The 144179-nt window shown below is 39.8% G+C and overlaps 1 protein-coding gene across 1 annotated transcript; it reads right to left on the reverse strand.

Annotated features, from left to right (window-relative positions):
* Nucleotides 1-17731: 17731 nt before the first annotated feature.
* Nucleotides 17732-97171, reverse strand: NUAK1 (NUAK family kinase 1). The gene is made up of 7 exons (XM_051961457.1): nucleotides 96574-97171; nucleotides 62391-62511; nucleotides 45448-45599; nucleotides 43478-43543; nucleotides 28012-28131; nucleotides 25677-25809; nucleotides 17732-22323 (listed from the first exon to the last, which is right to left on the reverse strand). The coding sequence occupies exons 1-7, from the start codon at nucleotides 96922-96924 to the stop codon at nucleotides 21167-21169; spliced, it is 2100 nt and encodes a 699-aa protein (XP_051817417.1). The 5' UTR covers nucleotides 96925-97171; the 3' UTR covers nucleotides 17732-21166.
* Between the last annotated feature and the right edge of the window lie 47008 nt (nucleotides 97172-144179).

Here is a 144179-nt window from a genome sequence, read left to right on the forward strand (position 1 = left end):
GACCCATCTCTATAATTTACAAATAAGGAAACTGAGGCACAGAAGTCATAATTCTAAGTTGGAAAGGACCTTCCGTAGTGGTCATAGAGACCTATACCTATGATTTACAAATAAGGAAACTGAGGTACAGAAGTCATAACTCTAACTCTGGAATGGACCTCTGAGATCACAGAAACTCATCCTTATGACTTACATATAAGGAAACTGAGATACAGAAGTCATAACTCTAACTTTAGAAAGACCCTCAGAGGCCATAGAGACTTATACCTATGATTTACAAATAAGGAAACTGAGGTACAGAAGTCATAACTCTAACTCTGGAAAGACCCTCAGAAGCCATAGAGACCCATCTCTATAATTTACAAATAAGGAAACCGAGTCACAGAAGTCATAACTCTAACTTTGTAAAGATCCTCAGAAGCCATAGAGACCCATCCCTATGATTTACAAATAAGGAAACAAGACACAGAAGTCATAACTCTAACTGGGAAGGGTCTCAGATGATAGAAAGCATCCCTATAATTTACAAATAAGTAATCTGAGGCACAGAAGTCCTAACTAACTCTGGAACAGACTTCAGAGGCCATAGAGACCCATCCTTATGATTTATTAATAAGGAAACTGAGGTAAGAAGTCATAACTAACTCTGGAAAGGACCTCAGAGGCTATAGAGATACATCTCTGTATTTTACAAATGAAAAAAACTGAGACATCTAGAAGTCATAATCCAACCCTCTTATTTTATTGATGAAGAAACTTCAGTTTAAGGAAAAGAAATTATTTATCTGTGGTCACAAGGATGGTAAGTCAAGAAATGGATAAACGCTTGCATTTGAGAGTTGAAGTCCAATCTAAGTAATTTTTACATGAGCAGTGGGCAGATATTTGAGGAAATAAAAAGGGAACATATTCATTCCCTGACCCCATCCCTTTCTGTTGAATTTTCTCAATGATTTAAATATAATCCCTCACTCATTCACTTCTGTAGCCCAACTTTCTAAAGCTTCTATTTGCCAACTAAGAAAAATTCATGTCGCATCATTTTTATTTCAGTTCTTTTTTATTTCTCTGAAGACTCTGCTTGGCTTTTTTTTTTCCCTACAGCTTATCCACCCACCCACAGCAATTTTTGATCCCCTTTTCATGTAAATTTATTCCTTACCTTGCTTGATCCAGACAGAAACTGCCACATCCGTCTCTTCCCTTCCCCACCATCCATTTCAGCATTAACTCACTAGGATAAAGTCAATCCCACCTACAGTGAACTTGACAAAGATTCTCTCCGTGTAGAAGGGAAGTCAGGCTGTCAACCTGAAAATAACCATTGAAGCCAGAGGTGTGAACAGGGCCAAGTGAGGAGGAAGGGGGAAAGAATGGTCCAGTGGTCATCGCCACAAAGCTGGAAGACCTGCTGTGCAAAATAATAATAAATTTTAGAATAGTAAATAACAAATAAATAGTAATAGCAAATAGTAACAAATAGTAAAAATAATCATTATGAAATCAGCTAGGATTATATAGCTGTTTTAAAGCTTGCAAAAATACTTTACAAATAGTATTTTATTGGGTCCTTCCAGCAAACCTGAGAGGTAAAGGCTATTATTATCCCCATTTTTTTTTTTAATAAATGAGGGAACTGAGGCAGTTGGAAAAAAAGTTAAGTGACTTGTCCAGGATCATATAGCTAGTAAGGGTCTGATGCAGGATCCAGGTCTTCCTGGCTGCAGATCCAGTTCTCTGTTCACGGTGCAGCCTAGATGCCTCTATCTAGCTCCTTTAGGGAGCTTACATTCTGCTAGAAAAATAACAAGGGTATATTTCCCTCTAGCATTGAAATTACAGATCTGAGTCTTTTCTCTAGTCTCCTCTCCTTCATTAGGATGTGACTTCCTGGGAGGACCAGTCCCTATTTCTATTCTAGTTGGTGTTAAGGGATCAGTTTCAGGGTCCCTGGACATGGATCTGGGGATCTGTAAGCACAGTTTCAGCCTGCTGTTTCTGCCTTTCTTTGTACCTCAGGAACTTAGGCAAATGAATCGATTGACTGACTGACACCCCTAAGTTCCAGAAAAGGAAACAGACCCAGAGGGATTTGCTCAAAATCACACAGCCAGTTAGTTAGTGGCAGGCTGATTCATTCAATCTTCACATCACTCTGATGATACAGGCAGAGAAAAATGTGTGAGAAATGGATAGGGATTTATTTGGTTTCTATAGAGTTATGAAAATTAAATTGAAGAAATGAAACTTAAATTAGAAAAATGAAACCCACAAGGACATCAAAGAATAAGCAGGGATGGAGATTTTAGATTTTGAATAGGGGCCCTCAGAACTTTGCCTCCATGAGACGGAAGCTCTTTGGGGGCAGGGACTGGCTTTTGTAATCAAGGATGGTGTTCTGAGAGTTGAAAAAAAATTCTTTGGACTTTTGCCCTTCTGGATTATCTTCCCTCTTAATTATGTAAGCTCCTGGGGTGGCTAGGTGGTACAGTGGATAGAGTACCATCCCTAAAGTTAGGAGGACCTGAGTTCAGATCAGACTTTAGACACTTAACACTTCTTAACTGTGTGACCCTGGGCAAGTCACTTAACCCCAATTAACGAAGAAGAAGAAGAAGAAGAAGAAGAAGAAGAAGAAGAAGAAGAAGAAGAAGAAGAAGAAGAAGAAGAAGAAGAAGAAGAAGAAGAAGAAGAAGAAGAAGAAGAAGAAGAAGAAGAAGAAGAAGAAGAAGAAGAAGAAGAAGAATGTAAGCTCCTTGGGGACAGGCATTGGCTATATAATGAGAGATGTAATTTCTGTAATACCCAATTAAGGGAGAATGGGTATGTGACTTGCACTTCAGGATAGGAATAAAACACTGCCTTTGTCATACTCATCTAGGCATCCAGTTCTTGCAAGGACATAAAAATAAATCTTTCCTATATTCATCAGTGAATCAATGGAGTTCTTGGTAAGATATTTTGTTTCTTAGAATAGTAACAGTAATAGTTCTCTAACTACTATTATCCTCAGTAGTATTGATGGAAGATAAAACTGAAGCCCTCAGAGATCAAGTGACAGCTGGATCAAAAGCAAGGTTCTCTATCTTCAGATCCAGGGCTTTCAATGACCTCCATTGCTCCTCTGGGTTAGCGGGTCCATGCATTTCCTAGCTGAGTATGTCCCCCTTGGTGTATTTGTCGGCACTCTGGTCCATTTAGACCACTCCAGTGTGCACATGACTACTTGCGGAAGCATGTCTCAGCCAAGTACACAGGAGTTCAAGTCATTTTCTTTCTCCTGGCCAACATGGAAAAGTAAAAGGATTGAAGAGTGGGACAGAGAGAAAGATCCTCGAGTCCCAAAACTGATCCCTTATCTCCAGCTAATGTAGAAAAAGGAACTGGTCCTGAAATGTCATTAGGATAGAGAACTCCCAGGTGAGGACATTCCCTCTACCAACACAGATAAAAGACTTCTCTCTAAGTAGAGTCCTACAGAAATGTAAATCTTTTCAATCGGCGATGGGATTGGTTTATTCTCAGAAGGAATCACTCAGGGGAAAATGAAAGGAAAGCTCCCAGAAGCACATTCGCTTTGCAAATCTTTGTGGGCAGAGATGCAGGTGGATTCTGGGGAAAAAAAAAAAAAACAGGATTATATTGGCAGACTAGAGAAAGAGTATCAATTAGATTATATAAATGATCTCTAGCTGGGGGAGGCAGTAGCCTGATAATGGAAAGGGGAAGACATTAAATATGAACAAAGAGCAGACCAATGCAAAGCAGATGGGAGGAAGCACAGTTGTGAAATCAGAAAAAGGAGAAAACTCAAACTGGCAAAGCCTGGAAGAAAAGCCAGTTTAAGGCCCTGGAGAACCAGGGGCTGGGTTTCCTGACAGCTGTTTCAGCCAAATGAGGGCTGTGAGAACTTTCAGGAAAAGCATTACAGGAGTTTCAGAACCAAAGCCCATCTCATGTTTGCTAGCTGCTAGGAAAACCTGTTTCTTCATCTGTATAATGGGTATAGATAACTCAACCTTTTGAAGAAAGCACCTCAAAGATCTATAAAATTTTAAATGTTCATACTGTTATTGTTAATAATATTGTTATTAATTGCCCTGTTGCTTCTTTCAAGTCAATGAGCCCAGACTTTGACTAATAAAACAAATTATCAACTAGAACATCATTGTTTAAACTTTCTGGATCTTAAACTCCTAAGAGCAAAGGTTTTTGAGTATCCGTAAAACTCCCGATATATGTATATTTATTTACAAATTATGTACATGTTTTGCTGTGCTAATATGTGAGAAGAGGCCACAGTTCAATTCCCAGATTCTGCCAATATGCATCATAAAATCCAGATAAAAATTAGACATTTTAAAGGGAGAGATAAAAATGAAATAAACACTGCTTTTAAAAAATAGCATTTTTTTAAAAGTACAAAACCTTTTTCACATTCAGCTAGGATTAATTAGTGAAAATGTGATTTAATACTCTTCATTATTTTGGGAAATCTTGTTCTAACTTGGTGATACAAATCAAAAAAAAATTCATCTAATTTTAGGGACTAGCATAGCTGAAAGACTTACCTTGCAATGCTACAGAGAATTCAACTACAATAAGTATGTCATTTAGTGAGCCCACTATTCTGTGCTTCTAAAACCATGATAGCCATTTTTCTTTTTTTTTATAACTTTTTATTGACAGTACATATAGATGGGTAATTTTTTTACATTATCCCTTGCATTCACTTCTGCTCCGACTTTTCCCCTCCCTTCACCCCCTCCCCAGATGGCAAGCAGTCCTATATTTTGTTAAATATGTCACAGTATATCCTAGATACAATATGTGTGCAGAACCGAACAGTTCTCTTGTTGCACAGGAAGAATTGGATTCAGAAGATAAAAATGACCCTGGAAGAAAAACAAAAATGCAAACAAAAATGCACTCATTTCCCAGTGTTCCTTCTCTGGGTGTAGCTGATTCTGTCCATCATTGGTCAATTGGAACTGAATTAGATCTTCTCTTTGTCGAAGAGATCCACTTCCATCAGAATCCATCCTCATACAGTATCGTTGTTGAAGTGTATAATAATCTCCTGGTTCTGCATGATAGCCATTTTTCAAAGCCGTCCACAATTATACAAAGGTTTTCTTGAAACTCATTGAGTAAATTTCCATGATGTCAATCATCAGTTGCTCTTGCTGACTAATCAGAAAGCATTACATTTTTATGCTTTTGACATAAACCCACTCAAATTCTGCATATGGAAGATTTTTAAACAAGTTAGAAAGCAATCTCAAGTGATTCAACTATTGCAGACATGAGAGTTAATAAAGGTGATAGGAAACGAAAATTTAATATTCAAAAGCCTTGCTGTTCAAGGTGACTTCTTCCTACTTAATATCTCAGACCCTCATCAAATCTCACCTGAATTAGGACCATGGCTCCCTCGTGGCTCTCCCCAGTCTTTTCCCACCCTTGCCCATCCCCTGCACAGCCAATGTGATCTTCCTAAAGTGCAGGTCTAACCATGTCACTCCCTAATCCAACAAGCTCCAGTAACTTCCCATCACTTCCAAAGTAAAAAGAAAGATGTCTCCTTGACATTGAAAGCCCTTTACAACTTGGCACCTTCTTCCCTTTCCCAAGTCTTACAAGAGAAGAGAAGAGAAAAGTCCCAGGTCTCATCCAAGGGGAAACTCCCCCAAATCTCTAGTGTAGCAAGCTGGAAATAGAGACATGATGGAGACCATCCACTCCTCTCAAATTGGCTTCTTTCCAGATTCTTTTTTTCCTTCAGAAGCCACCTAAAGTAAGATTGATATCATCCATCATGTCTCTCGAAGTTAGAAGCCAGAAGTACCCTAAGTGACCACAGATCTGATGAACCGAAGGGATGCATGGAGCCTTCTTTTCTTCCTGAGTGCTGGGCATTGAGCTCCACCAATGAGAAGAGAGTCCCACCCATGCCAGTGGGTTTGGGTACTCAGATTACAACAAGATAAAAGACTAAAGGAAGAAAACAAACCCTGTCAGACATTCCTCTCATATCATCTTTATTAAATTGACGGTGCCGTAATTCTTCGGCACCAAGGCTTGCATTAAAGCAGTAAATGTTGCCTTAACCTGCTTGGTATTTACTGAATGGCTGAGAGCGTCCCCATCCTGAAAGAAGAGTCTCCGACTTCATTGGTCTCCAAAGGGAGAGGTGATCTATTTTTTCCAGAAAGAGTAAAAGCAGCTACCCAGTCACCTCCTGCTCCTCCTCACACATGCATTCCCTTTAGTTTTCCAGATGTTGGACAGAGCACAGTAAATGAGATGAACATCTGGCACAGAAACTATGTATCTGCCCTATTTTTTCTCTCTAGAATATGTCGCAGTACTAACTCTGAATGGCCATGGATGGTCTTTCTATTGTTTTAATCATCCAAAGGCACAGGAGGAGAAACAATTCCAGAGGTTAGCCATATCTGGATATGATATGGCTGTGATACCTGTGGGCAACATATAGAAATGGAGAGGGTTCAAATCTTTAGGCAGGCATTCTGGAAGTGGATTATAATAGGAACAAAAGAATTAGGTGAGACATCTTTGGAGAGTGCTGGAGAGCCTGACTACCTAGGGAGTTTTTCTTGAATGTGTTTCTATCTTCATGTTTCATACATCTTGAAAAATAAAATTTATGTCTTTAGCTGTACCACAAACTCCTGGAAATCTTCAGCAGAGTTAACCAAAGGACTAAGAAGCCATGACTATGTGATATCAATGACAATTCCTTCACAGAATATGTTGAGTCCTCTCTGGTCTTTCATCTCTGCTGGTGTCATAAGTCTCAGGCCTTTGGCAGTCAGAGATCATGGGACCCTGGTATCATCTTTTTTTGCCATCATTTTTAAAAATCATCTTTTTTTTCATTTTGGAAAAAAGAAAATTAAGGCCCCCAAAGGGGAAATGATTTGGCCAATTTCACACACAGAGTTAGAAACAAAACAAGAATTAGAACACAAATCTGACTTTTCTTGTTCAGGTCTTTCCATTACACAGTATCCCATTTGCCAGAGCAATCCTACTAAATGAAGGCCAGGCCTCTCTGCAGATTCTATCATGGGTAAATGACCAAAATTTGAGTACAAGATTTACAGACATATGACTTTCTTGGAAAACTAACATGCTGACTTTTTTATTTTTCTTCTTGAACTTCAAGATCTTGTCTAAAACACATCTTGTTCTAACCTCCACCTAGTAAACAATTATCTAGACCTGCCTGTGCAAATCTGTTCAGGTCCCATCAGCAGAATATTTGATTTTGAGCAGATAAGCTTCTTGAGGGCAGAAATTATTTGGTTTGCCTTTGTATCACCAATATCTAGCATATACCTGGCTTACATGGGATATGTTTAATAAATGCTTGTTGAATCAGGAATGTCCATTTATTTTTTAACTTTTTAAAAATTTCTCTTTATTTCAATAGTATTTTATTTTTTCCAATTACATGTAGAGATAGTTTTCAACATCCATTTTTGTAAGATTTTGAGTTCCAATTTTTTTCCCTTCCCCATCTCCAGACACCAAGCAATCTGATATAGATTATACATATGCTCATTTTAAACACATTTCCATATTAGTCATGTTGGGAAAGAAAAATCAGAACAAAAGGGGGAAATCATAAGAGGAAAAAAAGCAAATTAAAAAAAGGTGAAAATAGTATGCTTCAATCCACATTCAGGCTACGTATTTCTCTCTCTGGGTAAACATGGCATTTTCTATCCCAAGTCTATTGGAATAATCTTGAATATATTTCTAAGAAGAATTGAGTCTATCGTAGTGGATCATTACATGATCTTGCACTTATTTTGTGCAATGTTTTCCAGATTCTGCTCACTTCACTTAGCATCAATTCATTTAAGTCCTTCTAGGCTTTTCTAAAATCAGCCTGTTCATCAATGACAATATTATATTCATATGCCATAATTGAAGAAATACCCATTTAGAACTAGAAAGAACTTGAATGGTTATTTAATCCAATTACTCATTTTACAGATGAAGAAACTGAAATTTAGGGAAATGAAGTGATTTGTCCAAACTCTTGAATTTGAACTCAGACCCTCTGACTCCAGAAACTGATCGTTTTGCTCTGTCTGTGAAGCAAGTTGTTTTTCCAGTTCTTAGGATGGCCATGGTAAGCTGGACGATCCAGATTCCTTGACCTCATCCCCTTGGTGCCCAGAATTTGACAGCTGTCTCTTAGGATTAGGCACAGGGTCTATGGAAAAAGACCTGCGAAAGAACATAGCTAATGAGCCACATGAGGATGGTCCCATTGACCTTGGCGTCTTAGTTCTGGCACATGTGTTATGCTCTGCTTCATACGCATCTCCTTGCCTGTGGACCAAAGCCCAATGATTTAAAGATTTCCCTCCTGGCTCAGATGACTGCTGAATTGACATGTTTTTCTCTTCACTGATTCACAAATTCCAGTCCATAGAGTTTTCACATTTTGCTTTCGGAAATGAGATGTTTGGACTCATTTTCTCCATTACCTGCTCCAAAAAAATAAAAAAATAAAAAAAACAAAAACCCCTAACTCTTTTGGTTTAAGTGAATTCAACTTAATAAATATTTATTAAGAACCTACTATGCACAAGGCCCTAATAGGGTCCAGAGATATACAAAGCTCAAAAATAAATTCTGGACCTCAAAGAGCTTAAGTTCTACCAGCAGCTACGAAAGCACATGAATTAAAAAAAAATACAAATTATATTTTTGTATTACCCTGTATACCATCAAACAGGATGGTCTGACTGGCCTTGGAAACGGCTCTCACCATGCCCGTTCCCAGATGGAGTTTTATATCTGGGGCGTGGCACTTGGCACTTCCCCCTGTCACCCAGAAAGATTCCCAAGCATCCAGGCCCCGAGAGTCCCAGCACCCTCAAGGCAAGGTCACAGTGGAAAACATGTGCAGGGCTGCTGGTGTGTGATGTTCGCTACCCTCCGACTGGAGAACAATCGGCTCGGGATGCTCGCGGCTATTGGAACCGCTGGCTTGGTGGGTGCGGTCCATCAGCTGGAGGTCTCCCTTCCCATGGACACTTAAGGGATAGCAGATGGACAAGTTGCTATGAAGAAAAAAAAAGGCACATTCTTTCCTTCCTCCCATTCTATGGTTGCAGAATTAAAGAGATGAAAACATAGACCATGGAGTCTGGTCAGTGTCATCTGAGCCTGAATGAACAGGGAGGATGATGGGAAGTGATTCCTCTTCTTTGGCCTCCAGCTCTCTGGACCCACACTCTTTTAAGTCTTGATTATATCCATGCAGTTCCTTTATAGGCTGTATGTTTAAGACTTCTATCAACGGCTTAGCTAAAGACATAGAAGGCAGGCTTGTTAAATTAGCAGATGACACAAAGCTGGGTAAGAATAGGAAAATATTCAAGGACATTCAAGTTTTTAAAAGCCCATACGAGCGTAGAATCATGGACTTTTTTTTTTTTTGGTGAGTGGATTGAGAACTATCAGTAAGGAGCTTCCTCCATCAATGCAACTTTTGTTTAGGAATACAATATCATAATCAGGTGCAAAGAAAGACATTAGAAGTCATCTAAATCAAAACTTCTTAAATTGCGAGTCCTAGTCATGAAAAATTTGGCAACAACATGAGGTTTCTGAATGCTCTACATTCTGCAATATCAAATATTTCACCAAGATTTAATTCTTCATATAAAAATAAACAAGCATATTTGTCTTATTAGTATGCAAATTTGCTTTCATCTTTAATAAGTGGTAAAATTATATGTATACCAAAAATTGTTTTAAAACAAATTTCTTTGTGATTTATTATCAGCAAATGTTTGATTTGTATATACCCAAGGTCACATAAAAATTCTTGGATGAAAAGGGGTCATGAGTGGAAAAAGTTTAAGAAGTCCTGATCTAGAACAACCCCTCACTTTATAGCAGAATAGAGGGATGCCAAAGAAAGGTAATGATCTGTCCAAATTTATACTGATTCATACTGTCAGTTCCCCTTATTACTTCTGACAATGGGAGTAACTCGCAGCCCCTAGCTAGATGGAAGTCTTTCTCTTATTTCAGAGAATATTTTAATCTTTAAAGTATGATATAGCTCTCTGCTGAGCTTCTTGTAAAGTCTTGAAGCTACGTTTTTGTGGAATATCTAGTTTCTCTTCCGTTCCAGATTAGAGACTTCCATTAGCCACTACTGTTCCAGAGATAGCGCTGGAATACTCACAGGAAGTTCAAAATTATCCAGCCTTTAGCAGTTTTTTCCTTTCCTTTCATTTGTTTTAATTAGTCAAGATTTATCTTTTTACCCTTCCATCTCACCTCATTCCCCAATTGAGAATGTAAGAAAAACAAAATTCATTAAAACATATATAGTCAATGAAAACAAATGTCCACATTGACCAATGTCTAAAACATTTTTTTATCTCATTCAGCATTCTGAGTCCTTCCCCTTTCCATCAGATAAGTAGCATGTTTCATTATTGGTTCTATGTAATTCTAATTGATTATTCCACTGATCAGCACAGTAGTTTTTGTTCATTCCTCCCCCAATTTATAGGCACTACTTCAGATTCCACCTAAAAAAGAGCAATATGTATTTTTATATATCCTCAGCATTTGATTTGCTTAGGATTAATAAGAATAGATTGAACTAAGGCTCAATCCCATCTAATTCTTCCCCTTTTTCCATTTTCCCTTCTATTTCCCTGTAGAGTAAAATATTCTATATTCAACTTTCTCTGTGTATTCTTTCTTCTTTTGACCAGTTCAGTTGAAAGTGAGATTCAAGTATTAGCAGCTCTCTCACCCCCTTTTATGTTTATATGTATGTATCAAATATATTATATATAATATATTACATATATAATTATATATAAATTATCCACAATATATTATATTAATAGTTATATTAATATATTATGTAATATTAATATAAAAATTATGAATGTATGTATCAAATAATAAAATATGTTTAGAAATATAAACATAAAAGAGGGGTCGGGAAGCTGCTGGTACTTGAATTATATATGTCTATTTTTTTTCAGCTTTTTGACTTTGTTTCAATATTTCTTGCTGTCTTATGAAGTCATTGCCTTTTATTTGGTCCATTCCAATTTTCAGGGGGTTTATTACTTGAGTACAGTTTTGTTCCTCTTGTGCCAAACTGTTAATTATCTTTCCAATTCATTCTTCCATAGCTCTCATTTCCCTTCCAATTTTTTCTCAAATGCTCTCTTTGCATTTATAAAAATATTTTAATTTTTTTTAAACTCTTACTTCATATGTTCAAGGAATTCCTGTGCCCAAGTTCTGAGGCATTGTTTATAAATGTTTTGGAGTCATTCTCTTCTTGTGTCTTGAGCATCTTCACCACCCTAAAAGATCGCTATGATAAGATTCTTTTTTGTTGTTGTTGTTACTGGCTTTTCCATTCTTCCAAATTATTTCCTGATTTCAGACTTGATATAAAGACTGGGTTCTGTAGCACAGTTGGAGGGAAGGTCTGAGCTTGTTTGGGTATCCAGTGTTACATTATTCCATGCTTTTAGGGACAGACTGGGATCCATAAGCTTTCAGGGCTCCAGAACTTGTCTGATTCAGGGCAAAGTCCAATTCTGCCCTACTAGTCTTAAATTCTGCAAATATCTCCCTTGGATTTGGATCTGAGCAAGAGTAAATGCTGTTGGGATGAGCCACCGTAGATGCCCCTACCAGCCAACTGGGAGGCTCCGTTGGTTCAGAGCAGCAGAATTGTTGGCTCTGTTTTGTTTTAGTTATTCCTCTGCAGCCTAGGCTAGATGCTAGAAGGGAGATTGGCTGCCTTTGGCCTCTGAACTTCCTTTCTTGATCTTCCAATCTTTTGAAGTTCACAAGGTCATTTTTCAGTGAAGGCTCTCTTCCATCCCAATCCCTTCCCACCCCTAAGGAATTTCCTCTCAAGGGTTTGGCTAGAACTGATTCCATGAGCCAGCCTGCCACTCAAATGTCTGTGTTCTGTACAGACTTACTGTTTTATACCAGGGTGTGATTACGTATTCCCAATAGATCCCAAAATACTTCCCCTGTAGTGTTCAATGGCCTTCCTTTCAAATGGAGTGAGGGCATTTTGGGCTTAATTGATTGATTAAAGTAGTGCTTTTCCCTGATTAAAATTGTTACTTTCAAGTGAGGTGGGGTGATTGATTGATTCAATCAACTTCCATCCTTAACACTCCTTTCTCCCAGTTTTTGACAAAGTGGTAGCTGTTTCTTGCCAAGGCTAATTCTCCTCCTCCTCCTCCTCTTCCTTCTCCTCCTCCTTCTCCTTTCTTTTTTCTTTTCTTCTTTCCTCCTCCTCCTCCTCTCCTCCTCCTCCTCCTCCTCCTCCTCCTTCTTCCTCTTCTTTGTTTCTTCTTTTTCTTCTTTTCTTGTTTTCATTTTCTTTTCTTCTTCTTCTCCTCTCCTCCTCTCTTCCCTCCGTCCCATCCTCTCTCTCTCTCTCTCTCTCTCTTCCTTCCATTCCATCTCTCCTGATTTCTCATGTTCAAACTTTTCTTTATTCACATTGATATTATCCTTGCTCAGGTCCCCAAAACCTCTCATGTGGATTATTTTAAGATCCTCCACCCTGTTGGTCTGCCTACCTCCGGTTTCTCAAGGTATCCTACACAGAGTCACCAAAGAGACTTTCCATAAGTGTACTATCCTACTCAATCAACTCTATCGGTTTGCCATTGACTCTGGAATAAAATATGTTTAACTCTTCCATATGAATTGGACCCTAGCTTTCCAGACTCATTGGACATTACTCCCAATCTCAAGCTCTGTGATCTAGCCAAATTTCCCCTTTTTCCATTCCTCACACATGATACTCCACTTTCCCATTTTTTGGACTGGATAGTCATCCCAGATGCCTGAAATTACCTCCCTCCTCACCTCCACCCAATAGCATTCCCTTTTTCTTTAAGACTCATCTCAATCACCACCCTTTTTCCTGACTCACCTTCTTGTTAGTTCTGCCCTCCCTCCCAAACCATTCTGTATCAAACTAGTTTGTATGTGTTCCTTTTATATTTATTCTGTATATGTATATGTATATGACTAGTCTTGACAATTAGGATATAAACTCCTTATAAGTAGAGATTATTTCATTATATCCCCAGTACCTAATATAATGGTGATACATAGTAGTAATAAATATTAATACATTTTTGTTTAATCGATGAGTGAATGATTGGAAGAATAAATGAAAAGATTGTAATTTGAATTCAGAAATTCTCTCAATTCCAAATCCAGTACTTCTTCCACCAAATCTCACTGCATTTTTTCCTCTGGTCATTAAAATGTTTTGTTTTGTTTTAATTGGAGCTAGTCTAGGATTCTTCCTCTTGACCAAGAATACCAGTAATGAGTGGCCCCTTTAGTGATAATATCAGGGTCACAAGTTTATAGAACTAACACAGGAAAGAACCCTTAAAGCCACCTATTCTAACTCCATTTTACAAACAGGGAAACTGAGGCCCAAGGAGGTTAAAGTCACATAAATTGTAGGCATCAGAGACAAACTCTGAACTCAAGTCTTGTGTATCCAAAGCCAGTGCTTTTTCCATTATGCCATGCTTCCTAGAGTCAAGAACACCAGCTCTAAGATCATCAAAATGTCAGGTAATGAGAACAGGGAAGAAAATGAAGGATTAACAGCGAAGATGAAGCAGCTAGGGGAGAAGTCTCTTCTTTTAAAAGAACACATGACATTAGTTGGCAGCAGAGAAGAAACTGCTATTTGGCAATTGCCACCAGATGAGAAGCCCTTACTGCAAATGCAAGATACTCAATGATGTCTCCTGCCATAGTACCTGGATTGCATAAACAAACTATTTCAGCACAACCACCAGGAATGAAAATGTGAAAAAAAAAAGTCCTTTTTTTCATTTATGTGCAAAATATGAGACTGCTCAAAAAGTTGGTTTACAACATTAATTACTAGTGCATTACATGGAACACAGTAATTTTATTGGTCATACAATATTTTGTTAAGCATGTGTGGCAATCCCATAAAGTGGATCAGCTGTGACTGTACTGTTTTAATGAAAGATGGTTGCTCCATTCAACACGTGGTCCCCAGATGAAGTCCATACTGGGATCCAGTTTTTAAAGGAGGGGAAAGAAAGTGAGAGATTCAGGGTGAGAGGGAGGAAAGACAGAGACAGAGAGGGAAGAAAAGAGGGAGAGAGAGGCAGAACAAAGAGTGAGAGAGAAAGGTAAAGAAATGAAAAAGAGAGAGGGAGGGAGGGAAAGACAAAGAGATGAAAGAGAAAGAGGAAGGGAAGGAAAAAGAGGCAGGAAGAGAGAAACCACAAGGGAAAAGAACAGTAAGATACTATTGAAATACTTGTAACAATGGTCTGCTTTGTATTGAGATTAATTTCTTAGAAACATATTTTAGGGTCACTTACTTCTTATGTGACTTTGGATAAGTCTTCCTGGTCCTCGTTTTCTCATCTATCAAAAGGAGCTGGGGCATGTGAGACATGGAGGTTTCACTTTATCATCTAGATTTCCTTTTTAAGGACCATGCCTTAAACCTAAATCACTCTGGCTCTCATTGATTGGACAACTACAGGTCCCAGGTCAAACCCCACTGGTCATCTTTTGGGCTCAGATTGTCTCAGAAAGAATGTAATTGGCCAGAAAGACCTAAGGGTCTTTCTCTCTCAGATTTTTTTTCAACTAGGTAAAAGAGGCCATTCTTTGCCTTTTTCTTATCTACCCTTTAATCACTGAATGGGCAGTTGCCTTGTTCAAATGGAAACCTGTTAAAGACCTCAACTTAAAAAAGCCAAAGTCTCCCACTGCATCCCAAGACATCTCCAGTTGTCTTGATCTATATCTTGTCCTTGGACCCAGATGGCTCTGGAGGAGAAAGTGAGGCAGGTGAACTTGCACAGCCTTCCCTCACTTAAATTCAATTCACTTGCATATCATGACATCCTCCTGATGTCATGTCCTCTTTAAGAATGAAAAACATATAATACAACTTAAACCTATGATACAGAACTCCCCAACTCCTCCATCACTAGATAAATTTTACTGGATTAAAAACTCCAAACCATGTCTTAGCTAAACTTTGCACCTTCCCAGAACTTGCAAAACAGCTGGTATTGAATAAATGCTTCTTGAATTAAATGGTTTCAAGTCATTCATTCTGTCCCCCATCACTTCACTTCCATCCACACCAGTCCCACTGATGTGAATCCTGAAATCAGCTTATTCTCTCCCTTTTTCAGAGCTAACAAGCTCAACCTGAGAACCTAGTTTCCTAGACAGTCTTATTACTATAGTTAAAGCAACCAAGATATGCCCAGCTTGCTTTGATGAGCATTTTTAAGATAAATGGGAAGCCAGGTTTTTCCATACTATCTTTGTTAGTATCAAGAGTCCCAATATCTCAATATACATCCTGTTCCTGCCTTTATTTCTCCTCCTTTCCTGAGAAACCCACAAGGTTCTATTTCCCTGCAAAAGATGTGCTTATGATGAAGATTTTTGCTAAGTCCTTTTCAGGACTAAAACCACAATGAGGTTCTCTTTCTGGCTCTCTCTTTCTCTGTCTTTATGATGTCTTCTTTTTAATAATGTCTCTTTCCTTACTGTAGCTAACTCTCGTTAGTCTCCTATGGACTCCTCCATGGATTTATCTTGCCAGTCAATGGCATATTCCAACCTAATGTTGTTTTCCCTTTCTCCTGGAAAATTGTGAGTTCCACTGGGGAACTTGTCTTTTTCATTGTTAAAACCCCTTTCCTTGTTAACTAAATGCTCTCCCAAATCTATTTACAACTCCCGGCGCCTGTTTTACCTCTTCGTTTCATCTTTAAACTCTTCTCCTAAAAAATGTACTACATTTTAGTAATTTTTCACATGTGAATTGTTACCGGACTCCAACATTTGGTGCTTACACTCAATCTCATCACTACCACTATATTGCCTTCTCATTTTAAATCCTAACATCTGGTCTCACTTTACCTAAGCAACCAAAAACTTTCATTTGCCATCCTAGTAACAGTTTCATTCCCGCCCCTTGGGGACTACCATAAGTCAAGTTTAGTTGTATTATATTCTATCTGGATTGGGACAGGAATGCAGTAGTTGGAGCATAAGACCTGAATTTGAATCCCACCTCAGATAGCAGATGTGTGATCCTAGGCAAGCCACTTAACTTGCCTCTCAGTTTTCTTATCTGGAAAAGGGATAATAATGGTGCCTCTCACACAGGGTTTTTGTGAAGACCAAATTAAAAAAAAATATATGTAAAGCACTTTGTAAACTTTGAAGAACTGTGTAAATAGAAGATGTAAGCTGTTGTTATTCTCCCTTCTCTATTAAATTATGCCTATTTTTTTTAAATCCAAGGGGGAAGGGAATACATTTTTATGATGCTTCAAGGTTTACAAAGCACATAATCATTTTGGGGATTAGTTACAGGTATTATACTTGGACAGCCAGGTGGCGCAGTGGAGGGAAAACTGGAACCAAGAAGAGTAAATTTCATGAGTTCAAATATGACCGCATACTCTTGCTAGCTGAGCAAGTCATTTGCTTTAGTTTCCTCATCTGTAAAATGATCTGGAGAAGGAAATAATAAAACACTCCAGTATCTTTGCCAAGAAAATTCCAAGTGGGGTCACTAAGAGACATGACTGAACAACATTATGATCCCCATTTTAGAGAGGGGAAAAGTGAGACGGAGAAATGTGGTCAGGCCATGAAAACATAGCTAGTAAGTGAACTCAGGTCTTCTGTCTTCAGGCTCCCCATTCTCTCCATTACTTCATATCATCTCTCCACAGCATCCCATCCATACTGACCTTTCCCAGCTTTTTAAAGCATTGCATCCTTAACTGATCTTGATCCATGACCAGACCTTTTGTCACTAGATTACCTTCTTCCTCAACATTTTTTAATGGAAGCATTTTATTCACTGCTGTTGTCTAATACAAGCTGAATTGTCATCAGTTATCTTGGATATATCTTCTCCCCCAGAGTGCAATCTCCTTGAAGGCAAGGAAGATTTCCCCACAATAGTAAGCACATAGTACATACTCAATAGTTACATAATGCATCAAACCCAATTGTTCTACTTCTAGTACCAATATGGCAGGACTCTAGTTCCCATGGTTCACTCTGGCCCAGTCAATCCTTTATGAGTTGTAACTATTCATGTAAAATTCCCTGGATCTCCCCTTTAGAAAACTGATCTAAATGAGCAACAGTGAAGTTTTTAGACTTTAGAATGGGTCAGAGAACACTGGTTCAAATTGTGAGGTCAGATTTGAACTCATGAATGCAACTCCTTCCTGGTTCCAGGCCCAGTTTTTCCACCATGCCAATCAGCTACCCAAGTATCATAATAGCTGTAAATAAGCCCCAAAGTTTCATTGTGTACTTTGGTCACTTACTTCCTTGGGTCTCAGTTTCCTAATCTATACAATGGAGGATTGGGCTAAATTGCTACAAATTAGAAATTGAACTAGATCTACAATCCTAGGACGCTATTTATGGATTGTAATCCATGGATCCTACCAATTTCAAGCTCCTCCAATTCTGCAATGAGAAAACTCATTCATATTTTATTCTAGTTATTCCTAAATTATGGCCCATGGGGCAGGAAGGGGCAAAGAGTAGAGAACAAAGACCAGACCAAATATGATGAAAAGATACCAGATCACAGCGGTTCAGTTCAGCTTGTTGCATTTTTTATTTAATCTTAAAAAAAAAAATCAGTATCCAATGAAAAATCCACTTTGGGTGAGTTCTCCAGCTTTTTCCCATGTGCCACTGAGCTCAAACAAACCAATGAGAGAAAACCAATTTTGGCTGGAGCCTTCAAACACACTGCACCAATTAAATTACACCAAATATATTATTATACCTTTGAAATGGCTTTCAGACCAATAAATAAAAAAAAAGACAAATTCAAATAAAAAAGTCAACTTTGTATTACAAAAAAAAAATAGAAATTAAATAAAAATCACAACACTGAGTGAAACAATTATGTGCAGTCAAGTTTTTCCTTTCTCTCTCTCTCTCTGTCTTCCTCTTTTAATCTTCTAGGAATGATAGCATGCCAGTAAAACCCCTACAGAACATTTCCAGTCTGACGATAAGCAATCGATCATTCATTCACATTTGTACTTGAGAGAGCAGGCTTGGGCAACACCCTCCCTCCCCTCCATTTTCAACCTGAAAAAAATGCTTCTGATATCTGAACCAGCTTCTCAAACATGGAGGCCAATTCAGGTTACCATAATTTGATTTCCACCTGGCACTTTCTGAACATTAGGGAAGATTTGCAGCTCACCCATGAAGGGAAGGATTGGTATACCCATTGGGCAGATGTGTAAACGGAGACACCAAGGGGTCTTGCCTAAGAGGGATGGATACCTGAAAGACCAGGTTCCCTTTCCAGCATCATTAATTCCATGGAAATTAATTAAACATCACTCCTGCGAGGATTGGTTAACGGGCAGGCTAGAATCCAGCAGAAAAGTTGGCCGAAGGTGCTCCCGACTGTTTCAAGTTTCTCTTTCCAAGAATCCATGAACTTTTCAAGCTCTGGAATCAGAGATCCTGGGTTAAGAATCCCACTTCTGATCACTGCTTTTGTGACATTGGGAAAGTCACAACTGATTCACCTGGAAATACGGAAGTTCTAAGTCAATGATCCTATGATATATTACTTGTGTGATTTTGAACAAGTTTTTGAAACTTCTGAGGCCTCAGTTTTCCCCTCTGTAAAATGAGAGGTTGGGTTAAATAGCCTTTGAAGTCCCTTCTTTGCTCACAGAATGGAATACAGGAGCACTCTAGGGGTGGAGGAGCTAAGAGGGGAAGAATACTTGGGAGCAAAATGGTATTTCACTGGCTTTGGAAATACACTGCACCAAAGTTCTTAAGAGTATTAACAGCTGTTTGGCAAAGAAAAAAGGGGGGTGCTGAAAGCAATGGGCACATCTGCAGCCTTTGTACCTGAATCAAGCGGGGGCTTCCCAACCAAGCCAGCTGTGGTCCACGGACAGCTGGAGGCAAAGAAGGTTCACTTTATCATCTGTTGAGTTTGTGATGTACAAAATGGCACAGGGGATGAACTCCCAAAAGCCTTTACCCTCCCCCACCCTTTATTTTTAGGAAACATCCATTTTCCTTATGGAGTGTACAGGGAGGAAGGGGGGTTAAGTCAACTGCATTAGGATGCAGTGGAAAGAACATAGATTGATTAGAAATCCTGAGAACCGGGTTCAAGTCTTGCCTCTCTGTGGGGAAGGCACTTCATCTCTTGCCTCTTCATTTCTTTGATATGTATGATCCCCAGCATGCTTTCTAGTTCTAACCTTCCCATAGGGCTGAGCCCTTCCTTTGGCTCCATTAGCTGGCCTGAGAAATCCAGGGGACAATCTCCAAGAGGGCAGGAGCTGGGTTTTTTTGTTTTGTTTTGTTTTGCCTTTTTCTGTGTATCCCCGTTGCTTAGCATAGTGTCTGGCATGCATTTAAGTGCTTAATAAATGTTTTATTGGTTGACTGGTTAAGATGGGAGCAAAGCAGTGCCCTCCTGGTGAGGAGACAGATGAGTTCTAGATATCATTCTTGATGCTCCAGAATCTCTAAGGTGCATTTCTTTCATCTTCCTATTCCTTCTTCTCCAACAGCTACGACCTCCCACAATTCTCTGCTCCCCAGAGCCTGGCAGTCGACTCAATGGTTCCAATTTGCCCAGGCCTGGGGAATCTGTAAATACCCTCCCAACTAAGGTTTATTCTACACTAACCCATCAAGAAGATGGAGAATTATTCTGGGTGCTACTGGAAGCCCAGTCAAACCTTGCCCCGGATAACTAGTCTCTGTATGAATCTGGGCAAATTGTTTCACATTTCGGTCTCATTTCCTCATCTATAAAATGAGGGGATTAGACCCAGTAGCCTAAAAATTCTTTCTATGACCCTGTGATCCCCATTTCCATTTAAAAGCCCAGAATTTTGATGCACCCTCCAAACCTTTACAATCTACTGAGTTACGTTCTGTTTGGGGGGGATGCCCATTCCGACGGCCTTTCCATTACTTGACCAATCACTACACCCTTCCCATATGCTAACGTTCTAGAAGCAACCTATTCTAAGCTCCCCAAGCCTGTGCACACCCCCTCTAGCAAGAGGGCACTGCTTGCAGACAATGGATTGGGCAGAGTTGAACCAGTTAACCCTTTGGAGACTACAGACACGAAAGGAGGCCATCCATCGGGAGCCTGAGAGGCAGTATTCCAGTTAATACTGTGACCTTAGAAAAGAGCGACTGATAAAAATGTCTCTTCCTGAGGGGGAGTCGCCTAAGCTAACACTCAAGAGGCTGCTTCCCCAGCTTTGTGTCGGCTGCTAATTTTACTCCCCACTCCCATGGAGCCTCTTCTCAGAGCTAAGAACAAATAATACACTTGAGAGAATTTTACCCCCTCTTTCCCCCACTGCTGCCCTTCAGGTGACTGTAAGAATGGGGTAAGTGAGATGGATTAAAAAAAAAATGGTGGGCAGCAAGAGGGAGATTGTGATTAGCACTCCAGAATCCATAACACTCTTGTGACCTTTCCATTTGGGGTGACTATCGGCCAATCCTCGTGGCTCAAGTTACGGATGCTCCTGCCCCTAAAGAAAGCTCGTGGAGGAGGAGGGCTTGGGGAGGAGCTGGCCACAACCAGTGCTTTGGGAAGCTCAATGGCCGGTCAATGACCCAGTCCCACAGACTCCTGAGAAGAAAAAGTAGCCTCCTTTGGGACCGATTCTTCCAATGCCAGTTCCCCCCCTCCACTGCCCTGGCCAGAAGCAGTCTGGATGGGATTTTGAACAAGAGATTTCCCTGATACTCCTGCCAGCTGCTGTGTCCTCTGAACAGATGGCATCAGGTACATGCTCATTAGACCCAATGGGCTCTGGGTAGCAGGGCACGCTCATGGGATTTGGCAAAGGAATATCCTCCAACAGGTTTTTAGATCCTTGCTGTGCGTCAGTAAAGCAGTAGCCAGCAGGTGTTGCCGCCGGTCCAAAGGCGAGTCATCGCACCTCTTCGCACCTCTTCACACCTCTCCGCCCTCCCCTCCCCATGCTCCCCAGCCACCCAGCCGCTAATTCAGTTTGTTACAGATTTCCAGGGCTTTCTTATACACCTGAGTCACATCGTCCATGTCCGTGAGCAGGGAAAAACTGTTGTCCACCAGCCGGTTCCGATACCGTTTCAGGTACTGAGGCCGCGGCCGGTTCTGAAGGCCCTCGAAATCCTGGATCTGGAGGAAGTTCTCGGCGGAGACGCAGCTCCGGATCCGCTGCTGGGCAGGCCGGTTCTCCTGCAAGTCAAGCAGGTCAAAGGAGTCACTGGACAGGATGCTGTCGTCGCTGATCACGCTGGAGGGACGACTGTAACTCCGAGAGAGCCCTTCCCCCGGCACGCCCCTTTCTTCCATGGATTCCAGCATAGGCGCCCCTGGGCTGACGAGGGTAGAGTCCGTGCTACTGGCCGAGTACTTGCTACTGTGTTTCAAGATGCCCTTCCTTCGGTAAGAGAGGTTATGGGGACTCCCCCGGGCAGAGTCGGAGACGCCTGGGGAGGGGAGATTGCTGCCTCCTGGGGCATCGTTGCTATCCAGCAATTCGGAGGACTCGCTCCGTTCTGGAGAGGAGTAGTACCCAGATTCTCTCTGCTGGGTCTTCTTTAAGATGCCCTTTTTGGGCATCGTGGCCGACTGCTTGGGTCCAAGTTTGCCAGCTCCCTCGGTCTCCACGGGGCTCTTCAGGGGCGCCCCAGTCCTACAGAGCTCCTGTTCCATTTTAAAACCAGAGGGCAGCGTGGGGCTGACCACCCCTTCAATGAAACCCGCGCTGTGAGACCGATGCTCGCTATTGCTCCGCTTTTTCAAGATGCTCTTGGGCCTTTTGGAGCTGGACTTGCATGGGCTCTCCCCTGGCCCATCCTGGCCAGACTGGGCAATATCATTCTCCTTTTTAGACTTCTTCAGTGACCTCTGTCTTTCCAACACTCCTTCTGAGGCGCCGGGCTTGGCCAAGCATTTGACTTTGGTCTCCCCTTCTGCTTGCAGGCCCGTCGAACGATGGTGCCAGTCGATGATCCGGGCCAGCAGCGGGGACTCCGAGTCCCTCAGAGCATCACAGTCACAAACGCTACTCTTGTAGCCCCAGTTGACCCACCAGTGGTTGGCAATGTCCTCGATGGTGGCCCGGCGTTCGGGGTTGACCATCAGCATCCACCTGATCAGTCCTCGGGCATCTGAGATCAAGAACAGAAAAGTCTTTGGTTAACAAAAAAGGGAAAAACTTGATCATAAAGAACGATAACTGGGTATGTAGATGATTAAAAAGGCACCACGAAGGAAGACCTTCACAGGAGCTCTGGATGCACCTACGCTACTGGCTCTCGGGTTAAACAGCTTCAGAATTTGTGATCCTTTCAGAATGATGTGCCATTGCATTATGAAGTAACTTTATTTAATGTAAAGGGGAAAAAAATGGACAAAAAGAGAAAAAAAGTTCTTGACCCAGAACAGGGCTACCAGATACCTCCAGTGGGTATCATTTCTACCGAAAAAGGAGAAACACAAAGAGATTACTAAATATTCCTTTATCACTTGGAAGGGACTTACTACATGCACACATATGTGTGCACATATTTCTGTGTACAAAGACACATGTAGGGGCGACTAGATGGCACAGTGGATAGAGCACCAGCCCTGAAGTCAGTAGGACCTGAGTTCAGATTTGATCTGTGTGTCCCTGGGCAAGTCACTTAACCTCAATTGCCTCAGCAAAAGAGGAAAAAAAAAAGACACATATATACACATATACTTTATACATATGTACATACGTGCATACATATATGCCACCCCATACACTATCCTTTGAAAATGAAAGGCAAAATCTTCCCTGGAGAAATGAGCCTGGGGCTGTAGGGGATCATGTATCAGGTAGGGGAAACTGAGGTCAGTGGATACCCACACAACTGTAAGGACTTTCTCTGAAGTTTTGATCAATTCTATGAAGGCAATAGCCACTTGGGAAGATGTGATACCTAAATAAAGTATTTGGTTGTATTGGGTCAATGATTCTCTATTCTATTAAAAGTCAGGTCATCTTTTTCAGGGTGGGAGTTGAATGTGTAGGGACCTCTTAAGTAAGGAAATTCTCATTCCAGTGCAGATTGCCTCAGTGACCTTAGAACCTCTGTGAAATAAAATTATTAGATCAGGTCAGTGAGGTCAACTCAAGTAGAAGTGGGAAGCCACTTATTGATTAGAAAACTATATTTTGATATTATCTATCTTCTATTTTATTGGGAGGAAGGGGCAGCTAAGTATCACAGTGGAGAAAGCATCAGGTCTGGACTCAAATTCAGCCTCAGACACTTATTAGCTATAAAGCCCTGCTCAAGTCACTTAACCCTTTTTATCTCAGTTTCCTCATCTGTAAAATGAGCTGGAGAAGGAAATGGCAAACCACTCCAGTATCTTTCTCAACAAAACCCCCCAAATGGGTCACAGAGTCAGACACATGTGAACGAACACACACACACATACACACACATACACACACACACACACACACACACACATTCACACACACTATTTTTAGCTATTTTGTTAAATATTTCCCAACTAAATCTGGTTCAGGTCATAAGTGTTTGACCTCTCAGGATAGATGATCTCTGAGATTCCTTCCAGTTTTTAATCTTTAAATATCTTTTGTTTTCACTTCTCAGATTGGCTAAGATGACAGGAAAAGAGAGTGATGAATGCTGGAGATGTGGGAAAACTGGGAAACTGATACATTGTTGGTGAAGTTGTGAACTGATCCAACCATTCTGGAGAACAATCTGAAATTATGCCCAAAGGGCTATCAAACTGTGCATAATACCCTTTGTTCCAGCAGTCCCATTACTGGGTCTGTATCCCAAGGAAATCATAAAGGAGGGAAAAGGACCCATATGTGTAAAAATGTAGCAGCTCTTTTTGTGGATTGGAATTGGAATTGGAAAATGAGTGGATGAACATTAATTGTCTCAAGAATGGCTGAATAAGTTATGGTACATGAAGGTAATGGAATATTATTGTACTATAAAAAATGATGATCAGGATTTTAGAAAGGCCTGGACAGATTTATATGAACTGATGCTGAGTGAAACAAGGAGAACCAGGAATACATTGTACATAGTAACAGCAAGAATGTATCAACTATGAAAGACTTGGTGCTTTTCTCAGTGGTTCTGTAATCCAAGGCAATCCCAATAGACTTTGGACAGAAAGTGCCATCTGCATCCAGAGAAAGAACTAAGGAGACTGAATGTCAATCAACCCATTCTAGGTTCACTTCTTTTTTCTGGTCCCCCCCCCCCATGGCTTTCCCCTTTTGCTCTGATTTTTGTCTCCCAGCATGACTCATAAAATAATGTGTTATTAAAAATAAATAAATAAATCTTTTGTTTTAAAGACATGTCTGGGACAGAGACATTAAGTGATGGCCCAGCACCACCCAGCAGAACAGAACTTTTATCCTTGGCCCAGTCCCTAATTCTGTGGCTATTTCAATGAGACACAGAGCAGAATGAAGGTCTAGTAAAAATCAGGGAGGGACACTTGAACCCAAGTTTTTTTGACGCCAAGGCCTGCTCTCAGTGCCATGCTCTGTTTTTCACATAATCCGCCTTCTACCTCAGGGTCAGGCAAGAGAACTGATCTGTATCAGGGCTTGCTCTCAAATTACAGCCCGTCTGCTCTAACCGCTGGGAAACTTCTGCTCTCCCAGACCTAGCTGAAAAGACCTTATTGGAACTTCCTGGAGGCCAGACAAACCTACCATATATCTTGGTTTATGAGGTTGACCTTCTGGGGTTGGAGAGGGGGAGAAGTTCCCAAATTGGGGTCAGTTTATAGGCCAAATATTTCAGAAGCTAAGTCCCTGCCTGACCCCCTCCCAGTGGCCTCAGGCCTACAAAGTTGCTCCCAGGCTAGTTGCTCCCGGGCCTATATCCTCTACCTCTGGGCCACAGCTGGATAAAGGAAGAGGTTTCTCCACGGGCTGACCAGAATTTTGATCTCAAAAAATTCAGGCCAGATTATATACGTCAGGTGAATTGAGACTGTGATATATGATAGCCCTGACCAATCAAAAGTTATTTCAAAAGGGGAGGAGGAGGAAAAGGGAGATATGATTGGTTAGAACAGCAAGGAAGGGGAATGCAGATATGGTAAGGTTTAATACAGTGTCACGAACATAGGGAAGGTTCCAGCTGCTGGGACCTTACAGCTGTGAACAGAACTTTTATCCTTGGCCCAGCCCCTAATTCTGTGGCTATTTCAATGAGACACGGAGCAGAATGAGGGTCTAGGAAGCTCTGAAGCAGGATATAATGTTGGGGAATTTTCCAAGGAATTTTTAGGGTTCTTTTCTTTCTCTGTTGGGTATAGCTCTCTCAGAGATTAGAAAGGGGAGACAATTAGGAGATCAGGGACCCTCTGGTATACTCGCTGTAATAAATGGATGCCCAAAGTATTAACTGGGCTTGAGAAGGCAGCATTATTAACCTACCCATCAGCTCTTAGCGGTGATCCCCCTAGATCTGTTACACACCTGAAGGTTGTGTGGGCTCCCGGTATTCCCCACTGCTGATCTGGCGGATGAGATTCTTGTGATCGAAGCCATCAAAAGGCATTGTCCCATAAACCAGAGTGTAAAGCAATACGCCCAGGGCCCAGCTGTCCACCTGGAGCAGAAAGATAAGAAGCAGAAAAGAAATAAAGGTCAATTCTAGTAGTCCCCTTAGATCATGGGACCTTTTTCTACTACAGCCCCACTTTGGCAATCTGATGAAGCCCATGGACCCCACCTCAGAATGTTTTAAAATACATAAAATACAGAGGATTTTTTTAAAAATGCTTTAATAGCTTAAAATTGCACTAAGACTTTTTGAAACATCCTATATAGTTATCCAATTAAAAAAAAAAAAAAAAACAAATTCACACAGTCCAGGTTAAGAACCTCTGACCTAGACCATTAACAGAGCCAAGCAAGCAGATGGCTTCAACTTTATTCCCCTTTAAGTCATCCAGGCTGCATTTAGCAACTGGCATGTGGTAACTGTCTGTGATCGACAGATGATCTCCAAAGCATTATAGCTGAATGTCACAGGGCGTTCCAGGGAGGGAGACCTAAGTCCTTCCTTCAGTGACTATGGAAGAGTAACGGTAGGTGATCAAAAATTGGGCAGCCAGATGGGGCAATAGAAAGTAGGTTCAGCTTTGAATCAGGAAGATTTGAATCCAAATCCAGATTCAGATCATTCCTAATTATATGGCCTCTGCATTCCTTCATTCATCTGCAAAATGTATATATAATTTTCTATAGTATTATATTATTATATGAATGCATATATATATATATATACACACATATATGAATAAAGTGTTTTGCAGTCCATAAGGCCATTTGTAAATGCTAGCTATTCTTCTTCTTCTTCAGAGTCTTCACATGTATGCTTCTGGTTTGACAAATAGCTTTCCTAGGGTCATGACCAACATGAGGCAGGGCCTTTAAACCCCCAAGTGACCTCTCTTCAAAGAATATGGAGGCCCAAAAAGTTAAGACTTAAGAGCCAAGTCTAGGGCAGAGATAAGACTACTATATTCTGTCCTAGTAATAGCACATTGAGTACTGTTAGGAGCTGTTAGGTTCCCTTGTTAGGAACGACGCTGATAAACTGGGGAGTGTGTTTAAATGCATCCAGGATGGTGAGGGGACTTTGAATCATGCCTTATGATGACTGAGTGGACAAACAGTAAAGCTATAACTGGCTTTGGAATTAGAGCAACTCTGCTTTTTACTCCCTGAATGATTTTGAACAAGTAATTCCACCTTCCTGTGCCTCAGTTTCCTCACCTGTAAAACAAAAGGGCTGGACTAGATCAGGGGAGTCATTACATTTTTTTTTTTAATAAGCCTTTCTGAGCATACTCTTGGACATCTATGCAACCTTCCCCTAGGTTCTTAGAATCATGCTTATTACCTATACTCATAAATGAAGAAATGCTCAATTTCAGATAGAGATCGGCAAGAATGAAGATATAAATGTATCCCCACCCAAGTTCACAGATCCCTTGAAATCTATCCATTGACTTATGTTAAAAATTCTGACCTCTAAGGTCCCTTCCAGTTTTAACCCAGTTTCTATGTTTAATCTGTGTAAAATATGGCAGCCCACAAAGCTGAGGTTTGGGAGCCTCAATGGAAACCCAAGAGCCATGAGGCAGAGAAGGGAACATGCTAGCTATCTTTATAAATGAGAGATTTAATTTTTTGTTCGGTCCCAGATGGCAGAACTGGGACTTATGGGTAGGAGTTACAGAGGCAAATTTAGGTAAGATTTTAGAAAAAATCAACTTAATAATTTTGGTGGTCCAAAGATAGAACAGGCTGCTTTCAGATAGTTAGTGAGCTTCATATAATGAGTTCTCCATCACTGGAGGATTTCAAGCAAAGGCTGGTTGGCCACTTATCAAGTCTGTTATAAATGGGATATCACTAAGGCTAGAGTGAAGTGCCTTCATGGATGGGTCCTCCAAGGCCTTCAAGTCCAACTTTCTCATGTTATAGATGAGCAAACAGACTAATACTCTTGCTATTCTTTCTAATATTTCATTTCATTCTTCTTCACTTGAACCCAATACTCTAGCCCACTGAGGTCTTTTTGGATCCTGTCATCCAAAATATCCCTCAGGTTTTATGTCACCTGAAAATATAAATCACATGATCTAGGTCTCACAAAATTCTGTTTAAAGAATCCTCAGTTAGGGGAAAGAAGAACATAAAGAAAAATGTCTCTCTCTGTGTGTTTTTAATCCATAGGAAGAATTCACTGAAATTTATTTTTGTATTTTAATTCTACCATCACACCAGTCACATCGCTTACCTCAGGTCCTCTGTAAGGTCTTCCATTGACAATTTCTGGGGATGCATAAAGTGGACTCCCACAAAAAGTCTGCAAAAATTTATCCTTTTGATAGAGGTTGGAAAGACCAAAGTCAGCAATCTGCAAAGAAAACCAAGAAACCATTGTGCTCATTAATTCAATTCAGATCAACTCAGTTCACTGAGCATTCGTTAAGACCCACAGTGCCAACTGCCTAGTTCACTGGAATTCTGGCCAACATTTCTGACATCTACACTTGTTCCATCAAACACTATCATTTCCCACAGGAGCATTCCTCCAATAGACCACAGGGCTGTATTTCCAGTATTCTTTCTCCAGGAGAAGATCCATTTGACTTAGGAAAAAAGAAAGTTACAATAGGAGATAGCCACACACACACAACAGATATGTTTATTGTCATGTGTGTAGCTTAGATGGATTCATTCACTGGAAATTTAACTTTTAAAAATCCCACGATCAAAAAATTGACTTCTTACCTGCCTAAAAATAATCATAGAAAGTGACAATCATTTAATGGAACACCTGTCTAATAGAATGAATATAAAATAATAGATAGCCCTTTACATTGTTAGCATGGCTTTTAATTTACTTTAAATATTGTTTACATTGAATATTGTTGATTTTTTTTAAAATGTCAATTCCCATTATTGATAATTGAGCAAAGTTTAAAGCAGAGGTTCTTAACCTGGGGTCTGTAAATTTTTTTTGTTTAAATATGTGTGTGTGTGTATGTAATTTCACAAAATTCCTTTATAACCCTGTATATTTTGTTTTATACCCTTAAAAATAGTGTTCTGAGAATGAGGACATAGGCTTCTTATCCTTAGGTTTGTTGTTTAGTCATATTCAACTTTTAGTGACTCCATTTGGGGTTTTCTGGACAATGATACCATAGTGGTTTGCCATTTTCTTCTCTGGTTCATTTTACAGATGAGGAAACTGAGGCAAATAGCATGAATGGTTCAGGGTCACACAGCTAGGAAGTATCTGAGGCTATATTTGAACTTATGAAGATTAGTCTTCCTGGCTGCAGGCCCAATATTCCATATACTTCATCACCTAGTAGCTCCCTGTCTGGTACATTGTAAATGCTTAATAAATCCTTGTTCCCTACTTCTGTCCCCTCCTCCCCCTCACCCCTAATGTAATTCCCTTTCTATATTCTGCTAAAAAGCTTTGCCTGAGAAATCTCCATTTCTCTAATTCAGAGCCCAATTGGAACGCCACAGATGGTTGGTTGCAAAGGCAAACACTAGAGAGAGCCTATTTTGGTTTCTTTTTTTTTTTTTTTAAAAGAAAAGACGAAAAAGAAATTTCAATTGAATGAATGGAATGTCATTGAAAGCAGCTGGGGCACGATGGCTGCCCAAGAACGCCATTCACTGAGCTCAGATTGCACTTAATTATGGAGATTCCACTTTCTTATTGAGCCCCCCGAGGAGCTGGCAGAAAGCTGGTCCAAAGGCCCATGAAGTGTGCCCCGTCAATCAGAGGGCAAAGGGAGCTAGATCAGGGTACAATTCTCCCGGGCCATTCTCGAGCATCATTGTCTCTAAGATGCTGCTAAGCCAGGGCTGAGGCAACACATTCTCTCTCTGATATCTGTGGGTAACAGCTTTGGAGCCATCTCTCCCTTTCAATCTCTATCTCTGTCTGTCCATCTGTCTCACACAATGTCTGCCTCTCTGTTTCTGTGTATGTCTGTCTGACTGTATCTGTCTCGTGTGTATGTGTGTGTGTGTGTCTGTCTGTCTGTCTGACTGTATCTGTCTTGTGTGTCTGTTTCTCGCTGTCTCACAAAAATGTCTGCCTCTCTGTTTCTGTGTATGTTTGTCTGTCGTATCTGTCTGTCTCATGTGTGTGTGTCTGTCTGTCTGACTGTATGTCTTGTGTGTCTGTCTGACTGTTTCTTTCTGTCTCACACAATGTCTGTCTCTCTGTTTCTGTGTATGTCTGTTTGACTGTCTAGTTTTGTGTGCGTCTGTCTCTGTCTCACACAATGTCTGCCTCTCTATTTCTTTGTATGTCTGTCTGACTGTATCTGTCTGTCTTGTGTGTATGTGTGTGTGTCACACACACACACACACACACACACACACACACACAGAGCCAACAGCCTTCACACTTTTGATCCTCCAAGCCTGGGCCAATCTTGTTTTCACGTGGCCCACTTAGGCTGAGAATATTTACATTAGGGCCAACTCCCATCCTCACAGACTGATGTTTATCCACTTCCCTCATTAAAGCTGTCAGAGCCCCTAACACAAGATTAATAGAAAATCAAGATGACTTCATGTTCTGGGCACTTCCGTGAAAATGTATGAATTCCAAAAAGAAAAAGAAAAAAAAAAAACAAGAAAAAAAATAAAACTTCCCTCATCTGAGGAGTTGAAAAGCTTGGATGTTAACTCCAAGCAGCAACATAATAGGAAGAATTATTCATGTTTATGACTGATGACATGCAAGCTATTCATTCAGTCAAACATTTATTATAGATCTACTTTCAAACAATTAATTAACAAGCATTATTAAGTACCTGTTATAAACTAGGTTGGGCAGCTGGGTGATACAAAGCATAGAGCACTAGGTCTGAGTCAGAAAGACCTGAGTTCAAACCCAGCCTCAGACCCTGTGTGACCCTGAGCAAGTCACTTCATTTTGCTTGCCTCAGTTTCCTCATCTGGAAAATAAGCTGAAAAAGAAAGGGCAAACCACTCCACTATCTTTGCCGAGAAAACAGCAAATGGGGTCACAAAGAATCAGACACAAATGAAACCACTTGACAACAAAAAATAAACGAGGCAGTAAGGAAATATACAATGACAAAAATGAAACAATCCTGCCCTCAGGGAGCTTATATTCTCCTAAGACTTAAACACATATGCTCAGAATAAGTCAAAACAAAGTAATTTCAAATGGACTAAGAATTAGAGAGATAGGAAATCCTGGCTTACATTCTATGGAGGGAGACAGTATTTAAATATACAATTAGGTACAATTATAGATACAAAGTAGATACAATGAATACCAGGCTCATTTTCCCACTGGGATATGGTAGAGATACAAAAAACACTGAATTGGGAGGCGGAAGATCTGGGTTCAAATTCTTCTTTGGCTATTTTGTAACCAAGGGCAATTTCATGTTTCCACATCAATAAAGCAAAAAGGCCTCAGACTTTCCAATTCTCAGTCTATGATCTGATTTTGTGAATGAGAGAACAATGCCTTCAGAAAGGGGTCAATGTCCCAAAGCTAGTTATTGGCAGACAAAACAGGATTTCAAACCCAGTGCTAATACTCTGCGCGGAGACTTACTCCCCCAAATCCTAGAAAGTTCTGTAGCACCGAAAAGACTATCAATGTGTCCAGCCCTTCTTTTCTCAGATGGGCCCAGCCCAAGGTCAAGGAGCCATGAGAACTACCGGCGTGTCGAGGGCCATCCAAGATACAGAACCTCAGTTGTTTGCTCAAGAAGACTCTTTGGGAGGACAACAGGGCTCTGCTCTGGAAGAAGACATTTCATTGACCCAGCTGGGAATCTCTGAAGAATGTATATATTCTCTGGTTCCCACTGATGTCATAGCATAAAACCATCTCCCTTCCCCCAAGTTGCTAGACAACAGAGACTCATTTGCGAGTCTTTGATCTACCAAGTAACAACCACACCATAGGATACAAAGATACAGTAGTGGATGCTGGGTAGAAGGCTAGGAAAACCTGGATTCGAATACTCATTCTGACTCATAGGTATGTGACCAGGGACCATTTGTTCCCCCAAGGGGAATTTCAGTTTCCTCATCTGTAAAACCTCATCTGAGAAGGTTGGGCGTAACAGCTTCTAGTTCTAAATCTGTTCCCATGACCCCTCTGAGCTTTGGTTTTCTCATCTGTATAATAGGCATAACTGTCAAAAATCACTGTTAGCTTATTTTTCAGATGAGGAAACTGAGGCAAATAGGTTACACAGTAAGTATCTAAGGCTGGATTTTAACGTGAAAGTAGAAGGGTATTGACCATTTGAGTTATTCTTGAAATGTTGCTATAAATGAAATCCTAACTACCTAAGCAATTTTTCAAGAATAACTCAAATAGTTAAAAAGTGTGAGTTCAGTTTCTTCTAAGTGGCTCCAACACACTTCCCAGACTTTGTTTCCATTATTCACCTCAAGGTAGCTCTAATCCAAATTTGGCATCCCCAGAACCCATTGAACCTAACCTCACTTCTAGGCCTTTACTTCCACATGGCCAAATGGCTAGAACCCCATCTCCTTTCATCCCATCCACCCTCAAACCCTAGTTTATAATCTAGGACAGTTAAACAGCACCACAATGTATAAAGCTCTAGGCTTGGAATCAGGAAGACTCATCCATCCTTACTAACTATGTGACCCTGGATAAGACACAACTATTTGCCTCAGTTTCCTCATCTGTAAAATGAGCTGGAGAAGAATATGGCCAATCACTCCAGTCTCTCTGCCATGAAAATCCCCAATGAAATAGAGTCACACACAATTGAAAGACTAAACATCATCTTAGGTCATAATCCATTTTCTCCCTGAAGCCTTCTCTTTCCTAATAGGAAATAAAACTTCTGTGCTCTTTGTATACCTTGATCCTGAACTAATTTGTCTTATAGTCATCTTACCATCCCAACTAGACTATACACTCTTTGAGGACAGAGATGGAGTTTTATCTCCCTCCCACCCTACCCCTAGAAGCATATAATTTTTATTTTATTTATTTTAGTGACTTGCCCAGCCAGGGTCACAGAGCTAGTGTTAAGTTGATTTGAACTCAGGTCCTCCTGACTCTATTGCGCCATCTAGCTGCCCCCCAAGTAAGAGGCCTTTAAAAGCTACCTGTGATTTCATCAGTATAAAAAGCTTCCTCTCCTTCTGAGGCTCATTTTCCCCATCTTTAAAATAGGGTCAATATCATTGTATCTATCATTAACCAAGTTAGGTCATTGGTGTAAACCAATTGAAAAGCACCAAATCAAAACAAAACAAAATCATTAGTCCAAACTCTTAACTTAATCTAACAATTCTTGGAATGGAATTAACTTCCTTTATCTGCAAGCGATCCATCAACAACCATTCATTAAGACTTTACTATGTGCCGGGAACAGTGCTGAGAGCCGAGGTCACAAAGAAAAAAGCAAAATGAGTCCTTGCCTTTAAGGAATTTGCATCCCTCCCCATTCCACCCCGCTCCCTCCAATTTCATTCTGACTTTAACCAATGCCCAATAACATGAGTATTTCCATATGAAGCTGCAAATGAATAGTATTTTTGTTTTTTAGCATATGGCCCACTTGGCCTGATCTGGCCAGAGCTGTCTTGTCTGCTACAGAGATTCTTATTTTTTTTTTTAAATACTTCAATGATTTTTTTTTTCTTTCCTTTCCCTCCACCCCCATTTTGATAACCTAACTCCCCTTCCTCTGGGGAAAGGAAGAAAACTAAAAACCCTCAGATCAGATATGCATGGCCAAGCAAAACAAATGTTTGCATTCTAATGAGAGAGGCAACATGTAAAATAATTAGATATATAGGAGATAAGTGGGCAGCTATGTGGTACAGTGAATAGACTGTACCAGATCTTTTATCAGGAAGACCAGAGTTCAACCTCAGAAATGCACTAGCTATGTGACTCTGAGCCCAGATGAGATCACAAAGAGCCGGACACGGCTGAAATGATTAACATAGAAGATACATACAGGAACTTAGCCAATAAGGCAGCTGGGGACCAGTTAAAACTGGTTGAACAAGACTGAAATGATTAAACATCAAAGACATACACAGAAATTTAGCCAATAAGGCAGCTGGGGACCAATTAAGACCTTCTGAAGAAGGTGGGATTTGAGCTGAAGGAAACCAGGAATTCTAAAAGGCAGAGGTGAGAAGTATTGGCCAGAATTGGGGCGCAGCCAATACAAAGATGCAGAGATGGGAGGTGTGTGATGGGGGTAAGGGACAGCAAATAATTCAGAGATGATGGACTGAAATATGTGTGGAAGGGATAGATAGCATGGTTCAAAAGGTAAGAAGGAAAATGGTTGTAAAAAGCTTTAAAAGCCCTCCCAACCCTCCCAAAAAATGACTTTTTTCTTTGAATGGAGATATTAAAGAAGCTCAATAAACACTCCTGCTAAATGCAAGAATATAATCTTGACACAGCTATTAAGCCTCTGAGGCTGGATTTTCTAAACTCAGGTTTTCCTGACTCCAGGCCCAGCCCTCTGAGAAGAATGATCAACTCATTACAGGCACTGATTTAGAGCCTTAGAAGTCAAGACTCCAACACTCCAATGGAATTCACCCATTGGGTAGCATCCTCCAACGATACAGATGGCGGTCCATTAGGTCTGTAAATTTGTTAACCTACCAATAATTTATTGAGCACCTTTTATATGCTAGGCATTGCAAGTGATACAAAATATATGGGGTCAGGCAATCAACAATAAATTTTTTTAATCGACTTATTCTAACAACAAATTATAATCAATAATTATATGGTAGCACTGTACTGGAGTAAACCAGTTGCTGCCTCCTAGGAGCCTTCAATCTAGCCGTTAAAAGAAATAAAATCATGTCTAAGAGCTTGTTACATAGTAGATATTTAATGAGTAATTAATGAAATTGCCAATTAGCAATTGCACAGCTCTTTAAGATTTACAAAACACTTTATGCTATTTGATCCTTGCAATAACTTTGAGATAAAGGCTATTAATTATCTCCATTTTACAGCTAAGGAAACTGAGAGGTTAAAAGACTTGCCTACAGTCACACAATCACATTGAGTGGTGCAATTATGGTCAATATCAGCTTGAAAGAATAGTCAAACGAATACATTTTTGGTGGAATTGTGAACTGATCCAACCAATCCAGAGAGCAATTTGGAACTATGCCCAAAGAGTTATCAAACTGTGCACACCCTTTGACCCAGCAGTGTTTCTACTGGGCTTATATCCCAAAGAGATCATAAAAAAGGGGAAAGGGACCCATATGTGCAAAAATGTTTGTGGCAGCCTTTTTTGTAGTGGCAAGAAACTGGAAACTGAGTGGCTGCCCATCAGTGGGAGATTGGCTGAATAAGTTATGGCATATGAATGATATGGAATTATTATTGTTCTAGAAGAAATGACCAGCAGGATGATTTCAGAGAGGCCTGGAGAGACTTACATGAATTGATTCTAAGTGAAACCAGGAGCAGAACCAGGAGATCATTGTGCACCACCACAACAAGATTATATGATGCTCAATTCAGGTGGATGTGGCTCTTTTCAACAATGAGACGATTCAGACCAATTCCAATGATCTTATGATGGAGAGAGCCATCCACACCCAGAGAAAGGATTGTGGGAAATAAGTGTGGATCACAACATAGCATTTTTACTTCTTTTGTTGTTATATGTTTGAATTTTATTTTTTCTCATTTTTTTCTTTTTGATCGGATTTTTTTTGTGCAGTAAGATAGTTGTATAAATGTGTATGCCTACATTGGATTTACATATATATTTACCATGTTTAACATAAGAAAAAAAATAGTCAAGAAAATGTCACTCCCTTGTCTTTGAAGCGTTAGGGGGGTTATGGATGTGGAATACTGCATATGCTGTCAGACACAGTGGGATGTCTTTATTGGGTGATTTTGATGAAATGCTTTCCACCATCCCTCCCTTTATTTTATAATCTTGTTACAAGTATAGCTCGCTGGGTAAGGGAAAGAGAGAAGGAAATATTCAGAAATAAAGGAAATTTTAAACAGAAGGGAACAAAAAAAGTAAGATTTATTTTTTTAAGATAAAGGGGGAAAAGCAATTATAAATGCTTTCCCATTGTAGAATGGACTGCTTCAGGACTCTCTTCTCAACTGATGGTCTTCAAAAGGATGTGAACTTTGAGGTTAAACTTAAAGTTTGCAAGGGGGAGAGAAGTAGGAAGAGTAATCCAGTTGGACAAAACAATTGAGGTGGAAGAAAGGGAGTGATAAGATACACCATAATCAACAGGGAACTGCCAAAGACTCCCATGAGACTTCGCTCAGGGCCAAATCCTGAGCTAGATGAAAATTGGGGCTTGTGCTTACAGGAACAAAAGACCTGGATTCAAATCCTACTGCACATGATTAGCTATATGATACTGAGAAAGCCATTCCATTTCTCTAGCCCCATTTTTTCATCTATAAAATTGGCTCTAAATTGAGCTCTATGATCCCACGATCTTGAAATCTAGGGGAAAGAACAGTCACCAGGAGATCAAGTCTAAAGTGAAAAGCCTATCTCTGGAGCTTTCTATCTGGGTGACCTTGGGCACATCTGTAGGTGCTCCTTAACTGTCCCCAAGTATCTTCATCTATGAAATGAGGTGGTGGCCTCTGAGGTCACTTCTTGCTTGAAATCTATGATCCTTCTTATTAAACTCTGTTAAGTCAAGGATGCCTGTTTAACTCCCTGCAGATCTCCATTTCATTTCTAGAACCAAATCCTTCAGTCCACCTTTCTAAAATAGAAGAACAGCATTTACATTGTCACAAGAAGCAACAAGAAGCAAGAATTTCTATCCTTACCACTTCTGGATATGATGACCTGGAAGTAAGAAAGCTTCCCAGCTCTCTTTGAGAAAGTCCCCAGCCTGGGGCCACTGGGACTGTGCTCTCATTACAAGTCACTTTGCAGGAAAATGCTATGAGAATTGTCAACATTCCATTCTCCCATCACTATTAATTGCGAGCTAATGACCACGCCGGGTTCTTATTTTAGAGACAGACTTCCACAGAGCATGGAACGTAGCCAAAGGAAGAAGTGCATTTCTCTCTCTCTCTCTCTCTCTCTCTCTCTCTCTCTCTCTCTCTCTCTCTCTCTCTTTTTGGTCGACTGACGGGAGTGAATATTTTTAGAATCTACACCCTTTGCAACTGCCAGAGAGCTCATTTCCAGCTCCAGATGTGTTGGGTGCACAGAACTATAGGACTGACTGCAGAGGGAAGGAGGATAAGCTGCTCTGCTAATAGTGAGACTACAGAGAAACAGGACATACTATACTGGGCATCCACAGGATGTGAGCAGGCTTTCAAGTCACAAGGCCCCCATAACCTTGAAAGGAGGAAACGAGATCCAAAAAGTATTATTGGAGGTGGGCTCCAGATTAGAAACTGTTTGCAGTTATCCCACTGATTGCCTAAGAGACCATCTGTTAGGTTCCTCTAAACTACTTTAGGCTGCCGACTATCTGAAGGCAAAGCCAACTTGCACATCATGGGCCTGCAGGCCAGCTTGTGGCCATGTGTTCAGCTTTGGGTGCAAATGCTTTTTATAAATGTTTCCTGTAAAAAGGCTGAGTCAGGAGGAGCTGAGAATATAGGGCGATCGCACAATCAAAGCCTGGAGGAAAACAACAAAAGTCAGGAAGCGAGAAGCTAAAATGGATGGATGGGGAGTCCTGAGACAAGACCCAGGTAAAGCAGTGGGGGATCAGAGGCATGTGGTTTTCTCCCATAAAATATGGGGATTGTGCAAGTCAATCTCAAGGTTCCTTCTGATCCCCCAGGTCATAGAACAATAAATATAAATAACATAAAACAATAAAAATAAATAACATAGAACAATAAATATCTCAACAGTCACCAAATCCAATCCCTTCATGTTATCATTAAAGAGAGTGAGGTCTAGAGAAGTCCTCCAGAATCACAAAGGCATCAAGGACCAGAGCTGGGTTTGAATTCTATCATTCCAATTGTGGATGGTGAGTCCAGGGGAACAAACATAAGATCTTATCTCTTAGAGTTAATTAATAGAAACTCAGAAATGGTTTAGTCCAACTTCTTCATTTAAGAGATGAGAAAACAGCAGCTGAGAAAGACCTTGCTTGCATTAACTAGGTAGTATGAAAGAGGTTTTGAAAAAGGCCTTGTGACTCCAGAGCCAGTAGTGTTTTCTTTTTTTGCTGGGGCAACTGGGGCTAAGTGACTTGCCCAGAGTCACACACCTAGGAAGTATTAAGTGTCTGAGGCCAGATTTGAACTCAGATCCTCCTGACTTCAGGGCTGGTGCTCTATTCACTATGCCACCTAGCTGCCCCACCAGTAGTGTTTTCAGTGTACCAGGCTACCTCAAAACCATGAGCAGAACGGACAATTATTGTGCAATAAGAACTGGCAAAGATGAGAGATTTGCAAAAACTTGAGAGGACTTCTAGGAACTGATAAAGAGTGAAATAAATAGAACTTGAAGAATATACACAATAATGATATAATATTAAATGACTAAATGAAAACTTAAAAACCAAATTGAATAACTGAAAAATCAATGATGGTCTCTTAGAATGAATAATGCCCTCCTCTCAACATTGAGATGGGGACTGCTTGGGCAGAATGTTGTGCCTTATGGCACCTGAGAACGTAAACATTTGTCAAGTCATTGACAAATTGCTTTTCCTTTGTTACCAAGGGGAAGAGGATGTATGAAAATGACCATGATTTTTTAAAGATATCGATAAAATTTCTTTTAAAAAAATATTTCAGTGATGCTAATGTTATCCCTTGTACAAATGGAAAAAAGAAGACAGTGGCTCTTAAGGTGAAGAACACATTTTCTGTTTTTTTCATTTTAATTTGGAAAATGCCAAAAAGAAAAAAAAAGAGTCAATTTTCTAAGTACAAACGCAGAGTTTGGGCTCATCAGAATTTTCATTTTAAAAGCGCTACCCCAGGCACAATAGTTTCAGGCTTGATGGGCTCAGCTCCCACTGAACTGTCTGACCCAACATAGTTTCCTTTCTAGCTTATGCAAATCATTCATTCTACTAGGATTCCAGCTCATTGTCCCTGTACAATCACTGGATAGAATTCTAACCATTCTTCTTTTCCCACTGGGGAATTTTATGAGTAGCTAGAAAGCTATTTGGCTTACCTCTACTGGGCCTACATCATTCAGACCAAAAGGTCATGCCTCGATGGAAAACCCAATCCCAGTTCATTCACTGCCTTGAAAAAGGCTCTTTTTTGTTTTGAAAGCTTTGGAGGAGGGAAGCAATGTTCCTAACTGCCTCCCTCTTACTGAAAAGATAGGAAGGCAGCAACAGAAAGGAAAGGCTTATTATACAAGAAAATATTCATAATAGCACTTTGGGTGGCAATAAAGAAATGAAAATAAACGGGTGCCCATAAGTTGGGGAATGATTGAATAAAGATTCATGAATTAAAGGAATATGACATAAAAATGATAAATTCTGAGCAACCTGGGAAATTTTTCTCTGAACCAATGCAGAGCAAGGTAAGCAAAATCAGGACAACAATATACAAAGCAATCACAGGAATGTAAACAAAAAGAACAATATAATGAAACTGAATTTTGTGTAATGGTCCATCTTAGCCATGAAAAAGAGATGATTTCACTGAAAAGTAAGGGACTATAGGTATAGTATGTTGTTGTATGCTAACAGATACATCAAGTGGTTTTGCCTAACTTTTTTTTTTTTTTTGTTTCAAGAAAAGGTTGGGGAGGGGGAGAGAGGAAAATGGAAAGGATTACAATGTAAATGAAATTAAAAAATGAGATAATTTTTTAAAAAGAAGCCATCGTTATTCTTTACGTAGTACAGCCAACTTATAGTAAAATGTATACTCTTTTATTAGATACAGTTTGGAAATTTCCTTTACATTATTTCAAATCATGGCTTATTCAAATGTACATTCCTATAGTTTTACCTCATATAATAAAAATTATACACCCTTAAAGTTGGAAAGAGTCTCAGAGGTTGTCTAAGATCACATTTCTATTCCCATCAAGGAATCCTTACTAAGCCATCCCTATGGTTGTTGTTGTTTGTTTTCCTTTATTCTCAAAGAGGACCATGACATCAGGGATGTGATGCTATGACACTGGACTCAAGAGAGGGAAGGCTGTGCAAGATCACCTGTCTTACTTTCTCAACCAGAGCCATTTGGATCCTTCCCTGACAGATGTTTGGATATAATAGTACCACAGCCATATAGCTTGGACACATATAGTATCATATATTGGAGGCATACAGTTCTAGCCTCTCTTTAAACACATATAGTACCCCAAGAGTTAGTACCTCATAAAGTGTCCATGACCAGAAAACTCCTTCCTTTTAATTCCTTTTTAGTTCTTCCCTTTGGGGCAAAACAGCATGTATCTAAGCTTCTGAGTATGTAAAGACAGCCATGATGTTCACCTTCTGTCTTCTCTTTTCCAAGCTCAACTCTGGAAAGTTCTCTGTGCTATCAGCCCAATGTGACATGGTTTTCAGGTACCCAATCACCTCTTATTTATCAATGTCCCTTGTAAAATATGCTACTCAACACTGAACCCATTACTCCCAAAGTAGGCAGTATCGAGACTACTTACTCTTCTCTAGACACTATAGTAGTCACCACCATATAGGCAAATCCCACTTATATTGACAGTTAAAACCAATTAAGATACAGCCAGTCAGAATCTTGTACTCTGCACAGAATCCAAGAGTCCATGGGTATGGTTAATAGCAGAGCATTAGCTTCTGGAGACAGTTACACAGGATTATCAGATGATAGGAAAGTTGAAAGAAGCATCTGGTCTAACTCTCTTATTTTAGAGAGGAGATACATAAGTCTGGGGCAGGTTAATGTGACTGCCTAAGTTCATATAATAAGTGGGATAGCTGGGGTACAAACCCATGTCCCCTCATTCCCAAAATAGTTTTCTTTCCAATAATCCCTAATTTATTATCTCATCGGATCCTCACAACAATCCCATTGAGGTAGAGTGTGGATTTCATCATCATTACAGATTAGGGAATGAAAGCTTAGATATTATGGTTTGTCCAAGGTCACTCAACTAAGTAAGAAATAGTGGCTTTGACTTCAATTTGGGTGTTTTTGCATTTTTTTTTAAACAATTGTTGGATCATACATTTAAAGTTGGAAAGAACTTTAGTCATCAAGTATAAACTTCTCATTATCCAGAAAAGGAAACTGTCCAAGGTTATGGACATAAAGTCAAAGCTGGGATTTGAACCTAGATTCTCTGATTCCCAATTCAGTATTCTTTCCATTTTCCCATACTGCCCCTCTCTGCTGTCCTTGACCAACATTTCCTTTTTTCCCCATGGATTGCCCATTAGACTGGGAAGAGAAGACTGAGCCAGGATGACCACTCATTCATTGAGGGTGAAAAAGGTAACCGAACCATGGGAGCTGGGAATCATGGTACATAAACAGAAACCCGGAAGGCCAAAGCAACTCCATCTGAGTAAAGGAAATCTTCTCCCCATGCCTCTGGGTTCCCTGGATAGAAACAACAACAAAGGAAGCCGAGAAGGACCCTTCCCATGCTTTGTCTAGGGATCACTGACATGCCTCTGACGTCATGGATGGCCAATTGGGAAGCCCCGACAGTGCCTGGAGACCTAAGGCCATTCCATACTAAAGCTCATGTGGTGTACAAGGTTTATTTTAAAACTGCATTTGCTTATTTTCTAGACGCGATCAAAAGGACATTCAGAGAGGTCAGTAGGAGGTACTTGAACCTTGTAGGCCAAATAAGTTTTTTCTATCCCCAGCAGCCGCCAGCAATAATACTATCTATAAAGTAAACTCTTCAATGAACATACTTTGCTCTTTTCCACAAGCAAATGTTGATGCTCCTTCCACGATTTGTTTTATCAGGGGCTTGGTGGGGAGCTGGGAATGAAGCAGAACAGAAGATGGGCAGGAAAGAATAGTGATCCCATCGATTCTCAAATATTTACAACAGCTCTTACTGCAGCAGCAAAGGATCAAAAACAAAATGGGTACCCACTACCTGGAGAATGGCAGAACAAATCATGATATATGGATATAAAAGGATATTATTTGCTATATTTTTATGTGGTAGCAAATTGGAAACAACCTCAATGGCCATCGACTGGGGAATAGCTAACCATGTAATTATTTGTACGTGAATAAAACAGAATCATATTGTGCTGTTAGAAATGATCAACATGATAGATACAGAGAAACATGGGAAGACTTTTATAAACTGATGCAGAAGAAAAGAAGTAGAGCCAGGAAAACAATGTACATAATGACTATAACAATGTAAAAAAGAACTAACAAAAGGAAACCAAATATATGGAAAACATAATGACCAGCTTAGCTCCAAAGCATACATATAAAAAGACATCTTCTTTCTCACTTTGTAGTGGTAAGGAACTCTAGGTATGGTACACTGCTTATAATCACCTTTTCCAATCTTGTGTAGTTTTGCTGAATTGTTACTTTACCCCTCTCCTTTTTATTATTCTGTTTTGTAGGGATGACGCTCTAAGGAGATAGAGGGAGGAATAAAGGATATATTGGGCAATATAGATGATGTAAAAGCAAAAAGTAGAAATAAAAATTGACTTAGAAGAGGCAATGTGCTTATTTGGCTTATCCATGTTTCTTTTGTTATAAGGACAGAGGTAGAGGGGGAGAAGAATCATTGACTCAGAAGTGAGTATAATGCTTTAATTAAGAGCATCAATTGAACAGACAGATTTCAGAAAAATTTAGAAACAACTTGTATAGTGAAGCAATGTGAAATAAGCAGAACCAGGAAAACATTGCACACAGTAACAGCAACATTGTGTGATGATCAACTATGAGAGACTTAGTTCTTCTCAGCAATACAATGACCTAAGACAAGTACAAATGATTCACAAAGGAAAATGCTGTTTATAATCAAATAAAGAACTGACAGACTCTGAATATCAAAGTAAGCTTTTTTGTGGGGGAGTTTTCCCTTTTGATCTGTTTCTTCTATCATAACTGTGACCAATATGAAAATGTTTTACAAGATAGCACATGCATAACCTATATCAAATTACCTACCATTTTAGGAAAAGGAGAGAAGAGGGAAAGAGGAGAAAAAATTGGAACTCAAAATCTTATAAAAATAAATGCTAAAAATCGCCTTGACATGTAATTGAGAAAAAATAAAAATACTATTTTAAAATATAAAAAGAGCACCAATAAAATGTGTCTCTTAAAAATGACTCCCAGTCCTTCAGTGATGTCAAACTCTACTTGGCCTTAGTTGCTTTTAGTATTCCTAATATGGAATCGTGAGTCAAAAAGAAAGGGGATCAACCCATGGTAGGATTGGAATCCAAGCCCTTATTCCAAATCTAATGCTCTTTCTATAATACCACCTTTCATAGAAGTTCTGACCACTTTATCTGGAGAATGGACAAGATTATTTAAGAGCGGTTCAGCCTGTACCTCCTTGAAATACCCCATCATGTATTCTGAGTTAGCAATACTCAGTGGCATCCAAAGTTCTCCCAAAATGGCAGACTCTGAGAGGAGCATCCCCAACCCGTTGGCAAGCAGTCAAAAAAAGTCAAAGGTGGTGAAGGCAGATCTGGAATGAAGCTACTCCCTTTTTGAAATGCCCAAGGCAATTACCCCAGAGCCTTACCTTAATATTACAGTTATCATCAAGCAAAATATTCTCCAGCTTCAAATCCCTATGGACAACACCATTCTGAAATAAAAAGATGAGACATGGGATGAGAAGGTTGGGAGGAAAGAGACAGAATGAAACAAGGAAAATGGGAGAACTGAATGATGAGAGAGAATAAGATTGAGGGGGGGAGAAAGGGAGGAGAAGGGAAGGAGAGAAGGGGGAGAGACGGAGAAACAGAAACAGAGAGGGGAAAATGAGTCAGAATGATACAGAAACAGTGAATGAAGAGAGACAGAATAAGACAAAGACAATGGGAATAGGCAGAATAAGACTGAGAGGGGAGAGGGAGAGAGACCAAGAGAGAAGGAGGGGGAAGAGAGAGAGAAAAGAGAAGGAGGAGGAGGAAAAGAGTCAAAAAAAGATACAGGGACAGTGAATGAAGAGACAGGGAGAATACAACAAAGACAATAAGCATACACAAAATAGGACTGAGAGGAGAGAGAGAAAAAGAGGAGGTAGGGAAGGAGAAAAGGGGAGTCAAAAAGACAGAGAGAACATGAGTCAGAAAGAATGATACAGGGACAGTGAAGAGATAGAATAAGGCAAAGACAGATGGGAATAAATGGAATGAGACAGAGTATGAGACAGAAAGAAAGAGACAAAGAAAGACAGGGGAAAAGGAATGAGTCAGAAAGAATGAGACAGCAATAGACTAAATAAGAATGAGACCCGGATAGTGAAAATGAGAGAGAAGGAATGAAACAGAAACAAAAAGAATGCAACAGAATCAGTGAAAAACAGAGAGAGGAGACAGGGACAGATTAAATGAGGGAGCAATGGGGAAAGAGACAGGCAGGGAGAGAAAAGGGAGGAGGAAGGAGGACTGTGAACAAAGGGAAATGTTGGACAGATTAAAGAATTGGACCAGCAGGGGTGGTCTCTGAATCTATACTTTGGAGCTGTTTTTACGGTCATAACACTCCCAGCCCAGGGACTAGTGACAAGAGCCATATTAGTCACTTGCTGTGTGTGGTTAAGAAAAGAATGACTGGAATCCATTTCTCCCCCAATGCCTGTAAAACAGTGAGGGGGATTCTTTTTTGGAATGTAATTCCACTGTGTGAGTGCAATATATTCTTCCCAGACACCGGCAAACTCTATCTGCCACTGACATCAGTCCTGAAGGGAATGCCGATTTCCCCTTCTCGGGTCCTCTCGGATCTGGAAGTTCTAACCTTACCTAACCAAAGATTGACAATAGGAAGAGACAGTCCCTTTGGGTTCCCAAGCCTTTCTCTACATCGTTCAAAGTCAAACAGAGCCCAGAGCTTTCAGGGAAGATTTCTGGGCTGTGTGGCTGGCACTTGATAATCCTCATTTTGCTGAGCATAACTCAATGTGAGGTGGAGGAGAGCACAGAAAAAGGACAGAAGAGAATGATAACTCAGCCACTGGTCACATCCAACAAAGCAATGGCACTTTTCGGGCACCACTGTTTTTTTTTTTTCCAACGGGAAATCAAAGAACTCAGGGACTGGCTCTAAAATTAGGCTTTCGTGATTTCCAAGCAATCAGTCAGCTTTTTGTTTCATTTTGTTTTATTTACAAAAGAGGAAGGAGAAAGGCCATAGAATCTTAATACCAGAAGGAGCTTTTAGCCCAACCTCATTATTTTACTGAGGGAGAAACTGAAACAAATAAAAAAAGTAAGTAATCAGCCCAGAGTTTTAGTTACAGAACAAAGTCCCAAATCCAAGCCTAATGACTTCTGGGAAGATATCCACTCCACACAAGAAATTGTCTTAAGGAAAGATTCCAGCTTAGTTTCAGTTTGAGGCGTGTGACTTGGAGTTCTTTAAATCTTGTTCCTTATTGTATTAAATCAATTGGTTCTAATAGATTCGATCAGTTTTTTAACTGAATTGACTTTTCAATTGATGCATACAACAGAGAAAGGAATTCCCAAAGTCCCTGCCTCTCACCTTATGACAATAGTGAACTGCAGAGATTATTTGCCGAAAGAAGTGTCTCGTCTCCCTCTCGCTGAGCCTCCGCCGCTCGCTGATGTAGTCATACAGCTCCCCTTTGCTGGCGTACTCCATGATGATCACAATCTTATCCTTATTCTCAAACACTGGAGAGGAGAACAATAGAGAGGAATACAGATTCAGGGAATAAGTTCACAGGGCAACTAGAGAAGACCAGAAATCTGCCAGGAGCTCAAGGCCAGAAGGAATCTGGCATTCACAATGTCAAGGCATCTCCCCAACAAACTAGTAGATTCCACATTTAGGAAGACCAAGGGAACTATATAAATAGTAACACTGACTTGGTTAAATGTAAAAAATGTACTTATTCAAAAGTTTGAATGCTAAAAGGGACTTTAGAGGCCATCGAGTCCAGCTTTCTCATTTCACAGATAGGGAAATTGAGATTCAGAGAAAAGTGAAGTGTCTTATCCTAGATCTAGCATGGTTTTCTGGATCCCAGAAGGGACTTTAAAAGCCATTTAAACTAACTTCTTCACTTTATAGAGAAGGAAACTTTTCTATAGACTAGTAAGGAGTTATGGCAGGACTGAAATCTGGGTCTTCTCACTCAATTGCATATTCTTCCCACCTTTTCTACTCTGATCTAACTAAGAAACATCAGACTGATATGAACTATTTATTCTCAGTCACTGAACCCTGGAAGCCCAAGGATGGAGATGCTACATTGTCTAAGGCAAGGATACTTGAAGTTAAAGTTCCCTTCAAAGTATTTTCAGTCTGATCTACTTCTATCTAGTAGCCCACCAGTCAGTGGTTAAATCAATTCAACAATTGTTGAGCATTTATGTGCCAGAAATTGTGCGGGGTTCCAGCAATCCAAAGACTAAAGTAACTCAATCACTGGAGGTAATATTCACCTGGAAAAAAACAATGTACACCTAGAGAAGAAAATACAATTTTTAAAAAGGAAGGAAGGAAGGAGGGAGGGGAGAAAGAAAAAAGGGAAGGTAGGGAGGAAGAAAGGAGGGAAGGAAGGGAAGAAGGAAAGGAGGGAGGGAAGAAGGATCCTGTTCTTTTCAGCTCCTAAATCTTAGTCAAGCCTCTTTGATAAAATGACTGAGAGAGAAAGAGGAAAAGCCAGGAAAAGCCAGAGAAAATTAGCTGCTCCCCATCTGTTGGCCTCCCTGCACCCCAAAGCTCAGGCTTCTGCCAGAGACCTTAGCCTGCATGCACATTCATTAACAATAAACTTTGGAAACTGGAAGAGCAATCTCTGGATGCAGCTCTGACTCCTAGTCCAAGAATGATTAGCCCTTCATACCCTAGGGAGGCCTGGTTTCCACATTAAAAAAAAAAAAAAATTAGGAGGAGCACAATCTTGACAGGTTGGTGAGCCAGTATCAATACACAGCTTCCCATCTTTGGAAATCCACATAACAGTTACTAGGTGGCTCAGTGGCTAGAGAGGGCTGGGCCTGGATTCGTCTGTGTGGGGGGCAAGTCACTTCAGCCCTGTTTGCCTTAGTTTTCTTAACTCTAAAATAGGAATCATAAAACACCTATCTCTCAGGATTATTAAGGACCAAATGAATTAAGAATTGTAAAGCATTTAACAGAATGCCAGACACATAATAGGTACTTAAATGTCTGTTCCCTTGTCCTGGGAAAACAAGTTGTCAAAACTATTTTTTGTTTGTTCTATTGTTGTTGCTTCTACATAGACAAAAAAAAAAAAAATTAACTAGAACCACTGAATTTTTCACCTTTACAACTGGATGATCTAACATCGGGTAGACAGACCCTTTGGAAAAGGTTTCTTTCTCTATTTCTATGTGTGAGCATACATGCATGTCTATGTACATACATGTATGTGAACATACATGTGTGAGAAATAGAAGCCTACATATAAAGGGAAAATCTACACTTTTGCCTTTATTTTTGTGTTTATGCAAAATGGAAATATAGAAAGAATTCAAGATGATGTCATTGTAAAGATACCCCTTTACTTTTATTATAATATACCTACTATGTGGTTATGCTCTTCATAGCAGAAAGGTGACACACCTATGTGGGGGGGACATGACCAACATGGGAATTTCTTTTGCTTGACTCCATCCATTTATTTCAAGCATTATGTTTTTGTTTTTTTCTTTTCTTTTTCTTTTTCTTCTTTTTTTTTTTTTTGCTGAAGCAATTAAGTGACTTGCCCAGGGTCACACAGCCAGGAAGTCTTAAGTATCTGAGACCAGATTTGAACTCAGGCCCTCCGCCACCTAGCTGCCCCATATTTTTTTTTTTTTTTCATTAGGGGAAAGGAAAGATGGGAGGAAGCAGGAAAAAGTTGATTCAATTAGATCTTTTAAAAGCACCTGCTACGTACAGTCTTCCAGGAACTAATAGAGATAGGGAGTTGAGCCCAGATATAGTTCTTGCCTTCCATGAGGCTTATGGTCTAATTAGAAGGTTAAGACACAAACAACGATATTTCTAATACACAAGACACAATCGCACAGGACTCCATCCCCGGAAGGTCCTCCCTTTCTGCTCACATAATCACCCTGTTCCATTCACAGATGAGCAAAGGGAGACCCTAAAGGATGAAATGACCCCCCTCCCTCCCGCCATGATCAGATAGGGAAGGTGTCAGAGTAGTAGTGATGCAAGCACTTCATTGCCCCAAAGAGAGGCCATACAAGGATGAGGGATGTGACCAAGCAGATAAACCAAGGCAGACGGCAAAATCAGAATATCATTGGCCCAGACCTAGGACTCCGAGGGAGCAATATCCGGCTCCCAGGGCAGGTCAGTCTTTTCTAAGTCTTAAAGAGTTGTCTGGGGCAATGACTCACAGGTCTAAGTCTTCCAGTCATAACAATACCAGTACCTTACACTGATATGTACAGAATGTCCCAAAAGTCTTTGTGCAGTTTTAAGATGAGTTTTTTTATTTTTCCCAAGACCTAACAGTAAATTGCACAGGGCACGTGCTTAATAAATGGTTTCTGTGTTATTTTCCACCTCAAAAACATGATCCTATGACCTATGAACTTTAAATTAAAACATCTTAAATAACAAAATCTAGGCTGAATGTGTCAAATCTGGAAGAATTAGGGATGGGAAAGGGAAGAGAGAGCAAAATGGTTAAAAATCATCCCCATCTTTGCTAACTTTTATATAACAGTAAGGCTTGCAGATGAGTTTACAATGATCTGTTTTTGAATCCCAATTTAAAAAATATGAAAATAAAACCCCCCCATTTCTGATTTTGAGACACTCAGCTATTTTGATGTCCACTTTCCTTTTTGTTGCCTCAATTAAAGAGATGAATGTTTCTTTTAAAGACTGAGTTCTTGGGGCAGCTAGGTGGTGCAGTGGATAGAGCACTAGCCCTGAAGTCAGGAGGACCTGAATTCAAATCTGATCTCAGATACTTAACACTTCCTAGCTCTGTGATCCTAGGCAAGTCACTTAATCCCAGTTGCGAAAGAAAAGAAAGAAAGAGAGAGAGAGAGAGAGAGAGAGAGAGAGAGAGAGAGAGAGAATAAGAGAAAGAAAGAGAGAAAGAAAGAAAGGAAGGAAGGGAAGGAAGGAAGGGAAGGAAAGAAGGAAGGAAGAAAGGAAGGAAGAAGGAAGGAAGAAAAGAACAGAATATTTGTGGTGGACGCTAACTCTGCACAATCTAGCATTTCTTCTGAGCTACTTCGATTCTGCTTTCCTCGTAGAGCACAGCATCTTCTCTAATGATGATTCTTATTATTACCTGGTCCACCTCAGCCAAAATTGGGGATTATCTCCAGGAATCCTCAACCCTTTGTCCAGTTCTAAATCATGTGTCTGAAAGTAACTTGTTCATCCTACTAGACTGTCAGCTCTTTTAAGCACGTGGACCACTTACAATGTCAAGTTTTCATCCCTAAAGTCTCCTCCACAAGGATAGTTCTGATACCCCGATGTGACACAGAAAGACCCTGAATTCTCAAAGGCTACGAGTGCCGATAAAGCACAAACTCCAACAGGTGGTGCTACGACGGAGAGTCTTCCAGCACAATCCTGGCAACAGTCCGTGTCTGCTTTCCAAGGGCCAGCCTAGCTAAGCACTGGGGCGCATCTCCAACAGGCTAGCCACTTGGGGATGAATTCCTTGTCCATGGCAACCAGTGAAACAAAGGAAAATACAAGACAGCCCTCAATGCTGCCTGGCCCCCTTTGGGTCCTGCACTGACACAGGAGGCAGAAGAGACCAACAGTTACTTTTTAAAATGTCTCTAAATCTCTACTCAGAATTTACAGGGGCACAAGAAGGAAAGTCTAGTAGGATGACTTAACATCTCTATTGTTAGCCCAGGAGAAGGGAAGAGGTCAGTCACAGAAGCTGAAGTCAAAGCCAAGTACAAAGAACAATGGCTCATGAGTCAAGGAACTTGAGTTCGAATACCGCATCAGGCACTTATTAGCTGTGTGATCCTGGGCAAGTCACTTAACCTTGTTGCCTCAGTTTCCCCATCTGTAAAATGAGCTGGGGAAGGAAATGGCAGATCGCTCCGGTGTCTGCTGAGAAAACCCCAAATGAGTTCATGGTGAATCAGATATGACCGAAAAAAATGAATGAACAAAAAAAGCTTGATCCTACTACCTTTGTGATTCTAGACAAGGCATGCTAGTTATAGAGCCTCAGTTTCCTTATTTTTAAATGAAATGTGGACCAGCTAGTTTCTGAGGTCCCTGCATCCTATAATCTAATCAGTTTGGGGTGGGGGAGAAGAATTCCCTGCAAACTTTGCCCCCCCAAAAATAACAATATGCAAATTTATACATAATTTCACTTTATCTCCCAACAACCCGAGGAGCTGTTATTATCCTCATTTTATAGTTGGAGAAATTAGAGTAGAGATGACATTTTTTTTTGCCCAGGGTCACACAGCTAGCAAATGTCTGAGGCTGGATTCGAACCCTCATCGGTCCTGGTTTTCTACCCTCCTATCTGAATCCTCCGGCCGCCTCGAAAAATGACTAATGGAACTGAATTGTAACTGGGCCGAAATAAATCAAAGGACACTCCCCCATTCTCCTGGCAGAAAAACGTTACTTCCCCTGACTCGGTGTGCGGCCAGCTATTTATAAGGCTCTAAGAGTGGATGAGCGTGTGTTTATGTTCCTAGTCACAAGGCAAAATTTTCTTTTCCACAAGTAGGGAAAAATTTCCTTTCCGAAGAACCCGAACCTGCGTCTCCTGCCTAGATCATTTGTTGGATCAGGAACTTGATGGCCCCCAAAAGGGTAGGACGGGTGTCTGTCTACTACCAGAGAGAACAAGAAGCTTAAAAAACCAGCACAGAAATTTAGTTTATTACTCAGTTATTCAGGCAGCAGCAGCATCTGGGAGGAGTACAGTAGTACCAAGTCCCTGGAAAGGTTTATCCATAAAATAACCCAAGTCCCACCTCCACCAGGAAGCCTACTTGGACTGCCCTAGTGGTCTCTGTCCTCTGGAGATTTGTTAACAGTCATGGAAGGCTTCCTGGCAGCTTGAGCTAATCCTTGAAGGATGAGTACAATTCGGATTCTCTGGCGATTCCCTAATGGTCTGAACACCCACTGCCATTAGATAATCTCTGCACTAAAATACAGAACTCTAGAAAGAGAAACTCTCTCCCTCCCAAACAGAAACTAGAGGAATCCTGCTTGTTTCCTTTGGAGATCTGGTTGCTGAGGCAACATTCCCCTCTTCAAATGAATTAGGGATTTCATCAGATGTTAAATTTAAAAGTTTGCTTTTGCCCCCAGATTGTCTGGCTTTCAACCAGTTAATGACCCAACCCCTAATGATTCCCTCCTCGCTGCCTGAAGGTCAATACCAAAACTTGACTAACAGCAAAAGATGAGTCCTCCTAGAAGAAAAACAATACTTTGGTTGAAGAAGGGCCAAACAAATGAAACAACTGTGTTACCACTTTTTAAAGGAGAAAATCTATGGTTTTGGTCACAGTTTTTTATAGAACTCTCCTTCTAGGTCTTCCTTGTATATTTTAATGGCTGGGTTTGTTGATCATTATTAAATTCACAGTGGAAAAAAAAAAAAAGAGTTTTTTTTTTTAAATGCTTTGATTCCGGAGAACAGCAAAGGTTGGAGGAAAAACTTAAAAGGTCACCTTTCCTTGTCTGTTTCTGAACTGATCAATCTTGTGTTCTTAGGGAAGAAACTGATTTCTAAAGGCAGAAGAAAAAGGAAATCACTTTTGAAAAGAAAAATCTCAGCTATAACTTAAAAAAAAAATTTAAAAAAAAAGAAAGAAAGAAAAATCTCTTCTTAATACTTTATCCATTTCTGAATTGATCAATCTGGTTTCTTAAGGAAGAAATTGATTTCTAAAGGCAGAAGAAAAAGAAAGTCACTTTTGAAAAGAAAAATCTTTTCTTAATACCTTATCCATTTCTGAACTGATCAATCTGATGTTTTTAGGGAAGAAATTGATTTCTAAAGGCAAAAGAAAAACGAATAATAGAAAAAGAAAATTCTCTTCTTAGTACCTTATCCATTTCAGAACCGATCAATCTGATGTTCTAAGGGAAGAAATTGATTTCTAAACGCAGAAGAAAAAGGAAGTCACTTTTTAAGAGAAAAATCTCTTAATACCTTATCCATTTCTAAACTGATCAATCTAATGTTCTAAGAAATTGATTTCTAAAGACAGAAGAAAAAGGAAGTCACTTTTGAAAAGAAAAATCTCTTCTTAATTCCTTATCCATTTCAGAACTGATCATTCTGATGTTCTAAGGGAAGAAACTGATTTCTAAAGGCAGAAGAAAAAGGAAGTCACTTTTGAAAAGAAAAATCTCAGCTATAATAAAAAAAAATTCAAAGAAAGAAAAATCTCTTCTTAACACCTTATCCATTTCTGAATTGATGGATCTAATGTTCTAAGACATTGATTTCTAAAGGCAGAAGAAAAAGGAAGTCACTTTTGAAAAGAAAAATCTTTTTTTTAAATACAATACCCCCCCAGAATGCAAGAAACTGGATTTTTTTTTTTTTAAAGAAAATGTTGACTAGTTCATTATGGCCTGGTTTCTTCCACTTTCCTATAACCTCAGGCTAAGCATGCTCATTTGTTGGTTTTAAGAGAGAAGGACAAGCACCTAGGCTTGGAACAGTCCAAATTCTCCTCATGCCTTACCCTTCTATCAAGGCAATCTTCTCAAACAGTTCCAGTATGTTGACATTCCTCCCATCTGGTGTCTTTCCACTCCATGGTATTTTTATTACTTGCCGAGCAGTCCCAGACCTTAAGTACCTTTCCACTGCCGAGGATGTTTGTCTGATTAAAGGTTTGTGGGAGCCAACCATATGGGCTGTCTTTCCTTTAAGGAACACAAGCTAGGAGCAATGGATCCACCCCAAGATTTAAGCACCTACGACTCAGCTCAGCTCACGGATGCAAAGCTAAGAGACTAATCCAATCCCTTCATTTTACAGATAAGGAAACCAAGACTCAGGGAAGGATCATAGCCTCATAAATTTAGGCTGAAAGAGTCACTGAATGCATCCCCCTCGATCCGAGGTCCTGAGAAGACAACACAGACTTAGATACATCTGGATGGGATCTTAGAAGATCTGCTAGTCCAATTCCCTCCATTTAAAGGGGGAACTGAGACTCCCCAATTAGAATCCTTAAGATCAGAGACTGTCCTGATTTGTTTGTTTGTTTTATCCCCAGGTTTAGTATAGTATTTAGTATACAATAAGCATTTAATAAATGTTTTTCATCCATTCACTGACTTGTCCAAGCTCATACAGACAGTAGAGCTGAGAACTGAGATCAGGTTATCTAAGTAAATACACTAAAGTACTTTCCCCCAATCATCTCATGAAGCAGCTAGGAAGTGTAGAGGATAGAGTGCTTTACCTGGAGTAGACCTGACCCTAGCCAATTCACTTAATCCTGTTTGCCTCGGTTTCCTCATCCATAAAATGGGTTGAAGAGGGAAATAGCAAATTACTCCAGTATCTTTTCCAAGAAAATCCCAAAGGATATCACAAAGAGTTGGACACGACTGAAAATTCCTGAAGGATATCGATAAGCTGTAAGGTTTTTCAGAGGGCGACTGGATTGATAGTGAAAGGTTTTGAGGTCTTGACATAAGGGGAATGTCTGAAGTGAGTATGTTTAGGCTGGAAAAGATAAGGTCCAGGGGGAACATGATTATAGTTTTCAAGTATTTGAAGGACTGACAACGGAAAAAGAAGGATTCAACTTGTTGGATCATAGAGGATACCATTAGGAGCAATAGGAACAAACTGGAAAGAGGCAATTTAAATCTGACCTCCGGAAAATCATAATTGTAATAAGAAGAACGATTCCAAAATTGAATGGGGGGAATGAGTTCTCCCTCCTTGGAAACCCTCAGGCAGAGCTAGATGGACTCATCAAGTCTGTTACAGCAGGGACTCTTTTCACATATGGCCTGGACTAGAAAGCCACCTGTCAGTTCTCTAAATTCTGTGTTTCCAGGAGCTCAAGTAGTTTAACACCTTGCTGTTACAAATATAAAGTTCTGAGGCTATAAAAGGCTCCTCTTAAGTCACAGCCATTTAGTGGCAAATACCCACTCCTGGCCTAGGACCATGTGACTATGCTATTTATTGTTGCAAGGAAAGTGGACGAGCTTTTATTATGCACCTACTGTATACTAGACATTTCCCAAAAATCAATACACTAAACTGCAAAAGCATTTTCCTTATTTTATTTTTTTTGAAAAAATACACAACTAGAGACAGCTAGGGGACATAGTGGATAGAGCAGCAGCCTTAAAGTCAGGAGGACCTGAGTTCAAATTTGACCTCAGATACTTAATACTTCTTAGCTGTGTGACCCTGCGCAAGTTGCTTAACCCCAAATGCCTCAATTAAAAAAAAAAAAGAAAAAAGAAAAATACACAACTTGCTCGTGTAAGAAGTAGTATTCTTTTTAGTAAGAGAAAACTAAATTCCAGGAAATTCCAAAGGGTGAGGCAGGACAGCTGGGGAGACACATAGTCTTTCTTTGTGTTCTCTTTAATCACCAAAGAAAACAACGAAAATAATAGACTTGCAGGTCAAACAGTTCACTTAATAGGAAGCTAATTAGAAAAGTAGCTGAGCAACATCAGGAAAAAAGGTCTTTCTTGATTGAAGGTGAAGAAAATTCGTTGCAACTTTTTAATGCCTTGTCATTAACCCTTGATTTTGATCCAGTCTGTGGGGACTTAATATGGAACTAGTGAAACGACATCAAAGGCTAATTTCCCCCAACTACTTGACTATTAGCCATGGGAATAAAAGAGTAAACACAAGTACAACATATCTCTCTGCCAAACTCAACAACCTGCTTTAATGTGCTGGGAGTCCCAGAGAAGGGAAGTTGACATTTGGGTAACTAAACAAACCATTAAGTTGAGAACTGGACCGCAAAAGCATCAATACTCATTTGCCAATTGCTGCAAGACCTAAACCTGGGAGAGCATCAGCTCTGGGATGTGAGGATACGGGTTTAACCCCCACTTCTGATCTGGTCAAATGTTCAGCAAAATGAGGGACTAGTCCACAGGGCCTCAGAGACTCCTTCCGTGCTAGATCTGAAATCCTTTCATCCCCAATGGCCCTTTTCTAATTCTAAATCTCTATTATCATGAGAATATACTTATATTGAAAGTAATAATGAAGTCAGACCTTTCCATTTCATCCCCATCAATAAAGACCTTTTCTTTGGGACCTCATATAGCAATATCTTTTGGTCTTATCATATAATTCTTATCAATAAATTATCATTGGGACCTTAGAGATTATCCCAAATTTAGTCATCTGGATCTACATCTTTGCCCAATTTGCCATCTTTTCCCTTCTTACTTCCACTTACTGCCTTCTCTGGCTTCTGTCAAAAACTAAGCTCAAAATGAACTCTTCCCTGCCTCATCCCTCCAGTGACTTCTCTGGGATAACCTTCTATCTATTCTGTCTGTACATAGTATATACATGGTTCTTTATATGTTGTCTCCCCCATCTGAGTTTGAGCTTCCTGAGGGCAGTGGGATTTTCCCCCATTTCTTTGTAAAGACAGTAAAGAGCTTAATAAATACTGAAGTGCTTGTTTGATTGTCTCCTACTAGTCTGTAAGCTATAAACCATACAAAAACTATACAAGAAAGACCTCAACATCACCACTAAGCATAATGCTGTGGTTACTGATCTAAAGCCAGACACCTTGGAGAATGAAGTTAATTGAGCTTTAGAAAGCACTGCTAACAATAAGGTGAGTGGGATGATAGAATTCCAGCTGGATTTTTTAAAACCCTAAAAGATGATGCTGTTAAAGATCCCAAAGAAGGGAAATACCAAGGATTGTTGAAATTACTGAGCAATCGCACTCGTTTCACATAGAAGCAGTGTTTTACTTAAGATTCTGCAGGCGAGGCTTCGGCAATAAGCGAATTGAGAATTATTAGAAGAATAGTACAGTTTTTGAAGAGGCCGAGGAACTAGCGACCAAATTGCCAACATCAACTGGATTGTGGAGAAGCACGGGAGTTTCAGAAAAAATACACACACACACAAATCTATTTCTGCTTCCTTGACTCCACTAAAACCTTTGTAATTGTGAATTACAATAAAATATGGCAAGCCCTCAAAGAGATGGGAGTACCAGATCACCTTACTTGTCTCCCAAGGATAAGAAGCCACAGTTAGAATCAAACAATTGATTGATTTAAGATAGGAAAAGAGGTATAACAAGGTTGTACATTATCACCAATTTTTATTTAACTTATATGCAGAGTGCATCATGTGAAATGCCAGGCTGGATGAATCAAAAGTCAGAATTAGGATTCCTGGGAGATGTGTCAAAAAGATAAGCAGATGATATCAGTTTTGATGGCAAAAACTGATGAGTTAAGAATCCTCTTGAGGGTGAAAAAGAATATAAAAGCTGGCTTAAAGCTTAATATCAAAAAAACCTAAGATCTTGGCAACTGTTCCTATCCCTTTCTGACAAACAGAAGGAGAAGAAACAGTGTCAGATTTTCTACGCTTGGGCTCAAAGATCACTGCAGATGGCAAGTGCATCCATAAAATTAAAAGACGCTTGCTCCCTGGAAGAAAAGCTATGGCAAATTTGAACAGCAGACTAAAAAGCAAAGACTTTACATTGTCAACAAAGGTCTATGTATTCAAAGCCATGGTTTTTCCAGTAGAAATGTATGGCTGTGAGGACTGAACTATTAGGAAGACTAACCACTGCCGAAATGATGAATTGTGGTGCTGGAAAAAATTCCCAAGAGTCCCACAGACAGCAACGAGATCAAATCAGACAATACTAAAAGAAATTTATTTGGGCTATCCACTGGAAAAGTCAAATATTGAAGCTGAAAGCCTAATTACTTTGTTTACATGATGAGAAGTAGGACTTACTGGAAAAGACTGATGCTGGGAAAGATTGAAGGCAAGACAAGAAGGGGACGGAAGAGGATGAGATAAAAAGATGGGGTCATGGAAGCAACGAACAGACTTCTGGAGACACTGCAGGACAGAAGGACCTGGGAGGGCAAGACCCATGGGATTACACACAGTCAGGGCTATGTCTTATTACAAATTTTGTATCCCCCTCAGTGCCCAGCAAAGCACTGAGCACACAGTAGGCACTTAATTTCTCCAATAGATTAATTTAATTCAATTCAACAAATATTTATTAAAGGTTTATTATAGACAACTTGGGGACAGCTATGTGGCAGAGTAGATAGACCACTGGGCTTAGAATCAGAAAGATTTATCTTCATGAGTTCAAATCTGACCTCAGACACTTATTAGTTGTGTGACCCTTGTCTTGTCACTTAACTCTGTTTACCTCCATTTCCTCATCTATAAATTGAGCTGGAAAAGGAAATGGTAAACCACTTCAGCATCTCTGCCAAGAAAATCCCACAAATGGGGTCACAAAGAGTGGAACATGATTCAACAACAACAATGGTCAAGTTGAGATGAAGGATGGTAGAGTTCATAAAGAGTAAACCTTATTTTCAAAAAGATGTGGAATCAAGTTCCACACCTGTAACTCCTGCTGGTTGTATCACCCTAGCCAAGTCACTTAACTGTGTAATAATCCAAGTAGTTCTCTAAAATTGTAACCAACAGAGCCAATGCATAAAAAAATCAGCCCACTGGCCACGTCTGATATTGGCTACCTTACTCTACCACCTATGGGCATATTTTACCAGCAATTTTCTAAAATCATGGTTTAAATCTTTATTTCCCAAGCTGACCTCCTAGGGATGGATTGTCTACACCACAAACACCGTCACCTCTTCTGCTCATGTCATTTTTTCAACATGGAAGATGATACCACATTCCCCATATTTGAATTCTGTCCATCCTTCAAGGTCTGACTCCAATAAAGCCTCTGTGAAAACTCCCTGGAATATACTAGTCTATATTGACCTCCCAATACCATAAACTCCTTTGGCTTTATCACTCAGGAAGTTTTCATTATACGTGTCTGGCACATAGTAGGTCCTTAATAAATGTTTGCTGATTGACTGATGGAATATAGAAATAGGAATTATTACTACTATCCATCCTGAAAAACCAAAATTAAAAAGAGAAGTTTCTAGTCATAGAAATGAGAGCGTGGAAATTACCAGGGAATGGGCAGACAGACACCAGACTTGCTCGGGTTTTTAGACACAGCATGATGACCATATGGGATTCAGGGATTCCCTCGGGTCGTCTCAAGAAAAATGTGAACTACAAGCGTTCGCATATTGGATATCACAGGCTTTCAGAGAGAGGGAGCTGGGAAGGGTCTCGTGAAATATCCTGCTTTGAAGTCAGAGCTCAGGTCCTGAAATAAGAACTAGCGATCTGTTTTTATCTCTCCCTGCCAATTCTCAGAACTTCAAAGGTTTGACAAAGCCCTTCCTTTTCAGCCGCTCTCTCTATATCACCAATTACCTTCCTGCTGAGAAGATGGAATTTCTTTTGACTGAGAACAGGGTTCCCACCTCTCAAAGATCAAGGGGAAAGATAATTCCCCCCACCACCACCCCATTGCAAAATATATCGGCCAGAGCTTGAGAGCTCTCTAAAATTCATTTGTATTTACTTAACATTAAAGACAGGAACCCATTCGGGCTGGAACAGAGTTGACAAATTTGGGGATTAATCACCTACTACCTCCCCTCTCTCCCATTGGGTCAAAAAGATGCTGATCGTTGTACCACCCAAAGATGGGTTATTTTAAAGATTATCTGGTACGTTGACCTTTGAGAATCACAGATCTGAAGTTGTAAAGAACCTCAGAGTCCATTTAATTCAATCCTCTCATTTGAGAGATGAAAAAACTTTAGCCTAGGAAGTTGTGCCTTGTCCAAGATTACCCAGGTAGTATGTATCAAAAAGTGGGGGCCATCTGATTGTAGAGCCAGTGTCCTTTCAACAAGTCCTTATGCAATGCTTTCTATGAGCAGTCGCTTCGAATCACTATTCTGTAGGATAACGAGCGGGTCTTGGAGGCAGGGAGATTTGACTGAAGGCCAGCCTCTGACACATACCGGCTAAATGCCTCTCAAGGATCTTGGCAACTCCCTAGTTTCAGAAGGGGCTGACCTGCAATGGTAGAGAGCATTTCCTCCTCCACCAGTGAAATCATATGTTTAGTTGCTTTTCTTATCACTATGTGCTAGACAGAAGGAAAACTAGGGCAAAAAAGGAAGATAATACTTGTCCTCAAGAGCTTACATTCTATGCATATAAAGGAAGTCAACTTAGAATATCTACAAATGAAATGCAAAGGAAGTACTTGGAGGGGGGGATCAGGTTAAGACTCACATTAGCAATGGAAGGTCTTGAGCTAAACCTAGAAGGAAGGTGGAGGTAAGGAGGAAGAATATGAGGAGATGGAAATAGTTCCCATATCATGGACGACCTTCCAATACAACATGGCGGTTTGGGAAAAGACAGGAGACCAGGGTTCAAGTCCTAGCTCTAAAAACAACCAGCTATGTTCTTCTCTTGGTTTTCCAGATTCTCCTTAGGAAAAAAGGCAGGAAGTTGAGTTCTGGCCCCCTAACACGGCCACTAAATGCGGTCTTGGTAAAACGCCAGCATCCATAGCATTTTATAGACCCACACACTTCATATATCCAAGAGGCTAATAACTGCCAAGTTTCTACCTGGAATCTCAGCAGGAATAATGTTTTTAAAATAGTTAACTAAATAGAGTTTAAAAAGCAATTTCTTTATAAAGATTCCCAAAGAAGTGGGCAGGATATTTGATCATCACTTCCAAAAAGGTGGGCAGGATATTTGATCATCACCTTTTTTCTGGACCCAATTTGTGATATCATCGACACAGGGACTGTCCAGTGAGGAAACTCTCTCTTCCCATCCAGATGGAGATTTGCTCTGTGGCTTATAGCTTCAGAAAGCTGCCTAGGGCTCTGATAGTAATTAGTGCAGGATGTGTCCGGGTAAAGCTTTATCTCTGTCTGCTATGCCATTCCTCTCTTTCTCCTTTTTCCAGATAAAGAAACGTAGGGTCAAAGAAGGGAATTCACAGGATCGTAGAACAACAGGAGAGTCTAGCAGAATGGTCTATCCATTAGTCCATGCTAATGGATAAAGGAACTGATGAGCGGCAACAGAGGTAGGAGAGCCCCAGACTGGGGAGTCAGGAACTCTTGGGTCCAATCTTACCTTGGGTTTACTAGCTTGCGATCCTGGACAAGTCAATTGTATTTTCTAAGCTTTGGAGGTTTTTTAAATTTCTTCTAAGTTTTGATTAACTCATGAGAGTTAGTCTGACACACTGGCTAGAACATCACCAGCCTCAGCTCCAGTAAGATACCACTGATAGCTAGCTGAGTGATAAGGTACAAGTTTTTTCCTCTGAGACTCAGTTTCTCCAATGTAAAATCAGCAAAGCTGAGGCAGATAATCCTTGCGTTTACAAAAGATAACATTTTCAACTCTAACATCCCATGCTCTCTTTTTTTGGACATGTCGATGTAAAAATTTATTTATTTTGTTCAGACGATATGTGTTTGGAGCAGGATATTTGTGTTTCACATTTTCTCGTTGAGGGAAGGGAAGGAGAGAAGGCAGACTTTTAGTGATTTTTTAAAAAAATAACTTAAATTAAAAAAAAATTAAACCTACTGCACGAGTCTGTTATTCTCCATGGCGTCCAAATTCTGGCCCTGTTTAATTTTCCAACAGCTGCTAATGGAAATAGACAAGCAGACTCACAGTTTGACAACAAGTCCAACCAAAAACCCTCCAAAAACACTTGAGAAAGGAGCACTGGCAAACACTCAGGGTGAGATATAACCAACGTTAGTTTCTAATATTAGTAATAGCTGACATCCAACACTTACGTGGTTACAGTCCAACATACAGAGGAACATAGATTTAGGGTTAGGACAGATCCAAGGGGCCATCAAAAGTACCCCTCCATTTTATAGGTGAGGAAACTGAGGTCTAAGGATAACAAGTGACTTATGTAGTCAAGAAAACCCGAGTTCAAATCCTGCCAAAGTCAAAGGCTCTATCCATTGTACCATACTGTCCCTCATTATCTCATTTAATTTTTGTGTCATTCCATTGAGGGATTACTGTCTCCATTTTACAGATGAGAAAATGAGATCCAGAGGATTTAAGTACTTGCCCAAGTGCTGTCTTTCCATTTCCCCCACCCATCTTTTCTTCTTCCTTCCTCTCTCAACCTCTCTTCCCCTCTGGATATACCAAAGATAGCTACATTTGCAAACCATCTGTTGTCTGAGTAGTCCCCTCTCTCCTGGTGTCCCTGAGGCCTGATTGAAGTTTATTCATTTATTCAAGATCAGGGCATGTGTTTATCACAAGTACAAGATTTCCGACAACTCCCAGGTGGCTCTAAAACAATTCCATCCCAAGTTGTCTCCCCTCTGAAATGGGATCCTAGCCCAGGGGGCCATCTCCTGGGGAAAGCTTCCCTCCATCCTCCCCAAGGACTCACACCTCCTTTCACAAATTCTCTTACATTTGCTTACAGGCCATACACAAGTCAGCTTAAGCCAACAGGAATTTACTAGGTACTTACTAAGTACCAGGCATTGTGCTAGTTGCTGAAAAGAGGAGAGGACAGAAGAGGGAAGGAAGGAAGGAAAAAAAGAATGAATGAAAAAAGAAAGGAAGGAAGGGAGCAAAGAAAGAAAGGGAGGGAAGTAGGGAAGGAATGAAGAAAGAAGAAAGGAAGGAAGGAAGAGAGGGAGCAAAGAAAGAGGAGGAAGGAAAGAAGAATATATTCTGCTCCTTGAAGACACTACTACACCATACTGAGAACAGGGATTTTTTCATATTTGTTTTTTAATCCTTTGCCCCTAGCATGAGATGTTGTATACAGTAGGCATTTAATAAATACGTGTTGTCAGATTCTTTCCCTGTATTGATCAGTTTTGCCAGGGTTTTTTTTTTTCTTTTAAAAAAATCCCTTGTTATAAAGGATAATTCTCCAGGAGGGAAGAAGGAATTTCAATAATATCAAACCAAAAGCTATCAAGGGAAAACACACGTTAAAAATAATAAGAAGAACTTGTTAAATTAAACACATACCCACTAACTAGCTGTCTTTGCTTGATTTTGTTTGTGTATCTTTCAGAGAAATCTATAAGCAGACTATCTTATAACGTAGCCTCGGTTGTTGGGTTACAAGAAACTGTGGAGATGCCGCTCATCACACGGCAATGATATTTTACAAGTAAGTCTAACCAGGTAAATCCAAGGTTATCGTGAGGGTTGAGTAAGCTGCCAACCACCTGGCCATTTTGTAAACTGACCCGTGAGGGCTTTCACCAGACACAGTCCCCTGAAAGACCCTTTGGTCTGAGACGTGGAGCTGGTAGAAGGTGCTAGGGAAAGGATCACTGACCTTCATAAATGCTGATGATATGAGGATGGCTGAGGGACGACATGATCTCAATCTCCCGTCGGATGTGAACCATGTCCTGTTCATCTTTAATCTTATCCTTACGGATGGATTTTATGGCAACCTATAAAGTCAGGAAATGAAATGTTATTCAGGGATCTAAACAGATGCAAATCAGCCATTGAGAGAGTTGGGAAAATAAATACAGATGTCACTTGGCAAGATGTACAATGAAGAAAACAGAGATTGGGAGGAAAAAAAGACCTCTGTCATTTCTTTCATTTATAGCAAAAACATCCTTCCTACAGACACAGGGAGTGGGAAGTGTGATGGGTAGGGCACGAGGGTTTGGGAGTGGGGTCTTCCTACAGCTGGTCCTTAATAATGATGGGGATCCATTGCACTACTGACAATAGAATGGTGACATCTTGAAACAAAACAAGAAAAAAACCCAGTTTAAAGAGTGCCAAAAAGTAAATGGACCACAGACGCCAACCAATCCACTCGGGGAGCTGCTCCATCTGTGACTGTGGAACAAAGCCTCCGTCACATGCAATGGGCACAACCAGTTTAGAAATCACTTTTTCCTCCGCACGCCATTATTTCTGAAACTGACCGGAAACTTCAGCCTTCACAATATGGAAGCGAAAAGGGTACCAAGGAGTCCTGGGTGGGAGCCCAAGCTACATATGGAATCCACTCAATCTCTTAGCAGCTTCTGTGACTACAGGCAAATCACTCTTCCCCTCTCAGCCTCAGTTTTCTCATCTCTATTATGGGATACTAATCCTGCATTAACACATCTCCACGGGTTGGAGATTTTATAGAGATGTTACATTTGTATCCAGGCACATAAAAAAGGCATTTAACAAATGTTTGTTGATTGGCTAAATTAGAGACTTCCCCAATAAAAGGAACTCCCAAAGAGTAAACCTCCTTGGGGGCAGCTAGATAGCACAATAGATATCAGTCCTAGAATCAGGAGAAATGAGTTCAAATTCTGCCTCACATTTACCATCTGTGTGATCCTGGGCAAGTCAATTAATCCTAATTGCCTTATACACATCTCACCACCCAAAAAAATAAGTGAAACTCCTCTACAGATGGAGATTGATGCCTTCTAGGAAATTGTGTTAGAGAATTGCCTGCAGCATTGAAAGGTTAAGTGATTTGACCAGGGTCACACAACAGTCAGTTAAGAAGGATTCAAATCTGATTTTCCTGACTCTGAGATCAGCTTTCAATCTGTTCCTGACTCTGGTAGTCAGGTACCAGTGCCTAGCTGATACCCAAGAAAAGATTGCCCAACTACCAAAAACTGAAGGTAAATTTGGTTTCTGTGGGGAGTTACTGAATTAAATAAAACAGCCAGCAAAGAGAACCACCATGGGCTAGTTTACCCAGCCCTTACGTAAACCAAAGTGATAATAAAAGACCACAAAAAAAAAAAAAAAAAATGACAAAAGACAACTTAACAAGGAAAAACCTGCCTGCCAATGGAATCATCTCTGAGTATAAACAAGCCAGCGATGTGATTAATCTGTTCTGGCAACAAGAAAAAGAAAAAGTGAACTGCTTGCGTAGGAGACCAGAAAGATTGCTGCCATCTACAGAAACCCTGGCTCTGCTGCACCTGCAGCTCCCGTGAAACCCTCCTCCAATGACCTTAGCTCTTACCCAAAGGCCTCTTTTCACGCATGACAGACCGGACAGCCATCCATTTGGAGAGTGAGAATATGAAATTTTCCAGAAGAGACCCATCCTCCCTGACAGCCCCCTCCCAGCTCTGACATCCCCTGTTCTGAGCTCCCTCCCAGCTCTGACATCCCCTGTTCTAAGCTCCCTCCCAGCTCTGACATCCCCTGTTCTGAGCTCCCTCCCAGCTCTGACATCCCCTGTTCTAAGCTCCCTCCCAGCTCTGACATCCCCAGTTCTGATACCTCTCCCAGCTCTGACATTCCGTGTTCTAAGATCCCTCCCAATTCTGATTTCCCCTGTTCTAAGCTCCCTCCCAGCTCTGACACCCCCAGTTCTGACACCTCTCCCAGCTCTGACATTCCGTGTTCTAAGATCCCTCCCAATTCTGATTTCCCCTGTTCTAAAGCCCTTCTCAGTTCTGACATTTCCTGTTCTAAAACCCCTCTCAACTCTGATTTCCCTATTCTAAAGCCCCTCCCATATCAGATAGTCCCTGTGCTAAAGATTCCCACACACTTTATGTGTGTGTAACTCCAGGACAAATTCTCACTGCAATTTACTTCTATTCTCAGCCTTCAGTCAGAGGGTAGTAGGGAAAGCTCTTGGGAACTGCTTGTACTTAATGGGGTAGTTTACAATCTGCAAAGTTCACTCCTTACAGATAAGAAAATTAAGGCTACCTGGGATTTCCCAAAGACCAAAAAAAAAAAAAAACACCTAGTACGGTATGAGAGGAATCTAGCTCCTTTGGCTTCCAATTCTAGGTTTCTCCCCTCACCCCACCCACAAAGGGCTTAAAGATTTGTTTTTCTTTTTTTTTCCCCAGCAGGAAGTTGATAAAGAAAGAAAATAGATTGTTAATTGAATTTTTAAAATTTAATCTTTTAAAGTAAGTCTTTAAAGACCATCTGGCCCTTTTGCCAAGCTATTTTTCCCCTCTTTTTTTTTTCTTCTTCTTTTTTAATTTATTTGTATAGCTTTCTGGGAGCAAAAAATACAATGGGAAATTTTAGTGATGTAAAAAATTTTAAAAATCAGTTAAAATGTATTTAAAAAATAAAAAGATTATTTGGCCCAATCCCTTCATTATGCACACAGGAGACAAAGGCTGGCCTTCTCTTACTTCCCCCGACCCCACCATGGCCAGCAGGGTGGAGGGGAATTCACAGAATGAACCCAAAACAAACCTTACCAGAGGCTCATTATCCCCCAGCTGAGCCCCACGGACTCCTTCTCGGCCAGTGTTACACCACCAGACAGTGTCATCCCCTCTAAGGACTCCCAGTTTTTGTCATCCTGTTAAGACTCCAAAATTCTGCCTCAAAATCCTTCCCTTTTTTTTTCTCTGACCCCTGGGATCCTTAATACTTTTTCTTGGGGGGGAGGGGAAGAGGCTGTGAACCCATCCATGTCTAGACCAAGTAGACAACCAGGATGTGGGTGGCTCTTGGACTGGATCCTGCATTCTTATATGAACTAAATACAGGCCTAGGGGTGTGGGGGGGGGGAGAGGAACACCCCTCTGATTATGCAAGGGCCTGCACTTGGCTGTGCGGAAAAACTCAAGAAGGCCCCTATTGTCAGATACACAATCACGACAAATTCTTTCCCCATCCCCGGTCCATGGAGAGATAATACCGTTCACTGGCAGGGGGAAGACTTAGGGGGGAAAAACAGCTGGCCTGTGAATCCCTTATAGTTAAGAAACAGGCAATCCCACCTCCTCTCTCCCCATCTGCCAAAGGGGACACCGAAGACAGGGAATAAAAGGGAAAATGTTTGGATTCTCAATATAACTCCACTAAGTGCCAGGAAACTGAAGGTGTCTAACCAACGTTCAACAAGCCTGCTCCCCAAATCTCCACCAAGAGCCCTCCTCTTTGCATTATAACCCTCCCATTGATGCTGTAAAAGAAGGACGATGGTTTAGGCTCCAACTCCCCTCTCAAGGATGTTTGAAAGGCACGGCTAAGAGGGCTATCTGCTTCTCGGCAAGGAATCAACACAGGAAGGAGCTCAGATCATCCCTAGCGACGGAGGCAGAGAAGCGGGATTATATAGTGTCTCAGTTTCCTCGTCTGTAAAAGTGAGGATTCAATGGCTTCTAAGGTTCCCTTCCAGATTGAAGACTATCCATGTTACCTCTGTGACTGTGGAAAAATCACTTAACTGGACCTCAGTTTCCTAATCTGCAAAATGACTAGGTTAGACTAGATCTCTAAGGTTCTGTCCAATGTAACAAGTAAAAATATTGGATGAGGCCAGACAAATTGGACCATCTTTCCTGAAGTCTCAAGCTTCTTAGCCAATAGAATGTTAAATGCCTGGAGACTGGAGTTACTCAGAAAGAGATGGGGGAAAAAGAAAGACAGAAGAAACTTTTTTAATTTTTATTGTTTCTCAGATTTGTATTCCTTAAGTACCTAGAAGAGGGCCTTGTATACAACAGGCACTTAATAAGTGTTTGTGGACCTGAACCAAAATAGAATCCAGGATTCCAAGTGCCCATTCAGTGCTCAAACATAGGATAGAAGGTTTTAAGTCCTAAGTGTTCTAGGGAATCATAAGATCACACATAGGTTTAGAACTATAAAAAACCTCAAGAGGCATTAAGATGCAAGCCTCCCATTTTAAAGCTGAGAAAACTGAGGCCTGGGAAGTTAATGATTTGCTCAAGATTAGTGAATGGCCAAGTCAGATTTCTAACTGGGGTTCTCTATCTAGAAATGCAGCCTTTACCCTGCAGTTTGGGGGTGCCACAAAGCAGACTGCACCAGTGACAAGTGACTAATGTAGACAAGCAAGACAGATGGCTCAGAGGAGGAAGAGGGAGGCTGGGGAGAGGGGAAGAAGTGGGAAGAAGAGAGGCATTATCCCTCTAGTTACTTAGGGAATGAATCTGGACTGTGGGAGCTCCTCCTGCCTCTTCCATCAGCCAAACTGATAAATGACTTTATTTAATGAAATTTTCATTTCTCTCATTAATCAAGGTTCAATAACTGTCAGGTATAATAAAAAATTCCATGGATTTGGAAGGGTTGGGGATAGATACGGTCCCCAACTGTCCCAGTCTTCAAGGATGCCATAGTGTACGGAAGTGTTGCTCCTGGAGGCAAGTTCAAATTCAGACTCAGACACTTAATAGCTACGTGACCCTGGGTAAGTCACTTCACCCTATTTGCCTCAGTTTCCTCATCTGTAAAATGAGTCAGAGAGGGAAATGGCAAATCCCTCCAGTATCTTTGCCAAGAAAACCCCAACCGAAGTCACAAAGAGACTGAACCACAACAAAAGTGACTCCGGAGATGGGATGAACCTCAGTTACTGAATCCAGAAGGATGCCTTTGATTGTAACGCCCTTTGCTTTCATGATACGGCGCCAAGAGTACTGGGTTTGGAATGAAAGGATCAGAGTACAAGTATCATCTGATTAGAAATCATTTGACTTCTCTGGGTCTCATTTGTTTCTCATCTGAAAAATATTAATTAAACGTTCCTTGAATAAAAAATGTGCAGGTGGGGGAGACAGAGAGGACTGTGGTAAGATTTGCCCCAACCCCTATTTATCCTGATAATGGCCCTGGGCCGTGGGCTCCTCCGGGAGCAACCTCACAGATTTATAACTGATCCCCAAAGCTCTTCCCATCTGTAGCAGCCACAGTGGGAAAAGGCATTCAGCAAAACTCAATACTGCTCAAAATGACCAGGGTCTGTTTGATTTAATGAATCATGGGAATTGGTCTGAGCAAATTTCTCTTAAATTTTCAGGCTCCAGAGGTGGGAAATCCTTGAGTCTAATCTTAAGCCAGGTGCTCTGCCGAAGTTTAAAGCATCAAACTGTAGGGTGGCCCATGCAAAGGAGATCTCTTTACAAGCCAAGCTGCATTGTCGAGACTCCACAATGTATTTTAAATGGGCTACCCTGGGTAATAGTAACTGCATCATCTTTTTTTCCCCCTAGTAAATTTATTTATTTTTAATGCATATTACTTTATGAATCGTGTTGGGAGAGAAAAATCTGAGCAAAAGGGAAAAACCATGGGATAGATTAAAAAAAAAAAAAAGAAGTGAACTTTAACTGCAATATCTGACGTTGTGAACCCATCAACTCATGTCTCCTTTATGGTGGAGATTCTTGTACCTTTTCTGAGAGTGAGCTGTAACTTTTTGAAAAGTTTATTATAACAGACATTAAAGAAAAAATTAAATTATAATTCAGTAATCATCTGTGGGGAGAGCTCCAAAGGACTGGGAGCTTGCCTTAGAATTAGGAAGACCCAACTTTGGACACATAATGGCCTATGTCACTTAACCCCATCTATATAAGATTAGAAATTTCAGAACATGCGAGGCAATCCCAATAAACTCTGGCTAGAAAATACCATTTGTATCCAGAAAAAGAACTATGGAAATTGAATGTAAATCAACATATACTATGTGTGGATTTGTTTTGGCTGGCTAAAAATTTTTTGTTATAAAAAAAGATTCTTTGAGGGAAGAAAGAGTACTTTTTAAATTAAGTAAAAAAATTTAAAAATGATTTTAAAAGTGAGTCAGTATGTCATAGTGATCAGAAACCCAGGAATAGCTAGATTTACGTCCTCCTTTTCATACATATTGATTGTATGATGTTGGGCGAGTCACTATCTCTCTGAAGCCTCAATTTCCTCAACTATAAAATGGGGATAATTATGGGTCCTCTCACGAGAGTCATTACAAGAATGAGATAATATATGTACTTTTGCAAACTGTATTATATAGCTTATTATTATTATACTCGAGACAACTCTATGTGACAATTACGCAGGATTCTTTTTAAAAATGTTTTTCTAGGAGCAATAATAACTCATTATCATCATTATTATTAAGAAAACTGGTTTTTAACCTAGTGAGAAAGTTTGGGGGAATGAGAAAGAGAGTCTAGTTATCTTCAAATAATCCAAGGGGCAAAACAAAGATAATATGTGGAAGTAACTGGGGAGGGGTGATGGGATGGGAATGTGGGGAGGAATGATGATGCCCAATGGAACAAAAATTCTTTCCTAGGAATTGGAGTTCTCAGAAGATGACAAAGTTATCTCATGAAGTAATAAGCTACCCATCTCAAGGTCTTCAACTACTTCTCAGGAAAGTCACCGAGTGGGAGTCAGAGCCTCCCATGAGTAGGAGTTAGAATAAACTGTCTCTTGCGTTTGTTCCCATGTGAAGATTTTGCAATTCTAGGAGTCTATGCAGAAGACCGGCCTCTACTTTGTAGTTCAGGTAAATAAAGAAATATATTTTTATTTAATCCCAAGATAACTTGGATTGACAGCTTCCAGCCATTCATATTATGAATTCATATTGAGAGTAAGCCACAAACTGTATGAAATGCCAAGATCTTTACAGGCATTTGGAGGAGGGATTTGTTTTAGAGAAGGCTCTCGAGGCCACTCTTCACAAAGAAAGAAAAATAAAAGTTACAGTAAAGGTCAATCTGAGCATCAAGGACAGAAAAACTCCTCTTCATGAGTTCAAATCTAGACTCAGACACTTACTAGCTGTGTGACCGTGGTCAAGTCATTTAACCCAATTTTCTCATCTGTAAAATGAGCTAGAGAAAGAAATGGCAAACCATTCCAGTATCCTTGCCAAGAAAAACTAAAGTAGGGTCATGAAGAATAAGATGTGACTGAAAAAAAAAATGAATCAACAACACACACACAAAAAAGATCAAGCTAAAAGGGATTCTTGATTTTGTCAGTGAGTGAACAGCAGTGATCCCATGGCTGGAGGTTGCTTAGGAGAAGGAATATCTCCCCAGCTTTTGTCCTGCTTGGCCCCAGAGGGTAAAAACACAACCTATAGATGGAAGTTAGAAACAGGTCCATTTAGGCTCATGGGGAGAAAAGATATCCTAAGAGATAGAAGTATTAGTAAGAATAGTCCTTGAGAGTTTCACAGATCTATAAAGTATCTCAGAGAGCTTATACATCAACAAGCTTATTTTATAGATGAAATGACTGAGGACCAGAAAGAGAAATAATTAATCCAAGATCACACAGTCGGGGATCAAATCCTGAACCCAGATCCTCTAACTGGTTGACCGCTTGTCCAGTTTTTTTCATTCCTATGGCTAGGAGTTGAGAGTCCTTCTCATTCTAACTTTTTGGTAATTGTCATTCATGTAAGAACTGAATTAATAGTTGCAGGCCAGGATCATGGTGTTAAAGTAAAACCTGGAAACCAACTACTGACAAATGATCAGAGTCCATCATGGAGTGAACTATACAATAGGCAGGCTTTGTTAAAATCGCTTTCCTGGTTCGAACTCACTACTGACTGGAGAAACATAAATTAAAACAATTATAATATACTATTTCTTAGTTATTAGATTGGTTGATAGGACAGAAAAGGAAAATGACAAATGGTGGAGGAGAGTCATGTTTTCTTTCATAGATGACTATTATGGAAATGTTTTGCGTGACTACATATATACTAAACTGCTTGCCTTCTCAATTGGGGTGGGGGAGGTAGGGAAGAAGGTAAAGAATTTGGAACTCAAAAGTTTTAAAAACAAATACTTAAAATTGTTTTTACATATAACGAGGGGAAAACAAAATATCAAATACATTTAATTAAAAAAAACAAAATAACATTTTCCTAAAGTGAGCCATAATATATTATGTCCCTCGAGGGGCTTTAGAAGCTCCACCATGGGGTTTCAAGAGACTTTTTCATCTTTCAGATTTTTCTTTTCCTGGGGCTTTTCAGAGAACAGATCAATACTTATGTTTGTCAACAAAGCCTCATTCCCCAGTAGGTTGGGATGGAGGAGGGTGGAGAAAGAATTCCACTTATGGCAAAGGCGGGAGAAGTGGAAGGGAAAGGTAGAATACCCCCAGGGAGTTGTTTTCCCTTTAAAGAATGTCAACATACCCACAGACAATTACTAATGTAATAGTCATAATTATAGCCCACATTATACAACACTTTAAAAGTTTACAGGTTTTATCCTATCATCGCCAACACTGTTTTAATCTATCAAAAGGAAAAAAAAACTGAAAGGTAGATTAACATAACTTTTCTGTTTCCCAGAAGTAGATGTTTTGGACCCCACTTCCAGCATATGCCTCAAGGGGACAAAGACAAAAATTATATTATACACACACACACACACACATACACACATACATACATATATGTATATATTATGTGTGTATACATATATACGTGTGTGTCTATATCCAGATATTCATAGCAGTGATCTTGGTGGAAATAAAAGACCTGAGAACAAAATGAGTGTCCATAGATTGGGGAAAGACCAACTCAAGTTACAGAAATAGCTTCAAACTCAAATTGTGCCACCTATTCACATACAAAAACTCCAAATTCACATTATTGACGTTGTATTGTGCTTTTAGTTTTTTTGTTAAACATTTCCCCATCATATTTTAATCTAGATTGACACTTCTAAACTATAATATCTGAATGTGATGGAATATTACTTTGTCATAAGAAATAACAAGTATCAGGAATTCCTAGGAAAGATTTGTATGAAATAACATAAACTAAATGACAGCAAGAAAAATACAGACACAGAAGAAGAAGAAATTCAGAGATTATTGTTGTTCAGTCATGTCTGATTTTTTGGTTTGGTTTTTGTTTTGTTTTTTTAAATCTAGGGTAGACTGTCTTTTCCTTTTCCAGGTTCATTTTTAAAGATAAGGAAACTGAAGCCAACATGGTTAAGTGACTTGACCAGGATCACACAGCCATTAAGTGTCAGAGATTATTAGCTAGGAACTCAGAACCATCCCCTGAGCCTCTGGCTGCCTCCTGGGCAGAGATTAGATGATTTGCTCAAGATTACATAGCTAGTAAGTATCTAAACCTGATTCCTAACTCATAGATCTTCCCGACTCCGACTCCGAGAGTTCTATCAGTTAAACTGACTAGCTGCCTTTTTCTTAGGAACCACAACAAAGTAAATGAAAAAAATAGTAAATTGAACAAGTAATTGAAAAACTCATGACAATCCTTGAAAACAGATTTGAGAGCAGAGATGGGGATACTATTTAGCAGAATGGTATATACACACTGTTGAGTATTTTTAAATAATGACTTTTCTTTGTAACAAAGGAAGATAAAATCTGGAGATGACCCATTTCAGAAAAAGATAAACTATCAATAGAATGCTTTATTTTGCTTTGTCTTTTTAAAGAAAAAAATATGTTTCTTCCTCTGAATCCTAAAAAAATTTAGGATGGTTGGAGCCAAAAATCACTGGATATAAGTGAGTTCAAATTCTGACTGATACTTACTAGCCATCTAACTTGAAATATCCTCAATGTCTCAGTTTCTCCATTTGTTGCCTAACTCACCATGTTAATATGGAGTCTCTCTGATACATAAATAGCAACTCGTGAGAGTTGAATGGAATAAGTAAGTAAATTGTGGATATAAAAGCCCAAGGGGAGGGAAGCAAAGTTTCTCTCTGACTCACTATCCTAGCAGTCCTGTTTAATGCCCAGAGACACTTTTCAGGATCCCATTGATGCTTTCCATGTTTGGATGACAAATGTCAAGTCTGATTTTATTTGAAGAGGTTGAAGTAGGTTGGAGTCTCAGAGAGTTATCAACATGGAGATTTATGCCCTTTCCTCTGCTGGCTCTTCAAGGATTGCGCTAAACATGTCAGCCTGTCATTGCAAGAGGTGAATCTGCATGAGGAGGAGGCATAAGGAATTATGGGGTGGCAGGAAATTGTCTTCTTTTTTCTGCATTTTCTCCCTTAGGATTTGCATTCTGCTAGCACTGGCCAAAACTCAAAAGTAAGTTTATGAGATGTCTCGTGTTGACTGGTGCCTTCATGCCCACCAAAAGCAAAGCAAGAAAAAAAAATTCAAAAATGAAACTAGGACTGGAAAACAGGGTCTTGCCTCAGGGCATCAATCCTAGACAATGCTGGCTGCATTCGGCAGACCTTCAGCAACACAGGAACAACAGCTTGGTACCTAGTTAGAAAAACTAATGAATTAATAATCAACCTATAGACATTTGTTAACTGTTTATATTGTACCAGACACTGTGCTAAGCCTGGAGTGAGCTTCCTCAAAGCGTCACATTAGACTTAAATCACATTTTGTGTAAAACTGGGAGGATAAGAAGAAACCAAGTTATTTAGGAGTTTAAAAGCCCTAACAGCTGATCTTATGTTTGATCTTGGAGACTATAATCATTTGAGCTGATTGAACAGGGGTGATAACAGTCAGTCTTGAGCTTTAGGAAAATCAATTTGGCAGCAGAATGGAGCATGGATTGAAATGGGGAGAGATTGAGGCAGACAGACCCAACAGGTTAAGGTAATAAAGAGGTTGCACCAGAGTGATAGCAGTGTCAGAGAAGAGAGGAAGGAATATTTGAGAGAAGTTACAGAAGTAAAATTAACAGGATTAGACAAATTGATGAGGATAACTCTAACTAGGTGAGGTTAGCAGAGAAAGCCTAAAGTACTGATAAGATCACTCCCTCAGGCGATTGGCTAAAATGACTGGAAGAGATAATGATAAATGTTGGAGGGGGTGTGGGAAAATTGGGGCACTAATATATTGTTGTGGAAGTGATGTAAACTGTGTCCCCTTTAATCTTTAGGGGGAAGAGTCGGAAAGGAACCCTTCCTCCCAAAGATTAAAGGGGAAATTTTACCTCATAAGTGTGAACTGGTCTAACCGTTCCGGGGAGCAACCTGGAATATGTCCAAAGGGTTATCAAACTGTGATTCACCTCTGACCCAGCAGTGTCTTGGTTCTTCTCGGTGATTCAGTGATCCAAGGCAATCCCAATAGACTTCGGATAGATAGAAAATGCCCTCTGCCTCCAGAAAAAAAACTAAGGAGACTGAATGTAAATCAACACATACTATGTTCACTTCTTTTTTATGTTTTTTCCCCCCTCTCTCTCATAGTTTTTCTATTTTGTTCCGATTTCTTCCCAACATGATTCATAAAGAAATGTGTATTTAAAAAGTTAATATACATGTATAACAAAATAATAATAAATCAATAAGTAATTTTTTTAATTACTAAGACAAGCAGGGAAGGGCATTGATGGTGATGAATTCAACATTACAGTCTCACCTCTTGTGGAAGTCTTAGGTAACCCCATTTTATTGTTCAGGGTGTTTTTTTTCCTCTCCCCTCCCCCATGTCTTGTGCTGTCTTTCTCATTCTTATGGTGAACTAGCTCTTTAGCTGCTAGACTTCTCTATGGATTTAGCCTGCCTGTTAATCTATTTCATATTACCACTAGTGAAGCCTATTTTACTTCTTCTTATAAATATACCTACTTTTGGTGAAAGAGGAAAGCCATTATGAATTCTTCACGTGTCAACTGCTCATCTCAATCTCATTAAAAAGATGGGCTGGGGTAGGACCCAAGACAGAGTCAAGTGGGAGCTGATAAGTGGGACCTAGATGAACATTCAGCAACTGACAAAGAGGTCAGACAGGTAATGAGAAGAGCCACGACAGAGCACTGTCTTGAAAATCTAGCAGAGAAGGAGATATTGTCAAGGAGAAGAGGAAATTCTTGACAAAGCTTTTGGCCTCAGATAAAGGGATTTCAGAGTTCATGAGCATGTAAATGTACAGTTGTGAATGACAGCAAGATCCAAGTTATGACCATGTCTAGGTATAGCTCTGGTGCAATGGAAGAGTAGGAGTGAGTTTACAGAGGAGGCAACAGGAGTTAGTGGGAAAAATAATGCTAGATTTGTCGACGTTCAAACCCCTTTCCACCACTTATCAGGTGTACGTTGACTATGGTTGGTTGACCACGGACAAATCATTTATTCTATTTTCTCATCTATTAAATGGCATTAATAATTCTTACACTATCTATGTCACAGGATTGATGTAAATCTGTGTGTGTTACAGAGAGCACAGCATAAATGATAGTCAAGTACTACTTCTAACACATATTGTCTCTCTCTGTAACAAAAGGAAAATGATTTCGCTTTTCAGTGACTTCAGGCAATTCTCTAAAGCTATTCAGTTCCAGAGAAGTCGATAGATAAACCTACATGGATAGAGGGAGTATCTACTCCCTCCCCCAGGAGTTCTCAACAAGGATAAAAATCACAGAGAAAGAAAATATCTATGGAATGGTTTATCTTCAGATCTGGGAGAATAGAGATTGCATATTATATAAACTTTCTATCTCCCCCAGTGCCTAATATAGAACTCTGCCTACAGTAAGCACTTAGTCATGCTGAAAGAAATAGAAGTTTAGAGTCCAGTCAAAAACAATGAATAAGATACTTTCTGTTTAGAACGGGGAGGCAGCTAGATTGCACAATGGGTGGAATGCTAGACTTGGAATCAGAGAAAACACGAGTTCAAATTCTGCCTCAGATATTAGCTGTGGAACCTTGGGCAAGCAATTTATCTCTCCCGGGCTTAATTTCTTCCTCTTTAAAAAACAAAATTTAAATGGAGGTAATAATAGCGCTTAATTTACTAATGGTTTGTTATGAGAATTAAATGACATAATATGTCAAGTGCTTTTACAAATCTGAAAATTCTGCATTAAACAGCAGTGATCATCATCATTATTCCAATGACTATTGTTGTTAACAAGTGATTCTGATAAAGCGAAGGAGGGAAAAGTGGGAAAATAATATGTATAATGACAAGACTGGAAATGGAAAGAATGATAAGATCTTGAGGTTGGGTAATTTTATTAAGTTTGTCCCCAAAGAAGTGAGACAGTGAGCTCCACTCACTGCTTTGGAGACATGGGGTTTTATGGGGGCAGAATAGGGATCTACTATCAGATTTGGTTGATGTGTTTATTAATTTTATTCAATTGCTCTCCCCCCCACCCCCTTTCCTTCTGATTCTGATCCATGAATAGTTGAATGAGTAGGTGAAGAAGGAAGGCTTATTTGGAAACCAAAGTGATGTAAAATCTAAATATATTGATATTTTTTCAATTTCAATTTAAATCAGCAGACTAGGCTGAATATACCCCAGAGACAATTCCCTTAGTAGGAGTGTGGGCAGGTGGAGAGTTCAAGAGTCATACATTAACTGGTGTCTACAAATCTCCAGCTCTGTCTGTGTGCCAGTGCCGTGGGTTAATATAAAGGCTAACGTGAGAAATTCTCCTTGTTCAACATAAGATGTGTCTATGAAGGCCAGAACCAGAGAGCATAAAAATGAGGCAATTTCAAGTGCATTTCTCCAACTGCCAAACAGCTGCTTACTTCTGCCTTCCCCCACTGTCCAAAGCCAAAGGCAATATCCAAATGGAATTTCTGCAAAAGAAAAGTCATCACTCCTTCCAGGTTACAATTTTCCTGGAACACCACAAGGCTAAGGTTACATGTAAACCAGAGGAAGAAAACAAGTAGCATCTGATTGTTCTGTGTCTGTTTATGTCGTGGCTTGGAAGACTTCAGGCTTACACAACTTTTACCTATCAGCCTCCAAGCACAGCACAACTGAGCCAGCAAACACGTGGCGGGGAGACAAATTCAGTGTCACCAAGGCCGATCTTTCCCCTACACTGGAAGAAGTTTCCTTCCAAAAGACACAAATCCTCTTGCCCTAACCCCTCATCTTCCAGAAGGGCAAATTGAGATCTAGAAAGAATAACGTAAATTAAGACCGTCAATTCGTAATTGATGAAAAGAGCTTGGGTGATCGTTTTGTAAAGTCAGTGGTAAGCACTGATTAGGCGCTTGCTGTATGCCAAGAACTAAATAAAAATTCAAGCAAAAAGATAATCCTGCTCTCTCAAGAAGTTTCCATTCTAATGGAGGGATACGGTATTTAAAGGGAAGCTGAAGAAGAATGGGAAGAGAAAAGGGTGGGAAAGAGGGTTCCAAGAGAGGGATCAGGAGAGGAGTGACTATGGTTACCCTGGATACTTCTTAAAATGCAGATCTGAGGAAGAAGTCACCAAGTAGTCCCTAAAAAGTTCCAGGAAAAGAAAGATCTTCTAGGATGAGAAGCTGCAAGCTCACTCCTTTTACAGAGAAGAGCCAGTGTGATACTAGCAGCAGTTTTGGAGTTGGTGGAGCATCTATGAATTTATGCAATTGCAGCTCAGTAGAGGGGAAATGACTTTAGGCTAACAGCTTTAAAGCTAAAAAAGCTCAGACCTCATGCAATCCAATCTATTCAATTTACAAAGCAGGGTACTGAGTCCTAGAGAGGAAGTGACATGATCATAGATTTAAAATTGGGATGAAACTTTGAGAGTTCATCTAAGCCGATCCCCTTATTTTATGGAGGGAAAGGCAGGCCAGAGAGTTGAAGTGATTTACAGGTAGATAAGTAGGAGAATCGGGATGATTTGAACCCAGGATCTTGGTCTCTTTTCGGTGTGTCAGAATGGGTGCTATCACACACCTAAGTATCACAGATCCTCTGACTAGACACTAACACTTTTTATTTTCTGTGCTCCCCATATTCCTCTATTCCACCAGCTAAGATGAGAGTGACAGATTTGTCATAAACCTCCTTCCAAATCCTGTTTTGTTTGGCAGCCTGCTGAATGAACCTGACTTCTTAGAAGGGCAAGGCAGCATTCTTGCAAGCCAGACACACCCAGGACATCGCCTTCCATCAAAAATCCCTGCTCGTTTCCAAAAGTCCCATTTGACAGCATCCACATGAACAGACACATTACCGAAACATTTTTATCCGTGTCTGATTAATTCCTTGAGAACATTTCTTTTAATTATTAACTTCATTCTGAAGGCATATCCAGCCTCCTCTCACTCCAGACCATCCCCCCTTCCAGCTACTAAAGCAATCTTCTAGAGGCCCAAGTCTAACCACATCACTCACCATTCAATAAATTCCAGTAGCTCCCTATCATCTCCGGGATCAAAAAGATCTGTTTGGCTTTTAAGCCTTTCATATCCTGGCCTCCTTTTACCTTTCTAGTCTCCTTACATATTACTTTTCTCCAAATACTTTTTGATCCGATGGCACTGATCAAGATAATAACTAATATTTATGTTATACTTACCTATGTGCCAGACGCCATGCTGAATGCTTTACAAATATGAACTTATTTAATCCTCACAACTTTTGTGAGCTGAGTACTATTGTTATTCCCATTTTACAGAACAAGAAATTGAGGCAAACAGAAGTGACTTGCCCAATGTCACAATGCTATGAAAGATCTGAGGTCAGATTTGAACTGAGATGTTTCTGATTCCACGCTCAGTAGTTTATCTATTGCGTCACCTGGCTTCTTTCAACAAAATCCCATCTTCTATAAGAAGCCTTTCTTTATCGCCCCCAATGCTAGTTCCTTCCCTCTGTTACTTCCAATTTCTCCCATATCTATCTTGTTTGTACATGGTCGTTTGTATGCTGTATCCTCCATTATCTTGCAAACCCCTTTCTTAAGGATGGTAGCTAACTTTTTTACCTTTTCCCAGAACTTAGCACACAGTAGGCACTTAATAAATGCTACGGAAGTGACTGACACCATTGGCCTCATAGATCCAAGATACGAATGCAAATGCTTTTAGACATGATACAAAACTGATTTGAATCTTGGTCTCAGAAAAATTATGATCTTGGGGTAGAATTACATACATGCACCATCACTCATTCCTGTATATCAAATCTGAAGGGAAAGTTCTATCCATTTGGGAGATGGGACACCCAGATATAATTATGATAGAGGGGGGAAAGAAATCAATTTTTTTAATTTAATCTGAAACTGGTCTGTCTGGTTTTAAGATCCAAAATGGATAGCATGGAGAAAATTCCAAGACTCCAAAGAACAATTCCTGATTTATCTTTAAATAGCCTTTTAAATCTAAGCCCCATCAACGATTATTTTAGTTAACCAAAAGGGAAGTTTTTTAAGAATAGGGTCAGTCACATCTCTGGAAGAGTCTTCATTGACTATCTAGTGCAATCCCTTAGTTTACAAAGGAGAATACTAAGACCTAGAATTAAATGACTTGGACAAAGTCACACAGATATGAAAAATTGAGTGGGAAAAGTCTGGGGTCAAGCAACTTATTTTTCGAATATGTATCCTACCAGTAATTTCCTTAGTGTTCTTGGGCAAGCCCTTTTCTAGTTTCTCATCTGCAAAACGGTGAGGGAGTTAAACTAATGATCTCGAAGATCCCATCCAGTCTTGGCCATTTACAACCAGTAAGAGCTGGGACAGTCATTATCCCTACCTGAACTTCAGATTAAATAAAAAGAGATGATGTCTGAAATGTCTTCCATGTCTCCCAGTACACGACCCAATGGCTAAAAAGTATATAAGGACACCGATTCCATGGAATCTAAGACTGATTTCTTTCAACACTGCGATTTTAGGAGTGTATCCCACTTGATTTATGATGCTCAGGTTGTACAAAAGTATGTGAGTGCACCTGGGTGTGGAGACCAGTAAAAAACTAAGCCCCAGGCTAAAATTCTACTTTATACTCAGGCCCAGAACATCAGACATAAAAGCTGCAGTTCCAGGCACTTCCAGTAGGGGCAGCTCCAGGCTCTGTTACTAACTGGATGTGGCAAGCAGGATCTTTCTAGGGTTCCACTGAGTGCAAAAGCTCTCCCAGTCTGTGAACCAAATAGAATCCAGACTTCTGTTTGGATACGTAGGGTTAGAAGGGACCTCAGGAATCAACTAGTCCTAGAACAGACAAGGAAACTGAGGCTCAGAAACTTGCCAATTTGCTTTTTAAAAATATATATTTTTTGATAACATTATTTCAAGAGAATTAGTTTCCTGTGTAATTCTATGTTTTTGTAAGCGTGATTCTGAGAGGGGGTCTGTAGGCTTCGCTTGTCTGCCAAAAGGTTCTAAATCATCTCCCATCTAGAATCGGGACACCTTCATCAAAAACATTCTTTAATGCCTCCCATGTTCCAGACACTGTTCTAGCCATTGAGGATACAAAGACACAAATAAAATAGTCCCTGCCCTCAAGAAAATTCCATCCCTCTGGGAGAAGCAATAAGAACACATCTAAGGAAAGACAAAATATATTCAAACTAAACATGGGGGGAAGGGGGAGAAGGTGGGACACTAGCATTTTGGGGGATATTCATGTAGAAGACACCACTAGTTTGGGAGGAAGTTAGAGGTTCTAAAAAGCAGAGGCATGGGGCAGCTAGGTGGGGCAGTGGATAGGAGCACCAGCCCTGAAGTCAGGAGGATCTGAGTTCAAATCTCAACTCAGACACTTAATACTTTCTAGCTGTGTGATCCTGAGCAAGTCACTTAACCCCAATTGCCTCAGCAAAAATAAATAAATAAAATAAAATAAAAAGCAGAGGTAATGAGGCAGTATATTCTAAACAAGGCAATCTTGTTTCAGATGAAATCTCCACTAGGAACACCGGTTCAGATAACATAAAAAAGTGTCCACCGAAGGCCTCGACTGAGTGGAGAACAGGAACGATTGGAATACCAGAGGAAATAAGAAGAACGACACTCCTTGTTGGGGCTGGAAGCGATTCAATGGCAATACTTCAAAAGAAGCATCCCCTAACAACAGCATTGTCATAGCCAGCAGCCACAGCCCAGAAACATCCCAGCTGAGCTCAGGAAAGCTGCCTTCTGATGTTACCATACACCCAAATACCAATACTCCCCAGATGTTCTCTATGTAAAACACTTGGTTGGAAACACCCTGCCCCGCTTTCCAGAAAACCATTACATTTGCTTAATGGTCTTGTACGGTTCAACTAAAGTATCCTGGAGCCGCCATCTGAACGCAAGCCCACTCCAATATGTGCGCCCCATCTGAGGGAAAGATGAGAAGGCAAAAGGAGAGAGCACTTTCCATGATTTATGCAGCTTTTATGATGGGGCGGTCCATCGAAAGTAATCCAGGCTGCAGACAATAGCCCAAGACACTTTCAAGTGCATCTCAGAGCCCATCCCCGCCACTAATGCTGGCTGATGTTGAAACAAAAACACTGTACATCACCCAAGGAGGACTGGGGCCAAGATAAATACTTTCACCTGAACTCTCCAGATCATTCAAAGGAAACCAAGGATTTACCTGGTTTGGAGAAGTTCACTTATCTGGATAGAAGGATAGGGTCATCAGAAGCAGGGTCCCATCAGAAGCAGGGTCCTTAGATTGTTCAATCTAACCCCTATTTTACAGACAAGGAACTAAATTGACTGTGGTCATATAGTGAATATCAGGAATGGGATCTGAATCTAGTCTCACAGACATTAAATGCAGGCACTATCCATTCTACCACAGTCTTATTTCTGGGAAAGGTGGCATATGAGCAACATTTTGAATACAGATCCTATGCAATTGAGGTGAGAAGGGAACATATTCCAGATATGAAGATGATCAATTCAAAGGCACAGGAATGAGAAGTGGGGAAAGAAAAAAGGGAAGGAGGAAAAAGGGAAGGAAACAAGGATGGATAGAAAGAAGAAACGATGGAAGGAAGGAAGGATGGAAGGAAGGAAACAAGATGGATGGAAAGAAGGAAGGATGGAAGAAGGATTTCAGAGTAATGTCCAAGGATACTGGAAAGATAATTAAAGGCCAGGTTGAAAAAGGTTTAAAACCTAAACAGAAGATTTTATATTATAACCACAAAGGCAACAGAGATAGAGTTTATTAAAGTAGGGGATGACATAGTCATTCCCATGCTTTAGGAAGATCACTTTGGCAGCCAAGTGGAGCATGGCCCAGAGTAGAGAGAGAGACTTGGAGCAAGCAAACTCATCAGCAGTCTATTACCAAAGTCCAGACATAAGGTGAAGGGGCGTCAGAGCCAGGTGATGACAATGTAAGACAGAAAGGTGCACAGGTGTGAGATGTGATTAAGATAACAGTGAAAGCCTTGGCAACGGATTGGCTACAGGAGGGTAAGAGAGAAGGCAAGGATGACATCCAGGGTGAGAGCCTGGGTGATTAGGTTGTTTGGGCCCTGAACAGTAGTAATAAGGATTGGGTCATCCCACTAATCACCAGATGCCAACCGTAAGGATCTACGTGAGCTCAGAGTATAAACAAAGACAATCTCCCCGAATGCTACTGGAAAATTAGTAGCTTATCCAAACAGCTCATACAATTAGGTCTCATTTTAAGACCAAAAGGAAATGGGATGGAATGGGGGAAGAAGGGGAGGAGGCCCAATATTTACTATGGTTTTCCTCCTCTGACTTTTAAATGTTCCAGATGAATGATGAGTCGGCAAGAGGTTAAGACCGTGGGCCTTCTTCCCTACTTTTTTATGATAGAAAGAGGCCCTGCTGGGCATTTTGTTAGCATTTAACAAATACTTGCTGGTTGATCAAAGACGAAGGGGTAATCAAAAATCATGTGGCGTTTTCTAATGGCTACCATGGCAATGAAATATGCAGTGCTTCTCCCCACACTCCCAGATGTCCCCCACCCCTTTCCCCCTTCTCCAGCTCAAAGAATTGAAATAATAGGGTCAGATAGTGGCATTTTAGTTTGGGTCGGTATTTTTATAGGCCATTAGAAAGTTTCCAACTGGTATGTAGAGCTTCTAAGCCTGGGGAAAGGTGAGACTCCAAAATAAGCCTTGCTTCTGCTCAATATTCAGATTCCCAGAAGTCTTCCTCATTCCCTCCCTCCCCTGGACGTCCAGTATCCCAAGATGGGCCATCCCACTGAGCACCAGATACCAATCTAAAACTGTATATGAATTCAGAAGATAAACACAAAGGCAGCCCTTCCAAAGGCCACGGGAAAATTGAGAGCTAATCCCAATAGCTCACACAATTAAGCCTCATTTAGAGACCAAAAGGAAATGGGATGAATTTTCAGAGAGGAGGGAGAAAGAGGGCGTGCTCACCAATTGCTAAGATTTTCCTCTATTGATTTTTAAATAGGAAAAAAGGATTTATGCAAATCTCATCGGAGAATGGATGGGAGATTTGAGTGGATTCTTTTGGGCAAAGCATTTCCAGCCCCAGAATTCCATGGGGATGTTACATCTTAATTACTCAGGGAAGAGAGATAATTTGCCTCTTTGAGTGCCTCCGGGCAATGCATTTAAATGACTACAATCTTTGGGAATAATCAGTATGGGTTGGTTGGGTTTTTGTTTTTGTTTTTGTTTTTTTTGGCAATTCCTTCCATAATATAGGAGTCTTCAGCTCTAACAAAAAAAACAAACAAACAAAAAAGATTTTTTTTTTTTTTTTACTATGGTAGGTCCAATTATTCAACCACTAGTCAATAACCTCAATCAAAGGGAAATCCAAAACAATAATTTCATTATCTGACCCAGATAATAAAACCATAGTGAAAAAAGGACCCCCTCAAAAGACAAAGGACTTGAGTGGATTCCTGCCTATTATGAGTGGGGCCACAGTTAAGCTATAGACCCACCCACTCCCACTCCCACCTCAGAATTTCAATTTCCTCATTAGCAAAAGGAGAAGGTCGTTCCAATGACTTCTAGGTACTTTCCAAGTTTTAAGTCTCTAAGTCTATCTAGTGTGTGACTTTGGTCAGGTCACTTACTGCCACGTTCAAAACAGGAAAAATTAGGATTCTAATATAGATCAAAGGGATCCCAATCATTCCTTGCTAGGCCTTTGTTTTAAATTTAAGCTGAATGTCAAGGAAGCGCTCAAGCCTGCTGTCCCCAAAAGCCTCCGTTTTCCTCAGGAGCACCCTAAGAAGCTAGCAGAGCTGGATGATGCTCAGCTGGGCCAAGTACTAAATGCACACATCCTTCACATCCTCTCCTTTTCCGGATTTTTGCTTGCTAGCATCCCATCAGCACACCCACAGAGCTTATTCCTTCCTCTAGCACAGCCCCTTCACTTACCTTGGGAAAGTGGGGGCAATTAGCTAACTGGGGGAAAATGCATTATCATTGAGCATTCTCTATCGGAACATACAGATGCATACGGGGATAATTGTGCCCTTGTTGAGGTCTAGATTTGGGGTATCTAAATGAAATTAGGTTTTAGTTAAGATCTAGTGGCAGGTTTGGGGTACAGGGAGTCAAGCAAAGCTCCCCTGCAACCCCCTTGGATTCGGCTTAAGGATACGGTGGTAAATGGGGTCTAGTAGGGGCGCGAGTCCCCAATAAAAGCATTTATTGGCCCTAGAGCTAGATTGATAAAAGAGGTTTATTATTGGGTTTGGAAGTAAGGAGATAGGTGAAGATAGAGATAAGGAGGGCACTGGAGAGAGGGTCCTCATTTGGCTAGTATGTTTGGAATCTGCAAAGAGGGGTTCCCAGCCAGGCCATTTTATATAATAGGAGATTTAGCTCAAGGGGCTTTTGGGTGTAGCCCCAAAGTTGGCTCAGATGCGGGTGGGGGCTGGGGTAGGTCCGGATCTTCTATTGGAATTCAAAGGCACCAGGATTTGTGAGTCAAAGGGTAATTACATTCACTAGGAGGGGATGGGAATCTAGAAACTAATCTTTCCCACATCACCCTGAGCACATCAAAAATGAAATACTGATTTTTAGCCTCTTTCTTTGTGTGGTCATGCTGCTGCAGAAACTTGGTATTTTATCTCCCACCTCCAGACTTTTGCACAGGCTGTTCTTTATAACTAGAATGCAATCTACCTTTTGGAACCCTCAGTTTCCTTCGATTCAATTCATCATCTGCTATCTTCCCAAAAGCTTTTTGCAAGATTTACTTATCAGTGCTCAGGGATGAAAAAAAAAAAAAAAGCCTTTACAAGTTTCTTTAAGAAACATTCCAATCCCAAGACACAGAAGGAAATGATTCTAAAGCATAAGAACAAGAGCCATTAACCAATGGATAAATTTGTTGAAGGATAGGACTGGGTATTTTTCTAAGGAAGAAATCCAAGCACTCCATAGTCTTGTGGGGTTAAATAAAAGTCTAGAAATGCACATCAAAGCAATTCTGAAATTCCACCTTATACCCATCAATCAGATTTGCAAATATGGAAAATGACAGATGACAGAGAAGTTGTAGGAAAACACTGTAGCAACTCTTTTTATGGTGGCCAAAAAAAAAAAAAAAAAAAAAAGGAAGCTGAGGGACTATCCAATTAGAATGACTGAACAAGTTAGCATAAATTAAAATAAATGGAATATTTCTATTTCTAAAAATACATTTATAATAATAAATGAAATTAAAATAATAAAGAAATGTCCTCCAAACATTTCTTAAGAACAGAAATGTCTATTCTTTCTATAGTGTTGAAAGAAATGGAGTTAGTTTCAGAGAAACCTAGGAAGACTTGTATCAACTGATGCAGAATCAAGTTAGGCAAAACTAGAAAAAAAATTTTGACTATTAGAAAATTATAAAAGGGAACGGTCTTGAAAAACTTAAGTGCTCTGATTAATAATGATTCCAAACACTAAAAGAAAACCAGTGCCCACCTCTTACAACTTATACCATATGTTATATAGTATATGAAATATAAAATATAGCTAAATCATAGTTAAAACTGAAATAGCTGATCCTTATTTAGAATAACTTCAAGATTTAAAACCTACATCCTCTCACCTGATCCTCACAGAAAGCTCTACTAGGATAAGTTCTAACATCTTCAGAGATGATGGACAAATATTCAGTAAAGAAATATGTTTTGCTTGTCTTTGCTCATATGATACAGGAACTCTTTCTTTTTTTCTTCCTTTCTTTCTTTGTCTGTCCTTTTCCAGAAGGTGGAAAGTGGTTAAAGAGAGCAATAGATGAAATATTTCAGGACTTAAAAAGCAAAAAAATAAACTGTCTTTAAAAGAAAACAGGCACGAGTGCACTGTTGGCAGAGCTGTGAAATGGTCCAGGCCCTCTGGAAAGCAATTTGGAACTATGCACTCGAAATTACTATAATTACTATTTAATGTTTTCATTTTTTTAAAAAACTGCATTCATCTAAAAAGCAAATGAATTTCATAATCTTTATTTCATTATAAAAAAGTTCCTGTTTCTCAATGAACTTATCAATATAAAAAATATGGTGGGATGTCAAAAAGCATTTATTAAGTGCCTACTTGTGCCAGGCACTGTGCCTGTAGGAAAGAAGGGCCAGGGGAGTCAAGAATGGCTCATGTTCTCCCCATTAGTTGAGTTATGGTGACATCACAGGGCCTCAGGATCCAGCAGAATCTCAGAAAGAATTTTAGGGGGCAGACTCACACAACCAGCGGCCATCAAGGGATTAGCTGTGTCTTTAGTAAATAATGTAAAATTCCATGCCCTGGAATTGGAAATGCTCCGTTTGGCCCCTACTCTAATTACCTACAAAAATGGCTCCTTCTCTAAGCTGAGGCTGGGACAATGGAAGGATGTGAGAGTTGGGTATAATACAACTTCCCCAGTTCAGGTCTCAAACCCCTCCACAATCTGGATCGCGATGAACTTCCCTCTCTCGTTGCAATAATATTCTCCTTCATAGAATAGAGAACTGGCCTCAGGTCCAGGAAGGTTTGGGTTCAAGTCCTTCTCTTCTATCCCTGTGACTTTGAACACTCAGAACAAAGCCTTAAATTTCAACAGAACAGGTCCTTCTTCCCCCGACCATTACCCACCTCACCTCCTTCTACCTATCTGCCAGTGATGCAATCTAAGAACCGTGTGACTTGGGATTTAGATCATGGTTTATCTTAGATTTAGGCTGAAAGGACCTCAGAGACCATTTGGCACAACCCCTTCATTTTTACAAATGGGTAAACTGAGGTACCTGGAAGACTTGGAATTTCAGGATAGTAGATGAACCACTAGAAGGGAGCTCAGGGGCCATCCAACCCAACCCTCTCTCATTTTACAGATGGAGAAACTGAGGTTCTCTAGAAATTAAGGGACTGGGCCAGAGAAACACAGCTAATAATTTTCAAACAAGATCTGGATTTAGCTAGATGCTCTTGATACCAGTCAGTGCCTCTTGCCTACGTACCAGACTTTGAGGAGTTTTTGCATCTCAGACTTGCATCTGTTACACAGATACCCATTGGCCGTTCTTAGGAGAGGAGCTGGAATTTTCAGGGACATGGGAGGTAAGTGAGAGAGTCCCAAGAATGCTTTAGAGGTCTAAAAACTATCTGCTGGTGGGGGTGGCCATGGTCATATGGGTAAGATGAGAGCTGCCCTCTGCCCTCCCTCCTTGGAAAGCACTCTTTGAGAGTAGTCCTTGTACTTCAAGGGAGACAGTACTGAAAACAGCTGTCTGCTAGCGATGGCACGGATGCTGCAGAGGGATGGAGGCTGGAGGGAGAGACCAACAGTAACGCTTGGGGGAAGGGATGCTCTCATTCCTTAACCATTTTAAGAGCGAACACTGAAGCCTTCTCACAATCAGCAAAGAATTCCACACCCTCCTCCGGGGCTCTCAAAATGGCTTTATGGGATGATAAATCCCCTCTCTCCAACTAGATTATAATATAGATAATAATATATTATAATTATGTAACATACAGAGAGGGTAGGGTCCGTTTCATAGGTTGCTCTAGAAATACTAGACACAAAATAAATGACTCATTAAAAACAAATATAATATGAAATCTATCTATATTATATTACATATTATTATATATAGTATAGCTAAATTATATATAAAAATAAAATAGCTGATCCTTATTCATAATAACTTCAAGATTTAAAACCTACATCCCTTCATCTGATCCTCACAAGCCCTACTAGGAGGAGTAGCAACAATCTCCCTTTTGCAGACAAGAAAAAAGAAGCTCAGGTACCTGGCCAGGGTCACCCAGCCAGTAACTGTCAGAGGTAAGATTTGAACCCAGGTGAAAACTCATCTTCCCGAGTTCAAATCTGGCCTCAGATGCTTCCTAGCTATGTGAAGCTGGGCAAGTCCTTTATCTCTGTTTGCCTCAGTTTCCTCCTCTGTAAAATGAGTACAGTATCTCTGCCAAGAAAACCCCAACCGGGATTACAAAGGGTTGGCTATGACTAACAATTGAACAACAGCAAATCTCCTGTTCTATCTATAATAGGATGATCTCTCTGCGTGTACATTGTAAGCAATATGAAAATGAAGTCTTTTTTTTTTTTTTTGCTTCAATAAAGATTATTGAATAGGATAACTCGAGGCTTAAAACACCCCCACACTCACATACCATCCCCAGCTTTAACATTCAGTTTAAAGGTTCCTTCAGGGTTCTACATGAATTAAACATCTGGTGTCCCTGGTAAACTGCCAGGATCCTTTACCAGGATGGCCAGACTCTATTCACAGGCGGTGCGTCATCTGGCCCAGCCCCCTAGCATTCAATGGCCCAGGATCTCCTAATTCATACAACGTTCCCTCTTGTCTGAGCAGCCGATGATAAATCTGTTCTGTTTCAGGGCAGATACTTAACAAATCATAGCTCCCACATGCTTCCAGGCTTTCATGTGGGTAGAAGAAATGAGGGTCACTGCGTCTGCTGGAGAGGGCCTCAAAGGACAGGAAACAAATGCTACTGAAGGAAGGTCTGCCTGATCTTGTCTTTCTAATGACTGGGGTCAGAGAACGTCAAAGCTGGAGATGAGAAAAGCAGAATGCAGGCGTCTTCAGACTTTACCTTGCGTCCAGTCATAGTTCCTTCCTTGACCCTATATTTGGAGCTGGGAGGGCCCTTAGTGGTCACCTAGTCCAACCCATTCCCTTTACACACTGAGAAACTGAGATGAACACTCTGGGCCTCAGTTTACTCATCTGTAAAAGGAGTGAATTGGACCAGAAGATAAACCAAATGGAACTTCAGCTACTTATTCAGGGGAAATAATAAAATTCATGATTTAAAACCAGCTCCTCTATTGAATATTGAGGATTGAATTGCTTGCTGTCTGGGGGAAGGAGGAGAGTGGAAGAAAAATTTATAATAAAAGATTTTACACAGGTGAATGTTGAAAACTATCTTTGCATATGTTTGGAAAAATAAAATACTTCTAAAATGTGGGAAAAAATAAACAAATGAAAATAAAATAAAATTATATTCTAATATCCTCAGGTAAAGGCACTTCCCAAAGTACTAAAGAGCAGTTCAGAAAGCCATTGGAGAGGTTTTCAGGACTTTTCCAACAAGGTCCTAAAAACTGTTCAGAACAAAAGGAGCCCCAACTAGGACAAATCAATTTACCCAAAGAAAATGTGAATCTAAAGGTCTACACCAGTTTCCTGGCTCAGTACAGTCTTGGCTGCTATAACCACCACAGGATGGGTGTGTATTGTAGGATGTAAGTCACACCTTCCCCACTTCACCAGCATCAGTCCTGTGAAGCTCAACCTTCTTTCTCATCTGCAGAATGGGCACAGTGGCTTTTACAGTTACACAGTAGAGCACACATTGTGGCTAAAATGGATAATGAAAAGTATAAATGAATGAAGATATCAGGTGATCCAATCCTACCCCTACTAGTTCTTACTACTTTACTATCCCTACTTTGTTCTTATGCAAATCACTTCCCTTTGTGGCCTCAACTTCCTGATCTGTTACTGGAGGTAGCCAGACCACAAGATGTCTAAAATCCCTTCCAGCTGTTAAAAAAAAAAAACAAACAAACAAACAAACAAAAAAAAACCAACACATATCAGTGTTTTTTAACCTTTACAGAAGGGTTGTCAATCCTGGTGGAAGAGCATCCTCACAGAGCTATTCCCCCCTTCCCCCCACTACAAATACTCCAATTAACAAGTTAACCTCCCAGATCTGTATTATTTTTTCCACTCTAGGCTATGAATAACTTTTGGCCGGTGCTAGATACGCCCATTTTGGGTCAGAAGGAACCAGGACTTCAAGCAGGCACCCAACTCCAAGATGGTGGCACTGGGACTCCCCAGAGATAATCCAGGTTTGGGCTAGCTCCCTCGCTGTGTTCCTGACGCCTCCCAGAACAGGTTCAGCCTGGAATCAGAACTTGGCCCTTGTTCCCGATCCCATGATGCCTTCTTCTGTGAAAACTACTGAGTCCTCCTCCAAGGTTAGGAGAGGGCACATCAACACCTAGGGCAGGCGCCTGAATTGTGTCATCCGGACTGACCCAACGGCAACGTCCGATGCACTTTCAAAACAAAAGTTTTGTAACACACCCAAGTCAGCCAGAAATGCCCCAGGATCCATTGGGAGACCAAAGCTTCCTTTCTTGTGATCTCACCTTACTAATTACCGCTGGGCAAGTTCTTCATTATTTGACTATTTACTGAGGTCTAAGGAGGAATACTAAAATGTTTATTGGTGAGAGACAACATAAGAGGAGGAGATGGGATGGAGGGTGGGGAATAGCTAGATTGCAATCCTGGCTCTGACTCTTAGCTGAGCTCAGGACTATCCCCCTCAGAGGCTCAGTCTCCTTATCTATAAAATGGGTTTTCTCCAGCTTTCATGAGGCCTGAGGGCTAAGATAATAAAGCCAACTTTGAAATTGAAGTGAGATAGATTAGGATCAGCTCAGGGGTAGAGCCAGGTCTGGAGTCACGAAGACCTTTCAGGCTCAAATACTTACTATGTGACCCTAAGCAAGTCTTTTAAGCTTGATCTGCCTAACATAGCTTTTTTTCCCTTCCTTCTCTTTCCTTCATTCCTTCCTTAATATCTTGATGTTCATGGAATAATTTCTTTCTTAAATATCATGACAAACCCAAATCATGTTGGCTCTGATTGAAAACAAAAGATCCCAGATCAAACTCCTTGTGTCAGAGTGAATAAATAGAGCAAATGGTTGCTAAGGTTCTTCCCTCCCAAACTGGTTCTTTTTTTTTTTTCCTTTGACTAAGTCTTACTTCTTACCTAGCTTTTATCACTGATTTGCCATAGCTTCAGTCAAACCTAGATCTGTTAAAAACTGTAGCTTTAAAAAGAGTAAGTCCCATGGCCTCCAGGGCCATCTCCAGTCAGTCTGATCTAGATCTTAGCCACTGAACCCAGATGGCTCTGGAGGGAAAAGTGACCTTGCGCAGCCCTCCCTCATTTCAATCCAATTCACTTGCATGTCATGGTGTCACCCCTCCGATTTATGATCCTCTTTGAGAAAGAATGAAAAATAACAACAATCCCGGACAAGTCACTTAAGTTTGGTCTGCCTCAGTTTCCTCATCTTTTGAGCTCTCAAAGCCTTGTTTACCTATAAGGGTTAACACGCAGCTTCCTCACATTATAAGACTCAAATGAGATCATATTTGCAAAATGCTTTGCCCATCATTAAAACATCAGCTATTATTAACCTTTAAATTACAATAGAAATATGAGCTATAATCAATGGCTTGCCTCCAAACTATCAGAATGAAACGCAAAACAAGATGAAAAATCCATCCAGAAAGAGTCCAAATTATCTCGTAATAATAATCCTAGGAGATGAGTACTATAATTATCATTATTTTATATATAGAAAACTGAGGAGACAGAAATAAAGTTACTTGCCCAGAGTGATATGATTAGACCCCATCTGAGGCTGACTCCATGCCCATACAGCTGTTAACCTAAGTGGTTTGTCCTAGTTTATAACCTGTTGTCTATTTTTTCACCTTTCTTTTTAAAATTAATAATAAATGGAATAGCTTACGGAATTTAATTCATGAATAAATGGAAAGAATTATCACCAGCAATATATATTTAAGGGTGGGAGGGAGGATAATGTATCCAGTATTATTCTATTTTGCATAGAAATCAAGACAGGGAAGGGGTGGAGGGGAGGAAGGAAGCTTAGGGAATCCTTCCAGTCTATTGTACAGATGAGAATACCTCAAGGCCCAGAGAAAGATGTAAACTGGCTTTGAGAGCTCAAAAGATGAGGAAAGTGAGGCAGACCAAACTTAAGTGACTTGTCCAGGGTTGTTGTTATTTTTCATTCTTTTTCAAATTAAATAGCAAAACTCAGACAAGAATTTGGATCTGTTGACACTCTTCTCATATTAGACAATAAATGTTTTTTAGGCATTAACATATCACTGTGCTAAACTCCAGGGAAAAAGACAGAAGATTTAGACCTTATTCACATGGACTGATTTACAATCTAAATGAGAATAAATAGAAATAAACAAACAAATAAACAAAAAAAAAGAAAATATGCAGATTTCCTGAGATCTCCCCAGGTAGGAAGTTCTCCACCCCCATTTCCCAAGTCCAATGTCCCCCTGCCCCCCAGGAACTTCAGGGGAAGCTCAACAAAGGAACTCCCATCTTGGATGGCCCCAGGAGCATTAGCCAATGTCAAATTCAGAATGTAGGATGGGGATCCAGGCAAAGAAGTATCTTCGGGTCTTAGAAAGTTGCTTGGGGACATTATGAAATTGCATGATTTCCATAATTTTTAGGCAGAAATAAAATTCAGTCAGTTCTCCTTCAGCCAAGGCTCTCCAGAATAGAAAATAAAACATGTTAAGTTATTTAAAAAAGAGAAAATTAGAAAAGAGAAAATAAAATTCACTGAGGGCAGAAGCTCTTTGGGTTCTGCCTTTGTATCCCCCTGTACTGGCACATAGCAAGTAGTAAGTGCTTAAAAATTGCACGTTTACGTTTAAATGACTTGGATTGTAGAGGCTAGGCAGTGAAGAAGGAGTTGATAAGTGACAGGAGATCAAGGTGGGGCTCTCTTTAGCTTTTGATAAAGACATTATTAGATAAGCTAATCAGATCCAAAGCATATTGGGAAGAGTTCATCTCCAGAAGAAAGAGGACCCCGATTCATATCCTAGTTCCTCTCTCCCTCAATGATGTGCAACATGTTACTTAATTTCCCTGAGATTCCTCTAGGAAGTGATGCGGTTCTATTAAGTAGCCTCTGAGATCCCAAGGGGTTAGGGCAAGATGGCTTGGGAGGCCCCTTCCATCTCTAGATTGATAAGCCTAGGCAATATTAATGAAGGAAACAACCTTCTGAGTCTCTTGACTTGGGTGTGGTCTTTTTAATCTCTCCCTTAATCATCTTTCTGGCAATGGTAGATCTGACTTTTAAGTCTGGCAGAAGGGGGAAACACTCCTGGATGGTCTTAAGAGACTGAATCAAAACCCAGGAGACCAAATTCAGAAATCCACCAGCTCGGAGAATATACACCACTCTGGGAATTCCTCCCAATTCCGCTCCGAATCCATGTTTCTGCTTGGCCCTGGGCTTCTTGATTCAATATTTATACCATTAATGGACACGGCTTGGCTAATTTTGCTCTAGCTTTCACTGCATGGAGAAACAGCCCTTCCCCAACTAAACAAGGTAACGCTAGCCAAGCAAAAGGGAAGACCTGATATAGAAATTCAGCAGCTGGTCTGGAAGGGCTGCCTTCCTTCTCCAGAGGCAGTCAGCCTCTATCACCAGGGGCAGCTGGGTATATTAGAGAGAGGGCTGACTGAACGCAGGAGGGCTGGACTCAAAATCCCACCTCTTATTAGATAGCTGGGGGACTCTAGGCAAGCTACATTTCATCATCAATGAACTGGGGATGATAACACTGAACTTTGTACAGAGAAAAGCTTAGGAATAGTTGAGCTACTTTTAAGAACCTGGGTTCAAGCCCTACCTAAGAGAGAGACTGGGCGGACAAGTCCGGGCAACTTAAGCCACTTCTTCAGGCTCAGGCAACTCATTGTGGAGCATTCTAAGTTGTAACAGAGTGGCTGTTCAGCATTGACCATTGGGGTTCCTATCCTCTGGGGATGGATAGATGAGTGAACGAATGAAGGAATAAAAGAATAGTTAAAATGAATGTATGAATAAAAAATAGATGAATGTATATAAATAAAGAATAAAAGGATAGAGAGATAAATGAATGAGTATACATATAAATAAAGGAGTGATTATAAAAATACATAGATAAAACCACAGGTAAGGACCAAGCTATTAGAAATCAAAAGATCATACTACCCATCCCCTCATAATGTATTTCCAAGGAATAATCAAGATCCTACTGCCTACCCCTCATGAAGTAATTCTAAGGAAACACCACAATAACAAATTGTTTTTGTTGCTGGAGAGGGAGAGTCAGATCTGTGATTTTATCAAAGAATTTTCAATGTGAAACTCCCTTCCACTGATGTAGATCAGAGCTTTGTTCATCAGAATCAGCCATTAGGCATAGAAGGATTCCAACTACAAATCCAGAATTCTTTAGCTATCAGAATTTGGACAGAGTTCAGCAAAGTACTGTGGGGAGGAGAGAGGAAGCACTGATTTGGCAAAGGAGATGGGTTCAAATCTTGCCTCAGACACTAACTAGCTGATGTGACCCTTGGGCAAGTCACATTATCTCTATGTGCCTCAGTTTCCCCATCTGTAAAATGGGGATAATAGGACCTCCCTTCAATGCCGTTTCAGAGACTCAAATGATATTTAAATACATTTAAAAGGTTTTGCAAAACAATCAACTACAGAAATGTCAACACAGTTAAAGCACTTTACAAATTGAATGCATTTAATAAATCTGAGTGATTATTATCTATTGAGCAAGAAAAATAGCTGCAGTAACCCCAGGATACCCAACTTGGGCAGCAGAGTGACCTTGGCTCCCCTGGTACCCGAATGGCTGAGAGCTGAGGGAGGTCAACCCCGTTCTCAGTGCACCCCCTGGTGGCTAAAGTATGAATATACTGTACTTCTCTCTAAAGACATAAAGCCTGCAGTCAGTCCAGAGAGACCCTTTCCAATCTCACCCTCCCCCAGTAGGAAAAAAATTGGCCAGGAGGAGAATTACAATTAACCTTTAACTATGGACCAAAAAAATCCCTAGAGTGAAAAGCTGATGGTCTAAAGCACCGGAGCACCCGCCCACCCACCCATTAGGCCATTTCCCATCCCCAAGGGCAGATCTCCAATCCTAGCCAAATCTAACTACCTTTACTGCCCACTTTGCCAGCTAAAACTCAGATTCTGTCCAATTTTTTTCAGGATCTCCTGCAGCTGGAGGAGGGGGGAGAGAGCCAGGCTTTTGCTTGTCTGAAAGATCAGATGCACTCCAAGAAACTAATTCATGTTTCTCCAGTCTGCATTCCCTCTTAAAGTCCAAGATGGATCTTGCAAGGATCCCTTCTCCTCGCCAGCACTAGCATGGCACGGTTCAGTCCAAGTGTCCTAAGCTGCTGACTGACACTCTAGCCATATGACAACTACTTCCCAAAAAATAAGGAAAGCTCACCATTCCACCATAAGGGACCCCTTATAGACCAGCTAGCTTCCCCTTCCCCCCACCACTCAGGAGAGGGGAACCAAAGCAGAGTGAAAGAGAAGGGATTTGCCCAAATATTTCAGACTTACACCCTCCTCCCTCCCAAAAAGGATCTTTTACCTGAAATACCAGATATTTAAAGGCATTTTTGTCTTGTATTACTATCCAGATGGTTACCTCATTTTTTCCATATTACTGTGGGTGTGCAGACTCAGGGAAAAAAAAAAATCAACAATCTCACTTCATTGAACAATTTATTTTTCCTGTTTTCCTGTAGTCAATGCAGAGATTAGAACTTTTTTTTTTTTTTTAGCACACCATCACCCGCGCACACACACGTACAACAACAAAAATAAATTTAAACCTCCCCAGGCACCAGGTCACTCCATAAACGCGTTCCTAACTAATTTCTGGCTCTGGTTTGCAAACTATGAAAATGTCTTTAATCTGCTTTAAAGATTCAGGGACTTTTCTGCCACATAAACATTCCCTGCAGCAAGCTGCCTGTCACTTTCCACAAAAACCAAGAGCTTACAGCTCAAGGCAAAGCTGGCAGAAACCAGCACTAAAATGACAGCAAGGGGGACAGGGGAGGTGAGCAGATCTCTAGAAACCCCCCGGAGATAGCAAAGCTTTCGACCACTCTTAATCTAAGAAGCAATCAATCAGTCTAGTCAGACTGGGCCAGATCACCCTGGGCAAGGAGTGAGCCGGGTTTCAAAGGCAAGAAAGCTGGAATACAGCAGATGCAGAAAACCTGAGTTTTTCCCTACGCACCCACCTACCTTCCCGGCAAAGCCAAATTGTCTGCAGCCCCCTTTCCACGCAAGGTCCTCCTCAGCCCCTGCGTGGCTGGCTGAGACCAATACTCATTTCCAGCAGCCAGACTGAAAGCCTGCCACCGGCCACTTAGGAGCAAGGAAGCCCCGGGGCCCAAGTGGGTGCGTGCACACACGGCGTATGGGTGGCTGCAGGAACAGACGGTCCGCGTGTGCTCGCGTGCCTCCTGCTGCCGTAGCTCGGGGAGACGGAGAAGGGGCCAGCTGTGAGTCTGGAGAAGAGGCATTAAGGTATCCCTGCGGATGGCTCTGAATGGGTGCGCGCGAGGGAGAATACAGATGCACGACCCCCACGGCTAAGTGTTTTCCAATCAAAAATGCCACTTTGCAGCTGGGGTCAATACCCGCGCCCCCTACCCACCTAAGTATGTGCAGACAAGATGTAACAAGTGTTTAGGGATGGATACTGGAACCCGTCCATGGGGGGGGTGGGGAGGGGTTGGGGAAGGGGCTCCAGGAGAAGTTCCTAAAGACTGAGTCTCCCCCCCAAAACAAATACATAAATACAGAGAGACACCCCCGCCACCCCAGCCCCTTTCAAGCAGAAGAGGCAAAGAGGGGGTGCCCTTACCACTCTGCCAGAGAACCTCTCCGTAGCTCTTTTGACTTTGCCGTAGGTCCCCTTGCCCAGGGTCTCCTGCAGCTCGTAGCGATGTTTGAGGTTGTGCTTGTGATGGTGTCGTTTCACACCGTGCTGCTGCTGCTGCTGCTGCTGCTGCTGCTGCTGTTGCTGTTGCTGCTGCTGCTTCTTCAGCTCCGGGGCCGCCCCGGACGCCAGGGTGCCCGAGCCGGCCACCGAGCCCGCCGGGGCTGAGGTCCCCGTAGCCGCCGCGGCCGCTGCAGCCCCAGACCCCGGGTCCGAGACGCCGCAGCCCGGGGACAGAAGGGGGCCGGCCAGCTGCGGAGGCGCAGCCCCCTCCATCTGCTTGAGCCGGCGGCGTGGGCTGGGCTGGGCTGGGCTAGACTGGGCAGGAGGGTCCCGGGGACTCCCCGGCCGGTCAGCGTTGATCTTGCCCGGCGCGGCTCCTTCCAGCGCCCCCGGCTCCGGCCCGTGCCCGGTCACTGACGGCTGCGGCGGCTGCGGAGGGTGCTGAGGCTGAGGCCGCCGCTGCTGCAGCTGCTGCACATCTGGCGGAGCCCACGCGCCCCGCCCCGGCCCGGCCCGCACCGGCCGCTCGCCCGCCCGCAGCCGAGGATCGGCAGAGGTGGCGGCGGGGGCAGCCGAGCCGCTGGGGTTGGTGAAGGGGAGGGCGGAGGGAGGGAAGCAGGGGGAGGGCTGGCCGGCCGCCGCGCCCCCGACCCCTCCCGGGAGAGCTCGCGGGGCGGGGCGGGGCGGGGGAGGGGAGGGGACGGGGGGCGGGGCGGCTCGCTGGCCCCGGCCCCCAGGACTGGCTGGGAGGAGTGGCCGGCTCGTCTGGGGCTTCCCCCGCCTCCCAGCCGCCGGCGGCGGCGGCGGTGGCTACCGCGGAGCCTACCCCGAGACCCCCGGGATTTGGAGGGAGAGGAGGAGGGGAGGGGGCTGCGTGTCTGAGCTCGCTCTTTGTGCAGCCGGGGAAGGGGAGGAGGGGAAAGAGGAGGCTGGAGCCTGGAGGGAGGGGGAGGACGAGGACAAGGAGGAGGAGGAGGTGAGGCAGCCCCCTCCCCGGGGCCGAGGCGACCACGACTAGCGGGGCAGTGCTGAAAACACTGGAGGGCCGATTTCCAGCCCCCAGCCCCAGCTGCCGGCCCGGCGCTCTTCTCCTCCTCCTCTTCCTCCTCCCTCTCTAGGCCTTCCCGGCCTCCTCTCGCCGCCGGTGGACGTAGCCGGGGCAGTCTGGGACAGTTCAGAGTCCGCACCGTCACGGTGGCGCCGAAGCGGAGTGGGGAGGGGCTTTGGGGGCCCGGGGCCCGGGTCACCCCTTCATTTTTCTGTAACTGTAGCGCTGGCAGAAGGGAGGGCAGCGGCGGCCGGAGGTAGTTGGGCAAGGAGGAGAGAGGGAGATCGGGAGGGTGTACGGTTACAGGAGGTGAGTCACTGCCTTCTTCCTCTCTCCCTCCACGCCGGCCCAGATTCCCTCCTTCCCGGCCTCTGGCCGCGCACCCCAGCCTTCGAAGTCCCCTACCCCCATCTTGGCGGGAGAATTGCACTTGGGGAACCCGAAGCGGCCCTTTCCCTCCAGTCCGGCCCCTTCCCTAGAGCAGCGTGGAGCTGAAGGCAGGGAGAGGGATGGGAGATTGGAGTCCAGAGGGAGGTCCAGACCGGGACCCTGACCTTGGCCTACCTTCCTCCCCCTTAGACTGTTTGAGGTGGGAAGCCCAGGGCTTCCAGATAGAACCAGCTAGTACCAGTGCCTTTTGCTCGGGGGCAGGACGAGAAATTTGCGTGGATACCATCCAGTCTGTGTTCAGGGCAGATAGATGCTGGGGGAAATCTAATGTTCCAATCTCGGCCCGAGAGGGTCCTCAAGCATCACCAACAAGGAACAGGGGCTGCAGGCCTGAGCTTCACATGGGAAGATTTATTTTTCCCTTCTTCCAACCGCAAACGGCTGGACTCATCCTAGAGAAGCCAAGGGATGGGAGAAGGCTCCTTCATGCTCCCAGGGATTGGAATTAGTATCTAGGGGTGTTCTAAGAGAGACGTGGGCCTTCATAGGCCATCTCCCCTGTCCTCTAGAAGGAGAAGAGGGAATGAAAAAGGATGCTAGCTAGGGGAGAAGGAACCTACCTGGAATACAAAGTGAGACTTAACTGAATTGTTAATAGCAGCAGAATCACTAAAGGGATAACCTCCTTTTGGAGGAAAATGTGTGTTTAAGTTCCACACGCACATTAAGGTGAGGGTGTGTTTTGAAAGAGGGAACTACAGTGAAATCTCAAGTCCACACTGATCCCTATATCTAAAAAGTGATTAGAATCACAAAACTAGGTGATAAAGAAGGCCTCGGGCCTCTGTCCAGAATTTCCAAAATCATCTGTGTGTAAATTTGTGTTGAGAAGTAAGCATCCTCTTGGAGTGCCTTGCATTTACCGCTTTCTCTTTATTTCCATTTCCAGTGTCAGTCCATAAACATTTATTAAGTGCCTACTATATGGCAGACACTGTATTAAATGCTAGGGGTACAAAGAAAGGCAAAAGACCTTAAAGTCTAATGATTTACACAGATCATTTCCAGATCTATGACACTGTGACTATCCCAACACCATGATGAAAAGAAGGAATGACTTAGCTGCACAAAAATATTAAATATTAATATAAATTACTGATTATATGTTTGAGATTAATTAAAGAGGGAGAGTAGAGACCTCTAGGATCTTGTGGGGAAAAATAAAACAAATAAATCTTGAAGTGGTCATCCTATTTATGTTTTAGTCTTGATTACTACTCACTCATAACACTGGGCCTTCCCTTCTCTGGGCTTCCATTTACTTTTCTGTAACATGAGTAATTGGACTAGTGATTAATAGACTACTGACTAGTTTTAAGAGGTGGTGCAATGACTAGAGCACCAGGCCTGGAATCAGGAAGATCTCTGTTCAAATTCAACTAGTTCTGTGTCCCTGGAAAAGATAATTAAGCCCTGTTTGCCTCAGTTTCCACATCTGTAAAATGAGCTTGAGAAAGAAATGGCAAACCATTCCAGTATTCTTGCCAAGAAAACCCCAAATGGAATCATAAAAGATTTGAACATTATTTAACAACAACAAGGGTCCCTTTAGTCTGCGGTTCTAAATAGTTTCTATAATATATAACAAAGTAGTCTACAAACCCTCAGTTTGAAAGAATCAAATATATATATATATCCAACCAAGCATAATCTATTTCTTTGATCTAGTGTAAAAAAAAAGTTCATATGACATATATATGTGTGTATATATATATATATATATATATATATATATATATATATATCTCAGTGACACAAAATTAAGTAAAATTCTGAAATTTTAGAATCTAATATCTCCATAATCTGGCTCCAGAACCTATTTTTTTCAGTCTTCTCCATATCATTCTTCTTAACTAGTGTCCTAATCAAACTGGTTTGATCCCTTCTATTCTCATCCTCCATACTCCTACATGGAGTCCCCTATATCTAGCACAAAGTGCTCACCTCCACCTCTTACAATCCCTAGTTTCCTTCAATGCACAGTTTGGGTACCATTTTCTAGCTACACCACGAGTCTTGTGTCCTGGACACCTTTGGCAATCTGCTAAAACCTAGGAAATCCTTCTCAAAGTCAATTGAAGGTGAGTCAGCATCTAAAAACAACTAATGGTATAGTAGACTGTATCAATGGAGCCAAAGTTTCCAGATATTAGAAGGTGATCTCTGCTCTACTCAGGCCACATCAAGAATGCAATGTTTGGTTTTGAGAGTAGGATATTTGAAGAAGGATCTTAATAAAACTGTTCTGAAGAGGACAACCTGAATGGTGATGGAGATACAAAATCAATATATATATAAAATAAAATACATAGGATTACATAAGAAATCAAATATATTGAAATAGTTATCAATATAATTTACAGAACAAAGTCAAGGATCTCAGATTTAGAACCTCTACACAGTGCCTTCATGTTCTCCCATTTGTAGGTTTTCTCTCTTAAAATCATTTTGTATAATGACATATATTGCTTGCTTTTATTTATATTTATACAAATATCATCTAAATAGAATGTAACCTCCTTGTAGGCAAGAACTAATTTTTGTTTATTTTTGTATCCCTAACTCAGCATAATACCTACCTCACAGCGGATGCTTAACAAATCATTGCTGAAATATTCATTGATTCTCCTAACAAAAATCAAGTCAACAAATATTTATTAAAGTTCTGTTGTGTGCTTGGTACTGGGCTAAGGGCTGGATGGCCACCGTTTCTATGTCATTTATTGTTCAGTAATTTTTCAGTTGTCTCTGACTCTGAAATGAATTCGCCATTTCCTTCTCTAAGTCATTTTACAGATGAGGAAAATGAAGCAAACAAGTTAAGTGACTTGATCAAGGTCATACAATTAGTAAGTGTTTGAGGCTGGAACTGAACTCCAGGTCCAGTACTTTATCCATTATGGCGCCACCTAGCTGCCATATCTATCTTATATTGTAATACAAATTCTTATATTTCAGATCTCTACACTAAGACTGCATCTACATGTATTCATCTGAAATTGATGAAAAGAAATTGAAGAGCAGAAGCTCGGCGGCACAATGGATAGAGCACCAGTCCTAAAATCAGGAAGACCTGAGTTGAAATCCAGCTTTAGACACTTATTAGCTATAAGAAGTCACTTAATCCCAATCACTTCAAAAATAAAAGAAAAAAAGAAAAGAAATGGAATGTAATAAAATTTCAAAATTACCAAAAAAAAATAAAAAAGATATTATCATAGATATAATTTCAGGAATCAACTATGTAGCTACAGATTGGGAAAAACATGTTTAAATATAATTCATGAAGAAAAGACAGAGAAGGAGAGGAGAAAAGAGAATGTAAATTCAACAGGAATCAGCATCAAAAAAACAACTAATTGGATGACAGATTGCATGGATGGGCCCAGAGTGTCCAGAGACCAGAAGATGGTGGTCCCATTGAGACGTGCCCTCATTAGAACTATGCTCTGTGAGCAAAGCAGAATTGAATGAGTCCAGGGTAAACTCAAGACGCATAAATTTAGAGAAGCCACCCCAAATGTTCCAAAACCATATAAAAAAAAAAAAAAAACTTTTAGCCATCCTTGTCTTCAGGGGGAAAAAATGTAACTTTAGTTGGTACATGATATGTAAATTATAGCCTATTCTGTTTTTAAATGGTGATAAAAAGCAAGTTTATCCCCATTTTCTCTTATAAAGGCAAAACTAATAAATGCAACTTGACAGAGAGAAGTGTATTCCTTCAAATAGACTCTTCAACTAAAATGAAACAAACCAAGTGTCTGTGATTTCTCTTTAATCACTGCTGGCCATTTACATGAGATGGTTCTGTTTTGTTTTGTGGAGGGAGGTTTTTGATCCCTTTGGACATGATCTAATCAATGCACTAACAATTATGTACATTCAAATTGATTGAATTTATGTCCAACCTGTGTCAGAGCCTTTTGAGCTCATACTGGTCAATGACAGTCAGACACATTGTAATTCAACTCTAGCATAGTAATATAATTTTGTTCCTCTAAGAATGAAGGACAGCAACCAATCAACCACCAAATAACCCAAACTCTCCTGAAGGCAAGTGTCCCATCTTTGTTGTCTTTATGTCTTCCCATAGTACCTAATACAGCAAGTTGCGGTCATAGTGTTGAATCTGGAACAGAAATGTTAGATCTGAGAGGGACTTGAGAACAGACAGTATTAGAGTTAGGAGGTCTTAGGAAGGTAATTGCAGAACAGATAGTATTAGAGTTAGGAGGTCTTAGGAAGGTAATTGCAGAACAGACAGTATTAGAGTTAGGAGGTCTTAGAACAAGTAATTGCAGAACAGACAATAGTAGAGTTAGGAGGTCTTAGAAAGATAATTGCAGAACAAATAGTATTAGAGTTAGGAGAGCTTAAAAAGGTAATTGCAGAACAGACAGTATTAGAGTTAGGAGGTCTTAGAAAGGTAATTGCAAAACAGACAATAGTAGAGTTAGGAGGTCTAGGAAGATAATTGCAGAACAAACAGTATTAGAGTTAGGAGAGTTTAGAAAGGTAATTGCAGAACAGACAGTATTAGAGTTAGGAGGTCTTAGAACAGGTAAGAGCTGGGAGAGGCCTTGGGATAGGTAATTGCAGAACTGGAAAAGACCTTAGGTCTGGGAATGTCAGGGCTGGACTCAGAATGAGTATAAATAGCAATTTTTTTTTTCTGTTTTGACCTGAAACCTGAGGGTCTTCCCCTACCAGATTGATTTTTTTCTGTATTGGCTATGTAAAAGAGGAGATTCTTTGCCTCCACTGCTACCTAGCCTTAATCACTGAATGGGTGTTGCTTCAGACCAACTGAGACTTTTTAAAGAGTTTAGCTTAAAAAAACATGAAGGGCCATCTCTCAGTTGTCCTGATCTATATCTTGCCACTGGAACTAAATGGCTTCAGGGGAGAAAATGAGGCTAGTGATTTTACACAGCCTTGCCTCACTCAAATCCAATTAACTTTCTTCTTTTTTTTTTTTTTTTTAAATTTAATTTTATTTAATAATAACTTTGTATTGACAGAATCCATGCCAGGATAATTTTTACACAACATTATCCCTTGCAATCACTTATGTTTCGTTTTTTCCCCTTCCTCCCTCCTCCCCCCCCCCCAAGATGGCAAGCAGTCCTATATATGTTAAATATGTTGCAGTATATCCTAGATACAATACATATTTGCAGAACCGAACAGTTCTCCCGCTGCACAGGGAGAATTGAAATCCAATTAACTTTCAAATTATAATACCTCTTTTTTCATGTCATGGTCCTCTTCAAAAATAAAGGACAAACATTTAAGTTACATCTAGAACACAATTTTTGGTTTTGAGGAGCCCCACTTGAGGAAATATATTAACAAGCCTGTCCTAAGGAGGACAATCAGATGGAGATACAAAATCAAATCATTATGTGAGTGATTGAAGAATCATAGATTTAGACCTGGAAAGGACCTTACAAGCCAAGCTCATTTTATAGATGAGGAACCAGGATCAAGTGGCATTTGCCAATTTGATCACCATTAGGCAAGGGCTGTGATTTGAACTGACCAGTCAGGAAAACCCAAATGGGATCACAAAGAGTTGGACACAATTGAATGAACAATTACAACAAATATATTTATTTTCATGTTGTCACCCCCGTTAGATTGCAAGATTTTTGATTATACTTCTTTTTGTACATCCCCAAGGCTTTGTACAATGCCTGGCACTGTAGGTGCTTAATAAATGTTTGTTTTAATTTAAATTAATTGCCTGTCTTGAAGTTTGTTATTGTTAATTCAACTAAAATGAGTATCTTCCTTTAAATCTTAGATAATAAAAATTTCTTCAAACAACTTGGTGGTCAAAATAATATTGATAATTTGTAATGAATTCACAATGAGACTTTGGTTTACTTAGTACAATATAATGGAAAGAGCACTGAACTTGAATTCAGAAGATCTTGGTTCTCATTAATCAATTAATAAGAATTTCCTGACTTTTCTATTAACCCCAGGCCTTATTTTCCCCCTTTGTAATATAAAGATGCTGAAATTGATGGTATATAAGTTGCCTTCTTGCTCTCCAGTTCTGATTTATAATCGAGCTATTCAACCCTATGCAAGTTACTTCTCTATGGGCCTCCATTCCCTCATTTGGAAAATGAGGGGTATTGACTCTCTGGTTTCTCTCCTGTGTCTCTCCCTATCTCTGTCTCTTTTTCTTCCCATCCTCTCCATTTCTTTCAGTCTCTGTCTCTCTCCAGCTCTCCTTCCGCTCTCTGTCTCTCTATCTCTGTCTCAGTCTCAGTCTCACTGTCACTGTCTCTATCTATTTGTCTCTATCTCTCTCTAATTTTTTCTTGCCCAAGGTCACAGAGCTCTAAATATCTGAGGCTATATTTGAACTCATGTCCTCCAGCCTCTAGGGCTGGTACTCTAGCCATGTATCTCCTAGCTGCCCCAATTCTATAATCTCTTAAACTTCTCCTAAATCTGACCTTCTGAAATTCTTCAAGAAGTCACAAAGTCATACATTTTGCTTTTATAATTAGACCTCCGTAGTCTTCAAGCCCAGACTATTTTCCAGATGAAGAAACTGAGACCCAGATAGATGAAGGGGGTGTTCCCAAGGTCACACAGTAAGTGGCTGAGTCCACAGAATCTGAACCCAAGGCATTCTGACGCCAAGTCCAAAATCCTATTTCACCGCCTCTCAGGGCCCTTCATCTTCCTTTTCCTATTTGAAAGTTTCTCTAAGGGTTTGTTTATTTTGTTTTTCAATAGTATCTTGAAACTGAAAAATAATAGTCTCTTCCTGGGGAATAAAATGAAAGGGATTAGTCTGGGAGGACTGTAATAAAGAGAAAAAGAAATTCCCAGGCCACAGGGGAAGGACTGGCAACGCCCCAGAAACACTACACAATCCCACCCTGGAAAAAGGGAACAATCGAAGGTCAGAGGGCTGGAGCAAGAATAGCCAATGTCACCAGCCAGGAAATCCAGGGAGAGCTTTGGGGCTGAAAGCCACCTTTGACTCTGGCTCCCTAGAACCCCCTGGTTTTCACTGAGGTCCCTAAAGTGGGACCTGGCTATCCAGATTATAGTATCAGAGATGGGGGGACGAGGGGAGGGGAAGGACTGAAGGCACTTCTTCCATCTGGGTACTAATTGTATGACCTTAGGCAAGTCACTTTTCACCCCTTCCCTGCCTCACCACCATCACTGAGTTAACTCAAATATAAAATGAGGAAGTCTCTTCCAGATTTCATAGGATCCATGTTCAATCCAGAAAAGTGACTTGATTTGACCAAGATGACCCAGGTGGTAAATAGCAGAGCTGGGATTCAAAATCCAGCTCTTCTGATTCATTCCATTGTTCTATCGGAGTCTTTTTCACCTTTCTTGAATCAGACTCCTCTGGAGGGAGGGCAATCTGGTCAAGCCGGGGATCCCCTTCCCAGAATCCTGTTTTTAAGTGCATACAACAAAATACAGATTACATAGGAAACCAAGGATATTGAAGTACAATTATTAAAATAACCATACAATTTAATTTATAGGCTTTTGAAATGTTGACTCCAGGTTAAGAAGCCCTGTAATACGCCATCTTTAAAAGTGTGATACCTGAGGAGAGGGGAGGAAGGAAGGGGAAAGGAAAAAAAAGGGGAAGGAAAGGAGACGTGTGGAGGGGAAAGGTGGGAGGGAACAGGAGAGAAGGGAAGGGAAGAATGAAGAGGAGAGGGGAGGGGAGGGAAAAGAAAGAAAGGAAGAAAGGGGAGGAGAAGGGAAGGATGAGGAGGGAAGAGGAGAAAATTCAATAAAGCCATAGAAAAGAAAATCTAGTCAGGCATTATCATTTCATAGATGAGGAAACTGAGGCTCAGTGATATCAAGTAATTTGCCCAAGTGAATATCCATCTTTCCCCTCCACTTCTCATTGACCAGTTATTTATATTTCCTCTAGGGATGGGGAAGGGAGTGCATACAGCAAGTACACAGATAAGTATAATTTCAAAGTCATTACAAAGAGGGAGAAGATTAACAATTGGGGGAAGACTGTCAGAAAAGATCTAAAATAAGAATTGGAACCTGAGCTGTGTTCTCAGCGAGAACTGGAAATTAGGGCTAAAGTCCCTTCCAGCTCCAAATTGAAACAATTAACCATAATTCAAGGCCAGTCATCTCTCTATCTCTCCATCTCTGTCTTTCTATGTGTCTTTGTCTTTTTTCTCACTTTCTCTCTTTTTCTACTCTCAATCTCTGTCTCTTTTCTCTCTCTATATATATCTGTCTTTCTCTTCCTCTGTCTCTTTCTATCCCTCTCTGTCTCTCTCTTTTTTCTCTATCACTATGTCTCTCACTTTCTGTCTTTTTCTGTCTTTTCTCTCACTTTCTCTATCTCTTTCTCTATCTTTCTCTTTCTCTGTCTCTCTCTGTCTCCTCCCTCTCTGACTCTGTCTCTTTCTTTCTCTCTCTTTGTCTCCCTCTGTCTTTGTCTCTCTTTTTTCTCTATCACTGTGCCTCATTTTCTCTCTTTGTGCCTCTGTCCGTCTCTTTTTTTCTCACTTTCTATGTCTTTCATTTTCTATCTTTTTGTCTTTGTCTCTATGTCTGTCTCTCTCTGTCTGACTCTGTCTCAATCTACCTCTCTCTCTCTCTCTGTTTCTCTTTTCTCCTACTTTCTCTATATCTATCATTTTCTCTGTCTCTATCTTTCTCAGTCTTTCTCTGTCTCCCTCTGTCTCTGTCCTTCTGTGTCTCCCTGTCTCCCGATCATTTCACCAGCGTAGCCCTGGCTCCTCTCTCCAAAGACACTCACTAACCAGTAGGTACAGAGCCCTCAGTGCCAGGCGGTCTGTTGAGTCATGTTTACTGTCACCAGGGATTTGGGCTCGCAAAGGGAGGCAGGAGGACAAGAACATTTCTGGCATGTTGCAAGCCTGTCAGTGACGAGCGAAGCATGCCGTCCACCTGTTTTTGTCCCCTTAGATGGTACAAAGCTCCCGGCTGCCTGGCTTGAGTGGAGACAGGCTGTGCAGCTGACTGCCCAGTGAGTAAGACGTTACCCATCTCATCGATGTCCAGGCAACACCTCCTCCCCTGCCCCCTGAAATTCCACTGTCACCAGCTCATAATCACTAGGCATTGCTAACTCTGCCTCCTTCCTGGGGCATAAGCTCGAGGACACACAAGGAAATTGGGCTCATCCTGCTTAGCCCAGAAGATGCCTTCAACTTGGGTTGATTCCCAAATGACATGATCATAGCTGAACGGGACTCCCGCGGCCATGTAAGCTAAAAGTTTCATTTTACAGATGCAGAAACCGAGACACAGAGGGTTAAATGACTTGTCAAGCAGACGGCAAGTGTCAAAGTCAGAATTTGCACCCAGATTGTTCAATATGCCCTCAGGTGTCCCATGGCACCATCCTGATGCTTCTTCCACTGTTTATAAAAGTAAAACATACTGGAAAAAATATAGAATTTTCAGCCAAGAGGCCTGGGGTCAAGTCCCATTAAGTGCTATGTGACTCTAGGCAGATTATTCAGCTTCTCTGGGGCTCAGTTTCCTTAGGGTCATATGAGAGAGTTGGACTAGATTGTCTGGAAGATTCCTTCCTCCTCTAAACATATGGTGTTACTTTCCCAAATCTTCTCTTTGCCTATAATCCTCGGAATGAAAGTAAGCTGGCACTGGAAAGGGCCCAGTGGAACATTTTATCTGGCCCCCTCATTTTCTTTTTTTGTTTTCTTTTTTACTTTTTTTTTTAAAGCTTTTTATTTTCTAAATATATGCATCAACATTCACCCTTGCAAAATCTTGTGTTCCAAATTTTTCCCTCCCTTCCCCCCACTCCCTCCCCCAAAGGCAAGAAATCCAATATATGCTAAACATATGCAATTCTTCTATACATATTTCCATGATTCTCTTTCTGCACAAGAAAAATCAGATCAAAAAAAGAAAAAATGAGAAAAAAACAAAATGCAAGCAAACAATAAAAAGAGTGAAAATGCCACATTGTGATCCACACTCAGATCCCACAGCCCTTTCTCTGGGTGCAGATGACTCTGTCCATCACAAGATCATTGGAACTGGCCTAAATCACCTCATTGTTGAAAAGAGCCACTTGATCTCATAAAATCTTCTTGCTCTGTACAATGTTCTCTTGGTTCTTCTCCTTTCACTCAGTATCAGTTCATGTAACTCCCTCCAGGCCTCTCTGAAATCATCCTGCTGGTCATTTCTTATAGAACAATAATATTCCATAATATTCATATACCATAATTTATTCAGCCAATCTCCAATTTTTGGACATCCACTCAGTTTCCAGTTTCTTGACACTACATAAAAAGCTGCCACAAATAATTTTGCACATGTGGGTCCTTGTCCCTTTTTATGATCTCTTTGGGATATAAGTCCAGTAGAAACACTGCTGGATCAAAGGATATGCACAGTTTGATAGCTTTTTGAGTTCCAAATTGCTCTCCAGAATAGTTGGATCCATTCACAATTCCACCAACAATGTATCAGTGTCCCATTTTTTCTACATCCCCTCCCTCCAATATTCATCATTATCTTTTCCTGTCATTTTAGCCAATCTGAGAGGTGTGTAGTGATACCTTAAGAGTTGTCTTAATTCGCATTTCTCTGATCAATAGTGATTGAGAGCATTTTTTCATATGACTAGAAATGGTTTTAATTTCTTCATCTAAAAATTGCTCATATCCTTTGACCATTTATCAATTAGAGAATTAGCCTTCTCATTTTCAAAATGAAGATGTCTTATATGATTGGCATTTCCCATTAATTCACACACACACACACACAAACACACAGAGACAAACATAAGCAATTGAACCAATAAAAAAAAATTAAGTATAATCAAGTCAAATCAACAATAGATATTGATTAAACACTTACTGTGTTCCTGGCACTTTACTATGAGAGGGGAATGCAAATACAAACAAAAGAAAAGATAATCCAGGCCCTCAGAGAGCCTATAGTCAATTAGGTGAAGGCAACACATAAAAGGAAGATGAAAAGGTAGGGGAAGAGAGAGAAAAGAGGTTTGAATGAGGACATAATAGAAAAAGAAGTCTGGAGAGTAAGGAGTAGAATGAAGGCACAAACATGGTGGGCTTCCATGCATTCTTCCTGTTCTACTCCAATTACTGACCTCCTTTAAAAGTCAACTAAAACCTGTCTTTTACAGGAAGCTTTTCTCAACCTCTCTTAATTTTAATGATTTGCCTGTTAATCATTTCCTATTTATCCCATACAGGCAGCTAGGTGGCGCCATAGTGGATCATGCGCTGGACCTAGAGTTAAGAAGACTCATTTTCCAAGTTCAAATCCTGCCTCAGACACTTATTGGCTATGTGATTCTGGGCAAGTCACTTAAACCTATTTGCCTCAGTTTCCTTATCTATTAAATTAGCTGGAGAAGGAAATGGCAAATCACTCCAGTGTCTTTACCAAGAAGACCCCAAATGGGGTCACAAAGAATTGGACATTACTGAATAACAACTAATTTGTCCTGTATATCACTTGTTTTGTGCCTATTTGTTGGTACATCATCTCCCTAATTAGATTGTAAGCTCTTTGAAGGCAGGGGCTATCTTTTGCCTCTTTTTTATATCCTCAGCTCTTAACAGAATACCTGGCTTACAGTAGGCACTCAATAAATGTTTATTGACTAAGGTCACACTGGCAGAGGGTAGAAGAGTCAGCATATGAATCTAGATTAAACTCTAGATGAACTATTCCCTGAGACCCTTCCCTTTTTCCTATATTCCCCCCATCTTTGCTTATACATTATATTAATATATATTTATTGTTTGTTCAGGTCACTTAAAGTGTCTCTTAAAGAGTCCAGATTTATAATTAGCAACATTGGAACGTAGGGCCAGTTCAGTTGTAGGAGGAGAAGGAAGGAACCTTTGACCTTGGGGTCCCTTCAGTAGGGGAGACCTCGAGACTCTCCAAGGCTGCTGCTGGGATGGCAGAGAGAGCAAAATGGAGCCAGCTGGTATAGGAGGAGGATGTATGATTTGGCAACACAAGGGAAGAAGCTATCAAATGACATATCCTTCCTCTCTAAAGAGCTTCCTATTTTAACTAACTGTCCTTGCTAATGAGGGCCTAAGCTCATTTGTTTCAGTCTCTTGAAGGAGTGTACATTCTACTAATACCATTTACATTTCAGTCCCCTTTGACAAAGTCCCAGCTGCCTGGCCCTAGTTATGGTTCTGACTTCAATCAACCCTATTTTTAAAAAAATCTTTCTATTCTGTTCTAAAGAAGAATAAATATTATTATTATTATTATTATTCTAGATAATATTTGTAAAATGCTTATCACAAAGCCTGGAACGTAGTAAGTGCTATATAAATGTTAACTATTGTTGTTGTTGTTGTTGTTGTTATTATTATTATTCTTATGTAAGACAGTATTTGTAAAATAGTACTGGGTACATAGTAAGTACTATATAAATGTTATTGTTATTATTATTTGAGATACTAGTTTTAAAGTGCTTAACACATAGTAGGCACTATGTAAATGTTAGTTTAATTATTATTATATGAAATAATATTTGTAAAAGAGTTAAATCTTTTATTTTATTTTTTTACAAAATAGGAAACCAAGGCCCCAAAGATAGAATTCATTCAAGATCACATAAGCAACAAAGTTTGGTCTCAAAGCCAAAATTTTGAATCAAAATCCAAAATTCTTTCTGCTACAATATGCTGCCTTTTCTGCCCTGTATATTATGGGGAAAGAGCTCTACACCTGATATTTGCAAAAATCCTTTAATACTTCTTGTGTGTCTATATGTAAATTATCTTTCACCTTCAGTTACTTTATCATTAAATACTTGCGGTATTACTTCCCAGGGCTGTGATAAAGCTCAAATAAGATCATATCTATTAAATGCTTTGGGAAACTTAAAGAAGTAGGTATATAAATGTTAGCAGTGCAATCTGGGCCAGAAGGCCTGGGTTCCAGTCATGCTTCCAAAACATTCTGGCTGTGCTCCTAGACAAGGCTTTTCATCTCCCAAAGGTCTAAACAATTCTTAGGACATAAGTTGCAGAGGGATTGCCAACCTGCATTGGCCAAGATAGTTTCCTCACCTGGAAGTTCCCTTTGCCAGTTAAATCTTAGTTTTAGTCCTTATCCCTATTAAGATTCTCTATCCTTTCCTTTGGGAAGCATAGACCAATATAAGTGATATAAATAGCTGGAATCTTCAGCTGCTGAGAAAGGGCTGCATTAACCTGGCACTAAGTGAAGGTGATTTGTCTCTCGACCAGGTTAATTCAATTGTGAAGGCTCCAATTTTTGTGCTTTAAGGACATCCTGGGAGATAAGTGACCCAAGTGTTATTATTGTGTCCACTTTACAGATAAGGAAACTGAGACCTCAAAGAGGGAAGTGACCAACCCACTTTTCAGCACAGTCTGCATCCCAAAGCAAATGATTCTGGGCCATATTACATGTGGGAAAGTCTTTGGAGATCACCTAGGCCAAGATTTCTTAATCTGGACTGGACTGTGAACTTGTATAATATAAATTTCAACAGAACTGGTTCCTTTGTGATCTTATGTAATCTATTTTATGCATTTCAAAACATGATTCTGAGAAGGAGTCAGACTTCACCAGACTGACTGCCAGAGGGACTGGGACATTAAAAAAGTAAATAAGCCCAGCTCTAATCCATCCTCTTGGATTAAAAAAGAAATTTTATTGATTTCTTTTTTAAATATCAGGAATTTCTCAAATACATCTAGTATCATCCAGAACTAGACCCTTTTCTTGTAATAAAAGACAACTATGGGCTGAGTCTGGAGTCAGCAGGAGCTGTGAGTTCAGATACTGCCCAGCTATGTGACCCTGAACAAGTCACTTCACCTGTTTGCCTCAATTTCCTGAACTGTAAATTGGGGATAATAATAGAACCAACCCATCTCCCAGGTTTGTGGTGAGGAACAAATGAGATGATAATTGTAAAGCATTTACTGCAGTATCTAGAGCATGGTAAGTACTATATAAATGTTATCAATGATTATTATACCTATTATTATATTATTATTATAGATTTAGCACCATGTCTAGCACATAAGCACTATATAAATGTTATTATGACTATTGTTAGTGGTATTATTATAGATAATTTTACTTGTAAGGTACTTAGCACAGTGTCTGGCACATAATAAACACTATATAAATTTATTAGTGGTATTATACAAAATAATAGTTGTACAGTAGTGGCAGACACATAGCACTACATAAATATTATTATTATTATAGATAATACTTGTAAAATACTTATCACAAAGCCTGGAACATAGTAAGTGCTATATAAATGTTAGCTATTATTTTTTTTATTAAGACAATATTTGTGAAATAGTACTGGCCACATAGTAAGTACTATATAAATGTTATTGTTGTTATTATTTGATATACTAGTTTTAGTAGGGACTATGTAAATGTTAGTTATCATTATTACTATTATATGAAATATTATTTTTAAAATAGTGTCAGGCATATAATAAGCACTATAAAAATGCTGTTATTATATTATTTGAGACAATATATATGTTGATTCATGTTGTTTGTTACATCACTATTAGCCTGTGTTATATTACCATGTGCTTGTATAATACCTCCCATGCTGATAGATTTATGTATACCTGTTTCAACTTCAGCCCCGAGGAAACCTGCTAACAATATCTGTTTTGACTCCCCATTTGCCTTTGGTGTTCTCATCTCCTTTCCTGAGAAATCAGGGAGGGCGTGATCACCTCCTTTTTTAGTGTTTTCACCTCCCTTCCTAAGAAGTATGACTTCCCGTGTTCTAAAACAAAAGAAAGTGGGAGATGTAGAGGGCTGGGACTCTGAAAAGGTGTACTTGAATCAAGGACGGCATGGTACTTAGAGTTAAGCACCTACTCAGTGTGAGATAATGGTTCTCTATGGTCATGTGATGGTTGTGCATGCTCAGTATGTTGTAGTGGTGTAATCATACTGAAGTATTTAAGGGAGTCTCAAACACAGAAGGCTCTCTCAGTCACAAACACAGAGCAGACTTCAGGCTCCAGACTTCAGACACCAGACTCCATCTTTGACTCTCCTCATGGGTCTCCTGCCTCCTTCACTTTTCCATTAAGACTAAGGACTCGGGCCAATCCCAAGATCCTCCAGAAAGCTAGCCTGAACATTACATATAATAATATAATACTTAGCACAGTGCCAGACACATAGAAAGCGCTATATAAATATTGTTAGTCTTCTTATTGTTTTTTGAGATAATATATATAAAACACTTAGCACAGTGTCTGGCACATAATAAGGACTATATAAATGTAACTATTACTATTATTAGTGGTATTATGTGAGATAATAATTGACAATAGGGGCAGGCACATAACACTGTATAAATATTCTTATTCTGGATAATATTTGTAAAATGCTTATCCTAATGTCTGGAACATAATAAGCACTGTATAAATGTTAGCTATTATTATTGTTGTTATTATTTTTATTATTAATGCTATATAAGATAATATTTGTAAAATAGTGCTGGGAACATAGTAAATACTATATAAATATTATTGTTATTATTATTTAAGATAATATTTTCAAAATGCCTAGCACGTCTGACATATAGTAGGCACAAGGGAAAAGTTAGTTATTATTATTATATGAAATAATAGTTGTAAAATAGTGCCAGCCAAGAGAGTAAGAAACATATAAATGTTGTTGTTGTTATTATTATTTGAGATAATATAGATGTATGTATGTATATAAAATACTTAGCACAGTGTCAGACACATAGAAAACACTATATAAATATTATTACTGTTATTATTAGAGATAATACATCAGGCACATAGTAAATATTATATAAATATTATTATTTGAGATAATATGTATAAAATATTTAGTGAGGTGTCTGGCACATAGTAGGCACTCTATAAATGTTAGTCATTATTATCATCATTTTTAATCATTGAAATGTAAACAACTGATAAAATGATCCTGATTGATAGCATATACCATATTCAGTTTCTGTAGCCCCCACTTCTCTATCCAGAAAAGGAACATGTGATTCTTCACTATTCTCCAGGATTGTGATGGATCACTGCATTTAATCTTCCTCTCAGGCTCCTTTTCCTCTCTTTTATTGCAGTCATTGCTTCTATTATTCTCCTGGTTCTCCTTAGTTCCTTCTTCATTGGGATACTCAAGTCTTTCCATATGTCCTTACTATATTTATTCTTTCCTATGGTACAAAAAGTATTCCAATACATCCCTATACCACAGTGTGTTGTTATTTGCCCTTCAATGAAGATCCATTTCTCTGTCTTTTTTTTTCTATTTTGTTTCTAGTTTCTTGTTAGTGGTACACACACACACATACACACACAAACAAATAAACAATAAATACTTCTATGAATATTTTGTGTATGTCTTTTTTGTTGTTGTTTTGTTTTGTTTTTGTTTGTTTTTTTGCTGAGGCAGTTGGAATTAAGTGACTTGTCCAGGGTCACACAGCTAGGAAGTGTTAAGTGTCTGAGGTAGATTTGAACTCAAGTCATCTTGACAGCAGAGCACTGGTACTCTATCCACTGTACCACCTCGCTGCCCCGTGTATATCTTTCAGTTGAACAATCAACAAGTATTTATTAATTTCTTGCTGTGAATCAGGCAGATGTTGGAAACAGAAAGTCAAAGAATTAAACAAACCCTGATCTCATTCTATTGTTTGTTCTTTCTTATTTAAGAGGACCAAGATATCAAGGAAATGATATCATGACATGCAAGTGAATTGGATTTTGGCAGGAGAGAGCTGTACAAGGTCACCAATCTCACATTCTTCTCCAGGACTATTGAGTCCAGTGACAAGATATAGATCAGGACACCTGGAGAAAGTATATCTAGACACATGTGCAGCATAAATATAAAAAAAATATTATCAAAAAAGAGCTGGCTTGGGAAGGAGATAGCAGTTAGGGATATCAGGAAAAGCTTCATGCAAAAGATAATGCTTAAGCTACATCTTAAAAGAACAAGGAAGTCAAAAATGTTGTGACATAAGCTTTAAATGTTAAACTGATTACGTTCATGTATTTGTATTTTTCTTTCTGACATTGCCAAGGTGCTATGGGATATTAAATTAACACAAATTTTTTTTTAAAAAAGTAAAGCTTATTAAAAAAAACAAACAAAAAAGAACAGAGAGGTCTATGAACTAAAGTGGAGACAATTCCTTGAAGGATATGCTTGATAATAGAATTTCCAAGGGAAGGGATATCAAAAATGGAGCAATGTTTTTCTACTAAATCCAAATTCCAACCCTATAAACTTATGGATCTGCTTTTCCAGTCTCATGCCACTTCTCTTTCCATGCCACTTCTTTTTCCATTTTTTTATTTTCTGAGAGAATTGGGGTTAAGTGACTTGCCCAGGGTCACACAGCCAGGACGTGTTAAGTGACTGAGGTCAGATTTGAACTCAGGTCCTCATGACTTCAGGGCTGGTGCTCTATCCACTACAACAAGTAGCTGTCCCTTATTCATCATTTTTTATAGAACAATAATAATTCCATTACCTTCATGTATCACAGCTTGTTCAGCCATTCCCCCAATTCATTTTTTTTCTTTTCCAGTTTCTTGCCATTACAAAAAGGGATGCTGCAAACATTTTTGTACAGGTGGGTCCTTTTCCCTCCTTTATGATTTCCTTAGGATATAGACCCAGTAAAGGCACTGCTGGATCAAAGGATAAGCACAGTTTGATAGCCCTTTGGGCATAGTTCCATATTGCTCTCCAGAATGGTTGGATCATTTCACAACTCCACCAGCAATGCTGGTTTCCCCACACAGTTTCCCCACATCCCCTCCAACATTTATCATTATCTTTTCTGTCATCCTAGCTAATCTGAGAGATGTGTTGTGATTCAGATTGATATTTTTGATGTTCCTTGAACACAGCACTCTAAGTCCTTTCTCTGGGCCTCTGAATTGACTGTGCCCCACTCCTGGAAGGCTCTCCCTCCTCACTTCCACTCCCTAGAATCAATCTCAAGGTTTCTTTAAGATTCAGCTCATAAAGCTTTTTTTCAACCACCTCCAAGTCCAGTCACTAGTGCCCAACCCTGTAGAATTAATTGGGATTTATTTGGTACTTATTTTGTCCACACGTACAAGCATGTAGGCTCTTGCAATACCATGTGTATTGCCTTCCCATCGAATGTAAATTCTCTGAGGGCAAGGGATTTTTTTTTTTGGGGGGGGGGGTTGGTCTTATCCTATCCCCAATAACTGATACATATTAACCACTTAATAAATGAACCTTAAATTGAGTAAAAGTGATAGTCCTAAGAATATCAGCTCTTTGAAGACAGGGAGTGGTTTTTAGTTTTATTTTTTGCCTCCTTATCCCCAGTTCCTAACACAGTGCTTGATCCACTTAACAAATACTTGCTGATTGATGGTCTGACAGAGACAGTGAGGCACTTGGTTATTGTTGCTCAGACCAATGACATCACCAGGACGATGTCTGGACTTGTGCCTGAATCAGATTTAAGTGAGGCGGACCTGAGATTCTAAGACCTGCCGAGTCCCACAGCAAGTAGCCAGGACCAGTGGCCGGTGGCCACCGAGATAGATCCGGCCAATCAGCTCTTCCTTTGCAGTTGTGCCGTATCAACCCATCCAGAAGGTATTGTCCTCCAAGGCACAAGTGATTTACTTTCTGTTGACAAATTGTACATAAAGGAAAGTCCTAAAGATCAGCTCACAAGATAATCCCAAGAATTTGTTTTTTCTCAGCCCATCCATCTGCCAACAAGCACTTAATAAGTTTTCTCCCATTTGCCAAGCACTTTGCCAAGTATTGGGGATAGAAAGACATATAGAGAACAGCTTTTCCCCTCGAGGAACTAAAGAGACTGCCTGTCTGTGCAATGGGGAGGGGAAGGATAAGGACCTCAGACTGTCTCCCCAGTATAAAATAAAGTGGGCATTTGGCAGATGTCTGTGAGCTTTGATCTCTGGATCAACTATGTGCCCAACCAGACAGACCAGCTAAGGGCATGCTCCAGCCCAATCCCTACCTCATGCTTGTGCTTAAAAAAAAAAATCCCACTCATGTTTAAAATGTTTGGGCTGGCCGGATCGCTGACCAGCCCAGCAGAGTAAGTGCTAATGTTAGAAGCACATGGCAAAGATGCTGATGGATAATGTTCTGCCTGCAGTTAGAGCTGAAATTAGAATCAGAAATGGCTTCCTACAGCACCACCTAGTGGCTGAGGATGCATGCACTCAGACACGGGCCCCTCACAAGCCCCAAAACAGGAACCCACTTTTCCAGGGGCAGGAGATGGGGGAGGAGTTGAATTCCATTCCTTCTTTCCTAGCATCGGGATCCAGAACAGTGGATCTTCAAGGAAAAGGAGTCAAGGATCCAGATGAAAGGGGGGACAGGATTCATTTAACTTCAGAGGGAAATGCTTCTCAGGGTTGGGAAAATGTGACTTCCATCAACCATTATGAAGAGCTACTCCGGTCACATTATGAGATCTGGCCTTCATTCTCAGGTCAATCACCAATTCACTGTATAAACTTAAGTACCATCACTTAATATCTCAGTTTCCTTCTCTGTAAAATGGGATAATACTTATCTGTAAATTTATCTTGCTCAGTGACACAATTTCTTAGCTGGACCTAAATTCAAATCCTGTCTCCCATATTCATCAGCTATGTGGCCTTCAGCAAAATCTCTTAATTTCTCTCCTAGCCTGAGTTTCTTCAAATGAAAAATAGGGAAAATGCTTGTCTGTTCTCTCAACATACTTTTCTATTTTTATCCAGTAATAATAATAATAGCTAGGATTTATTCAGAATTTTAAGGTTGCCTAAGTATCCGACTTGATCCTCCCAACAGCTCTGAGAAGTAGAGCCTTATAGCAGTTTTATAAAATAGTTTTGATAGCCTATGCTTTAAAAGATTGTTTGAAGTTAGATGGGCTAGGGCAGCTAGGTGGCGCAGTAGATAGAGCACCAGTCTTGAAGTCAGGAAGACCTGAGTTCAAATGTGATCTCAGACACTTAACACTTCCTAGTTGTGTGACCCTGGGCAAGTCACTTAAACCCAATTGCCTCCGCAAAAAAGAAAAGAAGTTAGTCCCCTGCACCAGAAACGAGGAATATAAGGAAGTCAGAGAAATATAGGAAGAAGTAGATGAACCGATATATAATGAAATAATCAAAACCAAGAAAACTATATCCATAATGACTACAATAATGTAAACAACAACCAAAAAAAGAGGAAATTGAGTATTGTAGCATTATAATAGCAAGCTGGTTTCTAGAAAAAGTTGAGAAAATACTTCCTTTTTTAAAGAGAGAAGGAACTATGGGTATAGAATGTTACAAATGCCATTAGTTCTATCTGTTGATATGTGGACTGGTTTTAGTCCTGGGGGTAGTAGCAGCAGCAACAACAGTAGTAGTAATGGATAGTTAGTTATAGTAGCATTGGTAAAAGCAGTGGTAGTTGTAATAGCAGCTGCAACAATAATAGTAGCAGCCGCAGTAGTATTTAGTAAAATTAGTAGTTGTAGTTGAAATAGTAGAGTAGTAATAGTAGTAGCAACAGCAATAGTAGTAGTAGTAGTGGTTGTAGTGGTGGTAGTAGTAGTGAGAGAAGTAGTAATAGTAGTAGAGCAGCAGTAACAACAATAGTAGTAATAATGCTACAAGAGTAGTACTATTTATAATAGTAGTAATAATGGTAGTTATAGAAGATAATAGTAGTAGTAGTAGCAATAGTAGTGATAATAGTAACAGGAGTAGTGTTAATAGTAAAATTGGTCATTGTAGTTGTAATAGTAGTAGCAACAGTAGCCAACCATAGTCATATTAGTAACAGTAGTAGTTAGTAGTACAATTGATAGTTGTAATAGGAGAGTAATAATTGTAGTAGCAGAAATAGTAGTAGCAGCAGCAGCAACAACAATAACAGTAGTAGTAATAATGGTAGTTGTAGTAGTAGTAGTAGTAGTAATAGTAGGAAGAGGAGGAGCAGTAATAATGGTGGTAGCAGTATTAAGTATTAAATAGTATTAAGAGCAGTAGTAGAGGTAATAATGGTGGTTATTAATGGTAGCAGCAACAGTAGTGACATGTGCAGTCCTTATAGTTATGTACAACACTTTGGGACCCATTTGGAGTTTCTTGGCAAAGATACTTCAGTAGTTGGCCATTCCTTCTTCAGCTCATTTTACAGATAAGGAAATTGAGGCAGGGAGGATTAAGTGAGTTGCCCAGGTTCCCACAGATTTAAAGCTAGATGAGGAACGATTGAGATGATATTTGCAAGGCATTTAGCATGGGTTCTGACATAATAGGGACTATATAAATGCTAGCTATTTTAATTATCAATAATTTAAAAAATTAAAACAGTAAAAAGCTGACTTGTCTAATTCATGAGAATAGTTTACCATTGAAAAACAATAAAAATCTTAATATTTACTTGTTAAGAAGTAAGCCATTTAATACATCTTTTAGCCTCAATGTCCTCATTCATAAAAGTCCCCTTGCCTCCCACAATCTTATTGGCTCCAATGCTTAGAAGAACAGATTTGAGAATCCTGTCGGTTCATATTCTGCATCTGATACCTGCTAACTATGTGATCTTGGGCCAGTCATTTGACCTCTGTGCTCTTCTGAGAACTCCTTAGCATTAAATGAATAAATTATGGATTGTTTCTTAATTAATTTAATATGCAATAATATTCAATAAAATAATCAACTCTTGGCTCTATCCCACGGGAAATTAGAGAGAATGGCCTGTCTATAGAAATAATTGCTAGCATTTACAAAGGAATTTAAGGTTTATAAAATGCTTTATGCATGTTATCTCCTTTGATTTTCACAACAATCCTGCAAGGTAAACTGAGGCAGGTAGTGATTAAGGGACTTGTCCAGGATCACACAGCTAGTAGGTAACTAAAACATGATTTCAGATCAAGATTTCCTGACTCATAGGAGCTACCCTGGCAATGGTGGAGTGGTTTACTGTACCAGGAGTCTCCCACAATTATGAAATCACAGATCTTTTGCATGTTTCCATGCAATAACTTTTTTGTCATTGCAACCACACTGGCAGCTATGGCTTGATAGTCTCACTTGCTGTTTAGCACATGACAAACGAAGGTGGCTGCCTTTTGCTTCTGCTGCTTGCCAGGCATATCAACCTGCTCCCTCATTTCCTGCTCTGCATTTCAGCTTCCTCCCTTGTATAATAGAGGGATTGGACTACATGTTCCTTAGGGCTTTCCAGCTTTGAATTGATGCTTTGACCTATTGCTGGGGTACTCCTAGACCTACACCTGAAAGATCTGGAGAACCTTTGACCACCTGGGCTATAGTCAAAAGTGGATCATTTTATTGCATATTTTTTCCAATGAAAATTTGACCTCTATGTTCTTCAGACAACTGTCTATTCCTCCATTGAAAAATAAAAGGGGGGAGGTAGACTTTTTGCTCACTGGTTGCTAGACCAGTGTCTTCTTGGGGTAAATGCTGCAATCACAAGATAAATCTGGGAGGCAGGAAGATGAGTTTCTTAAACTGTGGGTCATAACTGAATTGAGAGGGATGAGAAATTATGATTTATTATCAGTGTTTTATTTGCTTACCTATTTTATATACCTGTATACCTGGGGTCAGGTAAAAATTTCTCAGGTAAAAAATGGTCATGAAAGGGAAAAGTTTAAGAAGCCCTCTCTAGGGGATTGAAGATAAATTCCCCAGTCACAGCTGTGACTTACTCAGTATGAGTATTCCCCAAGGATTGGGGAATCAGCCAGGATTGCCTGGAGTCAGGAAGACCTGAGTTCAAATATAGCCTCAGATTTCTGAAGAAGTCACTTTGCCCTATTTGCCTCAGTTTCCTCATCTGTAATATAATTTCTATTCATTTTCAAGGTGCAGATTTAATACCTGTCTCTGGAGAACAGTTGGAACTGTCTCAAACACTCCTGTATGAGATGTCTGCTGTATCCCTGTATCCCCAAACTGCTGGAGAAGGAAACGGCAAACCACTCCAGTATCTTTGCCAAGGAAACCTCAAATAGGGTCATAGAGAGTTAGACATAATTGAAAAACAATAAACAATAACAAAAGGGAAGAGGAAGAATGGGCGAGTGTTGAAAGATAGGGTTTGGCGGTATTATCTGGAAGTCCCACAATTGGTAATCAAGGCAACAGTGGAATGGTCCCTACTTTCTCACCTCCTATGTTTTGGAACATGTTGATTTTGACATTTTGACTGTCAGTCAACCCATCAGTAATCACGTATTAAGCACCTACTATGTGCCTAGATACTGCTAAAGAACTGGCCCAAAAAACCAGTCCCTATCCTTGAAGAGTTTCCATTCTAATAGGATGTAATGAACAAGTCCAGTGAGAAGTTAGGCAATTTGCTAATTTGATATTAGGCCAAAAATTAGGACTGAATGGGTAAATGTGGGAATCAAGTGTAAAGACTCTGGAGATGATAATAGATAGATCTACTAGGAACTGAAGAGCTCTCCAAAATAGAGAAAGTACATGACAAAGAATAATTCATAAACTTTTTAACCTGTTTCTCACTATTTCACTTTGTCTCTTTCATATATACACACACACACACACACACACACACACACCAGAAAAAAAGAAAGGGATTTATAATCAGGAGTGTGTTAGTGAATATTTAACAACTGGTATTCTGGAAAGAAAAAAAATACAAGTATACAAAACACACTTTTATGTTTAATTTTCATTATTAATACTTTATCACTTTCTTGAATATCAAAATCAACACAACAATAAGCTAAGCCTTGATTTGTATCAATGCCCAAGGTGCATATGGTCACACTAAAAATTTAACTCAGCTCTGGATTACAGTTAGAACTGTCTCAAACACACTCCTGTGTGAGATTTCTGCTGCATCCCTGTATACTCCACTGTGTCAATATGTATCTTTCCTCCCATCCAAATTGGGAGTGAAGGTCATATTCAGATAGTAGGGGCCTAATCAGTCAAGGAAAAACCAAAAATGTTCACATAGATCTTTTTAATAGTACCAAAAAAAAAAAACCCTGGATATTAAGGGAAGTACCTACCCATTGGGACATGGCAAAACAAATTGTGGTACATGAAAATAGTGGAATATTATTGTGCCCTAAGAAAGGAAAGGATAGTTTCAGATGAAACTAGGAAAATTTTTGTGATTTGATGAAGAGTGAAATGAGAAATAATTTTTTTATAATAACATTAACATTGTGAAAGCAAACAACTTTGAAAGACTGAAGCAATCTGATCGATGCAATGACCAATTTGGTTTTCAGAGAACTGATAATAAAGTCTGCTATCCATCTATGAACAGGATTCAGGAGGCAAAATGAGACCCATTTCTGGAAAGATCAATCTAGGACTTTGTTTTGTATACTATAGATGGTTTTTAAAAGATTTTTTTTCCCTTTCCCTAGGAGAGGAAAAGAAATGTTTTTTTAAAATGTTTACATTTTAAAAAGAAAAAAAATGAATGTGAAAAAGAAAGACCAATAACATTTTTTTAAAAGTTAACATTTATAAATAAAAGTTACTACTTTTTATTGTCATAGTTACTCTCAGATCCTCAGTTTCTTCATGTATAAAATGGAGGCGGTGGCCCTAGTACCACCTGACTCACAAGAGTGTTGTATGTTTCATCATTCAATGACTCTGTAATCTTATCTATCTGGGTTCTCCTGCCACTGGCGAAAATTACAACTCATCCCTTTTTGGCCGTTCAGTTCTATTGTTTCCTTGTGGTATATCTACCACAAGGGTGCCCACCCAGTGGAAAGGATAACTTCTCATTTAATGTCTTAACATTGCTTGGGTATCAAAGGAGCTACATCTGCTGCCCATCTGTCCTTCCCCTTATTTTGGGATGAGCCAACCTCCTTTTCTAATTGTAAATTTCTATGAACTTCTCTTTTTTTCCTATTTATTTCATTATAGGTAACATGCTACAGCCCACTCACACCCACTATGTACTTCTATGCTGCCCCTTGGATGACTCACAGCTTTAATTTTTTAGTGATTTCAGTGTTCCATGACTCACAATCCTAGAGCAACAACATTGTAGTGTTGCTGTTTTAAAAAAGAAGAAGAAGAAGAAGAAGAAATTGATGAGCTTTTGTTTAAGGAAGAAGTATGGGGTCATTAAGGTTCTGCAATTTCCCTAATGTAATAAACCCTACCTTTCTTCTACATCATCCTGAATACAATTCTTCTTAAAAATTATTTTTATTGATATATATTCTTTCTACATCACTCTCATTTCCAAATATATTCCTCCTCCACTCCCTATTTCAGTGAGCCATTCTTTATAATAAGGAATGCAAAAAGAATGAGGGAGTGAAAACTTACAGCAAAACCAACCAACACTTTGAATCTGACAATAAATACATTAATCCCATACACATAGTCACTGCCACCTTTGCAAAGGGATGCAGGGAGGAAAGGTACAATCTATTATTATTATCATTATTATTGTTATTATCCCCTCTCCTTTTGCAGGAGGGGGAATCAACAGACCAGAGATTTAAGTCTAGAAGGAATCTCAAAGGTCATTAAGTCCAACCTTCTCATTTTGTAGATGAGGAAATTGGAAGAAATTAAATTATTTCTCATAGATAATATGTGTCTGAGAGGGATTTGAGCTGAGGTTGGTCTTCCTGATTCCAAGCCCAGAACTCTTTATTCACTGTACCAGATAAATACATCATCTGCACCTGGAATTGTGCTTAGTCTTCCCCTATGGGGGGAACTCTCAAAAAGCTGAAATGGGATTTTAAAGCCAAAAAACATGGCTGGGAGAGATGCTGCCCGGTCCTGGAGAATAGTAAGTTTGTAGAATTACACAGTAGAAATATCCAGAGTGGACTTCTTTGTTTGACTCTAGATACAAGGAGTCCCTGAATCTCCAGCTAAGACAGAGGAGTTCAGCAGGTATTCCCTGACTACGAAGGATAGGTGTTTGAGATATAACAGGTGCTGTGAGCTACAGAGCAGGATAGTAGGGAGTGTTAAATGGAAGCATAATGATAAGAGACAGTAACCAGAACACAGAAGGGAATACTGCCTGTGGAACAACAAAACTTTCATTAGGAGATAAGCAATGAGGAGCCCCATATGGTGGATGCAAGTGGACTATCTACTCAGTACATGTCTGTACATATTAGAGATGATAGAGGCTTCTGAAGAAGGCTTGATAAAGATATTACTATCTTAAAAGGGATTTTAATATGAATTCTGTTTAAAAAGAAAACCAAACAGCTTGTTCATTCTTGGAGATTTGTGAACCCTGTGCTAGCAAGGGGAGTTAGTAACAACATGACTGCGAAGTGACACACAGAAAGTTTCCAGATTTTCTGGATCCAGATAAGTGATCCAGAAAACAAATCTCAAAAATTTACCATAGGCCTTTGTATTCTGTGAGAGCCTCTGACACAAAAGTTTTGTAAGGAATTACCCTTTCAGCTTAATGCTGAAAGAGATGTAAAGAGTATCAGCATAAAGAAAAACATTTAAATCAATTGGCAAAGGAAGTATTGATATTGCATCTATAATGACTGAATGTTTTGATGTTTGAAAGGAATGAGAAAAGAACTCTGGTCTAATAAAAACTGTGAAAATATATGTGTAAAGAAACAGTTTTTAAATGGGTTTGAATAGATTGGAACAGAAAATAGATTATGTAAATATAAAGTTTTAAAGCACCTATGGGATAGAGGATGATGACTTATTTGTATGTCTGATGGTTTGTAGGGGGCAGAGAAAGAACTTTTACTCATTAAAACATGGAAAAATGTGATTTTGAAAGAATGGTTTCTAGACACAAAATGCACAATTCTGGATCATGCTGAGAGCTGAATAAATGTTTGAGGACTACAGGGTTTTGTGGTACCTCCACTCATTTACATGTAACTCAAAACTTAAAGTTCCAAAATTTTAAAAATGAAAAAAAAATTCCCATATTAGTCACGTTGTGAAAGAAGAATTGAAAAAAAAGGGAAAAACCAGGAGTAAGGGGAAAAAAAATTGAAAATAGTATGCTTCAAAGTTCATTCAAATTCCATCAGTTCTTTCTCTGGATGTGGATAGTATTTTCCACCACAAATTTTTTGGAACTGTCTTAGGCCATTGTATTGCTAAGAAGAGCTAAGTCTATCAAAGTGGATCATCACACAGTATTGCTATTACTATGTATAATGTTCTCCTGGTTCTGCTCACTTCACTTGGTATCAGTTTATCTAAATCTTTCCAGGTCAAAATGAAAAATTATATAACTATTCAGAAACTAAGGGATGGTTAAACAAATCCAGCTGATTTCAGAGGGAAAAAAAATTGGTGAATTGTTATTGCATAAGTGAAAAGTGAGTCACTTGGTACCACAAAGCTCTGATTTAATCCTTGGAAGATTTAGAAAGCAGAAACTGAGAACCTATTATGGGGAAGAGAGTGAAGAATGGGAGAGGGAAAAAAAAATTTACCTTTGTTGGGGCTTTTTGACTGAAGTTCTAAGTATTGCCCTTCAACATTACCTAGAACTTAAGAGAGGCAAAGCCCCTTGGAAGGATCTGTTGATTCTTTTGAGAGAAGAGCAGAAAGGGAAAGGACAGGTCATACTGCTGCTATTACATAGAAAGAGAGACTGAGAGTTAACTTAAAGATACAGACTCCTGATAAAGTGTATAGTCAAAGGAAGAACTGGCTAACTATATTTGCTTTGTCTTGCTAATTATCTGGACCCAATTGGTAATGGGTCCCCTGTAGCTTAAAATACCGACATGACTTACTGAAGAAAGGAAGTGAACCTAAGTTGTTTTTTTTTTGTTTTGTTTTGTTTTGTTTGTTTGTTTGTTTGTTTTTTTTGGTAAAGCTTTTTATTTATAAAGCATATGCACGGGTAATTTTTCCAATATTGACTCTTGCATACCTTTTGTGGCAAATTTTCCCCCTTTCCCCCCCACCTCCTCCCCTTTCTGGCAGTTAGTCCAATATATGTTAAATATGTTTAAATACATGTTAAATCCAATATGTTTATACATACCTATATCATTATCTTGTTGCACAAGAAAAATCAGATCAAGAAGAAAGAAAAAGAAAAACTGAGAAAAAAAGAAAAACAAAATACAAGCAAATAACAACAGAGAGAGTGAGAATGCTATGTTGTGTTCTACACTCTGTTCCCATGTTCTTAAAGGCTGTACCAGTGAGATGCAAATTCTAGCAATCTCTTAAGGACTGCACTGATGGCAGACTATCTAACTTTTTATGAAAAACAACAATTTAGTTCAGAGATATTGTATCACAGAATCATAGATTAATATGAGCGATCTTAAAAGCCATTGAATCCAACCCCCTCATATTACAGATGAAGAAAACAAAGTCCGTGGAGATGACAGGATCATAGGTCTAGAAATGGAACTTACCTTGGAGACCATCTATTATAACCCCCTTACTTTACAGATCAGGAAACTGAGGCTCAGAGAAAAGTGACTTGCCTTGGGACTCAAAGCTAGTAAGTGTTTCAGGCTGAATTTAAATGCAGGTCTTTATGATTCCAAAGCTAACAAATGACTTTCCTATTTCACCAAGCTGCCAGTCATCAGCAAAATCAGTAATGACTTTATTTTGAACCTCTCCAATGCACAAGTCATAGAATCATTGATTTAGATTTCGAAGGGATTTTAGAATTCTTTTAGTGAATTCCCACATTAGTCACGTTGTGAAAGAAGAATTGAAACAAAAGGGAAAAACCAGGAGTAAGGGGGGAAAAAATTGAAAATAGTATGCTTCAAAGTTCATTCAAACTCCATCAGTTCTTTCTCTGGATGTGGATAGTATTTTCCACCTCAAATTTTTTGGAACTGTCTTAGGCCATTTTATAAACGAAGAAACTCAGAACTTAAGGAGGTTAAATGTCTTTCTTAAGATCATACAGTTAGTGATTGGTAGAAGAGGAATTTAAATTTAACTCAATGATTTCAAGTTGGGTGTTCTAAATCCATTTGCCCTCAACCCAATAAATATCTGTTGGATAAATTAATCAATCAATCCATTAACTCAAAGTCCTGGGAACAAAAAGAAAAACAAAAGAAAGTTCCTACCCTCAAAAAACTTACAGTCTTAAAAAAAGAAGGAAAAAAAAAAAGAAACTTACGATCTAATGGGTCAGACAACATGCAAACAGCTATATATAAACAAGATAAAGCAGAGATAATTAATGGAAGGAAGGCACTAGGGGGATCTTTGGCATGCTATCTAATTTCTCTAGACTTCAGTTTTCTCCTCTATAAAATGAAGGGATCAGACTTGAAGGCGTTTAATAATATTTTATTTTTACAAAAACATACCAAGATAATTTTCAACATTCACCTTTGCAATCTCTCCCCTTTGCCTTCTTGCCAAACAGCAAGTAATTTGATATAGGTTAAGCATGTGTATTTCTTTTATCTTTAATTTTATTTTTTTTCCTTTTTTCTGGTTATATGTGTTCATTATTTTTAAATACATATTTCTTTATGAATCATGTTGGGAGACAAAAACCAGAATAAAAGTGGATAACCATGAAAGAAAAAAAAACAGAAAAAAAAGGTGAACATAGCATGTGTTGATTTATATTCAGTTTTCAATGTGCAATTCTTCTAAATCTATTTCCATATTCGTCATGCTGCACAAGAAAAATCAGATCAAAAAGAGAAAAAAATGCAAGAAGGCAAAAACAAGCAAACAAACAAACAAACAACAACAACAAGGTGAAAATACTATGTTTTGATCCACATTCAGTCTCCATAGTTTTCTCTCTGGATGTAGATGGCACTTTCCATCACAAAGTCTATTGAAACTGCCTTGAATCACTTCATTGTTGAAAAGAGCCAAGTCCATCATAGTTGATCATCACACAATTTTTTTTAATTTTAATTTTTTATTAAACCTTTTCATTTTTAAAACAGATGCATAGATAATTTTTTTTTAACATTCACCCTTGCAAAACCTTGTGTTTCAAATTTTTTTCCCTTCCTTCCCCCAGTCCCTTCCCTAGATGGCAAATAATCCAATATATGTTAAACGTGATCATCACATAATCTGATAGCGGGTGTATACAGTGTTCTCTTAATTCTATTCACTTTGTTTAGCGTCAATTCTTGTAATTCTTTCCAGGATTTTCTGAAATCAGCCTGCTCATCATTTCTTGTAGAACATTTATATAAACATTTTTGTATATGTGGGTTCTTTTCTCTCTTGGAAGGCTTCCAATGTCTCTTTCAGTCAATAATTTAAGACTTAATGAATTGGGGGCAGCTAGGTGACACAATGGATAGCATACCAACCCTTAAGTCAGAAGGATCTGAGTTCAAATGTGACCTCAGACACTTAAGACTTCCTAGCTGTGTGACCCTGGGCAAGTCACTTAACACTAATTGCCTCAAAAAAAAAAAAAAAAAAGGAGTGGTAGGAACAGGGGGCAGCTAGATGGTGCAGTGGATAGAGCATGGAGCCTGGAGTCAGTCAGGAGGACCAGACACTCAATAGCTGAGTGACCCTGCACAAGTCATTGAACCTTGTTTGCCCTCTTTCCATGTATTTGAAAAAATAAAATATTATTAAAAGCCTTCCAGTCTGATCCCCCTCATTTTATAGAGGAGAGAACTGAAGTCTAGAGAAGTTAGATGTTAATTCTAGTGCCTTCCTTCTATTAATTATCTCTGATTTATCTTGTTTATATATAGCTGTTTGCATGTTGCCTGATCCTTTAGATTGTAAGTTTCTTTTTTTTCTTCTTCTTCTTTTTTTTTAGACTAAGTTTTTTGAGGGCAGGAACTTTCTTTTGTCTTTCTTTGTATCCCCAGGATACAGTGCCTAGCACATAGTAGCCACTTAATAAATATTTATCAGCTGGCTGACTAAGATCACATTGGCAATGAGTAGGAGAGCCAGGATCTGAATTCAGTCCCCCTAGCTCCCAATTCCACCTTCATTCCCCTGCATTATTCTCTTTTTACCCTAAGAGGGGAAATGAGCCAGAAATCCCATGCTCTTTATGATCATTGTGGGGTTGAAAAGAACCTTGGAGATTATGTAGTCCAAACTTCATTTGATAAATGAGGAAACTCAGATTCAGGGAAGTAAATGTTCAAAGTCATCCGAGATATAATTAGGAGCTTTCCACCCAGGTCCCCTTGTTTCCCAGTCAAGGTGTTCTTTTTCCCATGCCATTCGCACCCAGGGATCATGTCCACAGTCAACAGAGAAGCGGGAAACAATGGAAAGGACTCATATCCCTATGGAATTTGAAGACTAAGCTGATTGTGGGTGAAGATGGGAGGGGGTGGATAAGGGTGAAGAGGAAAATCTTTCCAGGTTGGAGAGGCAAACAACAGATGTGCTGTTATCTGCTATTTGCTCTACAGTTCAGACAGCAGCTTCTCTCTTCCCCCACGCAGCCCCCCAAAAAAGTAGTGGGTTGAATAAATAAAAGCAATAGATATAGGAACAAGAGTTCACAAAGAGGGAGGGAGCCTCAAAGAGCCTTGTCACATAAAAGAGAAAGCTTTGAGGCAAAGTCTTCAAAGACAGTCTGAGATTAGTTTTCTTTTTTTTTCTGCAAAAAAAGCTAGCCTAATTGTAGCATACTGGGCCTGGGATTCCCCAGATCTTCCAAACTCAAGTCCAGAGGAGATATTTCCTGTGCTTTCTGAAAAGATTTTAAGGAACTCACTGAAGATATTGCATGATGAAGAAGCAAGATCTTCTATGGGACCGAATGTTTTATTAGAGTGTATGGTTTGGTAACTGACCACAAAGTCATAAATCCAGTCCCAATTCCTCATTTTATAGACAAGGGAATGGAGAAATTGTGATTTAGGATGATAGACTCATAGACTTTGAGCTGAGTCCAACTTTCTCATGCGAAAGATGAGGAAACTGAGGCACAGAAAAATTAAATGACTTAATGAGGACCAGTTTTTCCTAATTTTTCACCCACTATTTTGCAACAGCTCATGCACACATTCACCTTTTAAATATTTTCCACATTCACCTATTTTATAACATTATTACGTTATGTTCATGTACTACAATTGTCTTTTAACTATTCCCAGATCAGTAGGATAGACACTTCTTATTTTTTAAAATTCATAAAATTCATCGGCATCAGTGCCTATCAGTTTTTCCAGGTTTTTCCAAAATCAGCCTGCTTACCATTTCTTACAGATCATTAATATTCCATAGTATTCATATCCCCAACGAGTTCAGCCATTCCCAATCGAGGGGCATCTCCTCAATTTCCAATTCCTTGCCAATACAAAAAGAGCTGTTATGAATATTTTTTATACATGGGTCCTTTTCCCTAAGGAAACTTTTTTTAAAATGAAGGTAACTGGATGCAAGCTGAGAATACTTTGGACTCAAAACTTGGTGAAACAATAGCCATGTAAGAACTTGAGTTAAGTTATGAAACTAATCTCCTTCCCCCCTCAGAGATTGATGAAGCAGGGGCTTATGTCCCCCACCCAGTGTTGGGGAATAATGCTTGGATGTTGTTCTTGCTATATCTTTGAAGTAAATATTCCTTTTTTAAAAGCTAATTAAGTTGTTAAAGGGAACTGGGTTGCTTGAACCCCGTAGGTTCCCCCCAAACACATTAAAACTGCTGGGAATGAGGAAGGGGGGCAAGAGTAGTCAACATTACATTACATAATATTACATAAAATAACATAAAAACAAAACATACAACAACATTACGTAAAAGTAACAGTTTGCACTTGTAAGCTTTATGATTTACCAAGTACTCTATTCACAATAATCTCTAAGTAGATGGTAGAAACAATTATAATTTAGATTTCCAGGCGATTTGAAGGTTTCTATAACCTTCATTGTACCTTATTGTACAACCTGGAAGGTTCAAGTATAAGTCTTTATGCAACTGAGTCAAAACTTTGATTCATGTGAAAAAACTTCCATTGTGGGATTTAGGTAGCCAGCTCATAATTAGCTTACATAAGTGCTAAATTAAATAGGGTTCTCTGTGGTCACAAGATTCTATACCCCTACCTTCTGACTACAACCCTTCTGACTCTTTCCACTGGACCTCTCCAAGAAAAAATGGCAACTTGAGTCAGTCACTTAGCTTTTCTGGGCCTCAGTTTCCCCAGCTGTAAATTGATGAAATGGGATCAGAAGATTTTTTGGGTTCCTTCTAATTATAACTCTCATCATCCACTATTCCTAGACAAGCAACAAAGAGGCCTAAGCAGCAGATCAGCCTGGTGGGCAGCAGAGCTGGGGTGTCCAATCTGAAACAAAGGCCCAGGGGCAGTGGGAGCAGGGGATGGTGAAGACATAGACTGAAGAATAGGGGCCACTATGAAGGAAAAGGCAGCCCTGATGTGTCTGCAGTGTGTGAAAAACAGGGGTCATCGGGTGAGCCTTCTCGGATCCACTCACACACAGCAGAGGGAGGGGGAAGGAGGAGGACCCAGAGGGAGGTCAGCCACCAGTAGCCTCACCCTTCCATCCCAAGGACAGCTGTCTGTGAAGGGAGGACAGGGTCACTGGCGGCTGCTCCAGGCTGTCTCTGCCAACATCAATGAGTCGGCCTTGATCTCTAAAGGTCCCAGCTTGGTCTGATTGTACTTGATGGAAGAAAGGTACTGAGCATTAGTCATGGGAACTGGGGAAAGCGAAGTCCTCAGAGCTTGGAAGAAGTCAGTTTAGGACAAAGGGAGGAAACTGTAGTCAAAGCTGTTTCATCTGTCATTCTTTCAATGGGAAATCTCTTTTAGCTGGTACTCACATGCTTAGCCAGTACCTCAATGATGGGTCCCAGTGGGAACACAGACAGATTCCAGGATCCAAAACATTAATTAAAAGCTCAGTAGTATTCGGGGCTGGGCAGCCTGATTCAGCCTAAGAAAGGACTGAATTCGAACAAAAAGACCTGAGTTCAAGGCTTAACTCTGCTAAAAGAAAGTAATTTAATTATTTATATTTTTTAAATAAATATTTCAAGATTATTTAAAAATAAGACCATTATTTTTACTTTTCAAAAGTATTTAAATTATTTAAGTAGTAAGTCATTTAATTAATTAATTTTAAGTGATAAGTATTTTAAGATGTTAGTAAGACCCAGTTACTTTTATTTGTCAAATAAGAAAGATTTCATTGTTTAATTAATTCTGTTAAGTAACATGTATTTTAACTAATTGTTTGAATATTTATTTCTCAAGTAATTAATTATTTAATTAATCATTATAAATGATTGTTTCTCAAGTAATAGGTATTTTGAAATTATTTGAAGATGTTAATAAGACCCAATTATTTTTATTTTTAAACAATAAATATTGTAATTAAAGTTTTTGATTATTTATTTTAAGTAACAAGTAGTTTAGTTAATGCATTTTCAAGTAATAAGTAGTTTAAGATGTTAGCAAGATCCAATTATTTTTATTTTTCAAACAATAAAGCTTTTATCTAATTATTTATTTTAAGTAATATGCTTTTAATTATTTAAGTATTTATTTCTCAAGTAGCAGGTATTATGAGATTATTTGAAAATGTTAATAAGATCTAATTCTTTTTTACTTTTCAAGTAATAAATATTTTAATTATTTATTTTAAGTAATATTTTAAATCATTTATTTAAGTACTTATTTTCAAGTAATAAATATTTTAAAGTATTTATGTAAGTATTTTTCAAGTAATAGTACTTTAATTAAAATTTGAAATGTCCTATTAAAGAAGTTTTTCTCCCACCATTCTCTCCCCCATTTGACAAATTAACAAATCCAAAAAACAAATACTTCAATATATATCAACAAATATAGCACTGCAAAACAAATGACCCCATTATCCATGTCCAAAAACGTCTCTTTCTGCTTTTGAAGCTCATTACTTCTCTGTCAGAAAGTGAATGGCAGGTTTCAACTTCATTCTTTTGGATGGATGCCTTATGATTATGCTGATCAGAGCTCCAAAATCTTTCCAAATAGAGAAAAACCTATAATGTTGTCTCAGTATAAATTGTTCTCCTAGCTCTGCTCACTTCATTCTGCATCACTACACAATAGTGGTTTCCAATTTCCTCTTCAATTGTATATTTCATCATTTCATATGCTGCAATAATATTCCCTTTCTATTCATTTACCCCAGTGGGATGACTAGTCCAATCTGGGCTAACATTTGAGCTGTCACTCTCCCTTCTTTTTCAATTCCATATTTCTTTGGATCACAAGAGCTAGAGGGGTCCATCTGGTCTAACCTTCTCACTTTACTGAGGAGGAAACAGACCCACTGAGGGAAAAGGACTTTTCCAAGATCACACAAAGATTAAATATTGATTGTGGGATTTGGAACCCTTTTCATTCCAAGTTTATTGTACTTTCCACTACAGCACACTCCTCAGTTTGGTAAATTAGTTTGAAATTATAGACTGAAAGCTGGAATGGATCTCAGAGTCTAGCAATTCATATCCTTTTAAGGATAGGAAGAAATAAAAGCTCAAGGAAGTTTTTAGGATTTTAGCTTCAGAGCTATAAGGAATCTCAGAGGCCATGTAGTCCAATCTCCTAATTTTAAAGATGGATAGGACCATGAATCATTTGAGGAAATTAAGCTTCTTGAGTCTATAGCTATAGAGTTGACATCTGAAAGAACAAAAGTGACATCTCACATGTGTACCTCAGTGTCCAAATAAGAGCCAATCATGGTGGAAAATGGATTGACCCCGTTCAACAATTTTCATATAATATCATTTATTTACATGAAACAATATGAGAAATATACACAAAAGCTTTTCCATTTTTCTTCTCTAATGAGAAGGAAATGGCAAAAGACTCCAGTATCTTTACCCAAAGAACCCCAAATGGGTCGCAAAGAGTCAAGCATGACTGAAATGACTGAACAACAATGAACATGAAGGGATGTTCCACAAGCAAGAAGGGTTATATTTGGTCCCAGGATTAGTTAGGAAAAGTGGGTAGAAATTATAGAAATTATAGAAAATTATAGAAAAGCAAATTTAGATTCAATTAGAACTGACCAAAAACAATAATAGCTAATATTAATATTAATTCTTCAAAGATTATTTTCTCTCTTCCTTCTTTTCTCCCTCTTTATTTCCTTTTTCTTTCTTCCTCCCTCCTTTCCTCTTCCTCCTTCTTCTGTCTCTCTGCTTGTCTCTTCATATCTCTCTCTCCTCCCCCTTCTATATTCACTCTCTCTCTTTGTCTCTGTGAGTATGTTTGTGTGTGTCTCTCTCAAAAATATCAATAGCCCAGCATGAGACCGAAAGTGTATATATTTTCCAAAGACAGAGTCCGATATTCACTGCATGTTCCAAGGGATTAACATAAATGACAATGGGCAATATTTTTCAGCCATTAAAATACCTTCCTGTCAATGTGTAATTGAAAAGTCATTTCTCAGAAACAGAACCCAGAGGCAGTTTTGAGAAATAATAATAAATAAGGGACTTGAACCGGGGCCGAAACCATGTGGCTGATCCAAGCAGAGCATATTATTACACACAGAGCACAGTCAAATAGGCACAAATTCCCCAGATCCTTTCACTGCCCTCCTCTTCCCCTTGCCTCCATCCAGAGCAAGGCTGTTATTTGGTTGGCTTGACAACCTTGGGGGAGCTAAGCTCTGGTCTTCATTTATGTGTTCACATCTCGATCCCCGGCTCTTGAGCCAGATGACAACATGCGGTTCGGAAAGCTCACTCTCCCCCGGGTGGGGTGGAGCTCTGTTTCCATTTTGCTTGTGTGGTGCAGTAGAAAGCCCTGCATTTGCACTGCATTTGCATACAATGAATGTATGGATTCATACCCAGATTTATTTATTTGTGTGACTTTAAGTAAGTCACTTCTCATCTGGGTCTCAGTTTCTTTATCTGTCAAATGGGAGGAGGGAGTATTGGACTTTTAAGTGTCTATAGCTCAACTCTATGCTCTTCCTATTGTGTTCAGTTCTAGACTCAGAGTTTAAGCATGTTAAATAAGTTAAAGAACGTCCAGAAAATAACAACTACAACAGTGAAGGTCTTGAGAATGTACCATTTGAAGGAACCTGGAATATTTAGCTGGAAAAATGAATATTTAAAGGGAACATGAGTTATTGTCAAGTACTTGAAGGAGAGGGCAGCTAGATGGCGCTGCAGTGGATAGAATACTTGAAAGGCTCATCTTCCAGAGTTCAAATCCAACCTCAGATACTTATAGTTGGGTGATCCTGGGCATGTCGCCGAATCCTGTTTGTCTCAGTTTGCTCATCTGTAAAATGAGCTGGAGAAGGAAATGGCAAAAGACTCCAGTATCTTTACCCAAAGAACCCCAAAGGGGACACAAAGAGTCAAGTATGACTAAATGACTGAACAACAATGAACACGAAGGGGCAAAAAGGGTTATATTTGGAGTAGTTAGTAAAAGTGGGTAGAAATTATAGAAAAGCAAATTTAGATTCAATGTAAGGAAAAGTTTCCTGACAATTAGAATTGACCAAAAACAATAATAGCTGCCATTATTTCTAAAGTGCCCTATAGAGGTAGCAAGAATACACAAAAGAACTACACAATAAAGATCTTAACATCACTGATAACCAGGCTGGAGTGATTACTGATCTAGAGTCAGACATCCTGGAGAATGAACTCAAGTGGCCCTTAGGAAGCCTTGCTAAGGATAAGGTTAGGGTGGGTAGTCAAATTCCAGCTGAACTACTTAAAACCTCAAAAGATGAGGCTATTAAAATGCTGCTCTCAATAGGCCAGCAAATTTGGAAAACACAAATGGCCACTGGATTGAAAAAGAGTGCCAGGGAATGTTCAAATTACTGAACAATTGCCCTGTTTTATTACTTTATGCTTAAGATTCTGCAAATTAGGCTTTAGCTATATGTGAACTGAGAATTACCAGAAGAGCAGGCTGCTTTGGGTTTTTTTTTTTTTTTGAGAGGTCAAGATTTATTTTTTAGATTATAATTTATTTATTGTTAGATTATTTATTAGATCAGTGGTTCTCAAAGTACGGTCCAGAGAATCCCAGGGGTTCTCTGAAGTCCTTTCAGAGAGTCTACAAATTCAAAGTTAATTTTTATTTCTAATATGGTAAATTACTATTAAAATAATCCATATAAACAAAAACTCTTTGGGCAGATCCTCAATAATTGTTAGCAGTATAAAGATACTGAGAACAAAAGTTTGAGAATCACTGTATTAGATTATTAAGAAAGCAAAGGAATTACAGAAAAAATCTACTTCTTCATGGACTACACTAAAGCCTTGACACAGTAAAATGCGGCAAGTCCTCAAAGAGATGGGAGTACCAGATCATCTTGCTTATCTCCTGAGGAACTAGTATGAAGGTCAGGAGGCAATAATTAATACTGAACGTGAAAAGCTGATTGTTTTAAGATTGGGGAAAAAAAGAGTTCAATAAGTCTGTATATTGTCACCTGATTGATTTATCTTATGTACAGAGTATATCATGTCCAATTTCAGGCTGGATGAATCAAAGAATGGAATTAAGGTTGCTGGGAGAAATTTTGGATATGGAGTTGATACCACTCTTATGGCAGAAAGTGAAGAGGAATTAAGAAGTCTCTTGATGAGGGTGAAAGAGGAGAGTGTAAAAGCTAGCTTAAAACTTAATGTCAAAAAAAATAAGATCTTGGCAGCAGGTCCCATTACTTCCTGACAAATGAAGGGAGAAGAAATGGAAACTTGGATTCTGGAACATGGTTTCAAATTCCTCCTCTGATACTTAAGAGCTTGTGTGACCAGAGAGAGTGACAACTTCTTTTTTTTTTTTTCATCAATTAAATGAGGATAATAATAATAGCATCCTTCCAGGGTTATGGTGAGGACCAAATGAGATCATGTTTTTAAATCATTTTACAAATTTTAAAAGCTCTACAGAACTGCATGTTATTATTATTTTTTGTTTTTTTTCTTTTAGAACTTTTTATTTTCAAAATATATTCATAGTTTTCAGCATTCACCCTCACAAAACCTTGTGTTCTAATTTTTTCTCCCTCCTCTCCCCCCTCTCCCCTCTCCTAGATGGCAAGTAATCTAATATATGTTAAACATGTACAGTTCTTCTATACATAGTTCCACAAGTATATCATGCTGCACAAGAAAAATCAGATCAAAAAGGAAAAAAAGAGAAAGAAAACAAAATTATGCTATTATTATTAATTATTATCATTATTATTAATAGAGATGGGAGAGTCTGGGGAAAAGGGGAGGTAGAAAGAGGAGGATATAAAAAATGAATGGTTCTTTAAGTTTGGGACAAAATCCTAAAAGAAAAATGAGGTGAGTTTAGCAGCCTACTGTTAATTCTTCTCTCTACAAGGACCAAAAAGCCTATCCCAGCTATGGCTCTAGTGTCTTCTATTCCCCAATCCCTTGCCTGTGCATTTGGTCATTTTTGTTCAAATATTCAACAGCTTTGTTCCCTGCAAGTCCCTGCAAGAGGGTATGGTTTTCACCAAGCACCACTGTTTAGCATATGCCAAATGTCTGTAACCCCTGTCTCAAAACCCTTTGGTGTGAGACTTTCTCCTTATTGATGGATATGAAGGCCACTTCCTCTAACACCTGAGGCATTTTCACCCTGGAGCTCCTTTAACCCTCCGCCTCTTTCTTTAATTGGTGATTTCCTTCAGGAGATTTCATTTTGGGGAAGGGTCCCCAAGTTGGCCATTGTCTACTCTTTTGGCTGAGCTCCTGACCTTCTGGGGTTCCCACATACACATTTTCAGTTCCTACATGATATTGTAAGCTTCTGAAGGAAATTATTCTATTTGTATCCACAGGTTTGGACACAGTGTCTGGTACACAGTAAGTACTTAATAGATGCTTGTTGATTGAATGATCTCCAAGGTCACTTTCATCCTCTTACTACAGGATTTCTGAATCCTAGTCAGTCTTTAAGATTTTACAATAATAATAATTAACATCTATATGGTGCTTCCTATGTGCTTATTAAAAAAAGGAAGGGGGGGGGATCAATCTAGGAGGGGAATATCCTTGAGTTCTTTTTTTTTTTTAATCAGGAAAAAAAGGACATTTTCTGCCTCATTTCTTACCTAGTCTTAATCACTGATTGGGTGTTGCCTCAATCAAATTGAGATGTGTTGAAGACCTTAGCTCAAAAAGCCAAGGTTTCCCATTGCATCCAGGCTATCTGCAGACATCCATATCTGGCTACTGGACCCAGATGGCTTTGGAGGAGAAAGTGAGGGAGATGACCTTGCACAGCCCTCCCTCACTTAAATCACTTGCATGTCATGGCATCATCTTCCTGATGTCATGGTTCTCTGTGAGAACAAAGGACAAAACAACAATCTCTGATGAACAGGAGCTTCCCCATTGGGCAACACAGCTTTCTTTGTTCCTTTTCTTTGTTTTTTTCTTTGATTTTTTTTTTTGTTTCTTCTTTCTTTCTTTCATTATTTTTCATTTTTTTTTTTTGCTTGTCTGTCTTTCTTTTTTAAAATCTTGGGGTTCACAGGCTAGATTTCTTTCTTAAGGACCAGGCCTTAAACTCAAATCACTCTAGTTCTCACTGATTGGTCCATAAAAGGTCCCGGGCTGAGTGCACTTAGTCTTTGAGCTCTGATTGGCTCAAAGTGAATGTAGATAGTAATTAATTCTGTTTTGGCAAGACACTCTATCGAATGCTTAACAACTATTATTTCAGTTCATTCCCACAACAACCCTGGGAGATAGGTGCTTCTATTATCCTTGTTTTCAGATGAGTGAACTGAGGCAAAGGTTAAGTGGCTTGCCCAGGATTGCACAGCTAGTATGTTTGAAGCAATATTCCAACTTAATTATTTTTAAGTTTTTAAAATTTTTAAATTAATAATTTTAAAGTTAATTAAAATAATTAATTAAAAATTTAAAAGTCTTCCTGATTCCAGGCTTAGTATTCTATCCACTGTACTACCTAGATTCTACAAAATAATAATTATAATAACAATTAAAAGATAAGTTTATATCACCATAATTTTATTCCGTTACAAAAATCAGAGATTTTAACTATCTGCAGAGTAATAACTTGTCACAGGATTGTTTCAATCTCATTCAACTCCATCATATAACAAATGAGAAGAATAAAAACACAATCACTAATCCCAACCTATAATTTACTTTTTTATAGCCTTAAAGAGCTCTGTAGTTTAGTGACTTAACATTTAATTCCTTATTTGATTAAATGTCATATCTCCTTGATAGAATGCAAACTCCTTGAGGTTATAAACTGCTTTTTGTCTTAGTATCACCAGCATCTGGTACAGTTCCTGGCACAGAGTGGATATTTATAAATAGTTACTGATTGATTATGCTTGCACAGAACTTTGAGCATTTGCAAAGCATTTTCTCGTCCATTAATTTGTTAGATCTCCAAAATCACACTACATAGTAGTAGTAGTGTAGTAGTAGTAGTAATAATTGTAATAGAAGGAGGAGGAGGAGTTGTACTAGTAGTAATAGTAGTAGTAGTAATAGAAGTAGTAGTAGTAGTGGTAGTGGTAGTAGTCGTCGTCGTCATCGTCGTCGTCATCGTCGTCGTCATAGTAGTAGTAATAGTTGTAATAGTAGTAGTAGTAGTAATAGTTGTAATAGAAGGAGGAGGAGGAGTTGTAATTAATAATAGTAGTAGTAATAGAAGTCTAAGTAGTAGTAGTAGTAATAGTTGTAATAGTAGTAGTAGTCATAATCGTAATAGTAGTAGCAATAGTAGTAGTCGTAGTCGTAGTAGTAGCATACTAATAAAGAAACTGAGGCTCAGAGAGGATTTACATAAAGCCACACAACAAGTATCAGAATGGGGACTCAAGTCCAGATCTTTTTGTTCCTGTGCAGTATTCTTTCCATTACATAAAAAAAGAATTGTGATTTTTAGAAATTATTTATTTATTTGCTTTTTCATTTATTTTTGCTGAGGAAGAGGATGCATCCTCCTATTTTCATCCGAATAGGAAATTCCTGGGCTGAAAACTCCCTCCCCCATATAAATTTGCAATGCATCTTTAAATGACACTTTAGAAAGTTTCCTGGGTCCCTAAAAATTTAAGTGAGTTGTCCAGGGTTACGCAGCTGGAAGATGCCAGAGACAGGCCTGGAACCCAAGTCTTCCTTCTATGCTGCTTCACATGAATTAATTACATTTTGGGAAAATGACAGTTTCCGCTGAAGAAGGACACTTGGCCATCTTGCTCCAGAGCTTTGCCTAAGAGGTTAAAAATCCGAGTCCTGGGTTTCCTGCCTCGAGTTGTCCTTTCAACATTTGAACTCATTTTGCACCATGTTGTCCCTTCCCAAGAGAGCCATCACTTTAGCCTTGGGCCATCCTGAAAGCATACTCCCCAAGGAGGCTAAATGAAAGCAGCCCAGACCAAAAGGGCAGAATTTGACCTCCCGCAGCTGTGCTCAGACTTGGAGTGACCAATTGCGTGGTCTCCTGTGGAGGCCTGGAAGACAAAACAGCTGAGATGGGGGAGGGAGGGGAGTGGGGTCAGCACGTAGCTGCAGAGAAGCTGGACAGCTCCTCAGATCCTTCCCTCACCTCCTAGTGCTGGACCTCCTCCTCTCCCCCTGGGCTTCAGTGGCTCTCTTGGGTTATTGTACCAGAAGACTTTAACTCAACTAGTGAGATCAAAAAAAGGATCCAAAGAACGCCTTTTCAGTAATTTAAACTGCAGGAAAGATCAAAAGAACTTCTAGACAACATCTACCATGGTCTATGTATCTGTTGTGTGGGGGAAAGTCCACCTTTGTTCATTTGTGGGAGCAATTATTATGTTTGAAGGATGGTGTGAGAAATCAATGAAAAAGCCTTTATTAAGTGCTTATTCTATACCAGGAACCGGGTTAAGCCAAAAGCTAAGACCTGCCTTCAAGAAAGTTACATTCTATGGGGGAAATAGTAAATAGAAGAAAGTGGTGGCCAGGGAGGGAGATTTTGGTTTGGAAAGTTACAGGGATATTGCCAAGTGTTATGGAGATGAGAGGAAGAAAGATAGACGTTTCCTAATAGCAATTACAGTACTGAAGTGACTGCCCCAGTCTTCAGACAGCACATAAAACATGAGGTTTAAATTTTCTTTCTTTCTTTCTTTTTTTTCTTTTTGCTGAGGCATCTGGGGTTAAGTGACTTGTCCAGGGTCACACAGATAGGAAGTGTTAAGTGTCTGAGATCAGATTTAAATTCCGGTCCTCCTGAGTTCAGGGCTGCTGCTTTATCTACTGTGCCACCTAGCTGCCATGAGGTTTGAATTTTCTACTATTGTGCTCCTTTATTCATGATTTATTATGTTCCAGACACTGTGTAGAACCCTGGGGATGCAAAAACAAAGTAAAACTGTTCGTGCTTTCAAGGAGCTTACATTTTAAGGGGGGAAGAATAGCATCAATGGAGATAAATAAATAGAAAACATATGTAAAGTAAATACAAAGTCATTTTTGTGTGAAAAGCATTGAAGGAAAGGTGGAACGGGGCTCAAGAAAGTTTTCCTATAGGAGGTGACTAGAGCTGAGCCTTGAAGAGAACTAGGATTTTTAAGAGTTGGAGGTGAAGAGGGAGAGCATATTAGGAACCGAAAAACTACTTTTGGTACTTGTACTATCGCCTAGCTCACAGAGTTACAGGGAGGAAAGTCCTTTCCTAATCTTAAAACACTTTGGAAATGCTAGTTTACTTCATAATTAATATTTATGCTTGCCTAAGGTATACATATAAGAAGTTCTCCAGTTGCTCTTTTCCCTCTTCAAATTATTTTGTATTTTGCTTAAGATCATGAATTTTGAGCTGGAAATGACCCAAAAGCCCATCTTGTTCATCTCCTTCATTTCACAGATGAGGAAAACAAAGCACAGAATGATGAAGTTATTAACTTTAGTCACAAAACTAGTATCTGAGGCAAAATTTGAACTCAGATTTTGCTGATTCCAAATCTCATAACTCTTCCTCTACATCACACCACTTCTCAAACATATAAGACCACAAAGAAATAGTTATTATTATTCTTTTAAACTCGGTTCCAAAGCCTTTTGCTAAGGGATTTTCTTCTCATTGGTAGAGACCAATAACTTGCGTGCACGAGGGTGCCATTTTCTCTCTCAAGTGCCCAAAGCAACTCAAAGCTTAAAGAAGACTTACAGACTTGAAGGGCTTAAAGCTTTCTCACCCTTGCCAACTCCATACAGATCCTCACACAAAACAAGACATTCATCCCTATCAGTGAGGATAGAGTCCCACATCAATGGACTTAGGGACTGAGGTTATTTCTCTAGAAATGACTTTGTATTTACATTTACTAAGAGATATACATAAGATGCTGGATTTAGAGATAAAAAGCCATTGACCCCATCCCCCTCATTTAACAGATGAGGAAACAGTCTGAGAGAGATTAAGTTACTTGACCAAGATTCTATAGCTAGTGAATGTTTGATCCAGGATTTGAATTCAGGTCTTCTGGAAGCGTACTCAATCAGTAGAATGTAAGTTCTCTGAGGGCAGGAACTATTTCTTTTTTAGCTTCCTATCCCCAGCACCTACTAAAATCCCTGACATATGAGATTAATTTAATAAGTGATTTTAATTAACTTTTATTTTTCCAATTACATATAAAACAATTTTAACATTCAATTTTGTTAAATTTTGAATTTCATTAATACATTATTTTTGAACTAAATTGAATAAGAAAATACCACCCAGTGGCATAGATGTTTTGAATTAAACATCTGTTTTGTCTGTTTTCTTTAAGCAAAACTTGATGAGTATTCTCCCTCTAAACCCAGAGAAACCTCTCCGAGCAACCCCAAGTTCCCTGATTTCTCCCTAGTGAGACATACAGTATGCCAGCTGCACAGTGTCCTCTATTTTGGATGAATATAATTATGAAATTAATATTCTATCCACTCTGTGACTGTGAAACCCATTCCCCACCCAGTTTCTTCATGGAGCCAACCATTCCTGAAACTATAAAACATATGTGGCAGGTGTGAGTTTGGAGATCGGTGTTCCATGTCATTTCCTGATGCCAGGTTATAAAACTAGACCACTTAACAAGGGCAGGTGGGGTTTAGGGTTTAAGGGTACGGGGAGAAGTGGGGAATGGAATAGGAGAAGCTTTAATGAAAACCTAGTAATCAGCCTTCTGAGCCAGAAGCAGATGTTTGAGGTACTCATTCCTGAAAATTTAATCCTTATTAAACAGCTGCTTTTAAAATAAAATCATAGTAGGAAGGTAGAAGAAGGATTGTATTGGAAGGAACTTTGTAGACCATCTAGAATTGTGAAAAGTTTTTCTGTCTCTCTTTTTCTATTTCTGTCTCTCTGTTTATCTGTCTCTGTCTTTCTCTGTTTCTCTGTGTCTTTCTGTCTGTGTCTCTGTCTTTCCCTACCTTTCTACTTATCTGTCTGTCTTTCTCCTCTCCCTTCTCTCTTCATCTCTCTCTATCTGTATCTCTGTTTCTCCATCTCTCTGTCTTTCTCTGTTTGTCTGCCTCTGTCGCTTGTGCTCTTTCTCTGCAAAATAAAAGGGGGTTGGGGTAATGCACAGATTTACCAGTGCTGTTCTCAGCAGTATGAACTGCTCTGGGCATTCACTCATTTGTTCCATGTGACTTTCACAAAACTCAGCTAGTCTTTCTCTTGGCAGCTCAGCATTTCCTCCCCTGCCAATTCATCCTCTGGGATAGCACTAACTCACCTCTTGTTCATTCCGTTCACCTGCCCCTTCACACCCTCCTACTTTTCAGGTCTTGAAGACCTTGGACATGTTCTCTTTCCTCTCCTCATATTTGCTCTAGTGCATTTTCCTTGGCAAGATTTGTCCTCCTCCCCCGTAGGAATAGAAGTGGCTGAAACCTCTTGAGGTTTAGAGGTCTACTAGTTATCCAGAAGATAAACACTGAAGAATTCCTTCTC

This window comes from Antechinus flavipes, chromosome 5, assembly GCF_016432865.1.
Source record: "Antechinus flavipes isolate AdamAnt ecotype Samford, QLD, Australia chromosome 5, AdamAnt_v2, whole genome shotgun sequence".
Classification (NCBI taxonomy): Eukaryota; Metazoa; Chordata; class Mammalia; order Dasyuromorphia; family Dasyuridae; genus Antechinus; species Antechinus flavipes.

Excerpts from the sequence above, each read along its gene's own strand:
- NUAK1 (XM_051961457.1), bottom strand. The coding sequence starts at position 96,924 with ATGGAGGGGGCTGCGCCTCCGCAGCTGGCCGGCCCCCTTCTGTCCCCG. Across the intron at positions 45,600-62,390 it reads TATCATCAGCATTTATGAAG|TGTTTGAGAATAAGGATAAG; the intron begins GTCAGTGATCCT and ends TCTCCTCTCCAG. Across the intron at positions 43,544-45,447 it reads CAGTTCACTATTGTCATAAG|AATGGTGTTGTCCATAGGGA; the intron begins GTGAGAGGCAGG and ends TTTTTATTTCAG.